This window comes from Fundulus heteroclitus, unplaced genomic scaffold (assembly GCF_011125445.2).
Source record: "Fundulus heteroclitus isolate FHET01 unplaced genomic scaffold, MU-UCD_Fhet_4.1 scaffold_156, whole genome shotgun sequence".
In the NCBI taxonomy this organism is placed as follows: domain Eukaryota; kingdom Metazoa; phylum Chordata; class Actinopteri; order Cyprinodontiformes; family Fundulidae; genus Fundulus; species Fundulus heteroclitus.
The window spans coordinates 23,655-167,833 of NW_023396568.1; the positions used below are offsets into that span (position 1 = coordinate 23,655).

At 37.7% G+C, this 144,179-nt stretch overlaps 1 protein-coding gene across 1 annotated transcript; it reads left to right on the plus strand.

Annotated features, from left to right (window-relative positions):
• Positions 1 to 8,232: 8,232 nt before the first annotated feature.
• brinp2 (bone morphogenetic protein/retinoic acid inducible neural-specific 2) lies at positions 8,233 to 114,993 on the plus strand (the record flags this gene model as incomplete). Its single annotated transcript, XM_036129326.1, has 7 exons — positions 8,233 to 8,423; positions 12,129 to 12,310; positions 24,925 to 25,030; positions 48,272 to 48,508; positions 108,339 to 108,561; positions 111,016 to 111,322; positions 112,627 to 114,993. Coding segments are annotated over 7 exons (2,068 nt in total), but the record flags the coding sequence as incomplete, so codon positions are not given.
• Between the last annotated feature and the right edge of the window lie 29,186 nt (positions 114,994 to 144,179).

Below are 144,179 nucleotides of genomic sequence, written 5' to 3' on the forward strand. Positions count from 1 at the left end.
TTACGAAAAATTCCCCAATAACAATCTAAGGAATTCCCAGAACAGCTGTGTTTACACAAAATAGATGACATTGTGCATCTCGGCTACACAGATATGATGCATTTAGTTATTATGGGGTACATTCACCCTGGCGGCCGTTCATTTATATGCTCAGATATCTCACAGATATTCAGCCAAGGCCTTTTGAGCATGACACTTCGGAGTCATAAAACATTCACATCTTGAAGACTCAGGATGCTATCACCTGGGGCAGGTTAATGTTGTGGCTAAATCTGTAAGGTTATAGTGATATTTAGTGGGACCTTGGAGAAAAGCTGTCCTTTTAAATAAGGTGAGGTCTGGTGTGTTGATGTACCCTTCCCTGTGTCACTTTTCATCCACCTCACAATTCCACTTAACTTTTTCTGGTTCTCTGACATAAAGTACCCAAAGTACTTGAAAGAAAAACTAATGTGTAAAAAAAAAATAAAAATCAAGCTGTTTTTTTTCAAGGCACAGTAGTTGCATTAATTAGCGACGTACAACTACGAGAACTGAAGTTCCAGATATTACATTTACTGCAGGAAGGTTTTTGTTTATTGCAAAACTGTCACATTTTCTTATGGATATACACAGGACTAACTAACCATTGTCCTTGATAAAAATTAGCGCGGAAAATAGTTGGTGACTGGCTCCAGCAATTATTGGGGAGTTGACGCAGAGAGCGGCAGTTAGGAGCAGAAGTTGCGAGAGAGAACAAAGTGCATTGCTGCGCTGTGGTCATGCGGAGAAAAGTGTTTTACAAGTGAGCCATCTTAGACTTGACGGTGAGAGGAGAGTACAATGAGAACGCAAGTGGAAGCTCATGAAAGTGAAGTAAGGGTAGATGTCTTTGAAAACAACAGCTGACAAAGAGAAGGCTTTCTCTGTTCCTCTTGACCTTTTCTTTCTTTACACCTTTTTTCCTGCTGCTCCGAAGTGTGCCCTCACACCCCAGCTGCCGTAGTTGAAAACAGAACAGTGTGGCCGGAGCTCCGGGTAGCTTGAACAAGTGTTGTGCTGCGATGTGCAGCTGTGGGCAGACCTTAATTGGCACATTAAGAGAAAATGAACCTCCTAATGAAGCACAAGTGTGACCGTATGCTCCTGAGGCCATTCCTTCTAAGGACAGCTTTGTCATGCTCTGTACTAAATGGTAACAAAACTGAGTCCTCCTTTGAAGACAAGTTTTCAATGCAAGAGCCAGAAACTAATTACAGCCTGCTGCTGTCTTTATTGTAGTACCGCCTGAATGACCCCATTCATATTTACTGTATAATATCAGGGAGAACTGGCCTATTGTAAATTTCCAAGTAGCTATTGAGCTGTCAACAGAATAATTATGGTACTGTGTTGTCTGTAATGGTAAACTTTTGACCGCAAAAAAGGTAGGAGCTAGTAGGAAACTGTGACAATGATACAGTACGTTTATACCTCCTCCTGTGTATGTTCTACTCTAAGTGCGTGTGTCTAGGGGAGAAAGCACACTCGTGGGAAAAGGACTGTGTCACCGTTGGTATTTTGTTTCAGACCACTGAAATTCATGCCACTTATGTTCAAAGCCTGTTTTGTTCGCATTTTTATGTAGATGAAGTGCATCCGTACAGATTTGCTGGTCTCGCTGTAACATTCACACAACTCAGGGGCAGAAGGAGTGAGATGATGAAATCATTGTCAGGGACTTGATGATGAATCAATTACACAGCATTCGGTTTAGCTATGTCAAGCTAGTAAGCAGCTAATTTAAACGTCACTTGGAGATTTCATTGTCTTGCCTGGAACAGCAGACAAAAATGACCCGGCTGGAGACTACGAGTGTTACGTACTGATGAAGACATGTTTTGCATTCTCGTTGATGAATTAATGAAATGGACACAGGCTATTTCCTTGAATATACCATTCCCACAATGAAATCTAAAGGTGGCAAACATAATGCTTTGGGGGAGGCTTTGTTTAATCAGGAATGGAGAAACTGGTGAGACTTGATTGGAGGACAAACCCAATCCCTGAAGAAAACAAATTAATTTTCTTAATGAATCTCTTAAAAATCCCAAAGATAATACAATTTCACTGGTTTATAATGGCTTTATGTTTTGCTTTTGTTTTTTTGTTTGTTCTTCTACTAAATGTACTTTTACAGTGGTTGTTGACCTAAAGCCTGCTATATTTGTCGTTGTAGAAAATATATATATATTTTTTTCAAATGAAACAAGGCAACCTTAATATGCATCTACAAAATCTTCTTCATATTTTTTGACACATAACTTGCAATTTTTTTTCCTATTCTACCCTTTGTTTTCTAGCCAAAGGTAAATAACCTCAATAAATCAAAGCTATAGCTTTTAAGCTTTCTAGGTTTGGTAAGGTGTTTTTTTTATGTTGACATAAAATTCAGCATGTTGCTGTTGTTGAGTAGAGGGAGAGAAAGATGGTAATTTAATAAAATCTAGACCGTGCTCTGCTATTCGAGGATTTCTGGCATAGCTTGTCTGGCCATAGAAGGCCAGTAGGAGGGTTGGAATGGATCCCTTGCCCAACTCTGAAAAATATGTAAAACTGGACCTGAGAGACGCTTCAATCTTTGCACATGTACACAGTGCACCAGGTTTTTATTTACTGTAATAACTTTATGCTGCTCAAAGTGTATTGTCTTTGTCATGTTTTTTCAAGTTGTCTTTATACAATATGCATCTTATAAAATATTCTTTAAAATAATACTAAAATGTTTTTCCTTGCTAACTTGTTTTTAATGTGTTGGAATATTTTTTGTCATTTGTCTAATGCTGCCCATAAAGTTATCAAAAGTTAGAGAAGCAAGTAACATTGATTTCCAGCAAATCTAAATAAGCCATCATTTTTTTTTAATTTCAGTGTTGAACTGGGTAGAAATATTTTTGCATTAATATGTAAAGTACCTTAGATGGACATAATACGATTTAGAATTCTTTATCAATCCATTGTGTTTGCAAGAACACAATGTAAAATGTACCATGTTCTTCAGCATATTGTTTTAAAGAATCCTATGATTTATTTGAAGAAGTGTCTTTAAGTAATTAGACTCGACAAAAGATAAAGGTTTGACAAATGCAAACAGATCTGTTCCTCTTCAGTTAAATAGTTTCTGGAAAAATTTGTCTTTTTTTCACTCATTTTTATGAAATAGAGATCATTAATATGGTAATAATTGTTGTAATCTCATTTCCTTTCATCTGTTGATTTATAAAGTGTTTTAAAACATCCCAATAAGGAGTCCAAAGTGCATAGCAATAAAATCCTAAAAACACATTAAAAAGATCACAGAAAACACGATAACTCAGTTGAAAAGGAATGTTCTAAAGAACATTAAAAGCCTCTCTGATCAAAAACTTCTTCAATTTGCTTTTAAAAAGCCCAGGTTTGAACCTGAATATTCAATAGAAACTGGTTTCAGAGTGTGGCTGCCACCGCTGAAGAGGTCCTGTTACCCCAGTGTTTAAACCTTGGAAAATCCAATAAAAGCTGACTGGATTACCTCAACTACCTGCTACATACACAAACATTTAAATGCTTAGATAAATATGGACAGGCGAGGCCATTAACAAACGTTAAAATATCAAATACATTCTAAGGCAAACAGGAGGCCAATGTAAAGAAAATTAAAGACGGGTAAAATGTGTGGTCGGGGAGGGGGTGATAGAAGATGGGACACTGCATTCTGGACAAGCTGTAGGTAATTTTGGCTCAACTTTGAGGCACCAACATAGAAAGCATTACAGTAGTCAAGTCTGGAGCCAATAAAGGCGTGAAAGGGCTTCACAAGGTCAAGATGATAAAAAATAAGTCTTAATTTTGGCCAAAAGGTAAAGCTGAAAATTGCTTGCCCTGACCACAAAGTCATGGTTATTTTTAAAAGTAAAGTCCTTATCAAAAATGATCCCTACAATTTCATCAATGTTTGTTAGATCAAGAATCAAAACCACTGTAGTGGCGTCGCTGCCAAATAAAATACTATAAATAAAATTGCCTTTTGTTCATTTCGAAACAAAAACATTCTGGCCCAACCGGTGTTTAACAGCAGTCATGCAGTCCAGTACAGAATGGAGAGCATGACTGCAACCTGGCAGACACAGGTAAACCTGTAAATCATCTGCATATCAGTTTAAATGTAGCTGGTAATGAGTTATCATAAGTTATAATTCCTAATTGCCTTGGTTATGAGTTGTAATTGGCTATTGTCTCTCCTCTGTTTACATTGAATTTAGCTTTTTTGTGTAATTTATGATTTTTTACATGAAGATGCTGCATTATCAATTATTAATTGCACAATATTTTCATTTTTTTCCCCCTGTCTGATAAGTTGACTCTCTTTGCTTTAGAACTTAACTTTAAATTAGCTTTTTACTCAAATTACTTAATCTAATGTGTAACTCAGATGTATCCTGGATATGTTTTTGCCACTGTCCCAGCCGAATTCCCCAATTGTGAGTCATTAATGGTATTCTATTCTGTTCTATTCTATTCTACGAGCTTCAAATGGCAGCATAAAGAGGGAAAGTTAAAGAGGGCCATGAATTGAGCCTTAACGGAGCTCACATGAAAGAGGACTGGAAGAAGTAAAATTATTATGTCAGATAGGAGGCAAACCATTTTAGTGCTTTGCCACAGATACCAAAAGAGGGGTTGAATTGAGACAAAAGAACAGAATGATCCACCTTGTCAAAGTGCTGCTTTGAGGTCTAAAAAAAACAGAACCACAGGAGACTTTTGATCGACAGACATGATGTACATTTAATAAAGCATTTTCTGTTCTAAATGCTGATCTAAAGCCAGACTGAAACTTTTCAACTATATTGCTCTTTAAAATAAGTTCAAGTTAATATAAATAAAGTTATAAAAAGTTTAATGAAAAAAAGTAACCTTGGATAGATAAATAGATAAATTAGAAAGTGTTTCAAAAATACCTAGTTTTGTCAATTTAGATGGAAGACAGTGAAGAGGGTGATTAAAAAAAAAGTTAACAGGTCCAAACTGGTCAGATACAGCTGAAACAGCAGGAGCAACCGAGAGATCGACAGTGATAGATGAGCCAGTGATGCATCGGACAGAGTCCACTTGGTAAGAAAGGAAAGAAAGTTATTGGAGACTATTGGAGACCACATGGAGACTAATATATTGAGCAGAGCAATGGTTGATTGGGAAATAACAGGGTTTGTTAATGTTAAATAACACCCTTGGACATTGACTACTGTTAGAAAGCAGTTCAGACTTTTCCCTTTTTGACATCAGAAGCGTATAGCTGTGAGTTCAGTAAAGCAACAGTGAACTGTCTTCCACCTACAACAGCTGTTGTAGGTTGAAGGATACGGCGTTAACAACCTGCTGTTATTGGCCTACTGTCTGGAGAGGGAACCTCACAATCTATAAAAGGTAAATTATCTGAGATAGCTGTCTCAGATATTTTACAAAAAGAGATGGATAACCCACAATGACATGATGTCGCATTTGTCCAAGTTGATGTGTTGGTCCACATATCGATTGTGCCAAGGCAAAAGAAGCTAAAAGTCTTGAAAGTTCAGAGGTCAGGAAGTCAGTAGGGCAACATACATGACAATTAAAATCCACAAAAATAATTTTTTTTGTCATGAATAGCAATAAAACCCATAAAAAAGTAGAAAACTTGAATAAAATCCTTATCATATTTAGGTAGGGAGTAATCAACAACGTACAACACAGGGCGATGTTATATTAAATCTCCGAGTTGGGTTTTCTTTTATACAAAATTTGTTATTTTACTCAAAGTAACAAGAACAGCAACAAACTTTTTTAAGGCAAAGACATTTTGTATTTCACAACAAGTCAAGTGTAGAACTACTCCAAAGTCCTCATTAAAGAAGCATATTCCTGAAGACTTGAAAGAATGTTGTTATTTAGGCTCATAATTCTAAAAAAAATATAACCTTAAGTTTAATACATTGCTAGTACTAATCGTTCAGTTAGCCAAACAGCAAAAGCACGGGACTAAAGAGTGGTAAATCCTAATTTGCTTGATTAAGATTCCCCCAGTGGTAACACTCTGTCTAATTAATTAGCACATTCAGAACTGATATTTTACATAGTCAAATGTAAGCAGACTAGATTATGAGCAAGACTGAGAGCAAAGACTCTTCTCTATCATGCATTAAATCAAGCAGCACCATTTTGTTGTTGTTGCTGTTTTCTACTTTTGCTGAAAGTGTTTCACTTTGCAAGCCAAACTTAGCTTTTCGGATTTCTGAGTTTAAGGCAATGGCAGGCATTACGTCTGAATCCCAATCTTGTGGCCTGCATTTACAGAACAACATATAATCACCAATCACCCACCCACAGTAGTAGCCTTCTGAAGATTTAAATTTGTTGACATGACTAAAATGTTAAACCTACTTTCAGAGAATTTTGGAACACAAATCCCCATTATTATTGAGTTAATGTGTAGTTCTTCCTTTTTCTGTTTTGTTGTACCCCAGAATGACTCATGCATCTGTTCTGCTTCCATTTTTTTTTATTTCTGAACTGCACAAAGCAGTTTTCACAAAAGACATGCAGGAACAATCCCTCCCATTGATTACAGCAGATGAGAGCAATTTGCACCTATTTCGTGTCAGGTCCCAGGTGTTCCATCTTCCGCCACGATCACAGCAGATGCAGAAGAGAGAATACAGATAAAGAAAAAGTTTTTACTTCAATATTGTGATTCTAATTAACACATAACTGCAGGTTCTGACCCCTGGAGCCATTATTTAAAACTGAACAAGATGTAATTGGAGGAGGCATGTTAGAATTGCATTCCCAATTCGATGAGTGATGCTGCAGACTGGAAAAAGCCTTTGAAAGATCCATTCGTTTAACTTATTTATTTGGGGATTGAAAAATGACTAATGTTAAAAACGAATCCGATTTTTTTATTATTATGTGTGGTATATATAAATACAATGAACTCAAACTATAACTTTTAATTGTCAACATTGGTTTATATAGCACCTATATTGCTTTACAGTAAACAAATCAAACTAAGGAACATTACGATTGGAAAAAAAAAGATTAGCTGCTATTGCATCCAATAATATGATTTATAGGGATGAGTGTCTTGTTTTTTTTTTTTTTTATGTATATTGTCAGATTAACTGCTATCTTTTACTGCAACTTTCTTCTCCAAAACAAATATCGTAATTAAAGCAGTTTTGACTTTCAAAAATAAGGATTTATTTATGTATGCTGAAATGTGTTAGCCAGTGCCAGTTAACCCTTGCCAAGAACTTCTAAATTCAATTCACACAGGTCAAAGCTGAAATAATCTATAATACAAAGTCCTTTAAACATTTAAATCACAACATTATGCATGTGTTAGCATAATGATCATGTCTTTGTATAGCTTTTGCATTTCCAAGTCATTTACATGTGATGTTTCTGTTCTCTTTGTACACAATAAATGTATTGGAGAAAATCACCATAAATTCGCTTTCATCTACATATATTCCTACTCGGCCAGAAAGCAAAATAAGTCATAAACGTTGATAGAAATGTGTGCATGATCACTCTGACTTTGATGTAATCCACCCATCACTACCACAAAGTTGGTGTTTTGTCTTTAACAGATACCATTTCTGTTTAATCATGTCAACTGGCACAATCTTCTCTCTCATTATTTTAAGAGTCTACAATGTTCAGAGAGCAAAGATAAAGGTGGCAGAATGAATTAATACAGGATTAAGTTCCACAATAAAGAAAAACGTAGGACTTAATGAACTAAAACAAAACCAGTAGTCAGGCATCCATTCAACAACAGAATGACCCATTCTCTGTGCTTTCTTATTTCTGTTTCGGTTTGCATTGGGACTGGTGTCTATCTCCAGTGGACAATGGATGAGATTTGTTGGTAACTTCTGGACAGATGGACTGTGTATTGCAGAATAACTTTGAAGAAAAAAGAATGGATTGATAAATCACATGTTGACACAAGATCTAAAATATAGACACCACTTTAGATATTATTTCATCTTCCTTGTCGAAAGCAGATTTTATAAGATAGAAAGATGTGATCAATCATGGATATAACGCTATATAACTTACAACTGTCTCGATAGAGGCGAGGCACATTCTGGAAAACCGTCATTGTGTATGCAGGCCCTGGATTGTGGCCTGGTGAAGTAACCATGGGACACAGTGTGCATTCACTTGTAAATCTGTTCATACCTGCAGGGAGTTCAGCCACTGGAAGGTGAACAGCTTGGCGACAGAGAAGAGAGATTTCCTCAAAGCGCCGTTGCCCTTAGCACCAGAGTTCCTACGCAACCTGCGGTTACTGGGGCGACGGCCAAGCCTGCAGCAAATCAACGAAAACCTCATCAAGAAGTACGGAACCCACTTCCTGGTTTCTGCTACCCTGGGAGGTAAGAAGGACCTGCAGGTGTTTATTCTTTGGAATTGATTGGGCACACCAAAATAGAAGAGGTACTCATTCTAGGAATAGGAGTGATATCCTGTCAGTATGCTTCTGCAGACAAATAGAAAGGAAAGCTAGATTCCCGCCTTATACCTTGAAGCATTTACCCAGTATTTTTTGTTCGATGGAAGAATTCCCCTTTTCCTTTTTCATTGAAGGACATATACATAGCTGTAGGTCTCTATGTAAACAGCAAAGGAATGTATCTAAGATCTTGCTCTCCATATAAGTATATGCTGGAGCTTTACTCAGCGTTGACCCCTGCAGAATAAAGTAAAAATATAAGGTAAAAAAAAAAAATTTCCTCAAAATACAAAACTATTGTTTGCTATATATCCAGGGTACTTCTACCAAAAGTAGCCAAATGGCTCCATCACGCAGTTTTGCTGAGGAGTCGGCTTTCAGTGCATGTGCTGGAGCCTGAATGTGGGAGACAGAGCAGAGATGAATGCAGTGTCACACTGATAGGTAGACTCTTATGTTTAATTAACAGCCCTAGCTAAATGTGCACAACCAGTCTGCATACTGATTAGACTGAAGCAGAGCAAAAGTGCACATTCTTGATGTTGATCTGATTTTTGTTCTGCCCAGTTTCCTCCATTGCTGTTTTATTTTAGTCTGTGTTGCCAGCTTCATCAATCTTTGAAATGCAGTTTGCTTATGCGGAAGCAAGTAAATTCACTTAATGAAGCTGTGGAGCTTTAGAATTGTCATTTTTATCATTATAAATTGAGCAGTATCGACATGTTTGACAAAAGAAATAATGATCTTAAGTCTATATAATGTATCGTTGAAACATCAGTCTGCAATAATAGGATTACTTAATGGAATGACAGAAGGCCACCCGATTAAGTGACCACGACATCTACTACTTAATGCGTCAACGTAAATGGTAAGTGATGCAAGGGTCACAATCACCAGCTGATCAGGAGTCGTGTGATAAGATAAATGTTTCTGTGGAACAGAAGCAGAAGGGGCACATCCGATAATGAGACACCTTTTGAATCAGAACCATTGAATAACATTGCTTATATTGTTAAAACAAACCTGCTTTACAGGGTGAGAGGGGATATTAATTTGACATTTGCACTCCTTATCATATTTGCCTTTTCTCAGCAGATAAGCAGCGGGTGGGATTTAATACTATCTTGCTAATCCAGACACTCGAAAACACCTCAAAACGTTCTCAGTTGCTGTTTGACTAAGCCGAGCTTTCACGTTTGAAGGACCTAGTTAACATTAGATTATTGGACTAATCGTCCATTCATCCGTTGTCTAAACCTGTTTATCCATGTATGGTCACGAGGGGGCTGGTGCATATTTCTAGAGGTCATTGGGAGATTGCCAGGGTACACCCAAGGAAGGTCACAGTTACAGAACAGCACCCTTTTGCACTAGTACCACGAGTCGGGTTGCTTTTTTCGTTAGAAATGGTTATGTGGAACCGCTACTATTTTTAGTACCTGCTTGCTTTCTGCCAACCATTTCCAGTCGCACCGAAAACACAAAGGTTAGGGGGCAGTGTCACCAGTCACAGCATGTTTTAATAACTAACACCTTCAACCGTTAAATCATGTATGCTGGTCTTATTGCGTCATACCACACAGATACTTATGCACACATAATGACAATTTACAGTAAGCAATTGATGTAACAGCAATGCTTTTGGATTATGGGAGGAAGCCAGAGTACCCAGTGAAAACCCACACATCCATGGGGAGAACATTCAAATTCCATGCTGGGATTTGAACCCAGAACCTTACTACTGGAAGGCAGTAGGGGTAATAATGGTACCACTGGGCAGCCCATGACTGATTAATGTAAAAATAAATTACAGCAGAAGTAGGTTAGCTTTGAAAAACTCTGTCTGTCAACAAGCTAAGTATGTAAGTGTAACATTTGGCAACACAACGCTGCGTCTAAAAGCCTTCTGGCTTTCAACTAGACCACCAATCCATTTTTAATGCTCACTTATTCATGTTCTGGGTCTTAGGGGGCTGATGTCCATCTGCAGCGGTCAATGGACAAAAACTGTGTCATAGGTAAGACGCCTGTAGTGATGGTCAAGTGTCCATTCCATCATGATGCCTAGACACACAGAACTGATAACCATAGCATGCACATACTCACAGCTAAGGACTGTCTTGAATATTTAGTTGAATTGGCCCAATTAAAACCTGAGCTGTTGAACGACAACAAAGTTCTCAAGGGGGAAAAATGGGCATGCACTGGGAGACTATACAAACACCACAGTGAAATGCCCTGCCCCAGATTTAAACCCAACTGCAAAGTCATCATGCTGCTCTGATTTAGATGATAGCTTCCGAAAATAATGTGTGCTTTTTAAACAGATTTATTTTGTTTGCTAAATTTAGCACATAGTGCTATGCAAGGCATTTGAGACAGTGGCAGTTTTAATCCCCTATTTCAGTCCCAACAGGATTGATCAAGAGGATGTAGATTAACAACAATTAGTGGCCCTTACTGAAGTGTGATTGATTATTCATGGTATTTAAAGTGTTGTTTATCACAAATTGTTGCTATGGATCAATGGACAAATCACAGGTGGGTTGGGTTCGTGCTCACATTATGCATATTAGTTAATTGTTATTATAAACGGCCATAATGTTTTGGCTGGAGATAAAGTTGTTTAACCCACATTGGATCAGTGCATAAGTGGTGACTTTCACATGCAGTTGCATGTCCTAAATAATGTAAATAAGACACATTTTACTTGCCTTCCTGACACATTGAAAAAAAAACTAAAATGAAGGAGTACCGTTAAGAGCTGTATTCAAATTACTGACAGGTTAACACACATTTGAAATAGAACCTTGTTCTGGTTCTTATGGATTTTCCACACACTTCATTTGGACCAGATGAGCACTGCGATCACTGAAACTGGGATAGTGCTTCTGCCTTTTGAGGTGACTGACCACATGGCTCTTCTAATCTATCCCCATGATGTTTCACTGGATGGATGCAAATACAAAGATAAGAAAATAAGAAAACCTTCTACATAATGCACACATGTTAAATTGTGTAGCATGTGTGCTTTGCATAAAGTGCTGATACCTTATTCTTACGTTTATGCTGCTCTGAGACCAGATTTATTCCCAGGTGTTAGATAATACCGAATGCTGGAGTTTGGGTAATTGCCAGATAAAGCAGAGCTGCCAGCAAGCTTTGACTTCAGAACTTCAACAATTATCAGGTTTCAGTAAACTGGCAAATCATGGATATTATTGTTATTTCACCCTGTCATTAAAATAAAAAAGTATGTAGGTTTCATAAGGAGTGTTACTGTAATTTGTCAAAATTCATTTTGAATGGCAAATATTACAAAATTAATCTCTAATCACACTCCTCCCCAGCTAATTGTAAAGAGTTTCACAAGATGTAGTCACTCACAGACGACTAAAGTAAAATAATTGTCTAATGGTGAATGGCCTGTAGTCGTTTGCTATAAGAGGACTAGGTCTAGAAAAATGGTAAGTCATCTAAATGACTGAGCAAAGAAAAAAAACATGGTGACACAATTAAAAACCTTAAAAATTCCTGAATAAAAAATTATAGCCAAGGAGATATGTAAAAAAATTTTTTCTAATCAGGGATAGATTAATAAATTGATGTGACAATTTTTGATTGACAGGAGAAGAGTCTTTGACCATTTTCCTGGACAAGCAGAAGCTAAATAAGAAGTCCGAGGGCAACAGCAACAGCTCTGTGGTGTCTCTGGAGCTGCTCCATCAGCTGGCGGCTTCTTATTTCACCGATCGGGAGAGCACCCTTAGGCGACTCCACCACCTCCAGATTGCCACCTCTGCTATTAAGGTACTGCACTCATTTACTCAGCATGTACTTACAGTACCCATCCAGATGGATAGTCTTTGCTTCAGTTTCCTGCTGAGAAATGTTCATTTCAGGATTCTGTGGATACACTAGATTGTGCATGCAAAGGCAGCGCTTATTTGCCAAACACACATTTATTTGCTATTTTTTTTTTTTTTGTTTTTCATTTGTTTTTTTATAGATTCTAAACCAAACAATCATGAGGGTGGACAGTCCAACATTAACACTCTCATAAAATTCTTCCTCAGGGTGATATCGCTCGCCGCTGCGCCTGTAACAAACAGCTCCAACAAACAATCATTTTTAAAGATTATTGTTGCAGTGCATGGTTTCAAGGTTCAAGAGATTAAAAAGGGGTTCAAGGAAACAGCATTTTTTTTATCTAAAGAGGCAGGAGTAGATTAATGACATGGTTCATGGACTGTAAGTCTCCCAGGGAGCACAGCATGGCAAATGTCAACTTTCTCTAAGGTCCCACAGGGAATTGTACACATATGCAGGTACATATTTTACCCTATTATATGCCATCTGGTCTAATTTACAGCATCTTAGTGTGTTAAATATGCAGTGGGACTATGTGTGAGAGGAAAAATATTAGTCCAAAAAATGTTCCTTAAAGGTTTTGTTTTACTGCTAAGAAAAACTGTCAAATCAACGGTATAACAGCCGTTTAAGGCCAAAACTACCCCCCCCCCCCACACACACACACACACACAGTATCACCTTTACATGGCAGACCTCAGTTCTGAGAATTAAGATGAAATCAAAATTTATTTTAAGTCAAAATTGCTGAGATGCACAGTTGGTTAAACTTGGTTGGTTAAATACACAAAAAAAATGGATAAAAGCCCCTATTATCTTATTATCTTATTTCCCCTGTGACTGCCAGGATAGCATAACCAAGAAATATATTTTTCACAAGCGGGCTTTCCTGTGGCGACAGCAGGTGTGTGGGTGGGTGGGCCGTGCTTCTCTTCATCAACTTAAATAACAAATTTGATTGAAATGACATATAATTGGTTAAGTGCCAAGTTCATATGAAGCCTGTACGTAATAAGTATTTTGTCCGAGTACCCTCCACTTGCTGAAAACTCAGTATGCAAAGGTTGTGTTGGCTCTCAGACCATTTTTGTTTCCAAGAGCCCTTATAAAATGGAGCCCAAAGCACTCCATTGCTCTCCCACTGACTCGAATGGTTGGACAAGACAGGGAGCAAAAAGCCTCTTGGAATGAATAATTTTACCCTTGGGGAAAGGGGATTTTGAAAATGAAAATAAATGTAATTTTAAATAATTAAAAAAGGCATGTAGGAACGTTATCTTAATAACAAATTAGCAAAAGAGAATCTGATCATCAAAGCGATCTCTTTTAGCGTTGTGGAAAAAGTTAAAGTTGCTTTATAAATGCAACATCTTTCAACAGTAAAGATACATTTATTTTGCTGAATTAACCGAGAAAGTAAGAATTTAACTCTACTGAGTTTGCAGTGCACCATTCTGCTGGGAAAAGTGCTATTAGTAACCGCCAGGTTTTCTTTTTCAAAGATGTAAGTATGTAAATGAACCCTACCCTGACTCTCTTAGCTCTGCTTACCTTTCCTGAATGTTACATCATGAGACAATAAATCATTTTTGAGCTTTTCTCTGATCTGTCTTTAATAGGTGACACTGTTTTCCCTAGCATTGCCTTATGTTCAAATAATGTTTTGTATGTCTGTGCTCTTGACGTTTGAAGTGAAACGAGAAAGAAAGCTTTCAGTTTTTCTGCCCCCTCTGCTTGGAAAGCCCTCCACTCTGAACTGAAACTGTCAGAACTGGTTCCATTGAAAGGCCTCTGCTCTATGTTAAGAAAACAACAATGGAAATCCTCAAAGGCTGCCTAAATCGTTACTGTTTTAAATTCTGTATTGATGCTGTAGCAATAACTTCTGCATGGTATTCATCAAATTCCTCATTATTTATACATTTTAATGGCTGTTTGGTTATTGTGGTCTGTCCTGTCTAAAAGAAATTACTGAATTTGGTCTGAATTCAAAAACTTTTAATGTGGCGAGCCTTTACTAAAGCAGAGGAGAAGAATACGAGCAGCAAAAAGCAAATGAATTTACTGATAAAACAGTAAATCCAATTAAATGACAGATTATTTGAATGTCGAGGTATAATTCAATGCAAAGTCATATAGACTCATAGCAGTTAGTGCCTGGAGGTTGTTTTGTTTAAGCCATGCACCGTGCCTTGCAGAAGGATTGGTAACTCTGGAGGAGCTGCAGAGATTCATAGCTCAGGTGGAAGGGTGTGTCATCAAATGGCTCCAAAAACTAGCCTTTATGGAGGTGTGGCAAGAAGAAAGCCTGTGTTGAGAGAAACCCATAATACGCTACATGTAAATGCGAATGGATAAAATGAACACCAGCAAACCATCGTCAAATGCTTTTTCAGGGTCACGGTAGCTGCTCAGAGTTGATGGTATATTAGATGGAGCCAACCACAGGGCAAACTTGTCAGAGGACATAAAAGATTTACGGCTGAGGTAGTGGTTGACCTTCCAGATCTGTAGCAAGACTTGGAAACTGGTGCTGCAAAATGCTCTCCCATCAATCTGACTGAGCTCATGCTATGTTGCAAAGAAAAATAGGGAAATATATCAGTTTTCAAATGTGCACAGTTAAATATGGCGTAGTCCCAAAGGTTTCCATTTGATATGGCAGAGAAAGATGGTTTTACAAGGCATGAGGTTTTACATGTGAAGGCCACTCTTTTTTAGATTTTTACCAAGAAAATCCTTTGAAAAGCACAACTGCTTTTCTCTCCACGTCACAGTTACTTGGCAAATACTTTGTGCTGCTCTATCATACAAACTCCAACAATATTCATTAAAGTTTTTGGTTATAACCTGAAAAATTCTGAAAAAGTTCAAGGGATACTTTTCCAAGGTACTGTGGGTTTTTGCTAGAGTAATTCACAGCTAGATCTCACTCTGCAGTCTTTAAGAAATCCTGGTGAGGTGAATCATGCGCTATAGCTACCACCTAAACAACATTATTTAGTGAGTACACACCAGATGTACCAATGTCCCATTTTCTGCTCTATGTTTTATGTAGTTCAAGTAAAAATGCAACGTTTTAGTATGATGCAAAAGTACATGCACATCAAATGATAATATTAAGTTTAAGTGTGACTATATTAGATAATAATCACAGATAATAATAGACTTATATGAAACTTATTTACAAATGGAGATTTTGCAACTACAGAAGTTACATCTGGCTGGTAGATGAGCAGAATGCAGGTTCTCTTCCAGTGTGTATTCGTTAGAGAGAAGTTGTCTTCAGTCTCTGTTTACAGCCTTAGCTGAGGGAGATCTAATTACTGATGAGTAAAGGCAATTGATTTGTCAACCATGTTGTTAGAAGCTGGACCCAACTACAGAGCGAGGGATGAAATAAAAACAGAATCTAAAGCATAACTAGAACTGAAGTAAGCTAAATTACAGAAATGCAACTGTTTCTTAAACCTGAAGCCTGTATGAAAAAGGTTGTGCTGGATTTTGAAGAAGAGCCCAATAACCTAAACATAATACGTTTGAGAAAACTGAAATGTATGGTTTTCAACAAAATAAATCACATTTTAAAATGTCAGTGCGTTGAAAACAAAATGTGAAATAAATAAAGCAGACATGAAAACTGCATACAAACACAGACATAAAAGCCATGAAAAGGATCCCCTTTTATACCTTCCCACTAACTCATCAGACAAGAGGAAGGAGAACTGAGTGGGACGTACTTGACCTGCGTCCATGTTTTTCCACTGGGCTTTGTGTCATTGCAGCAGGCAGTAGGAGGTTGGAGCAAAGCATATCATCATTCTCGCCACAAAGAAAGCGGATGAATCTTAGCCACATATCCATTTGCAAAATCATTTGCTGAGAAAAGAGTTTGTGTTGTGTCTGTGAGAATTCTGCCGTTCGGGGTTATAGGCAGAAACTAGCTTTATGTGATGCAAACAAGATGTCTTTCTTTGTTGTGTTTTTGGGTTTATTTTTCTTTCTTCTTTTTGTTCCTTTTTTTGAAGTTGTGTAAAGTCAGAATGAGCCTGGAAACTAAACAGCAACTTCACTGAGATGCCTGATTTCTATTTAAACACCTCAGCAATTGTTAAATAAATGTTACAACTGATGCATTTTAATCATGCACCGCAACCTTAAAGGTGAAAGCCTAAATCCCAAATAAATAAAATAGTTTCAACAATGCATACACTTTGAATATAGATAATGGAAACAGTTAAGGTTGCCAGTTTATTTTTTTGGCAAAGGTTTTTTTCCCCTTTTTTTTCTTATTCTTCAACAATCCTTTGATCCAATAGTGTTTATCAATCATATCTCAAATCTAAAAAAAAAAATAAAATAAAAAATAAAAATCTTGTCGTACATGCTGTGGGACATAACAGCAACTCTGCATCATATAATAAATGAAGAAGTGATTTTAAAAGGTTTGTAATCTCACCGTGTAGTAGTATAACCACATGTTCACAAATCTGAGTAATTTTGGAACCCTTTTTTGGTTGCTCTAACAGAGTCCAAATAGGTCCAAATAAATTTCAAATCAACCCAATGTCATCAAACACAATCTAAGTCAGTTGATCATAAATTGGTGATTAAAATGTCACTGACTTTGCAACAACCCCTTATTTTAAACAAGCATTTGATGAGAACAGAAAGGGAAAAACTTTCCTTTAGCATGAAAAGTCATCCAGCAGAAGAAAGCTAAGTATGAGCCAGGAGTACTTTCTATGACAAACAAAAAGTGAGATATTACACCGTCAGCAGCCCTCCCCTAAAACACTCACAGCCGATCACAACAGCACCAGATCAAGTGCACCTTTAGCAGAAAGAAAGTTCCTGACAACAGCAATTGCACAAAAAAAATATTGACAGAGTTACAAAGCAGCATGATTAAACATGAAAAGGCACTCTAAAAACAAGCTTTAAGAGAAAGATTTTAGTAGACTGTCTTAAAGAGAGAGGAAACTAGGAGTGGTTCCATGGGACAGGAGTGTCATAGCTGAAAGATTATGCTTAACATTGTACATTAATTAACTGTAAAATCCACAAGTCAACTCAGTCTATTGGCAATGCATGGAACAATCTTTTTTAATATAATGTGTTACTTGTCCACTCACCCTTATATTTACAGATTTAACAGGAACCCCATTTAGAATAAGTTAAAGATGGAGAAATGTGATGTCTCCTTTGAATTCATCTTTTGCAAGTTTATTAAGACCTGTCTTTGTTTTTTTCTGTTTATACTTTGGGAAACAATTATAAATGACCCCTGTGGTTAAATTGTGGATAAATGTGGAATTATTCAGAATCACCAGACACTTAAAATCAGTATGATTTATATTTGCTTCACCTACAGCAACGGTTTGATAGAAGCAGTGTTGCATTAAATACTTTGGATGTAAAAAAAAAGGAACAAGGGATTCTCACATTATTTGAACTTTGAACACCTTTATTATCACTGGGGGGATGCTGCCGGCCCTGAGACGTTTTGATAATGCGTGTTACTGAGTGATCGCTGAAAGTAAAATATCCAAGGTTGATTGATCGTTTCATTAAAGAGCTCTTTTGGAGTTTTAAACAAACTAAGAGACGGGGGTGGCAGCTCTCAGATGAATTGTCATTGAAGTTCCTCTCGGGAGGTACTAAAAGCCCAGCGTGTACTCAGCGGAGAGCGAAGCTGAAAACTCTTCATGGTCCCTGCAGACAAAGAAAGTGTGTTGACTCAAAAATGTCTAGCTTTGAGGTATAATTAAAATACATGAAGATAGGAAATAACTACATAGTTGCATTAAGTAAGACCTATTTGGCCACATTTTAACAGGGTAAGACATTTAGTGGGATGTTATTAAACTGTCTCTGACATACAGTAACAATAGCTATAGAAGCTCTGGTCAGTTGTTTATGGTGGATTTACAGTCTCGTTTTTTTAAACTATGAACTGCTGAGACAGACCTGAAATTTCTTTCAGAACTATAATAAAAGAAGGTATAAGAACTGCGTAATGTATTTTTTTTCAAGTATTCTTTTTATGAGGGGTCATTAATTAAGCTTGGCAGAAAAGTAGGGAAATTTGCATTTAGTTGATTATTTCTTTCTTGCAATGATGCCTCTGGCAATGTGTCTCATAATTAGAAAGCCTGTTTATGTCCATTTATCGTTTGTAATGAAAATTCATTTGTGGGTTTGAGTTAAGTACATGGGCTGGGCTGTAAAAACACTAGCCATATTCTCTCTGCCAGTGCCAAACCACCCATTTCTCTATTGACTCTTGTTTTGTGACGTTTGTTGAATTTAATGATTGAAGTTTGATGAAAAAAATAAATTTTATAAAAAGGCAATGAAAAAAAATGTATTCATTCATCAAACAGGGGCCTCAGTTACATGTGGAAGAAGCATACGCAGCCACAGCAGCCCGGCACCTCCTCTCTCATCAGCTTGGTTGAACACTGGCATGTCATTCTTCAAATGGCATTTAACATACGCCAACCAGTGTGATTGTGTTGGTCACTATGACATGAACAGCACAACCTGGTTTATCCCACAACTGTTCAATTCAGTTTATTCACAAAGCAGCAATTCATAATACGTTTTGTCTCATGGCACTATACAAAAAAAAGGCAGATTCAGAAGCATATGTTCTAACTGGATCCTTGTCATAAGGGAAAGCCAGCTGGTTGCATTCAGTCACCAGCTATGTTTACATGCGCAAAATTCCTCCATCAGATTGAAATGTGTTCAGATTAAAACACATATCATGGGGTACTTTTGAAGCAACAAATTTTTCCAAATACATTGTTTAAATGGGCAAAAACTCAGTTAATCTGATCAAGACTTACCTTTACATGGAGGCTTTAGTCACAATATAAGGACCATGACATGTGCAGTCCCTAATTGACCTAAAAAGGTTGTACTTCCGTCTGTGCCAAATAAAACTTGGAAGGTTTTAATTTTTTAAACTTAAATGAATAATCATATACAAACAAACATAGAAAACTAACAATTACATATGTAAACAAGCACAGCGTTGTGTTCGTTCTGTCTTCTGAGCGCTCTGAATGGACCCGTACCATGTTCTTAGAACGGTGGAGGCGTTACTCCATTCGCTAATAAAGCACCGGGCTTAGCAACACATGCTGCTGGTCCTCCTGTGTTACAGGATGAGAGACACACATGCACAGTCAGGGCATCCAAACAAGCATTTAGATGAGTGCTGGTCGAATTAACAATCTGCATAAACCACCCGTCTCATTCGAAGACAATGTCGTTCCAGTTGACCTTAATCCAATCACAATATTCTAACTGCCATGTTTACGTCACGCATTTTCATTCTGATCGGGCCTTTGTTGCGATTACTTGTGTTCATGTAAATATAGCTCCTGACTTATTAGAAATCCCTCCTCCTAAATGAGCAGGTAACAACTGTGGACAGTCATTTGCATGGTGTTGTTAACTTTTCAACAGTTCTTCATACTGATCATGCATGAGGGGACAGTGGAAAGGGAACAACACAGGAAGTTAAAAGGAGTTGAGGTCAGGGCTGCAGACAGGGCTTTCATCCTTCCCACACACCCAAATCTTGGAGGTAATCTGTGATAAACCCCGCTCTGTGGGGGCAAGCATTATCTTGGAGGATATCTTGCAGAATCTCTCTTCATATCTCTCTGCGTTGAGACTGGCTGCGATGATGACAAGCCTTGTGTTGTTTTTTTTCAGTGAGGGAGATGGGTATGTGCGTATTTTGACAATTTGATTTTCTGATCAGAAGATGGAAAAACTAAATAGAGCAACAGAAAAAATATTGTTCTTTGATTTTCATTTTTTTAATTAAAAAAAGACATGAAGGCGTTTATATTCTATATTAATATTATTTATAAAATATAAACTAAAGTTATCTTCACTGAATAAAAAACGATCAAGTGCCACTGATTATTGTGAACATAGAGCTCCACAGCAACTTCTGGTGGGACCAGCCCCCACTGGCCCCAAATGCAGAGACACCACAGGTAAGAACTGTCAAAAATAAAACTCAGATTACTGTTTTTTTCTTAGAAGTTTTTTGCCACACAAAGGGCCCATGACCCACTAAAACATTGTAAGCCAATATTTACAAATCCAGAATTTTTCCATGACAGACTAAGGCTAAAGGATAAAAAAGCAACAATCTGGCTGCTCCGTTCAGGCTTCCTGTCATCTGCTGAAAGTCTTGTTCTCTCTCAATATCATGCAGCCTGAAAGAACCTGAGACATGTCTTGGCATAGATAATACAGTTTCCTTTTAAATAGCTGCTTATCTTGTTCTTCCTCTGTCTTCATGTTTTAACAGCCCTCTAAAATAGAAAATAGCTACTTTACTCAGTAACATCAAACTGGTAGCACGTGTTCATGAGACATTCATTGACTGGGAATGAGTTCCGTGTCAGATTCCAACTGGCTAATCACAGGTCACGGTTGATGGGGAAAAAAGACAATCAGCACAGAAAAAGGAAGAGGAAGCATACCAGTTAACTTTCTTGCTTTGCTCAATGTCAGCTGCTGACTGTGAAGCCTTGAACACAGAATATATAGCAAATAAAAAAGTCCCTGCACACCACTCAGTCTTTGCTGTCTTGGTGTTGAGTGCTACTCTTGAAATGCTTCTTTTTTTCCAGTTATGTCCCTTAAAGTTTATCTAAATTCTGCTTTGTGCATCTGACAACAAGATAGATAACATTGAAAAACGTGCTTTTTTGTTTTCTGTTAAGCTTGATGAAAAAACAGACCGATCTGTGAAAGCCAAGAGGTGTTGAGGTGAAGACAAGAAGGTGGTATGAGTCAAATCTTAAAAATAAGACCTAAAACTGTATTTTAGCCTGCAATGGGGACTGCACTTTATATTCATCCTGTACACCCCTTTGGAGAATAAGTAAGAAAACAGATAAGACATTTTGTTGCATGATCAATAAAAATGTCAATAGGAGCCAAATGTTGAGCTTTATTCAAAAAGGTGGTTTTCTGAGATCTCTTGCTTAAACAAGCTAAAACAGCCTCTTCCTGTTTCTCACATCTTCCATTGCCTCTCGCCTTTATCTCTCTTATCTTTAACTTGAACGCAGTACTGTCTTTCTCTCTCCAATTTTTGTATATATTTGACAGATTTTTGAGATGTGTATCACCCATAGTGCCTTGAAGGATAACTTCTATTTCTTTTGATAATAGATGCAATCTCAAGGCAAGCAGAGTGAGAAGATATGAGCAACAAGACTGCTGCACAGGCTGCATCTTTTTCCAGATAGGCCACTTAGCTGAAGAATAGCTTTGCTAGAGGCCATATCCATCCTCTCAGGCTGTGCTATTTTGAACACTCACATAGGAAATGAATCATTTGTCATATTCATACTCGTTCTTTTTGAGAACCCTGTTTCTTCCCTCTTTCTTTCTCTTTGTCTACTTGACTTGTCTTTATTTCTGCATCGCTCTGATTATTCTTTGTTTTCCAATAAGCAACCCTCCAGCAATGCAACTTATGTGAGAAATCTGGAACAACACTGTTCATATATTTCCTGCAAATCAGAAGTACTGATATCCAGGTCACAGATTTACCTGAAATAAATATTTTATGGACCTTCATAGTAGATATTTCAGAGACATCCGACATGGGCATAAATTTGGTTTTATTCCCCAATGACAGAAAATGCTCCAAACAACGTTTGCGCCGCTGTAAAGGATTTGGAAGTCTTTTTCCCATATGCAGGCTCAGTACTTCTGTTGTTCAGTATTTTTAAGTGTGCAGCAGGGGTTTTGTCGTATTCACAGGAGAATCCTGTTGTTTTCTGTGGCATATAGTGGTAATTGTGCTTAATTCATCATTGATCCATTCTGAATTGCTTTAAGCAGACATTGCAAGAAGACAATAATGGTCAGTTATTTCAGGAACATTTAACTATATATAAATACCTCACTAATAAAGGATATAAGACACCGAGTAAAAAAAACATGTGCAGCTGCATTGATAATGGGTAACCAGTTAGGCAGGATAATAGCATAGTTTTTGAAGATTCTCAATATGAATGTCAGCTCAGGCCTGTCTGTGTCGAGTTTGCATGTTGTACCACACAATTTAAAACATTCTGGATTCTATGTTATCCCTAGCAGTGAGTCTGATTATGCATGTTTATTTATTTATTTTTGTATCACACTTTCGTAAATCTCCCCTTTGTTTTAATGGTGTAGGAAGGTATAGTAGCTTTGAGTGACATCATTAAGCCCGCAATTTTTATTTATATGCATTTTTTATTTAGCCAAGATGTTTTCTTCTAATTAAGAATGAGACCGGTATCTCTTAAATAATAATAAAACAATGTAAAAGACAAAATGCAGAAAATTATCCATACCCTTCTCAGTTACTAATGGTGAAATCTTTATTTCATTACAACAGTGAAGCACTTCTTAGAATTGCTAGTAAGTAGTAAGTTCCTGTTTATTTACATAGCACTTGACTTGACATGACTACTTTCTACAAAAAGAGAAGATAAACACAAATACATTAAAACATGGTTAATAGCCACATATGTAGCTATTTTTTAAACAGTCATTAAACAGGAAGTTCAAAGGTCAAGTATGTTGCTCGATCAAAGGAACAAAATAAATGCTTAATTCTGTCTACATTTTTGTATGTTTCCAGTTATATTCCACTTATAAATCATGCTGATGATTTATCTGTGGGGATGAGCTCCACGTCTTCGAGGCTGGAAGGGATCTGTGCCATCAACCGAATCTTTAGCTCTTTCCACAGATTCTCTGTCAGATACAAATCAAGACTCAAAAGCATTAATGTAACTTCTGGTCAGGAGAGACATAGTTGGTAAAACTAAAAGGTTACTTCACACTTAAATTTGCCAGGGGTGTGAATAATTGTTGGCCTAACTCCAATTTCTGAGTAATTCAACTCTTTTTTTTAGGGCTTAATGTAATTGTAAAAAATACTCAAGATGGTCATGGGAAACTTATCGTACCCATTCCGATGCATAGGTGCATTGTGAAATGGATGTTCCAAATTGTTCATTTTAAGAACTTGGGATACTCTGACTCACTTACTAAGATGATGCAATTCATTTGAGTTATGTTTTGTTGCTGCTGTTTTCTTCTTCTGCTTCCAATCTGACTGTTTTATCTACTGTGTGAATAGCACAACTTTTTGACTGGAGTCTCTGTTATTACTGTTAGCACAACAGTCATTGTGGGTGAAGTTAGTAAACGGAATGATTTTAGTCTGAGGTGTTTCCAATGAGTCTGCTAATTAAAGTAGGCGAACTGGATCATCTGAATTTGCCTCTGTTTCTTGTTGTGTTTAATAATGTCTTCACTTGGCAGCAACCAGTGTTGGGTTTCATATGATCACAATTAACGAAGACCTCAGACTTGTGATTCCTGATTCAATACAGATATTATAATCATTAACAAGTATAATTCAGGAACCAACCAGTTCAAATATGAATTGTATACCCTTAATCTAAATAAATATGCACTATACAATACAACAGCCCATCCAAAGAGTCAGACATCTACACAGACATGACATGATTTCACTTCACAAAAATTAGTTTTTTTTTGTGAAGACCTACAGGAAAAAAGATTATTTGGCGTAGACAAACAGTGTAACAGCAGCTTTAGCCTTTCTTTGACCTTGTGATGGGATGGGAGACTGTCTTGTGTTTACTAGAAAATGAATAAGGAATCCTTATGGTCATGCTGGTAAGCAAAGAGATGGAGAAATACTTATGTCTGTGTATTTCATGTCCACGCTGAAGCTGTAGAGATATATGAAGGAAGCGCCATGATGTGACAACACAAACTGTTTGAGGAATAGGGTAGTACTCTGCTTGTATTTCATACAAAGTTTGGTGCTACAATAGAAGAAGAAGAAGAACAAACATTCATTTACTATGCCCTTGTTGTATTTTTTATATGATGTAAACAAAACTTTTAGAGGTTTTGTTGTTTTATATCTGTCAAATGAAGGTATAAATAATTCTTTAGGAACGTCAGAAATGTTTTTAATAAAACCTTATTTTAAATCAATGGATCCACATTTCCCTACATTACACAACCCCAAATCAGGTAAATTTAAGAGTGCTTGAAAGAAAATAGATGCATCAGGCTTATCCTCATAAACAAACACACAATTTTTGGATGCTAGCTGACTCAATATAGCATCCATTCCTTTGATATGACTGCTTTAAAGTTCACTCATAAACAATTTTCTCTCCTTTTTCTGATTACATTGTTCTCCATACAACAACCCCCACATCACAGACAGCTGGGGCAGCAGGTTTTGGAGTTTAAAGGAAAAACTGTTGATTTTTTATTTTATTTTATTTTGCTCTCAGGGGGCTTTACTTCATCTAGTTTTTTGCCTACTGTCACAACTGCTGCAAACTGCAACCCTAAATCTTAAGAGACAGTAACATACATCTACCTTGTTTAGTTCTACTTGTTTTTTAAAAAAAATCGCCCCACATTTAACTTTAAATTGATATTCTTTCTTTTTTTTCTCCCAGGTAACAGAAACAAGAACAGGTCCTCTCGGCTGCAGCAACTATGACAGTTTGGACTCGGTTAGCTCGGTGTTGGTGCACAGCCCAGAAAATAAGATCCACCTAAATGGTAAGTCCCCACAACCACAAATACACACGTATTGTGTTTAAAACGTCATGCTCCATCCATGTGCACACAGCCTAAAGCCCTGAGAAGAGATCCACTGATAGGATAAAATTATTGGTACGCACACATTTAAACACACACATTCACCACATCCATCCATTCATCCATCCACCTGCCTGTCAACTTTCTCACCTCTGGTGTAGTAGTTGGCTTGGATGACCCTTTATTTACGCTGCAGTAGTTTATATGTCTGTTTCTGCCTGACTGGTTTTCAGTCTCCTAGGAAATCTGTTATTTTACCAGGCGGGAGATTGTCCAGACCCACACTGACCTTAGTCTAATGCATCCAAAACCATCTGGAGAACTCAGTAAACAAGTAAAGCTCATGTGGTTAAATTACCAAATGGCATTCCAATTTATTTATACTTACGAGTGAATTATCACCAAATGTTTTCAGGTTGTGGTGGGTGAAGAATTGGTGTATTGACAAGATAACAAACCTCTGACATTGTTTTGTAAAACAAATTGTGGCTATACTGTCTATGGGACTTCCTGGGAAACTTTTGTAAATATTCAAAGTCCTAAGAATAATAATAACCATTAGTGTGAATGCTGTAGGCATTCAAACTTATTGTGTTCCGGTTTCTCTTTCCCTTTATTATTCTAGTCTTTGTTTATCATTGCAACAGAAATTCCAGTAAAACTTCTGCATTTAACCCATCCCGTCCCTTAGGGAGTAGTGGGCTGCCAAAGTGCGGCACTCTGGGACATCCTGGGGCTAAGGGGCTAAGAACATAATAAAACAGCAAGGAAGTGATGAAAGCGTAAACACAATAGGCCTGATCGCGAATGATGACAAACCTGAATATCGACTCAACAGATATATTATGGTAACAACAAAACAGTGCTGCTTTGTTGTCTCTCAGAGTGACTCTTGATTTGGGGATGGTGACCGTATGAAGGGAGTTTTTTTTTTTTTTTCCATTCCTTTTCTTGTAAGCAAGAGGGCTTTACTGTGGAACATGTTGGTGGTAAGGAGGCAACAAATTCATTTCCAGACCCAGTACCAGCCACTGCAATGTCTCTGCAGGTACGTTTATTTGTCTTTTTCTTAGCGGAATGAAAACATCATACAACCCATGACTTTCCTCCTCATCATAATGATAAACACACCAAACTCTTTTTTTAATGGGGTTTCATGTCTGTATGGGTTCTTGGCTCCATCCTAATACCCTTATTAGGTGAGGACTCTTTTGCCAAAGCAGGAGTGTATTAGTGGTCACCATGATAAGTGGTGTCTGAATAGTGCAGTGAGTAAGGAAGGAGGTCGGAAAAGAAGCCTGTAAGCCTCTTATCACAGATGGTTTTGCCTACGAACCCCGCAATGTCCGTTACTGGTGCTAAGAAGCCAGACGTGTAAGCACATACCCCTCATGGAAATCAACAAAAATGTCAGGGGCTAAGAGAGCGCACATACGAGCTTGTAGTTAATTTTCAGAAGGCTGTTGGCCCGGATTTGACTCGCATCATCCATGTGTGTTTCTATCACGTGATGACGTCGGTGTTAAAGGCTGTCTGGAATTGGTACAGCAGTCCGAAAACTCCTTTTCTTCTCACGACAGACTCCTTACTGTTGACCCCGTGAAAGGTCGCTGAACAGGAGCTAGGAGCTATTATTAAGTGTATTCGGATGGAGCCTTAGTTTGTGTGTCTCTGAGGAGGGAAGCTTGTGTGTGAGTGTCTGATTACATCGGGGTGATTAACTTTACAGCTTCAGAAAATAAGCTGTTCTTTCATCTATTTCTTCGGGGATAAGAGCTATTACAATTTGAAACATAGGCCTGTAATATATATACATATAGTCTGTGGGAGTTGAACCCAAATTTGTGAAGCATGGTTAGAGCATTGTGCTTGTGTTCTGGAGGTTCTAGGTTCAACTTCCACTCTGGGTCCCTGAGCAAGGCCCTCAGCCTTGGAATGCTCCCTGGGCACTGCACAGTGTCAGCTCATTGCTCCCCAAGGGAATGGGCTAAATGCAGAGTACAAATTTCATTGGAATCTACGTTAGAATGACAATAAAGAGTGTCCCCGTCTTTATCAATTATCGATAATCGAAATTATCGATAATACTGATGTTACATATCTAAGTTTGTACTCTGAATATCCAGGCAACTGGAGCTGTAAAGTCTGCTGCTTGAGCAAATGTAACGTAATTCAAGATCAATCCTATAGAAAAAAAAAAAACTAATACCCAAGAATCATGAAAGTGCCCCCCTCCACCCAGACATTCTTCCATTTGGTAATTCTGCCTCTCTAACTTTTCTAGCCAAGAAAAAATTATATTGTAAAAACAGAAACAAAAGTGTCCAGTAGGATATTCTAACTCAAACTCAACATTCCAAAATTCAAAAGGCCAAGAGATAAAAAGTTAACCTTAAACTGTGTAACATAAATAACGCTTTCTGGTATGAGACAGTTAACTGTGATCTCCATGCATGTAACATGTTTTCGTGTTGGTTTAACATCTAATATTGATGGGAACAAATTTGCCTTTGATAAGTATTCAGAGGGTTCTGAGGATATGTCCCCTCAATTATTCATGCAGACAGATTTCCATATTTCATTTACTGTCGCAGCTCCTAGCAAGTCTTTCTGGATTTCAGAGTTCAAAAAGCCAAATGCTGCTTTTGTCATGATGTTACAATTGTAAGAAAGGAAAAGTCAGGAACAATGTGGTGGCTTGTTTTATACATTAATATTCTAGTTTCCTTTTTAGATGGAGTCCTTTTACTAATATAGCAAGCACGTCTCCTGCTGCTTTCATATTAGGAACTACAATATCCAATAATAGATTAAGATCCTGTTAAGGTTAATTGCAATTTTGTATGGCCACAGATTTGAAATAGCATAAATTAGCCACCTGAAGGAGGCTAAATGTATCTGTTGAAGTGTTATCTTAATCTCAAAGGTAATATAAAAATATTATCTCAATAAATGTTGTTTCTGGGAATGCTGATGGATCTATTTGCATATATATATATATATATATATATATATATATATATATATATATATATATATATATATATATATATGTGTGTGTGTGTGTGTGTTTTTATTGATGGGGTTCATATAGTCAGGGTCTATTAGAAAATCATCACTTTCCCTGTTTAATAAGTATGATAAGGGCAATGTCTTTGTTTGTCAGTCTTCATGTGTATCATTCTGCTTGTTTACATTAGCAATGAGACCATTCTCATCTCACAAGCCATTCTATACACTTCCATTCTCTCCCTTTTTTGTAATAAGCTTTTGCTTTTACTCTTGGATGAATACTACCACAAGTGCTTATCATAATATTGCTTATTATGATAACTTAACATTTCTAAAACCTAACTTTTAGTATGTTGTATAATAGTGTTACTTAAAAGAAAGTAACTACTTATAATTACTACCTACTTTTCCCAAAATGTAACTGATCTACTAGCTCTTATTAAAAAAACAACATTTAAAAATAGATAGAAGAACAAATACAGGTTTTAACAGCTTTGTCATTGAATAATTGCATTGAATTTCCGCAATCGGATTACACTAATAGGATCAATAATGTTTATAGATCTAGTCTTCTTGGCATTTGTTTGGAAACTATGGTGTTATTTACATTATTTTCCACAGAAATCAACATCCCATGAAAGAAAATGGATCAGTCCTCTATTTTATTAAAATTTTTTATGAAATAGAAATAAAATAGCTGTTCTTTTCAAATGACAACAAATTCCCTTATTCAATAAATGGTATAAATTGTTTGTTCTTTTAAATAAAAAAGGTTGTGTAAGATTTGCGGCTCTAAATAGGGTTCAGTCAGCTGTCTTAGCAAAAATGTCTCTTAAGATTGTAAAGGTTACTGACACCCGAACGTCTGTGTGCCCAATGCATGGTAGACACCTGCCCACCTTAAGTCTCTTTAGCCAATCAGTGTCAGTGTATGCCTCTGTCTCACACTCCCCACCCTCCACAGGGTCTGCTTTACCCTTGCACTAGAAACAGAACTCTCTCACAGTGGTGAGTGTGCTCTGAAGAAAAGGTACTTTAGTCGATCAAGTTGTAGTAACGTGCCGTGTTATATTGTAACATAATGGCGTTCCAGAAAGGAGAGAAGTAATTAGTTAGATTACTCTGTTACCGAAAAGATAACACCGTTACTAATGCTTTTAATTTCTAACACATTACTCCCAACACTGTTGTGTAGGAAAAAGATCTGATAAGTTAAGTTCTAAGTTTTTTGGTGCACTTCTACTTTTTGTGCTATACTTTATACTACTCTCATTGACAATAGATAAAACATATAGAAACAGAGAGCCGCTGACTAACCAAAGGAGTTTTTCTCAAGAAAAATCTGGACCCGAAAATGGAGCGGTATTTCCCACAACTATTACAAAGAAACATTGCATAAAATGAATTACTTTTTAATTTCACACCAGTCCCTTTGATGTTTCTAAATGAATAACAATCTTCAAATACTCTGAATATTAACAGGTTTGTTGACAATAGGGAGACTAAATGTTTCCTTGGTGGACTGTGTAATGAAAAAAAAAAGATTTGTAAAACAAATACTCTATCAAAATATCATTATCCACTTCAGCTGCTTGACTCTATAATTTCATGCTAGAACTGCCCTATAAAGTCATTTTGAAAAGCTCTGACCCAGATTAAAAAGAGGCTAAAGACTTCCAAACGTTCTTTCTTTTTTTTTTTACTGTTTGTCCTTAACACTGATCTAAAGCTTCAAAGTATCACATATTTCATTTAAGGTATTTAAAGTTTAAATTTAGGCAGAATTTGATGTTCCATTGCAAGGTCAAATGCTGTATCTGTTTGATCCTCCTTCTATTCTGACATGATGAGTATCATTAGTTATAAGAGGCAGTAGACATTGAGAAAAGTTAGAGAAAATTTAAAATCCATGTTCTTGGAAATTATTCAACAATATTTGAAGGCTTTGTTCACATTCTGACATGTTCATAAAAAACAGAATTACTGTGCCGGTGGGTGTTTGGGTAAAAAAAAAAAAAAAAAAAGCAGAAACCTCTCAGATTTTCAGATTTAGAGCCACCTTTAATTGCCAAGTTTGTGCATGTATCATGGCGGCTTTTTGCGGTTGGATTTACAGTGGAGATGAAGACTGAGGCAGAGTATGGTGTTATCACCAGGTCTATATTTGTCCAAGTTCAGCAGATCTTAATGGACTGTCGAGCTTTTCAACCACAACAAGACCACTTTTCTCTACTGACAAACACAGCTTTAAATACTCTCAGATGCTTAAGGACTAAACCATTATTTCCTTACAGGTGAGCTTACAAAATTCCACCAACAATCTAAATACACATACCAAAGGATGGGTGGTTAAGGTCATGGTCAATGAAGTGTAGTCCCAGACTGCATCCTCTGCAGGCTTGTTTGTCTGGTATGCAAACTGCAGGGGGTCCAGCAGGGGTCCCGTGATCTCCTTCAGCTGCTTCAACACCTCTTAAGAATTTTATTGATCATAAACCTCATGGCTATAGACCAGTAGTAATTTAACCCTGTGAGTGGCACCTTTCTTGTTGGCTGATAAAGTTTTGGAGTGTCTGAACCACAAGGGGCCCTCTCACATGTTTTAATTATAGCTCACATCTCCTGCTCCTAGCTCTTGTAAATTTACGTTTCTTGAGGACAAAAGCAAGAACTCTATTGTGGATAGAAAAATTAGCTTTGGACTACTGTGCTGATTTCGGACAGCCTTTTGCCCGCATGTCAAGAAGCGACGGAAACGCACATGGGCAATACTAGTCAAATCCACGCCTACAGCCTTCTGAAAAAGAACTACAAGATGCATTTCTGTGAGATGGACGGTGCTTATACGTCTTGTCACACAAAGTATTGTGAGATTCATTATAGCTGCTTAGCACTGGTAAGGGACATCACAAAGTCCCTATGCTAAGGCAACTATAGCAGGAAGCATACAGGCTCTTTTTCCTACCTCCTTCTTAACTAACTGCACTATTCACACAGCACTTATCAGGACAAACGTTGATGCACTTCCACTTTGGCTGAAGATTCCTTACCAATTAGATGTTTTTGGATGTAGCCATGTTAAAGATCTGAGTAAAGATGGGGCCAGTTGTTCAGCATATGCTCTTGGGTATGAGGAAGAGGCGTTGTCAGGTCCTGGAGATTTCTTGCTCTTCTAATGCTGAAATAGCCTATTCACATCTTTCTCAGAGATCTTAAATCTAGCTGAGGGGTCTGAGGGAGGGTGGTTAGTGCATGGGAGAGTGTCAGAGAGAAATGTGGACAAGTTGGTGGGAGGCTGCCTTTCATGCCTGCAACAGAAGCCTTTAAGGTTGTCGGCCTGATGACGATTCTTGGGGAAGGGCTCTTGTAGGAAGCAATATTTTTTCAAACCATTTCAAGCTGCAGTTAGGTTGTTACCTGAGAAGCCCTTTAGCTTTTTCACTATAGCAAAAATAGATGAACAATAAATGAAAATATATCTTTGTAATCTTTTCAATCCCAAGAACAAAAACATAGAATTGCCAGTGAAAGGTAAACTTGGACCCTAAAAAACATATAGATTGCAGATTTTAGTTTGTACTTAAGCCAGTTCCTTAAAAATTTTAATGGCTGAAAGAAATTAACTATGAGGCCCTTCAGAGTATATATCAAAGATGGACATTTAATTCAACAAATGAAGTAATTTATGATGTTTTGTTTTTGTAATAAAAAGGGAGGGAGAACCCAATCAATAACCATAGGTAAACTTATGCTCTCTAATTAGCTAGATGGCTTCCATTTCTGCCCTCACAAAGCATTTTGTCCCAGGAGCCAAGTGGATAAAAATTGGGTCATAAAAGTTCTAGCTCATGTAGAACTAAGTTAAGTCTGCACTGAGATTTGAAGTCTCTTAAGGGATAATTTTGGGAAAAAATCAGAGACATTTACCATGGGTTATTTACATGAGAAGATTTGTTTTAAATAGATTTTATAAACATTCTTAATGTGCTATAAAATAGGTCTGTCTGTCACAGACACAACCTGATTCTTGACTCAAATTAAGGCAGTTAATAATGCTCATGGCAAGATAAATCTGAAATCTATATTCAAAGAATAAAATAAAACAATGCTGACTATAGCCTGTTAAGTATGAAATAACCTCTGAGACAAAAAGGCTGAAATGGAAAAGAATGTGTTCAACAGCCAACTTGCCTGGAACGAGGGACAGTCAAAGATAGTGAAATACTGCTCCATGTGGTGAAAACATTCTACCATGTGGAAGACATTTATAAATCTCCAATACAAATATTTTTTCTAATTAACAATATGAGAGGTGGACTTTTTTTCCAGCCACATTTGGTTCTGTCTCATTCCGCCTACTTCTACACTTCGAACACTTAGTTTTAAGTATATAGTGTAGATAACACAAAAAGTCAGTGCACTGAAGGTACCCGGATGACCCCCTAAAAACGGTCACAAAATGCAGTGTGTAACGATGGACCCTACTCGCACTAAACGGACGCCATCTTGACTACAAAGCAGAAAGGGAGGGACTAGGGACATCGGGAAGATGTTCCCATTTTGAAAATAATGGCGGACAATTCAGCCTGGTGTAGCCTACTGCTGCACTGCAATTTCTGCATGATAGGTGTTTGTAAAATACACGAACATACCTCATGTTCAGCCAATAGTAGGAGGATCCTGCGTTGACGTCGGAGGCGATGTATTTTCCGCATGCTGTGAGTGTTAACGATTGGTTAAAGAACGTGTGTGTTTGTAAACAAACGCCGGCATATATTTTTGGCGGGCTTAAAATTCGCGTTCACGTGTGTTGGATTCGTCACGTCATCCTGTTTTCCGGTAAACGTTTTAACATAAGTGTTCCTTTTGGAACAATACTAATGATCAGAGTGGGCACTACGGCAGTAAGTGGTCAGTGCACATTAGCAGTGCACTGACGGAATTATTCGGAATGAGACAGACCCCTAGTTTGAAAGTTTAGTGTTATGCTAACCCAACAAACTACTTCTGGTGGACCTAACTACACATACACTGTAGGAGGAACAACAAAGCACTCACTAAAATAAAAGACAAAAAAATTTAAAATATAAAAACAGTAGCTTTTATTGGCTATTTTCATTTGTCAAATCAAATCAGCTTGAAAATTATATTGTTTATATATATATATCTATATATATATAGATATATATATATATATATATATATATATATAAAACCTCCATAATAACTCACAATCACATGTGGTGTTTTTTGACATCTGTGGTCTAGTTGTATAAGGTCCAATTACATTGAACACACCAATCCCCTAGCAACCTCTATATTTCTGATGTCAATGCACGTGCACACTTGTTTTCTAAGGGTAGCAGTTTTTCTGAGCTGTTATATGTTGGTAAAATTGATCAAGATAACATGACACAGCTACTCTCCTATTGGTTTTATTTCAGACCGTTTGCAACATGCAGGTCAGTCTGTATAAAGCTGTCGGGGGAGAGGGGAGGGGCGGCATCCTGGAGCGTGCTGTGTTGAAAAGTGGCCAAAGCAGCTCTACAGAAGGCGGAGACTTGGCTGCTCTCAGAAGGAACAGTGCAGTGAACGGAACGCCATCATCCAATTTGCATATTTGTTCAAACATTTATGACCCAGGCTGTAGGAATAAGACGTTATTAAAATAGTTATTAAATATGTTTGGAACTGCAAATGACCTTTATTGAATGATTTATTAATTTTAATACATTGCCTGAATCCACACTACATTAAACAAACTATACAAAAAAGACTTTTATAAGAGGCAAACAAAGTGAATGAGGTGAGTGATTGAAGCTCTGTGTCAATCAAATTCAGGGAGTTATTTTTTTTTTTTTTTGCCACTTTCAGAGGCAAAAAAAGCTACTTTTAAAAATATATTTCCGTCATATTTAATTCCCTCTTTGTAATCCATGGTGGGATCACCAGCACCTTTGTGCATGCTTGATTCATTTTGCTGTAGGTCTCCTTTTTACTCTGACTGCATGCCGGTGAGACAGTGCTGAGGGAAGCAGTTCTCGCTGTTGCCTCGACATAGACATAGGCCAGAACGATTGGTGCTTTCACGTAAAGTCGCCACTAACGCAGACAAATTCTTATTGCTAATCACAATCGCAAAAAGTTCATAGAGGAGGTTGAAAATTCCCTAAATATAGCACCAGAGACACTAAATGAGCAACACAGGAATCTCGTCTCTAACTTTCCTTTCCTCCTAAGAGTGGCACACAGCTTCCGCTCAGCCACTAGCCAGCTTTGCAGCCAGACAGGAAGTAAATCCAGTGTTGGTTTTCAAAATAAAGAGGATTTTGTCCTTTCATGCTTAAATTCATTTGAAACTCTGATTATGGTTAGTATAAGTGTGCAAGTATATGCTATATTTAACATAGGGTATATATTTATGTCTCATTGTTTTAACATATATTAAAAGAAAATTAATTCTGAAGGTGTGCCGGCTTTTATTTTGCTGTGGCAGTGCGCCACAATCAATTGCATGTAGCGGAAACCCTGGTGCTGTTTGTATCCTTCTGAAAAGGCAGAGATTTGAATTACCCCTAAGGTAAACACATTGAATAGCGTAATTGCATACAGACTGATGTTTAAAAATCCTTTTTTCTGTTAATAATGATGATTGTAATGCTTACATTTAAGATTTGACATTTAAGATTAGAATATTACATCAAACCAATAAAATGTGCAATACAGGAATGTGGGCTTAATGAAAAGTATATATGATACTTGCTTATAGGTTATTCTCAAAAGGTATTTAATCTGACAAATGAGCCTCATTAGAACCCATATTCTAATTAATTGAGTATGCCTGTATGTATATTTGTATTTTGGTGTCTTTATCCTTCAAAGTAGAACTTTTGAAAGAATTCCCAAATCACTGTTGTTTTTATTTGCTTTTGCAAGTCTTATTACTTTCAAAATGAAACCTTCCAAGTTATTACTTATGGACCTCCAGTGTGTGTGTGGGCAGTATACTTCAGTATGTGTGCATCAAGAAACCAATCAAGAGTCTAGTAAAAGTCAAGTAACAACAGACAGAACTGCGTGGGAAGAGGTGGCAACTCAGAATATACCAGTTGGTGGAAAAATTGGCTGACGCACTGATATGAAATCTCCAAACTTAAAGTATTCTTACTCTCAGCATGTTAGTGAGTTTTTGGTGAAAACCTCTAATAGAGAACTGAAAGAGCACTCTGTGGCCAGTGTAGGATGACTGCTTGTTGAAACTCATTGCATGATGAAGTTAGATTCCTGTGATTAATCCCTGAAGAGAGGAGGGGTATGTCTACCACTGACAGAATATATAGAAGCACCTGGAGAATCGTAAGTCTGATTCTCTTCACAAATGCCTGACACCTCATGTCAAAGCACTGGCTACACTGTACTGCAGGGGTCCGTTCTTCGTACGGTGCTTAAAACATCCAAGATCAAATGAGACATCCAAGATGATTTCATCCGGCTAATCCTGATCCGGCTAATTGGGTTCTTCTAACACACCTGTTGTTTACGATTAGTATGGCTGGATTGAGTTATCTGAGACAACTGCGCGTTCATGCGTTTGTTTAAAAGGGGAAATGTATCGATAGTAGAAACATTGATCAGCAGCGCTGCTATTGGCTGTTCAGCATGGCCAAAGAACGCCCACAGTTTTTCTCCAAGCAGAACAAGAGCTTTTAATGGAAGGTTATGCCGAATTTGAGTCATTAATTAAAACACCTAAAAATCTGCTAAAGCCAGGAGAGAGGGCTGGCAAAAAGCAACAGACAAATTAATGCGTAAATATGTCCTTGGTAGATGTTTCTATCACTTTCTACAGTATGAATTTTTGCATTTTAATAATAAGTACTATGTTCTTTTATGTCAGAGCCTCCACGGGACCCACTAGAACATGGGAACAAATAAAAATGAAATACAAGAATATTCTACAAAATGGTAGCCTTTAATTATTATACTTTATTTTAAAAAGGCACTTGTTATGTCAAGAGATCCAAATTTCAGTGTCATTCCTTAGACACTGGAAGTAAAGGACACATGCAAACTGGGAATTTTAACAAAAAAAACAATCTTTATCCATAAAAAATGAAGTTCTTCCTTTTCCAAGTCATCCACAGTTTACACGGTAAAACTGTATTGCTCCGTGTCTAGATAATCCATCCATAGTAATACAATATACGGCTCGACAGGAAGCAAGCCTTTCAAAGTAAAGCTAAACTTCACAATAAAATGGCCTGAACAAATCTTCTTACTGAATAGGATAAAAATAAAAAGCAAACCACCATACAAATAACTTAAAATTCTAGATTTATGGCTCCAACACCACTTTTTCCTCTTTAAAAGCCACTGTTAAATGATGTGTTTGTCTGTTTATAACAGCCACCAAGAAAAATCTCTACACTGTCGCGCTGCGCTAAAGGATCCTGTCTATTGCGCAATACGCGATTAATTCAAAAAGCTCTACAAATTATTCTTGCACCTTCCGCAACAGGTTGCAGTCGTAAAAATGGACATGGCTACGGCAGACTTTCCTATCTCCTCCGCTTATACAGCTGTGATCTAATCTTGTTTACATGAAATAAGCCTGCTCTGGAGCAGGCTCAAGCTGGCGCACATGTTGCTATGACAACAAGTGCAGGAAGTCTTTCGAAGAACCAAACGATCCAAGATCATGCCAAATCGTCAACAATTAAATCCAGCTAACTGAGTTAGCGACGTACGAAGAACGGACCCCAGAGCATGACATTAAGTTTATGAGATGAAAGGATATTTAATCAAAAAAAATTGGGAAAACTAAAAATCTTTTGTTTTTAATGGGGGTAACAGTTTTAAATATAGTTTTTTTTTCAGGAATATGCAGTCTCTGTAGAGTATTGATAATAAAGATTTCAGTTTTAACTAGTCTATTTATTGTGGATTTTACTCTTTTCTAAATCATTTCTAAATCAACCTGTCCGGTACAAATTTTGTCATTTGTACCGGGCCACTGGGGTCCACTAAGGAGCACAAAATACTCCAAGTCAGAGGTTGGTTAAAAAAAAAAAAAAAAAAACACCAAGCAAAACAAAGCGTTGAATCATGGGCACAGGGAGAAAATCTATATATATTTTCAGAAATACAGTGAAAACAGATATGCTGTTTTCATGCTGTGTATAATTTATATTCGGGGCACAAGTATGTATAAAAAAACTCCTTTGATCTTGTTATAAATGATATTTTCTTCTTCTCATCTTGGTAGGCTATGTATACACCAGTGCATTACCTATGAGTAGAGGGTGGTTGTTCAGCTGAGCTAAAAACAGTATGAAGAGCATCAATTGAGGAACATGCTTTTCTACAAGGTCCAAGTGGCTCACATACCCAGAAGCAGAGAGGTATGTTTTAAAATCCTACCGTGTGAACCAGCCTTTACATTTAATTTATTACATAGGAATAAATTCTGAGAACTGCATACAAGCACTTTAATTTTAATTTGATTTGAAAATATATAGCATTTAAATATTGCAAGATCTTAAGACTATACACGATTAAGACTGTCATAAATGATTATTTTAGTAATCGATTAGCCTGACGATTAATCGAGTTATGAACCCTAACCCCTATACATAATCACACTCCTAGTTTAGTCTTAAGAGTCGCCTTTTCGGGCACTGAGTTAAAGTTTTGAAATCTTAGGTAAAAGATTCCAAAAAGTAAAATAAAATAAAATACATGAAGTGTTGCTAAAGCGAGTATTACGAGTGTGAAAATAATATATACGGCTAAGTCCAAATGTATTCATACTCCTGGCATGTTTTTTAAAAATTATTATTATTATTATTATTATTATTATTATTATTATTATTATTATTATTATTATTATTATTATTATCATTATTTTCATTCAACCAATAAGTTTGCTTCTCATAAGGAAGTGCAATTAGAGAAAAAAAAATTATGTTTAAATCAGCCAACTCAATTTTTTTTTATATTTTTTGTCTACATAACTATTTCCTATATGCAGTATGTTCTTTAGAACTGAGACCTAGGGTCTGTCTCATTCCGCCTACTTCTACACTTCGAACACTTAGTTTTAAGTATATAGTGTAGCTAACACAAAAAGTCAGTGCACTGAAGGTACCCGGATGACCCCCTAAAAACGGTCACAAAATGCAGTGTGTAACGATGGACCCTACTCGCACTAAACGGACGCCATCTTGACTACAAAGCAGAAAGGGAGGGACTAGGGACGTCGGGAAGATGTTCCCATTTTGAAAATAATGGCGGACAATTCAGCCTGGTGCACTGCAAAAACAGAACTAAAAACAAGTAATATTTTCTTAAAATGAGTGTATCTATTCTTGATTTGAGCAGGTAAATAAGATTATCTGCCAATGGAATAAGATTTTTGCACTTAAAATAGGAAGAACTGATCTCCATCGTCTTATTTCAGGTGCAGTTTATCTAATTATCTTATTTTAGGGGTAAAAATACTCACTCCACTGGCAGATAATCTTATTTACCTGCTCAAATCAAGGACAAAAACCCAAATTTGAAGAACATTTGACTTATTTTTAGGTCTGTTTTTGCAGTGTGTAGCCTACTGCTGCACTGCAATTTGTGCATGATAGGTGTTTGTAAAATACACGAACATACCTCATGTTCAGCCAATAGTAGGAGGATCCTGTGTTGACGTCGGAGGCGATGTATTTTCCACATGCTGTGAGTGTTAACGATTGGTTAAAGAACGTGTGTGTTTGTAAACAAACGCCGGCATATATTTTTGACGGGCTGAAAATTTGCGTTCACGTGTGTTGCGTTCGTCACGTCATCCCGTCATTTCCGGTAAACGTTTTAACATAAGTGTTCCTTTTGGAACAATACTAACGATCAAAGTGGGCACTACGGCAGTAAGTGGTCAGTGCACATTAGCAGTGCACTGACGGAAGTATTCGGAATGAGACAGACCCCTAGTTTGAAAGTTTAGTGTTACGCTAACCCAACAAACTACTTCTGGTGGACCTAACTACACATACACTGTAGGAGGAACAACAAAGCACTCACTAAAATAAAAGACAAAAAAATTTAAAATATAAAAACAGTAGCTTTTATTGGCTATTTTCATTTGTCAAATCAAATCAGCTTGAAAATGATATTGTCTATACTCTCATTGAATATACTGGCCTAGTTTTGTCATAAGTGTTTCACTGCAGATCATTTTTAACAGCCATATTTGTGTATATATATATATATATATATATATATATATATATATATATATATATATATATATATATATATATATATATATATATATATATATATATATATATGGGTGTGTGTGTGTCTGTGTCCTTTACAATAAGCAAATAATTCTCTTTCTCCATGGGCTCTTCGCCGGGGCCACAACAAACACCCCAGTTGTCTGAAGAGCAAAAATGATGAGTCTCTCGCATTTCTCTGTCAGTGTCTGTAGGAAGCCCTTTTGGCCCCTCAGCCACAGAACAAATGTCTCACAGTTTGTGTCACTATCCTCTGAACACACTGTGTAACCTTCCCATATGCTTGGACCAGTCTGTGGTTTATGTGCCAGTGACGCTGTGAAACTGGGACTTTGAACTAGCTGAGCAGCTTTGTTTTCTGTGGCAGGTCAGGGCTTTTTATGCCAGACTCTACAATGCACAAAGAGCATGATGCAAGGTCTTTATAGCAAATTCTCAAAAGCAGTAAACAATCACCTCTCACCCAGGCTGTTTTCACTGTCCCACCTCTAATATTTCTATGTACATATATTTTTAACAATTATCTGTTAAACAGTTGACGATAGATTGTGGAATTAGACTTGGGCTTTTGAAGAGCGACGACATAAAACTCACAACAGAGGATGCTGTTCTGTAAGATAGAAATTATTGATTTATCATCCTAAAGCTTTCAACCTTCTCCTATATGCTCCAAGTTTAAAACTATTAACATATTGATTAGCACAGTAGAGGCACTTCATGATTAGAATTTAATCAATGGTAGCTAGCAGCCTGACGGCCAAAAACTGAGGGTCAAGTTTATGTTCAGTGTTATTCTTTACGACTACATCAGGATACGCTACAGGCCAGGACATACGTACATGGCTAGCATAACTCTAAGTGAAGACGTGAACAAGTTTTCAAAGTCACTTACCAGAATCTGCTGCAACTTTTCTCCTATTCTAAGCTGGATGTGAGTGTCAGATGATAATACATCCATTATCTATACCCGATTATAGATACAGGGTCTCGTGCCTATCTCAAGCTGCCATTGCGTGAGAGGTGGGGTACACCCTAGACAGGTCTCCAGTCCATCACAGTTAGATGATAATAATTATTGTTTAAAAGGTAATTCCCATACTTATTGAGCTGGCATTTTATTTTTCCACTTTTCATATTGAGTATGTTGAATTTGTTTTAACATCACAGAAATTCTTACTATCCCCTCCCCTTTCCCTGTAAAAATCCAGATTTTCTTAGACAAGTCTTTGTAGAAGTATCCATTCGCCATGAACATTTGAGATTCTTCACTTTTACAGCTACACACTTCAATGTAGTTTATTGGGATTTTATGTTCATACAAAACAATTGCATTGTTGGGAAGCAGAAGAGAAATGATTCATGGTTTTAAAAAAAAAAAAGTAAAAATAAAAATGTGGCAAGTGGGGTTGGAGCATTTGCTCTTAGCCCTGTTTCTCTGGTAACCCTAAAAAAAGCTTTCAACAGGTCACTTAATTAGAATTAAAAGGAGAATTTGTTTGCACAAAGTGTTCCCAGTACTGTGAAGGTTTCACAGGTTTCTTTGTAGAACTTAAATGATTAAAGATCGTGCAGACCAAGAATACGATTGACAGTTGCGGAGAAGATCAAAACAGAGAGTTGGGTTATAAAACTAAATCATTTTAAGGTGCATTGCTCAATCTAATTTCTGAAATTTAAGATGGCAAAACTGCAAGCCTACCAAGACAAGTCTGTCAACCTTAAACTGACAGGCCGCGGAAAGAGTGCATTGATTTTCATTTCATTTTTTAATTGTATTTGTTTCTTTATCAGGGACCATGAACAGAAAAGATTAATCTCAATGTGCAAAGATGTGCTGTTCTAGATTATATATTTTTTCCCTAGCTAATTTCCATTCATAGTTCCAGTGGTAGATACAAGAGAGGTCATTAAGGAGTACAGTAAATATAACAAAAATTAAAAGATCAAGTAAAAGTTTCAAAACACATGAAATGCTATATTAAAAAAAATCAATCAGAGATGACCTTTTGGCTTGCATACAAAATGTTGTGTTTGATGAAAAAAAAACACACCTAAAATGAGTCTGCACACAGCATTTTCATGGTGAAAATGTTGCTGGTATTGTCATCTTTTGGGGATTCTTTCCCTCAGCAAAGACAAAAAAGCTTGTCAATCTTGATGTGAAAAGGAATGTTGCTAAGAATAGGTATATTCCTGAGGAAAACTTGTTAGAAGATGTAGAAAAAACCCCGTCAAAGTGGGCTTCAGCTTCATTGTCAAAAAGGACTTTGATTCTAAGCATAGAGCCAGAGCCAACATGGAAGGGTTTAGATCAAAGCCTGTTCATTGTCCAGTCAAAAGGTCAGACCTAAATCCATCTGAGGTTGTGTGGAAAGACTTGAAAAGTCCTGTCCACAAATTCCACTCCCGTCCAATCTGATCTTGAGCAACTTTGCAAAGAATAAGGGGCCAAAATTTCATACACAGAATAATTGTATTATTATATATAATACTATCATATTACAATAGTATTATTTTTTTTATTTTCTAAATGCAGAGTTTTAATTATTTAATCAGAGTTAAATATTTTGGAATTTGTGGTTGTATCGTGACAAAATGTGAAAAACTTCAAAAAGTATGACTACGTCTGCAAGGTTCAGTAGATGCCAGTTTTTAATCACTAGTGAGTGTTTTTAAGCTATGAAAATTGAAGTCCTTCAATGTTTCCCTGGAAATGTGCCTTCCTTTTTTGCAACTTATCCTCAGAAATCTTCAGCAAAGCTTCTTGTAAGGACTCATTCCTTACAAAAGCATTGCATTGTATTCTTGCTCTTTCTATCTTATATTATTACAAATTAAGCGTTGAGCCTGTGCAATTTTTAATTTAAAATGTATTGTTGGTTAAAGAAAGAAGATAAGGACTTTCTTAGTTTGATTTCCGTACGATAAACAAACATTTATCTTGCAGTCTGTTCTGCTTCTTTCTGTCTGGAATCCTATTTTTGGAGAATGCCAGTCTCTAACAAACGTATCTGGAAGTATAAGTTTAAGCAAGCACACAGATGAATGTGCAGGCCCACTTTTAGTCCAATTGACACCATTCCCTGCTGACAGCTGCGGGGTGGCCTTCATCTACCACAACTTCCCCCTACAGCTCCATAAACATGCCTTTAGATGTTTGTTGGAATTCCTTCAATAGCGAGAACAGGGCACGGGGACAGATGCTGTAGGACACTTGTGAGCTCCTGCCGGGTGAGAGGTCTGTCAAGTGGCTCCCTCTGCTTAGGTCTAAGTTTGGGCAGTCACTGAAACAAATTCTCGACACACAAGATGTTTCTGTGCACTGCACTGTATGAATCATTCATGTGCCGCTTGCATGCCAAATTTCTCGCTGGTCCCTGCTCTGACATCACAGCTCTAGATGTCTCGACAGTAAAGGTTTCAACAAAAGAAATAGATATAGTGAGGAAAAGAAAGTGAGCCAAATGGAAATTTATCTGGTGAAAAAAAAAATGGTTTGTGGCTCTGGAGGCTTTTTACCCTTTAAACTGACAGACCTTTTGGATATAACTCCCCCAACACCACAGAGGGCCTTATCTCTTCGCAGCATTACTGCTTTGCACTTTTCATACATGCACAATGTAGTTGACTCTCTTGTGGAAGAGCACAAAACTATCTCAGGAGAGCATAAAACCACTAAGCTAAGGTAAATATGCGCCCCACTCTGTGCAACAGGTCCGCAAAAAAAATTCAAAGTCACAGTCGGATGGAAGCATTGCGATCAAGTTTCCCTACCTAACCAAAAAAAAAAAAAAAAAAAAAGAATGAGGCTAAGTAGCTATGTGATACAGGAGCATCTGTTCCAGCGTGTGTACTCTTGTACGCTGAAGCCAAAGCAATACTCGCAGGCCCTGAGAACAGGACCGAAGGCCAAGAGTATCGACGCCATCTCCTGCAGAGACAGGACTGCATTCCGGTGTAGCCGACTTAGCACTCAGCAAAGCAGAGGCTTAAAACGGACACACACAGTCACTCAAAGACATGCAGTGATAACAGAGAGGTAGTGATCACGGGGTGGGTTTAAGAGCTTCAAATTGCCCAAAATGAAAAATGTGACCTCTGCAGGGGATTGAGAGATAGAAAGACTGGGAACCTCGGGGCTGCTATTTCTGGTCCATTGGAGTGATCTAAATCTGGGGGTGGTTGGAAGCAAAGTCTCATGGGTAATGACCCTAAAAGCCCCCATCAGAAAGAGGACACCCACCGGTTTTTCATGGTGGTGACTGGGGACCTGGTGTGATAAAGAGCAATAATACTAAAGATTAAAAGCAAGTGATGTTTTTTTTGTCACTGTTTCAAGCCGTAATGGAGCATAGGTGTAGTACTTCCAATAGCTTTGAACCATTTTGAACTATTTTAGAGCATGCTGTGGGTTTGATGAACGAATGGACCATATAAATATCAGAACATGGTTTCAACCAAACAGCATTTACAAATTAAGTGTTTTGTTAGAAATCTGCTCACTATCTGCATGTAATTAAGTGTTAGAAATATCTCAGCGTGTATAATTGATAGGTGTTTGATTCATTAACAGATTAAATGACTGTCCCAATACCTAATATCCCCTTTACACAGAAACATGTGATTAATACAACACCTATGTTAGATTAATTATAATTTGGCCCCAAATAGGTAGGCAATTAATCTAGAACTCAGAGAAAGGTAGCCTGGAGGGGCAATGATGAAATATCTTTTTTTTTTCTGTTTTGATCTACTTTATCTCCATCTCCTTTTCATTCTAGTTAAAGAATCAGTAAGATTAAAAGTTTGGAAAATTTAGATACCGGCCATATTTTCGCGTCACTAAATATCTCTCAACTGTACAGCTTTTATAATTAACCCAAGTTTGATCCATCATGTGGAAAGAGTAATCCATCATCACGTGATGTTGAGCCTACATTGGCTTACAAGACACTATACTACTACTACTACTATATCAAAAGGAACACCGATATGACTACCAAACAAGAATCATAACACAGGCAAACATTTCCAAAAACTAAATTGCATAACTTTTTGATCAATTTTGCTAAAACAAAAGCATTTCTCAGATCATATTACAAAAGGACAGTGAATTATAAAATTCAATTCCTCCTCAACCACGTTAAGTTCACAAAACACACAAGCACTGATCTTCAGGAACCCCTTTCAATCTACCCAGTCCAACCACCAGAGGAAGATAACCAATTCTTAACAGTGCACACAGTGACCTTTGTCTTCTTTTCATAGTTAACTTTACAAATAACTCAGTTGGAATCACATCCTTAATTTGAATAAAAGTTTACGTTTCCTACAAGTTTCCTGAAACAACTGATATTCATACTTCTTACACATCTGTAGTTTAACTAAATTCAGATCACAAAACCAAGTGTCCTTGTAAACGGAACTTAAATCATTGAGAGAAAATATTATAGCAATGTCTTTAAACCAAGGGTAACTGTGAGCTTGGTCCCAATTAAAAATCTTCCTGTTCAGTCTCCTCTGACATGAGAACAAGTCGATTCCATAACCTCGCCATTTCACATCTTTTGTCAGGTTTGTTGTTGGACCGGAACGCAGACAAGTGCTCGAGAGTCGCATGTTGAAGATGATGGTAACTTATTAAATAAAGCAGGCTTACAGAATCACAGGAACCAGAACACGACAGAGATAAGACCTGAACAGAGTAGCATGACGGATGAAGACGGAGGACCTGACTATGTGTCTGACAAAGTGGACTGAAATTAAAGGCGAAGAGACGGAGGGAAACAATGGGGGGATAATTAGGCACAGGTGAAGAAAGTGATGCAATTAGGCTGTAGAAAGGATGGACATTAAACGGACAGAGGCAGGAAATTACAGAACCTAGCAGGGAACAAGATAATGGGCCAGGCATGGGAACAATCTAACTGAACTCAGAAAGGAACAGATATGACAGAACTACAGGAATAAAGAGATGCTGACAATATCTAAATTGATTTCAAGTCTGTCTTTAACTGGAATACTTACACTTTAAAAAACAAGAATCAGAGTGGAATTGATTTAATTCATCATTGCAATAAGGTTGATTTAACATGTAATGATTCTTCACAGTATTGTTTTAGCCACGCTACAAGTCTTAGCACATTACTTTTGCCAGTAGTGTGGAAGAATGCTGATAATGGTTAATGTGTCATGTGTCATTCTATTGTGCATTTCCTCTGCATTTTAATGTTTCTATGGATCTGAAACTGTAGCATTTGCAATGTGTATAAGTATTATAAACATATCACATAAGGTACACATGATCTTCATATATGTGGTTTTATAGGTTTTAAATGTTTCACAAAATGACACATTTAAAAATAAAAGTCTGAATCCATGTGAAATGCATTTTACATATGCCAATGTGCAGATCAGGGGAAAAAAATCAGCATGACAGCAGTTTAATATTTAGGGGGTGTTACAATCAGTGTACGTTTTGAAAGCAAAATGTATTTTCTAATAACAGAAATCAAGCACAAAAGCTGCCCAACCCAGTTACCTGTCACACTTTTCTGCCTGGATGAAGTTTGAAGTGTTATCTTAATTCAGCAACAATCTGTATTGTATCCATCTTTAACAGCAATACTCAAAAGGAATGTACGTATACCATTGTCCTTGATGTTACCTGCCAAAAATGTAATTTATTTTAGTCTCCATTTGATTATTAGAGTATATTACTCCTATGTAAAAAAATAAAATAAAATAAATAATGTGGCCTTTTAACAAATATCTGCCACAGCATTCCCAGTTCAGTGATATTCATAAAGGCTTGATAGTGTTGTTGAGCTTTATGCCACTCTAGATGATATAAAATGGCAAATAGAGGCTAATGTAGCACCTAAGCACATTCCAGTTTGCATTTCTTACTCATTTTGGAAAGGCAGACGTGAGTGTTATACTGATCAAGGCGAGCATTGGGCTGAATACTGATGTGCTGCTGCAGTAACGACATGAGTGTCAAAGGTGAAAAGCAGCAAGGTGAAAAGAGGATGACTCACAGGCAAGTACCAACCTAACAGCCTAGCAGAATAATTTGTGCTCAGTCTACACTTTCATAATGTTCTTTTTTTTTAAAAGCCAAGTTGGACAGACAGAACCAATTTTGTATAAAATGACAGTACAGCCAAGTGATGCTTGAATACTCATCCAAACTTTTCAAAAAGGATGCTTGAAAGTTGCCTTGAATGTGACTTCAGTTGTTTGTGTCTGGTATGGAATTATATTTAGCATTATGGTATACATATTCATCATGTAACGGCATTGTGCAAACCCTTCCTCTGATGTGACATTCATGGATGTTGCTCAGCACATTATGTAGGAAGAGTCCTGTTATTTATCTGGAAAATGACTCAGAAAACGTAGAGGCATCTTTTTGCAAATCACCTTATATATCCTTTCAAAACAATCTGACTTAGAATAATACTATTGTGGAGAAAAAAAAAAAAAAAAAGAATAATACTATTTATATGGAGATTACTTCTGAACGTATCACTACAATTAGTCTATAAAAAATTTAGAAAACAAGGAGAGAGAGAGAGAGAGAGAGAGAGAGAGAGAGAGAGAGAGAGAGAGAGAGAGAGAGAGAGAGAGAGAGAGAGAGAGAGAGAGAGAGAGAGAGAGAGAGAGAGAGAGAGAGAGAGAGAGAGAGAGAGAGAGAGATAATGACTTATAAAACTGGAGCGTTATTTAGCTGTCTCTCCCAAACTGGAGAAACTTAGGACAGTATTGGAAGTTATACATGTGCACATACACACAACGACATCACCCACCCACACGAACACAAACTAACCCACAGAAAAGTTAGGGGAAACAAAAAAAAGGCCTCAAAGCACCTGCCAAAGCATAGAACATGGAAAAATGTGACTAATTACATCTCTTTCCATGCCAGTAAAAGAGAAAATACCAAAGAAGAAATATGCATATTCATAGCAGGGCACAGTGGGATTGACTTGGCTGCTGAAAATCATCCAGAAAGAGCTTTTGAAGCGAAGAGAGATACAGCTCTTGACACAAATTAACAATTATTAGAGGAAAAAAATCACCGAGACAGGGATGGACTTCAGACAATTTCAGGAAGACAACATGATGTGCGCACCAAGCTACCTATTGATTTCTAAGAGATGTTAATATGCATACACTTCAGCTTATGATGTGGCTCTATACGCTGCGCTGTCATAGATCTGGGCACTATAATTGGCATGGCACGTTTAAATACAATTAACGCAATGCAAGCAGTGACAACAAAACTTTAATGTTTTCAAGCTGGTATATGGAATTGATTTCAACCCTGTTTCCCGCAACTTAAGCGCGTAATTACTTCAGTACATTGCAAAACCTGCTGGGTCAAAAAACAACCTAATTTGTGTAATATTGCCAACTCAGTGCTGTACCTGTGGGTCAGGTGTAAGCTTTTAAGGCTTTTAATAAACAGTTGTGTTAGATTAAAAAAAATCCTACTAAATATTGAAAACGGAAATTATTCATTAATAAACAAGGCGCTTGACAATCTTTATTTCCTCCTCAGTCTATCTTTGTATCTGTCTGTAAAAAAATATACTAATTTACAGAAAAGATCAAATTGCTATTCAAGTTGTTTCAAACTGGTTGAATATTTGGAAGCTGTTTTAGATTTTTTTTTTCTCCATATTCAGCCACTTAAGACATTGTTTAGAATAAAATCTGTGATGTTGAATGCCGGAAATTGAAGTTAAAATCGTTCCACTCCCTGCTGTGGGTAGAATTATAGCCTGTAATCCTGTAGAAGAAATGCCAAACAAAAATGCTATGTTGAGAATGTTCTTTTCCATGCTGAAATTGTGGCTGTTGCACTCATTTATTTTAACCTTTGACTTCATTTCAGGTTTGCAAGATGTCCTGCCAGAGTTCCTCCGTGGGCGTTTTGTGGAGGCGGCCCTCAGCTATGTGGCATGTAACTCGGAGGGTGAGCTGCTGTGCCGCAATAACGACTGCTGGTGCCGGTGCTCTCCTAAATTCCCAGAGTGCAACTGTCCCTTTGCTGACATCAAAGTCATGGAGGAGAACCTGGAGAAGAACAAAGCAGGCTGGAACAACTTCAATCAGGAGTTCATGGAATCAGGTATGTGCAGGTGTTGGAAGGCATTACATTGAGACAAGCAGGAAAACTGAAATATGTTGCCTTGTCAAATCTGGACTGAAATTTTCTACATTAATTCCACATACTTTAAAATCAAATGTGTGGTTTGTTAAGTGAAAAAGTGGATATTAATTTCCCCCCACAAAATAATATCATTCAGATTTAATCTTGTTCTCGTGAACGCAGCATTGATTATTGTTTTGTGAGCTGGATGTGTCAATACACCCTTCATTGCTGTGGCTGCTTTTATTGTCTCCTTTCTGTCAACAATATCTGGACATTAAGATTGATTTTTTTTTTCTTTTAATATCTTTTTGTAATGATTTTTTTTTTTTGGAGGCCACAGCAAAAGCAACTATAAAAAAAGTGGCTGTAAATATGTTCCTTTATTGGTAAAAATGTGAAAATGGTTTAAAGATTTTATAATCCAGCACTAAGCAACACTCAACGTGTATCTATCCATGATTCAAAAACAAAACAAGTAGATAATATTTTTTATCTTTTTTTAAGAACTAATTATTTTTAATAAACCTTTTGAAAAGTATAATACAGTTGAGGAGTTTGACTTCAGACTCCATATAGCTGTGCTGATAAAATAATTTCGCTGCCTCACAGTTGATCTAAGGATGTGCTGCCGACTGTGTTGCAGCACATAAATAAGAGAGATGAGCTGTGGACAGCTGGATGGGGGCCGTGTTGCATAAGTTTGTTTAATTCCAGTTTCAGATGGAGCAGGTGGGATGGTGATGATTTATTGCTCCAAGCTGGAGGCAGCTTGTGCACACTACCACTGTGTTTATACAGGATGTACCTGTGAAGTGTTGTTGTGATTACGTTAATGATAATTACTCTTAAAATATAGCGACAAACAGAGATGATTAGTGATAACCTACTTGGTTTGTGCCTCACTCACTGTCATTTTATTCATAAAGATACAAATTATAGTACAGCTGGATGCTCATCTGAGAAGTTTTGTGTGCACTGAGTTGTTTCACTTTGCGCCGGGAGGAGCAACAGGTGATGTACAAACTCCAGAAATGATCTTTTTTTGCTGTAGTTTAGAGGTATTGAGAGCAAAACTTTATAGACACACACACTCATGGGGAAAAAGAAATTAGACTACCCCTGATTTCTTACATTTATTGTTAATTTTAATGGCTTGTTCAGCTAAAGGTACATTTGTTTGAATAAATTAATGATAACAACAATAGTCCATAAAAGTTTAATTTAAGAGCTGATAATAACCAAAATCACTTAAGTGCTCACATTAATAGCTATGGCATTGTACTGCCAAAAACAATACTTTTAGGCATTCATGTTGTCTGTTCTGTCTTTTTTAGTCACCTGATACGCACAGGAGTTAGTCATTGATTGCATAACCATTCTCTTTGGATGACTGGTGTTCCGTTACAGACAACAATAAAGAAAATTAACAGAACATAAAATGCAGGAATGTGCAGTAAGAGCCAAACGGCTGAGGTAAAAGTGACAGATTATCTCATTAAATTGCAGTGTTTTAATACACAGCAACTTTATGTGGAAAATGCCAATGTGTACATGCAGTGCGTACTGCCTAAATCTTGCACGTTTGAAATTTGTTTGTTTTTTTCCTATGGTCTCTTTGTTCAGTTTATATTTTTCAGCATTCAGTGTTGTACAAATTAAACACATTTTTTAATCTGAAAAGGCACACTATTATATGGTTAATATATAAAGTCTCAACATAACACAACCAAGTTTTTTCAGAAATAATTTGTCCTTGTAAATTTTTGACAACAGTCTACTTTGTATAAAAAAAAACTGTTCATTCTTTCTACAGTAAATGACAGCAAAGAAACTATCGATGTTTTAGTAAATCTGTTCAGATATGAACACTTCATTCTATCAGTGTTAAATGACCAGTAATAATATTGTGATTGTATTATAACTCTCCTAATGTCAGGATGTTTTTTTTTTTCTTTTAGGAAGAGGTTGAGATTTTGGCACACCAATTGTTTTTCGACAGATTTTTCTCTCCTCCAACATTAAGTTAACTGGAATTTAGAAGTGTGCATTAATTTTCTAACTAAACTCTGCCTAAAAGAATTATATTATTTATAGGGGACTATCTGACTCTGGACATATGGCTACAAACAACCTTCAGGATCTCTTGCATGGCTGAGGAAACATTTGCTGTGGTGCTAGGCTATTGTCTGTCTTCTTCTTCTTGGTTTTGATGTAACTTGGTAATAAATCAGCTCATTTCTTTTCTACTTCCATACAATCTGCCTTTTGTGTAATTACAAAACTCACAGAAATTGGTGACGTAAGTCCCTACTGCCTGTGTTATTGCAGTGTGCATCACTAAGGTTTTTCCCACAGGGCTGTTGGTTGAGCCTCAGCCGAGCGTTCCCTAAAAAATAAACCGTGACCTGATCCAGATCTGAAGTTCGGAGAATTTCTGATCAAACAAGGAACACATCAATTACCCTCTGACCTTTTTACAGTCAATAAAACATTGTAAATGAAGTAACTTTTAAACTACTTTATAACATACGTCAAAACCAGACATTCTCTTGAGCTTATTCAATCTTACAGCCTAAAATTCAACCTAACGCCTTTTTGATGTTTGAAGTGTAAAGCTGCTGCATAATCAAATTACTGGACTATAGAACAAGTCGACAAAATCTGTCAGGATGAAAGTTAAGCCTCAGCACTACTGGGCCTCTCTGGTAGAGATTGGATCAGGTGTACAAGCTCCAGTTTCAACATGCTAGTCGGCTTTATCAAAACTATCTACCATAGAAAGAACGGCACAGGTGTGTGATATAATGATAGCCGCGCTGCAGAACAGGTCGGGCGTCACTCTCTTAATTGGTTGAAGTTTCCTATTTTTTCCCTTTGCTACATCTCAACACATTACCAGCTCACCTCTTAATGACTTGGAAGGTGTATGCAGGATTTAATTGGAAACAGGTTTCTGGCAGCTTGCCTCGCTCTTTGTGAGCGTATTGTGTCTCCCCGCAGAGCTCAGGTAATTGTGTGTGAGCTGCAGTTTGTGCAGGAAAGCAGTTGCTGAGTGACATCAGAGAGGTAAACAGGCTTTCTGTGCATTCATTTAGACTCACTTTGACAGCACCTGATTTTGCAAAGTTGATTTTTTGCTAGATATTAAAACTTTATAAAGATACACTAGCAGGGTGTCAGAGGAAAAAGGGCAAAACGGTGTTTGAATCCTGAGGTTTTTTTTATTTTGGGGGGAGTGGGGGTGTGTGTGTGTGTGTGCTTACATTGTGGGTTTTATCAGAGAGCTATCTTTTTGCTGTTTATCTAGAAAATAATCCCATAGTACTTCCAGAGGGGTGTGTTTGAGTAGGGAGCTGAAAATGTCAGCGAAGGCACATCGCATGCGCAGGGACGGAACAGGCATACGCTGCATTGCCTGGGGCATGCCTGTGTGGAGAGGCTCATCAAAGTGTAATCTAATTTTGGGGAGCACACAAGTTACAGTTACCCATTCACACACCAGCAACAGCTGCACATCAGGGAAATTGTGATGCAAAATGAATGCATAAAGGTGGAGGGAGGATATCTACTTGGCAAATGTTTGAATTTCTGAGTTGTGTGTGCCTATCGGTTTCGCCTCCTCCTGTGGCTCCATGTTTCTGGTCCTGATCTTCCTTCTTCTTCTGACTCGGGCAGAGAAGTGTTTTCAGCACCTATCAGTTCATTTAGTAAAGATCTGTAAGAAGCCTTATCTGAAAATGTGCTGGTTCTATGATACCAATGTTACCAGGTCCTTTAGAGAAGGGACATACTGACTTAATGAGTGTAGTTGAATTAAAGGAATGCATTTAAAGATTGATTTCTTCATTGGGCCTTTTTACACTTTTCAACAGATTAGCTTATAAGTTTGATGTGTGGTGTATCCTTAGACAATACATCTGTTTTATCTTCCAATGAAGTTAAATAGATTTTTTGTCTTCTAAAATATATTTCCCATATCTGAGAAGAACAACTCTGAATCAGGGCAACCACGGAGACAGTCAGTTTGGGTACGAAACAATTTTATTGTGCAAGGAACAGGTAGTGGAGTCTGGTCGGATCGTTCTGGGTTCTCCTGGAAAAGATGTAGTGGGTAGTGGTGAATAACAGGTCTAAGCAGATGGGAAGGTGAAGAAAGCTGAACTCACGAAGGCTGAGGCTTGGCAAGAGCCAGGGAGGGTGTTGTCCTGGATCCAGGTGTAACTCCAGCGACTGTCTCTCCAGTGTGGTTTGTGTTGGAGGGTGGACAGGCAGGTGAGCACAAAGGGGAGGACAGGGGCGGGCTGGCGGTCAGAGGAATCCAGATTCCAAGGAGGGTCCAGGCTGGAAGTCTTTCATGGGCTTGAGTTAATGTTTCACGCTGGAAGCGAGAAAGAACTGACGCCCTCCTCCTGGTCTCGGCTCCTCAAGTAGGCACCTAATTAGCCGAGATGAACCGCACCTAACCGTTACACCCTGCAGAGAAAAGAGAGAGAGAGACCAGACCCGCACCCAGACCTTCAGTATGACAATATTGATCTGTTCTTGTGGCAAGGATGGTATTTGTAAGACTTGGTTTACATCTCCCACAGAACAAGACAAGGGGCCGAAACAAGAAACAGGCTAGTAACATTGTTTGCAAAGTTAAAGAAGTCAATCTTTCATAAATAACTTATCACCAATTTAAAATGTCTCAAAAAGGTAACTCAGAACATACAAGTAGCACAAGAGCTCTCTGTTGTAAGGATGTTTTCTTTCTAGGTAGCAAGATGTCTTTGAAATGTGTGAAAACTTCAGGAACATCACACCTTCGGTTTTTTTTGAAGTTGGTAACGAGGCCAACTTTCAGAAAAAGCATTTGAATCCATGTTCTGTTTTTATGTTGTTGTTTTTTTGTCTGACAGCCTTTTTCTAGGAATTCACACAATGTATTAAAAATTATAACAAAATTTTATGGGTTTCACATTTAAAGAATAAAATCCAGGTGCCATCCTTATCATGCCACCCTTATCATGAGTTATTACAACCTAAATATTTATTGCTAGTGTTCTGGTGACATATTTAACGTATCAGAGTTTATTGTAAGCCTAGCACATTTCTGGTCACTATTGACAGACTGAAATTGGAACTCCGCTGACACATTAATGGTCCCAGACCTTCTCCGTCTTTCTAATTTTTTTTGAGGGAAATTACATTACTGGAGAAAATCACATAAAACATGGAACAAACAAGATTATTGTAAACAATTACATCTCTCATTCTCTTAAAGCTCAAGTGAAATGGCAAACGTACCAATTTTATCAGGTGCTGAAATTGTTTTCATTTTGGGCTTTGCTTCCTTTTTGTGATACAGTAAAAAGATATTGAACTCTTTCACCTACAGATTGTTCAAATGCATGAACGTCTGACCTCACTACTTTTGTTTTGACCATGTTGCTGACATACAGATAATGAGATACCATTATTGGATGTTTATTTGGCAATAATGGTCAACCCCTGTCACAATGAAGTCACAATTTAAATTTCATTTGTTAATAAGTTGAAAGTAGAATTGTTTTTGTAGCCTGAATCATTTTACCAGTGCGCAGTCTGTGTGTAGCAGAGGGAAGTCCTTTTCATCACATCATTAGCCAGCAGTTTGGGGCTTTTGGTGCACCAAAACTCAGCAATAACGACTTCAAAAGAAACCAGTGCTCCTGCTGTTGCTTATAATTTTTTATTGACTGACAATTACATTTGGGATTTCTTCCAAATAAAGACCAGCTTCATTTTCAATCCCAACAAGCAACCAAAACAGCAAATGAAGGACTTAACGTGTCTCACAATATGATGAATTTTGTTTTATATATTTATCTATGCATTAATGTGGGAGAAAAATGAACAGCAAGGTATTGGACGGTTTGAAATTCTCACAGTATGATAATGTTAAGCAGAATTTGTCTATTTCATCTACTTCATTGTATTTAAAGAAATAATACATGCCTATTAGCATGTATTTACATGAAAAGCGACTAATGACTAAGTAATTGTTACTACTGCAAACATAATCTAAGATAGTGAATGTTAGTTATGACTGTGTTAATACAAAAAAATGAAATGAATGCCTGCTAAATTCAATAGTCATTTTAAACTAAGTGAGTTTATTGTGCTGAATGTTATACCTGTTTGCTGTAGTTTCAAAAGACCATTAGAGAAGAGGTTGGTCCTGCTTTAGTCACACTAAGGGAAAAGTGTAGTTGCCATTTTTCATCCAGCTGACCAGCAGTGTGCAGCCTGCAATAGGTGAGGCTGTTAAAATGTTACTCTAGGCTCAATACATGAAATAAAAACTCTGTTACATTCAGTAGGATCCTATTATGTGCACAAATGAAACAAATGTATTCAAAATGAATGAACATTTGCCAAACAACAGCCGCTGAGCAAAGTCATGTGCATAAACAAAAAATGTCATATATATGTCATATTTGGTAAAAAGCATTAAAGAGATTGGAAAATTATTATTTTTTTTTTTATTCTTTTGCGATTTTGAATCATACCATATTAAATCTTCGGCATACCCTGATACTACTAATTGGCGTATGCATAAATTAAACTGGTAAAACAAGTTACGTCTACATCTGTATTCACGTCATGCTGCTGAATACCAGTCAGAGTTGGTCTCGTAATGAAATACAGATAGCAGCTAGAATTAGCACATCAATAGCATGTTAGATCCAACATGCCAGCCATTAGAGTGGGTCTTTGAGACATTAACTCAGCTCACACGACGAACAGGGGTTCTCAGGCACCGAGCATGAGGAGCGTGAGGATAGGATATAACTAACAAATGAGGTAACTCATCCATGAAACATAAGACAGAGCCTCTAGGTAATTAAGATTCAATTCTCGACTCCGAGGGTGGGCAGGAGGTGGTGTTAGCTTCACAGTGAGAAGACGACGGCGGGAGGAAAAAAGAGGTTTCCTTCTTCCTCTGTATTCACTTGAAGTTGTTTAGGGGAGGTTGTTGTATTAATGCATTTCATTCTTCACGCTATTTCGAAACCCTTTGAGCATGTTCAGCATTAATGCACATACAATAATTTAATTTCAAGTTGTCACATCCAGGTCGTGATGTAAATGGCTTTCGGATGAAAGCATACAACTAACCCATTACTGGTGGCTTGATGCCCTGAGCAGAATATTTCTAGTTTTCGCTGAATTTTTTGAGCTTTTCAAAACAAGATGTTGGACACAAAATTGTAATTGTATTTATTTATTAAATTTATTGTTTGTTGGCAAGATGCATTATAAGTGTGGATCTTCCATGCTTCCACACAAATAATTCAATTCAATTCAATTCAATTCAATTTTATTTATATAGCGCCAAATCATGAAACATGTCATCTCAAGGCACTTTACAAAGTCAAGTTCAATCATATTATACAGATTGGGTCAGATTATACAGATTGGTCAAAAATGTCCTATATAAGGAAACCAGTTGATTGCATCAAAGTCCCGACAAGCAGCATTCACTCCTGGGGAAGCGTAGAGCTACAGGAAGAGTTGTCTGCATTGTACATGGCTTTGCTGCAATCCCTCATACTGAGCAAGCATGAAGCGACAGTGGGAAGAAAAACCACCCATTAGCGGGAAGGAAAAACCTCCGGCAGAACCGGGCTCAGTATGAACGGTCATCTGCCTCGACCGACTGGGGTTACAGAAGACAGAGCAGACCAACAACAAGAGAGACAAAAAAGCACAGAAGCACACATTAATCTAGTAATCTGTTCTACATTAGATGGTAATAGCGGGTGAGCCGTCTTCTCTGGATGATGTCACAGTTAACAGAACGCCAGACCAGGTGTACCTACTATGAAGAGAAAAGAGAGAGAACAGAAAGTTAAAGCAGAAATGACAACACATAACCCTGTTAAATTGTGTCATTTGGCATTTCCATAGCTACTACATGCAGACGCACTCAAATTAGTTTGCTGTTCTTGGGAAAACAATGTGTGAAATCCTTAAAAGTAAACAAATCTTTAATTGCAGTAGCATAATCCCACATTATAGAATTTAGAAAACGGCAAAGTTTAGATTGAGAACACGTCTGCACGGGGGGGGGATCCCATCTCAGGACATAATTGTTTTCTTCTTTTTCGTTGTTTTTTTTTTTTGTTTTTTTCTTTTACAAAATTACTAATGGACCAATTATTGACACCCTTTTGAGATATAAAATTATCTGACACATTTCTCTTTCATTCTTTTTTTTTTACCTTAAATTAAATCTAGTTTCTAAAAACTGTTCATTAATAGTCAGAATTTCTTTTCCCCTGGGGTACAAATTTGACATACCAGAGGTCAAATTATTTTAGGCACATGCCCATATGCTGGATGAGGGCCTATGTTTATTTCCACCATGTACAGTGAGTCAGTAAGGAAAGTAAAGGCCATCTACAACGACCCGTGTTAGAGAACTGAGTGAAAAGTGGCATCTTGAGCTCATCCAAACTTGGGTGTGAGACTGGACAATGATCTTAAACTTGGTGAACAGATTAAATCTGTAATCAAGTCCAGTTTTTATCATCGGAGAAAATTGGCCAAAGTTAAACCATTTCTTTCACGACATCATATTGAGATTTTAACTCATGCTTTTATTATGACTCGTTTAGATTACTGTAATGGTCTTTACGTTGGGCTGAGCCAGTCTTTAATTATTCGACTTCAGCAGGTTCAAAGCACTGCTGCATACCTTTTAACCGAGGCACAGAAACAAGAACATATCACTCCTGTTTTGATATCCCTACATTGGCTTCCAGTTAATTTCCAGGTTTATTTTAAAGTTCTTTTATTTGTCTCAACTGTCTACCTGGTCTTGTCTCTCAGTATCCATCCGAGCTGAATCAAATGTATGCTCTCTTACGCTCACTCAGGTCAGCAGATCAGTTACTGTTTGTTGTCCTGAAACTAAAGGGGAAGCTGAGAGGTGAGCGAGCGTTTTCAGTCAATTCCCCCAAACTGTGAAATAAGCTGCCATTGCAAATCAGGCATGCCAACTCACTTTGTGTTTTGAAATCTTCCCTTAAAGCACTTTTTTTCCCTCTTTGGCTTTTAATTCAGTTTGAGATGCTGGCTGTTATTTTGTATTGTAGTTGTATTTTACTATCTAGCCATCTTTAGAGGTATCTCAAGAAGAAGCTTTTTAGGTCATTCTATTACAAATATGTCATTGGTACTTAAATTGGAGGTGTGTGTATTGGTCAAATGAGCAAGAAAGTAGCAAGAAACACTCAGGTGGGTTTGGTGTGAAACTTGGAAACTTGGGATGAATACATGAATACATGTGGTGGAGGATCTGTGATGCTGTGGACTTGTTTATCTTTTAAAGGGACAATGAAACCTTTTAGACTTACTTACAAGAAATGGAATCAACACCTTACATAAAATGAACTTTCCTTTGTGTCCATCAGTCTTCAGACTTAAATCTAGTAGAAAGCCAATGCAACTATTTGAAGAGAAGAGCAATTAGGGTAGAAGACTCTGAATAACGTAGAGGCAGTGTACAAAGAGGGGTGGTCAAAGATCCTTCTTACAGTCTGATTATGCTACAAAAATAATAAATACATTTATTTTAAGGATTTTAACATATGGTTACCAAGACTGCATCTATAAAAATAAATGTAAGAAGGTGTCTCTTTTCAACTTTTTCACTTCTACTTTTGGTTCAATTTCAAACTTGAAACTTCCAAGTCTACCAGGCTCATAATAGCCTTTTCTTTACAATAAGCTCTACAACTTCAGAGTCATTAGCATAGTAGTATACTTTTGTTCTGTCTTTGCTTGCTTGCATAAGGAGAAATTTAGAGCAGCTGTTTGTTTCATACTCTTGCTCATTAGTAGACTAATTATAAAACAGTCCATATTGACCATGCAAGGATAAGTTCAGACAAGCATTTAAAAATGCCACCATGGTGAAGAGCTGTTGTATCGGCTGCTTCACGTTGTCAGTCAGAGTGTTAATTGGATGTTCCTGCGACTCCAACAGGAGATTCTAATGTCAAGTGAGGAAACATGTTAGCAATGTGACCATTAAGAGAGGTTTTCAGGTTATGCATCAATCTGCAACAGTCCCTTTATTAAATACTCCAACAAAGACCAGTTTTTGTGACTTTTTTGAAACCCAGTAGGTTTGATACAAAAAGTCTACATACACCTGTTATAATGCCTGTTATTTGTGGTGTAGCAAAAGGAAACCATGATAAATAATATTATAACTTTTTTTGACATACATCCTGTATAATTCAACTGAAATACAAATACATCTGTCAGAATGAAAAATGCACAAAAGTAAAACAGCTGCAAGAGCCTGGTTCCAAAGGTGTTCCTTTAAACTAATATTTTTGTTGAACCCCCTTTCAATTTTGTTCAATTCAAAACCACTTTATTAGCATTAAACCCTTTTTTTTTGTAAAAAAAGTTGAAGACCATATATTAATTTCGTTTCACTTTACAAATATGCAGTAGTTTGTAAAGTGGTTTACCGCAAAAAAAATAATAATAATAGAAGTGACAGAATGTGGAAAGATGTAATGGCTGTGACTACTGTTACAAAGGATAACTGATAACATTGCTTCACAAACTTTATCTCAGGACAAAATATGTTCATACAACCCATGTAAGGCATGCAAGACACACATTCACACTAACAAGGACGGTGAATGAAGCAAATTCCTCAGATTACTATTTTTTAACAGATTTCTTCTCATTCCTCTGTGATGAATGAGATCTTAGTGAAGGCCAGGTCTGAATCAACGCTGTCTACACGGCTAAATTACTTTAATCCATCAGCTGCCCTCAGATAAAACCTCAGTGGTATTTGAAATTTCATTTCTGATGGGACTGAACTTGATGCTTCTGCTGTGCAATCAATAAAAGCCATGTTGACGACTCTAAATGGTGTGTATTATGAACATTCAGCACTGTACTGTGCAACTCCTCCTGCTGCGTGGTACCTTCATATCAGTAATAGGCAGAACTGCTTAGCCATTATATCCTCATTATAAGTGACAGCCACATGCCCCGGCTGAGGCTTGTCTCTTTCCTTTTGCATTTCCTCACCTTCTCCGTTTTGCTTCATAGATCTCCTCTTGTCATTCGATTATAGATTATTTGATTGTGTGAGCACAGAATATGGATACAAGGTTTTCTAGATAACCTAGTTTGTTGGAAGAAGGGGGACCTTCACATCAAGACATATTTCAAAGGGCGAGATAAAGTTTAAATCAGATGTTTACGTACTTGTACACTGTGTTAAAAGTACACTTAACCTTTCTTAACTGTCAAATCAAACTAAACTTTTGTTGATTTACATCACAGGTGTCAAACTCAAGGCCCGCGGGCCGAATCCGGCCCGTCAAGGTAAATAATCCGGCCCTCAAGAGCCAAAAAAAAAAGGCATCATGTCATAAAGTAGAGGCATATATCCTTTTAAAGTGTATAAAGTGGCTAAATCTGTGCCTCCTGTAAGTGTAACTCACCCCAATATCAACTTTTTTTGCAGATAAACTGTATAAACTGGGCCTAAGGTTGCTATTTCTATGTTACTGTGCATTTTTTACACTTCTATGTGAACTGGAATAAAATTATGAAATGAAAAGTATCGTCTATACACGTGCAACCGGCCCTTTTAATGACTTCATGACGCCAAAGTGGCCCTATATAGAAATGAGTTTGACACCCCTGATTTACATCAACGGAAATTGGTTATTTTAATACCCTATTTATTGAGCTTAATACCAGAATAACAAGGGAGATCATTTGTAAAGAATGTGTTTCACTATCCCAACAGTCAGAGGTTTCCCTATATTTCTATAGTATTTGCTAGAACTCCCATTTAAACTGTACGATTTGGTTCCTATGTCTTGGGTTTCCTTCTACAAGCTTCTCAAAGTAGTTGCTGCTGTAAATTTTGTTCCATTCCTCCTGACAGAACTATACCTTAGTATGTGTCCCCTACTCAGGTTTGTGGGCCACCTTGCTTGCACACACGTTTTCAACTCTATACATACATTTAGTTTGGTACTGAAATCCTATGGTTTGTGATGGCTACTCCAAATATTGGCTTTGTTGTTCTTAAGCCACTCTGTCACTGATTTGACAATATGATGAGGGTCAGTGTCCCTTTAGTAAATCCATTTGTGTCTAAGTTTAACTTCCTGAATAAAGTCTTGAAATGTTGCTTGATTTACACATCATATTATTTCCTAATTATGCCATCTAACTTGTAAAGTGCAGCAGTCCCCAGACAGCACAATTGAGCCACCCCTGTGCTTCACAGGCTTGGAGCTTCTCTGCTCTCCCCCTAAATCTTTCAATGACCATTGCGGACAAATACTTCAATGTTAGTTTCATCAGACCTTTGGACATGCCTTAAGTAAATAAGGCCTCTGTCACTGTGTGCATTTTATAGCCATAATCTGGCCTTTTTTCTGGCCACACTGATTGGCCATCCAGCCTCTTACTGTGGATAGTGACACTCATTTACCAACTTTTGCCAGTATCTTCTGTTTTACCTCTGCAGTTGACACAGATGTTTCACACCAAAACACATTCATCTCTGTGGCAGTGTTTGAATATTATGAGGATTGGCTGTTCTCATGGTATTTATAATTGCACACATTGGGTTGAATAGATGTCAGCACGGGTCTTTCAGAAGGTCTACAATTCTCTCACTCATATATCATTGGATTATGCTTGATTTCCCCAAGATATCACATAAGAAAGCATTGTATATACATACATGCAGCGCATAGCAGTGAGAATCCTGCTTGCAAGTTTTGATTTCAATTTTGATCTTTCCTTTGCTGAAACAAAGACATCTAGATGTGTACAGATTGGATGTTACTTGGTAGCCAAATTAATCATTGCATATGTAGTATGTTTAAATCATAGATAAAACAAGAAGACAACTTCTAGCAGATGCAGTACATATAGTTAGTGCAAGAGGTATCTAAAAAAAATGGGGTTTCAGTTATCAATCAATTAACCAAATTTTCATTTATAGAGTGCCTTACACAGCCAAGGTGACCAAAGAGCTTTACAGGTCTGTAAATTTAGTATAAGACAAAAGCTAAAAAAAATTAAAAAAGAAAGTAAAATAAGTAAAGACTAATAACAAGCCTAAAATTTCTCTCCACCTGGACCTAAAAGGTAAGTTAAGAAGATGAGTTTTAAAAGGGAGACAAAATAATTTAAGGTGTTAGATTTCCTTACAGTCAGAGGAAGATTCTACCAGAGTTTGGAAGCAATGTTATAAAAAGCTCTGTCTCCTTGGGTCACTAAACGAGTCCTATGAACATCTAAAAGCAACAAGAGTTTGGATCTCCAGGAGTCAAAAACATGCAGACAGCCAGTGCAGTGCAGGACAAAATATGGGGTAATGTTCTCACGTTGCTTCTTACCCGTTAGCAGATGGGCACCAGTGTTTATAAATCTGTGAAACTCACAGGAAGTATATTTTGCAAAGTCAGCTTAACACTCACTTCATATTTTTTTTTTCCATTATAAATGTAACCCATTCGGTTTTAGAGGGCAGATTTAGGGTGGCATACCACACAAGAAAAATCTTCCACATTAGTTTCCATTATTTCTGAAATACCAAAGATAATAATCTAGTAATCTCTCTTAAATGTTCTTTTGCAGAAAATGACAGATCACCTGGATTTCTGGTATAGCTGACCAGGAGACAAAGTTCTTAAAATAAATCTTATATTTTGATTTACTTTGCTGTGCTTGATTAGAGCAGAGATGATTAACAGAACTGGTTGAAGTTATCAGTGTTCCATCCTCTAGTAATACATCATTCTGGTAACTTCTGTCTTAAAATTAAATTAGTTAAGCAATTTCTTTGTAAAAACAGGTTTATTTTAGTAAAATGAGCAAGTAGACATATATTTCCAAGCTAGATTTGACCAACATTTGTTTGGGTAAAAGCATTTCCATAGGCATATAGATATGGATATGAATAACTCCAATGATTCTTAATTGGGGAAAAATGGCTGTCTTATAATGGCTTAAAAAGGAAGTTTTTTTGGTTTGGTTTGCCTCGTATTTCTTAGTTTATTTGCTCTGTGCTCTTGTGATTAATATTACTTACTTGTATATTTGAGCATTTTTTAAATCAGGGCTAACATGATTAAAACTGCTATAGGACAGATTTCCAGTGTCCAAGTAAATCACAGACAATAGCTTCCTTCAGATCCTTCAAATATTCCAAACTGTTATATCCCCACACAGATTTCAGTCTTAATTCACCTCTAATGGATTTGATATAGCCCTTTACTGAATCATGCTGTCTCCATGATAATGTTACTCTACTGAGAGGAAAGAGATTAGAGTCTTTTATTGGCAGGCTTGAGAGAGTGAGTGGTGAATCGCAAAAAAAATTCACAAATAAATGCTGTTTTGTTTTTTGTTTTTTACATATGGATCAGCTAAAAGCTTTTATGTATAAGTCAGGAGATGTTTTCAAAAGGAACATAAATTAAGAGTTAACATTTGCCAACTATATTTTGAAAATGCATTATCAAAGTGTAGTCTTTCAATTTCTCTGAGTTTGTGTGGCATTACCCTTTATGTTTTTCTTTTTTTTAGCGTTTTAAATCCTCCCCCTTCTTTTGTTATAGATTTTCTGGTCAGGTTAGCCATGTTGTAGGTTATAAGCCCAATGTTACTGGTTTATTGGGTGTGTTCTAACAATTCTGTTGAGCTTGATGATCTCAATCAATAAAAACATAGCCATGTTTCTGTACTAGGTACTCAAATAAGAACAACAGCAAACAGGCTTAAATCAGAGGCAACCAGACTTTTGCTCAGCTCTTTCTGAAAACGTTTCAACACCCATCCAGGAGTTTTTGTCAGTTATGGTGACTCCCACTTGAGCAACCTGTAGTTGAAGCATTGCTTCTAGGATGATAGAGGCCCATCTTCCTAGAAGCATTCTAAGTCAGATGCAAATCAGAGACCCACCCGTCATTGTCCTGGGTCGTTAGAGGCTGTTGCTTGGTGTGAGTGGAGTACTTGGTGAACTGAATCATGATGATTCTGCTGATGTAATCTCCTTGGAATGTTTTGGAGGACCGAGCTGTAAACACTGGGGAGTTGAAAGTGCTGTTCTCTTTTGACCAAGTTGGCTTCTTTCGCCCCTCTTTCAAACCAGAACTCCTGACGTATACAGAATGACGCAAGATGCAAGGAGAGACGCAGGAACAGTGTCATTCCATATGTGTCAGATATGGAATTTCCTCAATTTTCCCAAAACACAACATACCAGTTAATTTCAAACCCAATAACACTCTCAGACGAAAATGGGTTCATCTCAAAGACAGAAAACCCAAACCACAGCTGAGTGGCATTGTGTACGTGGTCCAATGCCGCGAGGACTGCTCAGATTCCTACATTGGAGAAACGAAACAACAGCTACATAAACGGGCAAGATTCAGTACTCCACTCCCACCTCAAGAACAAAGGGCACTCTTGACGACAATGATGTCCAGATTTTGGACAGGGAGAACAGATGGGTTGATCAGCACTCGTTTGGAAGTCTCACAATTAAGGTAATGTCTAACAATACCAAGGAAAATACACACAAAGATGGATGTTGATATTATTAACTGTGCCATTTGGTAATAAATGTTGCTAAAGATGGTTTGCAATAACCACACTAGAGTCACTTTGTTTTGATATATAGTAAAATAATGTGGAACATCAGAGCTGTCTAGCATTGCCTATTCTCTCTGTCAGATATCAAGTTATACACAACCAGCATTCTCATCACTCACTTTGTCTATAAGAATCTTTATTGTCATTGTTACCATAATGAAATTTTGGTGAGACACCGGCTCAGAAATCACCGAATTTTCACCCATTTCCCACAGACACAGTGTGACATAATGTTTTCAAACATAGACCAGGTGTTGCCCTCTTCTCTGTTCAGAGCTAACTTAATTATTTGTGATATACATTCAGCAATGTGCCACAGGTAGCAGCTGCTGCAGATTTGTCAGCGACACACCAAAAATACACACTTTCCAATTCCACCACACCCTAAAGGTGCTCTGTTGACTGTGAAGGCCACAGGAGCACAGTGAATTCATACTGTAGCCCCATTCAAGAACCCAGCTTGAGTTGATCTGATCTTTGTAACATGATGCATGATCTTGCTATCATCCTAAGAATGCTATATTGTGGTCACATAGTGGGTGGAGATCATCTGCCACAATGCTAAGGAAAGTTGTTGCAATTAAACAATGCTCATATGTTACTAAGGTACCCAAAGTGTGTCTGGAAAATATCCCACATACCATTATAGCACCATCCTGCACTGTGAATAGACGGTAGGATGCTTTCATGTTGTTTAGCTCAATCTTTGATCCTAGCATCTGAATGATGCAGCTGAAATTTAGAATCATCCAACGAGCAACATTTCAAATCTGTTGGTTTCCTATTTTGGAGATCTTGGGTAAATCGTAGTGCCAGTGTGTTGTTCCTAAGTGATAGGAATATGCAGCATAGCCCATCCACTAGAAGCTGACGTGTTTACAGATGGCACTCTTCATACCTTGGCTGTAATGAGGAGTTAATTGAGTTGCTGTTGCCTCTCTATTGTATCGTACCTCTCCTTTAGCCTCTAACATCGAACAAGAATTTGCACCCACACAAACGCCTCTCAGTGGACAATTCCTCCTGTTTCAGACTATTCTTTATAAACCAGAGTCAGCTTCGAATAGATGCCGGCAAGTCAGAGAAAATCAATGATTGGAAGATTGTTCACAAAATCTCTGATCAGTGCATCTCTATTGTAGTGTTCTCACATGTCTGTTTTGCTCAGATCATATCAGTGATTTTCAGTGAACTTTATTTTTGAAAATAAGTAGATGTAATAATCTGTATGTGAGCAGAAATGTGTACTAAAAGAAACAACCCTAAATAATAGGATTGCGATTATGTTGCCACTGCAGGAAGAGCAAGAAAACATGTTCATCTATTCTCTTTTAAAAGTGGTTGCCGCTGACAACAGGCAGAGGCCGTCAGGGTGGGTGGATGCCGACTTCTCACCTGACCTGCCGTGCTCTCTGCTGCCTCCGTGTCAATAGCTTTTCTTCAAAGACTACCCACTCTGCCATTGACAGCTCCAACCCAACATAAAATAAAGAAAGTTGTAATTTTCCAGGGTGATGGTGATGAACAGCGTAAGAGCAGATTATCCCATCCCACCCATCACATTCATAGGAAAAAAAGAGCAGCTTCGTCTGACTGTGGCAAATGTGTCTTTTTTTAACCATTAGGTGCCCTCCTTGAGGCTTTTCCTGGTCTTTTGGAACTACCGAGCTGCATGCAGGAGTTTCATGACATTTTAGCTCAGTATACCTGACTCCAGAGGTATCTGTTCAATGTTCCCACAGTGTAGAAAGATATATAATTGCCTGTTGAGAGTTTTGAGAAAGTTAGAGCGCAGCTTTAAGCAGAATTCTCACATTTTATTTTTGTTGCATAGTGAGCAAACCCTGAAATGTATACTATACAGTCTAGCTTATCTCTATGAGGAACTTAAATATTTAATTCATTTAGATGTACATTTTATTCCTTTCAACTATGGGAGGCAAATGTGCTTAAAATTCTACCATGAGCAAGAGAAATAAGGTAAAAACTAATTTTTTGTTGTTTTTATTTTTTACTTTCACCATCAAATTAATGTTTTAAAATCACTCTTTTTTTCCACCAGCCCTGGATGTAAATACAGTACTTGACTATTTAAGGCACATTTACTTACTTTTTGCCACCATCAGTTTCCTCACATCCAGCTGCATGTAGCATAGGTGCAATCACAGTTTCTTAAAGGTATAAGGAAAACTGCACACTGTTCTTCCTAATCATCACTATTTGTTGATGATGTTTCATACTGTGAAAGTAGGATAGAAATAGCCATCTTAATACTAGGACCTTTAACAGATAATGTCGGTCCATAGTCTGTGTTCACAATACCTCACCGCAGTTTGGTTGAGAATCACACCTTTACATGTCCACACGTCTCAACATCACAAAACATCATTCCTATCCACTTACAACTGTATCTGCAAATATTACCCTTCTGCTTTAAAGCTTTTGGAAATGCAACTAGAAAAATGAAATACATTTCTCTACAGCATAAGGATGACATTAGGAGTAGCTATTTGATGTTCAAATATGACCTCTACCTGTTTTTGTTAGATGGAAGGTAAACAGAACAAACAGGAATGTGTTTATTATTCAACCCTCTACCTGGCTGAGTCACTATTTCTGACTAAAAACTTGAAGAGCTTGATTTTATTTTCTCTGAATATCTGTTTAAAATTGAGTTATATCTGCTTCGGCAGATGACTGGTTGTTGCTATTCTCATTACATTAGTTTTCCATCAGAGATTGAACAACATCCTTGTTGTTGTTAAAATCCCATCAATGCAATTGATGTGTGCAGATGCCTCACCATCATTTGAAGTGTGTAAAAGCCAAATGCTCTATTTGTCAGCACGTGTTAATTAGTTCAGATTAGTCCAGCACTCTTGTGAAAAAGCTAAATGTATTTTGTTTGTTTCATAAGTTGTGTGCTTTTCGTTTTTGTAAGAAAAAAATAAGCAGTGACTTAAAAAAGTATTGCCCTTTGAACTTTTTTGCATTTTGTAATTTTACAACTTTAAACTTTACTGTAATTTTTGGAGGCTTCATACCATGCAAATATGGCACATTACAGGAGGGGGACAAAAAAATAGGGTTTTCAAATTATTTACAGAAAACCTGAAAACTGTTCCATGTATTTGCATTCTGTCCCCTTTACTCTGATACCACTGAGTACTATACAGTCTAGTGTTGGATAAAGACGTCATTCAGATAGAGTCCATCGGTGTGTAATCTAGTACCCGTATAAATAGAGGTGTCCCATGAAGAACTCTTGGTTTTTTAGAGAACATAAATGAACAAACATCAACATGAAGACCAAAAAACACAGTCAGGTCAAAAACAGAGTTGTTAAGAGCTATAAAGTTGGATTAGGTTATAAAACAATATACCTAGCCTTGAAACGCGCACAGACCACTATTCAATTCATCATCTGGAAATGGAAGGAGTCTGGTACATCCAAATACCTATGAAGACATGATGATTCACCTAAACTGAAAGGATTGGCAGGAGAAGTATTAATCAGAAAATCTGTCAAGAGGCAAATTGCAACTGTGGGAAAGCTGTACAGATACATTAGTCAGGTGTGAGAATGGTTTAACTCAACTACTATTAATTGTGTGCTTCATACATCTTTAAGTCTTTATGGGAGAGTGGCAAGAAGGCAGCTTTTGTTGAAAGAAAGCCCCAAGATGTTTCGTTGGTAGTTTCCCATAAGCCATGCAGGGGACAGAGTAACCTAGTAGAAGAAGCTGTTCTGGACAGATGACACACAAATGTAACTTTTTAGTTTACTTGTAAAAACTGTATAGTCACCAATAAATTTGTGTTTGATCTAAGACAAACACAAAACTACAAAAACCCAAGCCTGAATCTACAAATGGAATTTCTGACTCGGTTCTTCAGTATTATCTTTAAATAACACAAAGTGGTGTTGGGAAATTCTGCTGTGTTTGTGTTTAATTCACATTTTCCAGCCTTTCTGGTGCAGATGAGAAATCTGATGAATGTGATAATTTGGCATCCACAAACACTGTTTCTTCTTTGTATTTTTTTAACACATTGATCAATTAAGCTGATGATCTCAGAGTATCTATTTATAGGAATACTTAGATGAATAATTGGGTTCATGTGGTTAAATGTTCTCTGTGCACTATGATCCTCGACTAAAGATCAAAATGAAACGGAGAAAATCAAACGTCTCAATCATTGTGTTTCCGCCCTGTTCTGATGCAGATTTTCAGCAAACTTTTAAAATGTTGCAAAAAGGAAAGTGCGAATTAGATGTGTTAACATCTACCGGTGTGTTGCGAATTAAGCAGACAACGCAACGCTTAATGTTGTCATATGTCAACGTTATGCAAGGCTGTAATAAATAGGAGGAAGAGGTTGCAAATTAGCACAGACCACAGATCAGTAATGCAGCAATTAATGTGTTGCTATTTTTTTATTTGCGGATGAGATCAAGTAAGGCTCGAGTCTCTTTGTCGGTCCCCATGTACCTATTGTTGCTTCCGGCTCTGTTTTCAGAATTTATTTAAGAAATGTGTTTCTATCCCAAAACAACAGCTGCCACAGAGTGAAACATGGAGATGGCAGCATCGTGCTGTGCGGATGATTTCTTCAGCAGGGAAACATCCCAAGCAGGGAAACATCCCTGCTGAAGGACCGTCAGAGTTGACGGCAACGAATCACAGGGCAACCTTAGAGGAATCCTGTTAGAAGTGTCACAGAACTCATGAGTGGGCTATTGGTTCACCTTCCAGCTGGACCAGCCTGAAAATGCAGTCAGAGCTACACTGAGTGGTTTAGGTCAAAGTATATTTATGTTTTAGAATGTCCAAATAAGAGTCGAAGCCTAAATCCATTTGGGAATACTGCAGGACATTGTTGCACTGAATGACTGATAATGTTTTTCTAAGTCCATTTGGAATGAATGGATTTCAGATGAAAACCTAATGAATTACTGTTGAATGAATAGCATCTTTTTAAGCTGTTGTGCCTTCTTGGCTAATTTGTTTCAACCTGTCCGATTGAGTTTTAAAATCCTGCAAACAGAAAGCGGCCACTGCTTATTGTTAAATAGTTACATCCGGAACCAGCGGGAGAGGAAAAGCATTTAAATGGTCTTGTCAGTGGGGGTTTAATGACTGTGCAGCGAGTGTGCATTTCCTATTTGTGGAGCCAAATGTACTAAGGCTACAAGTCACAAAACAGCACGGTAACCGTCCTAAACTTTGGTCAGGCAATAAGTAAATGTATTTTCACAATGACATATTAACTGTGTCAAAAAAAATTTTTGCCCCCCACGCCCCCACACACACACACACACACACACACACCTCCCCACCCAACAGGTTCTCACATGCAGAGTTTTATGAAAATATAAACATACAAGAGAAAACATAAACATGAACTATCATTGTTTTTTCCAGGCGAAGTCTTAGATTCCTATTTGGATTGAAAGAAATGTTTTTTTTAATAAATAAGATATCACCATTAAAAAAGCAGTTTAAACAATGTATTTAGGGTAATCTGTTTATTAGAGAATCACAATCTTGATTTTTTAACTCCTATTCTCTAGTACCAAAAGTTATAGAAACTCAGTATGTGCCTCATATTGCAAGTATTATTACTTTTTTTTTACATAGAAGCATTAAAATTCATAGGTTATATGCTCCCTTCTGTGATTGGCTAGCAGTGTGTCCTGCATCTCAGCCACTGACCACCAAAGAAAGGAATTTGAAAGTGAAAGTAGCATTTAGATGCTGCTTATGACTGAACTTGGTTAACTAATCATGAGAAAGTGTCACCACCTCTATAAATGTGGGGGTTTTGACAGCTTGGCAGGCCTCATTTAGCACTTTTAATTTTAGAGTATATATCAAGGTGTATGGGAAGGTTGCCAGTAAAAAAGCTTTTCCCTCTAAAAGGAATCTCAGCACAACCTGGGTCTAAAAGGTTGTATCTGCATGAACACCAACATTTTTGGAGTGATCTCTATTGCAAGAATATTTCCAAAGTAGTTATGTCAGGCCATAGCACACAGAGCCATGTTTTCAAAAACTAAACAGAAGCATATCAACAGGAACACCGCACACCAACTGTCAAGCATGCTGAAATAAATATCCCTGCACCACCATTTATAAAGTTGACTTTAAATAATCTGTGTAGCAAAACGTGAGGTCATCTGTCTCACCACTGAAGCTTTGCCTGAAACTAAATCATGATGCAGGACAAAAATATGATCCCCAGCCTCTAATCTGTAAGAAAGTGTCCAAAAATGAGAAAAGTGAAAGTATTGCAATAATTACTCTACTCCAAGTCCAGAGCTTAACTTCATTATTATACACTGTAATGCAACCTTGAAGTGTTAGTTAAGATCTTTTGATGATGTGATCACTAATTGTTCTCTTACTTGTATGTAGGAAAATGTCATATCACCAAATCACTCAGCCTCATCTGCTGACGGTGCGTTTGCCATTAACATTATTAGGTACAACGTGACCTGCAAAACACAGGAACATAATACATTTGATGCTGTTTCATAATTAACAGTGTGACAAGAGTGGATGGGTGCGTTTCAAGTGATCTGTTTGATTGGTACAGAAAACAGCGTAGGTTTTTACGGCTTTTACATTGATTATCTCCTTTGTCTAGTTTGTGCTGACGGTGAGGTTGTTGTCCTCACACCAGGACACCAGACTAGCCACTTACCTACTGCAGGCCACTTCATCCCCACCAGTGATACGTCCTAACATCGCAGTGTCATCTGCGAACCTCAGGATGATGTTGTCCTTGTGGGAGGCGAGAGGACCTTGATTACTAAAATTCCTTGAGGCAAATGATCTCCGTCGAGGTTTTGTTAAATTCTGTTTAACTATTCTGCGCTCTGTGTTCCAGCTGGGTGGTTATTCGCTCTTACTTCCACTAATGATGGCCTACGCTGCTGATACACGGGTGCCAAGTGCAACTATCAGCTTTGGAGGAAGACAGCGAGGGGCAAAAATTAGGGCAGAGACTACGGCAGTGTTCAAAGAGTGGATTCCCTCTGAATTAGCATTCCATAATAGCACATCCTCGATGATTTTCTACCTGAGCAGAAAGCAGTGGGGGAACCCCCCACGTGTCAATTTGTGACTAAATTGCACACTGGTTATCAACTCACGCAGCGAAAGCTCACCAAGGAGACACATTTAACATTTTATCTTAAACAACACATCCGCAGATAGTGATGTGCGATGCGCAAAAGATGCAGCTCCAAGATGTTTTGTAGTGAGTCAGAAGAGCTATCGTTGGATCTGATTGGCTTTTCGTTTCGCTGCTTGGCTCTCACAATGCCCACCCCCAGTTCTGCTCGTGGGAAAAAATTTGTTTTGATTGGCCAACATGACAGCCGTCCGGCCAATCACATGGGAGGATATAGGAACCTCTTTTCATTATGTGAAAACAAAGAAGTGGGTTATATGCTCCAGTGTGAGTGAAACAACAGTCAGCAATGAGGAGAGTGTTTGTGTGTGTGGCGGTGTCATGTAGTCATGTCATGTTGTCATGTCATGAAGCAAAGCAGCTTCTGGTTGCACTTTAGAAATATTGGGAACAACAAAGCCAAGTGCCTTCACTGCAAAAGGAACATAACTGTAAGAGCAACTTCCACCGCAAACATAGAACTGTCAATCCAACAGTGCAGTTAGAGGAGAGTCTGGTTTCGGGTTTGGTTCCAAGGATTTGTTTTTGGTTTTCTGTTAATTTGTGCAATGAACACATATTGGCCAAAACTAAGAATGGTTTTGTAACAGAATATATGCACAAAATTAGGTGATTACTGTATAAGGTTTCTCATTAAAACACTAAAGCAAAAGGTTTTTCGACATACAAACCATTAATCTTTGCAAATATAACGTAAATTGTGGGGCTAAAAAAGATCCTAAATTAAGAGCCATTTGGGAACTGAGCCAAAAGGCCAGGCTCCTGGAAAAGAGTTGTACTTCACATCCCTGTCTGTAGAATGAGAACACGCATGTGAGTAAGGAAACTAAAAGTGAGGATTGATGTATAATAGTCTGTTTATAATAAATTAATTTAAAATTGTAGTGTATGTTTTTTTTTTTTTTTGTAACTTCTAGGTTTTGCACCAAAACAACTAGAAGAGTGTACCTAGGCACTTAAGTGCACTACAAGGATTATATTGTGTTACCTCTGTTCTGGCCTCACTCCACTGGATGCATGTGCATTTTATAGTTCATTTTAAAATTCTTATTTTTGCTTTCAAGTGTTAATGAAAGTGTGAATAATCTTGCCCCGCCTTACCTCTCTTAGCTTCTTTATCCCTACTTACCTTCTCGGCCATTCAGGTCGGCTGAACAGCAGCTCCTGCAGGTGCCGAGGACCAGGAAGTTCAGAGGGGGCAGGGCTTTCTCTACTGCTGCTCATCAATTGTGGAATAACCTCCCCCAGCACATTAGAGAGCTTCCTTCACTGTCTAATTTTAAAACTTGCCTTTAGACCTAATTTTATTCTTTGGCTTTTAACACCAGCGAGACTTAATTTTTGACCTTGTTTGTTTAAATAGTTTTTATCGTGTTTAATTTTCAGTGTTCCTATGCCATATTTATATATTCTTGTTCTTCTAATTTATATGTATAGTTTACAGCTATTTTCAGCACTTTGTTTCAGCTATGGTTGTTTCAGCACATTGTATCAGCACTACAGAGGCTGCTAGCACTGTATTGATGTTAAGTCAACCTGAAAGGGCTCAGTCCAGTTTAAGCAATAGAATGTTGATTAATTAAAAATAATATATTTGTTCACAAGCATTTTCTCTTCCATGTAGCTATTTCTATTACGCATAAAATAGGCTTGCTTAATTGAATGAAATATTTGCAGGAAATGCCAAATTTCTTATTGGGTAATTGTCAGAATGTCCCATAGACTACTCAATTACTAAAATAATCATTAGCTGCATCCCTATCTGTTTGACATTGTCCCCAAAAATTATTCTTGAGAAATCTTTGTTACCTCAGACTTGCACCAAACTTTACAATGGTCTATCCTTACTGTAGACTGTTAATTACCGCTAGCATACTGTAGCAATAAATCCCACTGATATATGTTCAGTTTGAGTGGTTTTGAACTGCTAAGTTCAACTAAACCACGCAGCAGACCTCTTGCTTGTTAGCTTCCACATCTCCAAGGATTTGCATTTCATTAAGCTCTCTATGATGAGACAGTGACAGGTAAATGTAAGGGAACTACTCTAGTACCAATGAAAACTGGAGAGAATCTCACTTCCAAAAAACTGAGGATTAAATTTTAGTTTAAAATTTGTTGATAAATGTTTCTCCCAACTGTAGAAAGGTATATTTTTCTTTTAGTTAGATGATGTATCAGCCGTTTCCTGTTCTGTTCTCGACCATGACAACATACCAGGAAGTATGCTTAAAAGTAAGAAAAGGGGACAAGTAGAGAAAAAAAAGAAGATCAGACCCAAGCAAACATGTGTCAGTATCTGAATGCCTTGTCTTTAAAGGAGAAGTCCGGTCAAAATCAGAATTCAAACTACTGAAAGTACTTTAAATATAAAACTACTACATACTGTGCAAAAAATTATATGTTTTTTTAATTATGAATAATTTTCATTTAATCATGTTTATGTGGAGGAATCCATCTTGGTCAAGAATAGTACTGTCACCTCCCATTTTTTGACGTCCCTCGGCGGACCCGCAGTTGAGCAAGTTTCAACGCTCTGTTTGTCACAGCGCACTATTTTCCAAGATGGCGACGACTGGTGCTCTGTACGAAGCAGAGAGTGATGAAGTACTTAGTGACAGTGATGGGAGTTCCGTGGAGCTATCATCATCTGATAGCGATATGGATTTTTTTAGAAGAGTTTCTTGACAGAAACCGGACTTTTGACGGAATCCAGCCTACCTATTTCCAGTGCAAACTCAGTCGGGTCCTACAGTATATATATATATATATGCGCGCGTGTGTGTGTGTGTGCGCGCGCTCCGCCGCAGCACGGCTTTGCCGGCGCTGCAGCGGAGCGCACACACACACACACACACAGCGGAGGAGAGATCGTGCTGAAGTGACTTAAGTTATATATTTGCCCTCTAGTAAATAGGGCAGGTGGTCATTATTGTATAAATATTAAAATATAAAAGCGTTCCAGCACATGCTGGGCGGAGGGATACCACATCACATGTGGTATCCCTCCGCCCCTCTGGTCAGTGATCATCCCCGCAAATTCTAAATAAAAAATTCTAAAATAAAAAATAACTTACAGAAAATCCTCGCTCTCATGTCATGTTCAAAACATTCTTCTTCAAAATGGTCGCTGCATATGACGTGTTTTCTCTCTGGCCAGAAGTTAGATGGCAAATCCGTTCTCTTTAAGTTGGCAATCCAGCGCCGAGCCCGGTGGCTCATGATTTGGGAAGTTGAAATAAGCAATGTTTTTTCCACTTTTACTAGTTGTGTTGGAACATCCGATGGCCATGCACGTGGGCATTGTTGCTTTAACAATAGCTCTTGGGAATGTCAGCGGTGAAGTCCTCTGGAAATCCTAAAAAATTGTTGATGATTGCAGCTGTGTAGAGCGGCTCCTATTGACTTTGCATGGAAAGCGGAGAGAAATGCTGTCGCCGCTTCCGCTTTTCCACGCCCCAGGATGTGATGTCAAACGCCCCTTACTGCCCAAATATGGGCAGTAATGTCAGCCCCCATACACAGTGATTCAGACGACAATTTATGTTTTTATTTTCTTATTGATTAAAGATAAGTTCATTAAATAACCACAAACGTATTAGTTTTAGTTATAGCTAATGATACCCTGATTTTTCCTTGTTGACCGGACTTCCCCTTTAAATCTTTCTGCTCGGAAGCCAGTGGAAGAACCCTTCTTTTAAAAGGATGTTCATGTTTTAAGGGATAGCAATCGGCAGTGTCCATAGTGATGCTAATAAAAAAATCACTCAATTTAAAGAGGACATTTTTAGCGTACCATTTTACAAGTACAAATTAGGTAAAATAAGAAATCAACTATACCAACTGGTAAATTTGTTTGTCAATTTAATAGATAATGATGTAGATTAATTGTTTCATCTCAAAGATTTTATCAAATGGAACAAAGAGTTACCTTAGAGTTTCTCAGTTGTCTGTTGTCCTACCATGATTTTGCCACATCTAGGCTTGTAAAAAGCCTGTAGACAAGATCCTCCCGCTGACAAATGGCGAGGAGGCAGCAGTTCTCCTAAGGACCTTGCTCTAGTGCAGAGGAGGTGATAGCAGAGGTTCTCCAAGGCATAACCTGGTAGCTATTAATTCTGTGAACATGTGTAGGGAATAAAAATGATGCGGTGGAAGAAAAGGGAGGCTAGTAAATCAATGAGGAGAGAGAAGAGCAAATTGAGAAAAACGAAGACGGAGCTTGAAAGAATAAAAGATTGAAAAGAAAAAGTTAAAAAAAAAGGAAATTGGGGTGGTGCAAATTTTTTTAAAAATGAGGGAAGGAGAAGAAATTGTTCAGTAGAGATTTTCAGTTAATAAAGAGCACAATTTTTGAAAGGAGTATCGGATAAGTGAAATGTAATGGAGGAAAAAGAAAGGAAAGCTCCAAAGAAAAACACAACATTCACTATACAGAAGGCCAGTTTCCCTTGCTTAGTTTGTTAGAGCAGAACTGTGAAGGTTTTTAAAACCAGCTTCATCATGAGACTTAAGGCAAGAGATAATGGCATGCTGGGCAAGTATATGTGTTGTTAGATTAGTTTCAGGGTTCGCTTGGTCATGTTACCCACCTCACGTCTTACCTCTATAAGGAACTACACTAATGGAATGGAGGTGCTGTGTGTTCATATCATTAACCAGGTAACTGCTAAAGTCACAGGACTTTAGATAACTATGATTGGTGTTAGCTGAAGAAATCCTACTATTTAACCAACGCCTGATAGTTCAACCAGGCAACCAAGCTGAGACTTAAACCCAGGGGAGTTTATCAGGATGGTATTAATTGGTAAACATGCCCTTTGAACTTGAAAAGGGAGGATATTTCAATTTGCTCAGGGGCAGCAGGGCAGTTAATTAAGGATTTAGCAAAGCATGAGAATAATAGACAGCAGAAGATATTTTCTACATTTGCTGCAAAGAAATTACTTTATTGAAACTCATAGCCAGAATGACAGCAAGACTGGAGAACTAAAGGTCTTTCATCAGGAAAATGAAAAGATGGCAGTAATGGCATTTTTTTTATTCCTGTTGCTAAGGTGAAGAAGAAAAACATAGGAGTGTCCAAGAATGCTTCTTTATTATATAATACTAAAAGGTGGAATATAAAATAAAAGAATTCATAACAAATTACTTTTTTTAGGATAAACGTGTCAACAATACATTTTGTTATAGTAATCAATGACAACTATTTTCTTCACTAATCAAAGCTTTATTGGGATAGTTAACAAGCTGCCTTCATGTCTGTGGTAGCATTTTGGAGTATTACTCCTCTGTGAAATTCCTAAGATCTTTCACCCTAAAAGGATGTCATCTCTCTGGTCTAAACATCCCACCACAATTTAAACATTAATTTAGATCTGGACTCTTACTGGACCAGTCCTTGACTAGAGAAAGGAACACATTTGTTTTCAGATCTCTGCTTTATCTAAAGCTTTCACCTCCCAATTCATAATCCTTTTTTAATAGAAGAACATATAAGAGCAGCATTCAATATGTATTTCTAGTCTTCCTGTTGTGAGTGGTCAACAATTATTTGCAAAAGGGGATCTGATGTAACATGTGTGTTTAAATAAGCAGTAACTATAAAACAGGTTTTACTATTTAAAGCTGCAGTAGGGAGTCTGAGAAAACTGTGGACTTTGCCGGGAGATATCAAGCACACCTTACAGGCCCACTATCATTGGCCTGTAATTGTCTTTAACAGTTAACCCAGAGTTTAGAGCACAGAAGTCAGATAAATCCACAAGGGCACAAAATGCAAAGGGATAAACTTTATTAAGTGGTTGCAGGAGGGAAACTCACGAGATCTTGTGGAGAATGAGAGCTGATGAGTGGTGAACTTAGACATGGTTTGGAGGAAGATATGGTTGATTTCTCTTATTGTGATGAAGCAATGTCAATGTCTGGAGATGAGGAAGAATTCCAAGTTCAGAGATTGTGTTGGAGACGGAGAGGTCGGACCAGGAAACTTGAAGATGGCCTCATCAGAACTACAGGGGTTCTCGTACCGCTGGAGGAGCCTTAGGCTCCATCTGAATGTGTCTAATGGGTAAGGACTCTTTAGCCAAAGCGGAAGTGCTTCAGTGGTCACCATGAGTGCTGTCTGAATAGTGCAGTCAGTAATGAAGGAGATAGGAAGAGGAGCCTGTATGCTTCCTCTCACAGCTACTTTAGCATAGGAACCTTGCGATGTCCCTTGGTGGCGCTAAGGAGCTATAAGGAATCCCACAATCCTTTGCATGACATGTCAAATGTTAAGACAGTGGAGAGTGTGTATTTTGTAGTTCATTTTTGGAATGCTGTCGGCCCCGGTTTGGCTAGAATCATCGTGACGTGTGAGTTAAAGGCTGTCTGAAATCAGCACAGCTCCTCCCCCTCCCCCCATGATAGCATTTTTACTGACTTTATGAAAGGTCAAGGAATTATAGCAAGAGCGATAATTAGAGGTATTTGGATGGAGCCCTAGATTATTGAACGTTCCCTCAGACATAGAAAACAGGGCTCCACACCAAAAGGTGTAAGAAGGTTCGCAAGGAGAATACAGGGTGAGTATGCTTTTCCTAAATAGCTAAATTAACAGCTAGCACCAGAAACACCATACGGCATACATCGTTCCAGTGCTGGCTCCAAGTGGGACTCAGCCTTAAGTAGCCAGGTAGTAATCAGCCAGATAGCTGACAGCTGGGAGTCTTTATGCTCCACCCGGCCCTCAGGAGCTGCAGGAAGGCAGTTACTGATGCAACACAACAAATTGTGTGGAATCCCTACATTGTCTTGCCTTTTTATTTTTGTAATTCTTTGTTTCACCGAAAGGTTAAGCTCATAATAAATCCAAGATTTTTACACATTAACGATAATGATGTTTAGTCTTTCTTAGCAAGAGTCATCCATCACTACAATGCTAGCCCTCTTCAAAGTAAGCCCTTCTGTAACAGCATCTTTAAGAAACCTTTTGGAAAACACCCAACACCACTTTTGCATTGATGTACTTTGTACAAACATGTATCTGTTGTAGCGTTTTGTTACACAGTTGATGTTCAACAAGGAAAACTAAAATTTAGGACAAAACAGCTTTAATAGTTTGTCAGAAAACCAGAGCAAAACAGTTTTTGTTTTAGGTTATACATTTTTGGGTTGACTCCTACTAAAAAAAACATGTATTTTTTTATTTAGATAAAGAAAGGAAAAGTATCTAACTTCTGTATTTCTTATCAGAAGCAAAGGCAGGGATTTAATTTCCTTATTTTCTTATTTGCTGATTCTTTTTTTTTCCAAAAGGTGCAGATGAGATTATCTAAACACCGCAATAAGACAATTGGGCAACTATAAGATATTGAAAGAAACAACAGGCATTCAGCAAAAGAACTCTGCCTGGGGCTGAAGTGGACCTTTAAAAACTGATTTTAAGCCAACTGTTATATAGGAGTTTAACTTAATAAAATAAGTTCATAATTTGAAATATTACACTTCTATTTTTTGGCACCCAAAAACTTTTTACTTAAACAAAGTTTAATGTCAAATAGATTGCAGGTACTGAAGCTGAACAGAATCACAAGTTCTACATATAAGTAGTAAGAAGCCCATGACTATCTGTTTCTAGAAAGTCCTGGGTTTGCCCTCAGGCCTTCACAGATAAAAGCGGACACCTTGGGGTTATTGTTATCAGATGCCTGAAGCATCTTAACTCCTTAGAGTCAAGGAGTAGCAGTCTCCCCCTGAGCTCCCTTTAGATTTCCCAAGTTATTTCCCGACAGGCCCAGACACCCAGCAGAAAATGCTGAGGGTTTTGAAATAGTCAAAAGGCCACCGAAGCTATGAAGCTATTCACAACTTTGTACAAACGTGTATCTGTTGTAGCGTTTTGTCACACAGTGGCATTGTCAAAACTAATTTGCAACAACTTGAAAAGTAGAAGTATTTTGTGTTTTTGTTTTACATTGTTGGTCTGTGCCCTGACAGACTGTGAACGTAAAGGAACAACTCGCATTATAAAACCAACATAAAGATGTGAAATACAACCAAGCACTCTTGCATCCTGTTACCCAGTAACCAGGCGGTTGAATAATCATTCAAAGCCATCGTTTGAGCAAGTTCCTGGAAGTAATTGAACTAAATTATTCTATTTATTTATGATTTCTTCACACAAGCATGCTGTCATATACAGTGCCACTTTCTGATATGGGTGACATGGGCAGCCGCCCAAGGCAGCTTCTCATCTAGGGTGGCATGAGATTACCTGCGGACTGACGATGTGCCTAACACACTGCTCCACTTGTGGGTAGTGATCGCTCTCTAGCTGCTGAAATGCGTGTAGCCTTTTTTCCATGGTTGTCTGACAGAAGTGGGGAGGGAACGGGGGACGGCACCGCCTCAGTGCCAGATCGCAGCATGCCGTGGCCATATTCGATTCTGAAAAATGAGCAGGAATGCTTGAATAGTTTACTTGGATCTGCTGGAGTGACTCACGACATGATGATCGTGACCACATTTTTCTAAACCTCTGAGAATTGCAGATAAATGTCAGTGTTGGATACGAACTTGTAACCGAGAGGACTTTACTATGGAAAAATCTGACCAAAGACTCCTCCCTACATTTTCTCTGTGGTAAAGAGCCAACACTTGAATGTCCAGACCTAATACTAGCGACTACAACTACTGTGCAGATAGGCTGAGTTTTTTTGTCTATTTCTGAGTGACATGACAACATCATACAATCCATAAGGAGTGTTTATGTGAGCTTTAGTGTTGCATATTCCACATATTATAAGCTTGTTTGGGCTATTTTTTCCTCTGAAGTTGCTTCTAATTTTTGTTAGTTGGCGGTTGCATTTTTTGGTTTGAACCATTTTTGAACATGGAGTCGCTTTATTAGGCTTGGCTTTTTTCGGACAGATCCTCCTTGACAACTATTTTATGAGCAAGAAAAATTCCTGATGTGTATAAATATCATACATGTATTAGTAATCATTAGAAGCAACCTTTGTATTAGAGTGTGGTAGTTTGCTTGTTGGTCTTCTTTTGGACTTGTTTTCATGGATCAAGTTGTGTGTTTCTCTCACAAACTAGTTCTGAGTTTGTGAAGTTCTGATTACAGTGATATGTTGTTTACCCAGGACGCCAAACAGGCTAGGACCGCCCCTGGTCATAAGTACATTTATAATAAGCTTGAACTTGTGTTAAGCAAAGATTTAAGTTGCACATTTGTTATTGTAAGTTAGAGAACAACCCAGATGTTTTGAAAATCTGCTTTGTAAAGGGACGGTCATTGGTTCTATAGCATGCAGTAATAAATAGTTGAAAAATTGTTTAAAAAGTTAAAAACAAACTTAAATAATAACCTGGAGAGAAACGACTTATTGCAGCTGTTATTGGCATGGTTTCATATGGATGATTGATAGACCGAATTAGGTACAAGAAGTTCTGGCTTAGTTATTTTTCATATATATATATATATATATATATATATATATATATATATATATATATATATATATATATATATATATATATATATATATATATATATATATATATGTATGACTGGCTGAAGAAACGATGTCTGAACCAACACTGCCCTGGTGCTAAGTGCCTCTTTTTCTCTCTCGAGACTCAATTAGACACATAGCCAATCAAATGTCATTGCAACACACCCATTTGTGTGTTCACTTCTGTGCAGTTTTGGTATTATATCTGTTTTTAGTATCGACTCCAGCTGTATATTACCACACAGAAGGCCTTTGGATAATGAGGTGTTCATTAACGGCTCTACAGTGAAGAACTGAACTTTCTATGTTTAAGTCTTCATTTTTTCTGCCTTTTTAAATGAGCCTCTAGAAGGAGAACAGCTTGAAAGTTTGATAGGCTGCAGAGGTTATAGTTTAGAGGGATGTCATTTATTCAGACAAACACTAAGATGCAACATATTAAACAATAATTTTAAGTAGATGTTTTTCAGCATAATCTTTATTAACTGCCAAAGATTCTGGCGTTCACACATGGCAACATTTTAAACAACTTGTTCATCAAAAAACTGAAGTTAAGCAACAGTTGTTTGCCTCATTCTTTGACTCATTGTCTTGTTGTGAAGGTTGTGATGATCTTTATTGTTACTGTTGCTCTTTTTTTGTTCTATATCTTTGTTTAACATCATAAGTCTGTCTTGTTATTGCTAGTCATCTTACTTTCAGATTCTACTTCACACTAGGACTTAATGCAACATTTGTTGCCGATGTCCTGCATACAGTATGTCAGTGTGCCAGCTATAACCCTTATATTTAGTGAAAGTCCACCCCTTGTGAATCTCTCTCAAAATATATATATTTTTTTAAAATCTTAAATGGGCTTTGCTTCAGAATCTCTGGTTATATGTATCTGTTGCTTGCTCCCCTTTGTCGGTCAACCTTTTTCCTTCAACTACAGCATTTTGTGAGGGATAACCTTCTTTGGGTATTTACTCACCTTGAAGGTTGTCAATTACTGTCTGCTGGACAACGATCAAGTCAGAAGTCTTCACCATTATTGTGAAATAATGAAATACATGAAATAGAACTTCTCTTGTCAAAATGCTTTTTATTAGTCCTTTGAATTATTGAAATTTTCTGAGAAGCTGATTTTTATGTATATTTTAATTTGGTGTACACCACAGTCAGCAAAATTAAAAATAAAATATTTGTTCCTTCTTGTTTTCAACAACTCGCTTACCTTGTTGCGAGAAAGTTGGGAAAGTAAGACAATTGATCTCATTACTTGCAAACTGCATTTGTTTTTTTCTGTTAATAATGTTAATAACTTAAATGTGTTTTCACTTTCCATATGAATGTCTATGTATCAAATCCAAAATAAAAGACAATGGTTAAATATAACTTCATTAGAGCTGCAATAGTATATTTTAAGAGCAGCAGAAATAACTAGCTACATGCACAAAATTTCACAATCAGATTTAAATGTATTCGGATTAAAAAACAAAAAAAATGGGATTGTACCATTAAATGGGCACACAATCAAGTCATCTGATCATAATGTCTATGTATATACATCTGGCTTCATTGAGAATAGAAGAATTTTGACATGCGCAGGTATAAAATTTCCCTAAAAACCTGAACAAAAAAGATTTTCAAACAAAGCAATATTATATGAGGGCCCAGGCTGGACTTGCATGATGCTCTAATTACGGTTGAAATGTTACTGACTAAATACTGAAAATTATAAGCTCTTTTAAGGTTTTGAATAGAAAGATTGTATCGGGAGCCCCGACAATTTTGTTTCCCAACATATTTCTGCCACTCAACATTGCGGTAATACCTCATGTTTACGTCAGGCACACATGCGCACTCGGGTCAGTTTGCCACATTCGGACTAACTAGATCTTGACATGCACATTGATTGGATTATCAGTCGGTATTAAACACCCCTCTCTTTCCGAATGCAATTTCATTCCGATTGAGCTTAATCCGATCACAATATTCCAACTGGCTTGTTTACATGACACAATTTTATTCCGATTGGCCCTTTATTCCGATTACTTTTGTCCAAGTAAACATCTCTAGTGTTGCCTATCTGTTTTTAAGTAGGTTCATTTTGTCATGTTATAACTTTTTATTTTAATTAAGTGACTCTATCTTGCTTTCACTGTAGGTTATCATACTGAAAGACTCCCACATCCATGCCTATATATTGTCCCTTGGATTCTTAAATCAACCTAATAATAACTAAAACCTGTCTGACATTATAGTGGGTTGAAAGATCATCTGCATTGATCAAAATAAATGTGAAAACAGATGAGAAAGAAAGTAATTTGTTTCTCAAATTACTCCTAAAACTCCAAGAACGCATTGTTCACAACTCATCCAGGAGGTCACAAAAGAAATCAGAACAATATCTAAAATACTTTCAGTCCTCATTTTCCTCAGTTAAGGTTAGTATTTATGATTCAACAGGAAGAAAGACATTTTGTAAAAAAAAAAATCATATATGCAAGAGTATCTGGGTGAAAACCACAGAGTACAATCTTATATTACCAAAAAGCACATTGAGGATCCATGGCAATTTTCTGAAATAAACTCTGGAAACTGACTAAAGGCAAAGCAAGGCAAGTTTATTTGTATAGCACATGTCAGGAACAATTCAAAGTGCTGCACATAAACAAAACATAAGGAAGGAAAGAACACATAGTAAAGTACACTGCAGTGGCATAATATAGACAGGTCAAGAAAAGTTGGACTACAAACTTAATCTTAATCTTTCAGGTAAAAACAAATCAACACTGGACTTCTCAGAGTTCTTCCATTTCCCAGCTATAAGCCACTGAGACTCCCAGAGTCCTGTAAGATGGGTTATCTCATGGGTTCCCAGTCCCCCTTTATAGCCGAGACTAACATAGACCTCCCCAAGGTCCTATGGACCTAGATCACTTGGACTCTCAGAGTCCCTTGTAGTCCCAGACTACCAACCGGGCTACTCAATCCATTATTTTCTGTGCTGGTACTAAACATACAGATATGGGTTGTTTAAAGATGCTGGATTAAAAATAAATAAGTCATAGTAATTAATCACAAGTGTACCATTAATTAGTTAACTACTTTGCTTTTCTAAATAATGCATACAATATGTTATATATACTATTATATAAACTAAAATAATGAAACAAGGATACAGTTTTAACCAAAGTAATATATGTATGCCATTTTATGGATAGAGTCATTAATAGCTGTTAGTACTGATAACAGAACAAAAACATGATGGTCCAAGAAAGGTCCAGGATGGGGCGCTATGTTATAGTTTAAACCCTACAAGTTAATACCTTTTTCGCGACACAAAATGTGTAATAGGAAAGACTGCACTAATGGCTCGCATGCTCAGTGGAGAACAACAGATGCTATAAAAGGGTTTATTATTTTTTTCAGGCCACATAAAAATAGTTTCTTCATAAGTGGATTGATGGGCTGGAAAGATGTCAGAGTGAAACAGAGCAGGTTCGTGAAAGGAGGAACATATTTAGAGATTCAATTATCATCAAATGTTTGGAAAGTTCTCTGCGTAATAAGAATGAATAAATAACTAAATGTGTTTTTAGGATTTTACCATTTGACTAAAATTAAAGTAAATCTACTTTATATCAGTTTGATTTTTATAAATGTAGAAAATTACAAACCATGGAGCCTAAGGAGTGGAATGCATTGAGAGTGTGAAACGTAAAAAGGTTATTTACACACATGAGAAAAGAAACACATTTATTTGACCTATTGTTCCTATGACTTTAAGAACAACTTTTGTCAAACTAAATGGACTAAGGTACTAAATATCACAAAATGTCATTATTTGCTGTAGCAAAAAAAAATTTTTTTTCATCAACCCTAGACTTTGCTTCCCCTTATCCTTCACTTGAACTACTAACAAAAGTTAAACTCAAGTGAAATTATTGTAATCCTTCCTTGTTTGATTCACAGTCGCTTATATTCAATGAAAACCCAGCCATTACATTGAACTAGTACATGTCCTAGATTACCCATAAATTGGGCTACTATTTTATGAAAACTAAACTGTTTTTAGTTTGAGCCAAAATCCCTGGTGTTTCAAGTCTCTAAAAATGCCCCTGGTAGTAGTAGTTTGAAGTGAAAGGGTTTATACATAAGACTATGTTTATTTGGGTAGCTTTTTCCTTAATAAAGGAAATCATAATTTAAACACTGCTTTTTGTATTTGTTCAGTCTATTTTGGTCTGATATTAAAACAAAAAAGCCTGTAAGGGTAAAAACCTTTTTTCATAGCACTGTAGGTACCATCATTGCTCTTAACTATAGGAGTTCCTAAGCAATAAAAGTTTATTGTAATTTAACATCTAAGGACAAAAAAAAAACATTTCAATACAGGCAAAAAAAATTGATAATGAGTTTTTGTCCTGAAGCCTTAACAAGTCTTCATCAGTTTGGCCGTGCCGCACCATAATGAGTTAGTAAATTACAACATTGACAAACAGTTAATTTGTTGCAAATCTCCTGCATCTAATACGCTCTCAATGATTGCATAAGAGCTTGCCAACAAATGATCCCAACTTTGTTAATTAAACTGCAGCCCACTGCACATTTGGTCATCATTTAGAGTACCACCCCATCCCCAACACGGGGCCAAGTCAGTTGAAGAATGACTGTTTGAGTCATTCTCTAATCTAATTTAACCAGAGAATTGACCATTGGTATGTGCTTACATTCACCTGTAACCAAGTCAAGCAGAGCAGGAGTCATTATGATTGGGTGATCAATTTCCATTTAATACCAGTTGACCTGAGATATTTACAGCCTCTCATTACTCTTCTCAGCAGTAACATCTTATTGGTAGGAGATAATTGGGACCAAATCTGCTGTTCATAAATTCTCAATGTGCTCCTCATTAGGATTTTTAATTATATCTCCCTGTGTAAAAGGTTAAATCTAGGAGGGGGGAGATGTACCTCAGCATAAGTTGCCTGTTTATAACTGTTGCCAAATCCCTTGCAGCCATCTCTGTTTCTATTCCTCTCGCAGCCAATCTTTTTTAATCTGTTTTTCCCCTCTCTGACTCTTCAGAGCTGACGGGCAACAAAGTCATCCCCACAGCCTCAGTACAGGAAGCTCTGTCGAGTTTAAGCCTCTTGCAAACAGCACTTATCTTTATTTTACTCTGAGCCACAACTACCTTTGACATCTTGCAGGAAGAGGCTGGAAAACTTCCTTACTCTATCCTGTGAGAACAAAAGATCGCTGTGAAGTTGTACTAAGATGTTGTCAAATCTTTTTTTATACTTTTTTTCAGCACTAGTGGCCTTTATGTGATAGTAAGTTGACAGAAAATGGCGCTGAGAGAAGGGGGAAGAGAGACATGCGGCAAAGGTCCATGGGCCTGGACTCGAGGCCTCCGAACATGGATCGCATGCCCTAACCCTGCGCCACTGCCACGCCCAGATGTTTTCAAAATCTAACTTCATCCTTTACCTGCTTACTGCTGGATTCTACAGTAAAGCCATATTGAGACAGGCGGTGCTGATACTAAGCAGGTGTTGTTAGAAGTCTCTGGTAAAGGCAGACTGCGCTTTTTGTGTCTGAGAAAAAAGACGAGAGGATTTTGTGCTTGAGAGATGTACGTGTCATGAAACCTTGTTATGAAACCATAGATGAGGCATTAACATTGATTTAAAAAATTCCAAATAACCCTCTGATGTATGTAAAGAGAGAGAGGTACAGGCTACTGCATTCGCATGAAGAGCAATTTAAAAGCGCTGCTTCTAAGGTTCAGAAGGTGAATTCTCTGAAGGACTAAAGACAAACTGTATTTTCTGCAGGCTGAATTAGAAGAAAGTTACATCCTTCACTTACAAGGAGTCCAGATAAGATAAAAACATTCCCACAAGCCATTCTAGCACAAAAAAGACAAAGAAAACTGCATGCTGGCAGATATTAATGTTAAACAATTTTTTAATCATTGTTTTATTTAAAAAAAATATAGTTTAAATGGAACATGTCAAAATCAACTTTTTAGCCCCTAAATACATTTTGTTGTGGTCTTGGAGTCTCTAGGACTGCATACAATTTGAATTTAGTCTCCCCAAGAGCTGTGCAAATATATTTATATTCTTTTTGGGTCATATTTTTGAGGCCGTTCAGTTTTCTCTGTATCGTATTATGTTTTTTGAACAATCACATCACAGCATTTGCTGCCGAGCTGCTAAACAAGGTCATGGACTTTCAGCCTACAAGGCTTGCGAATCCACCATTGTTATTTCTATGAGCAATTTTGTAGTCCAAGCTGAAGGATGCTGAAGCTGCAAGTGGATGAGTCAAACTGTTCAGTTGTTCATTACGCCGTTCCCCAGCAAATTTCAAAAATGGCCAAATGGGGTGGAGTGGAACGCTGTTTGACCTGGAGCAGGGCAGGGTGTGAAGTGACTTCTTCAGATCGAGAGAAACAGCATCAACACAAGTCGCTCTCATACGCACCTTAGAACAGGGGTCAAAAAAGGGGAACGTGGGGTATTAAACGAGGAATCTTTGTATAGATCACAACTGAATGATTTCAATCCAAAAGGGAAGGACACGTAAAAGGAAGAACCCTTTAACAATTTGCTTAAAAGCATTAAATCAGTTAAATCAGCACAGCAACATATATTTTTTAAGGCTAACATAAAAGTATATTTTGATAACAGATTCTTGCTTCCTGGCTAGAATTCAAAACATGGGAACTATTAGAAATATTATTTGGACATCTTCTTTTCCACTGGGGAGAAAGAACTCAGGTTAACACATAAGCAAAAAAAAAAAAAAAAAAAATGTTTGCACCTGTTAACCTGATAGGCTTGTTGTCATGATTCAGGTTTTTGTTGGTTTATTTTAGACTTGAAGTTTCAGCCTGTCACCAGCCACTATCCAATCAGCTCAGTCTCCTCAGTCACCAGTCATCAGTCCAGAGCAGCTCCACCTGCTGCCCCTAATCAGTCCCTGCTCTGCTCACCTGTTCCCCAGCCTTCATACACCTGCCTCACTCACTGCCAGACTGTCTCATCAGATTGTGCTCTGCTGCCATGGTGTTTTTGCTTCTTTTGTGCTCAGTCTGCATCTGGTCAAGTCTGGTTCTGCCAACACTGAACGTTTCCAATAAACCCTTTTTAACGTAACTCTATGTTCGGCTGAATTTCGGGTTCACACCAACAGTCGTTACACTTGTACGCTGCATCATTATTTTGTGATGTGTCAGTGTGCTGCCTCATCAGCAAGCATGCATGGGGAAATTGGTTCAGTGACCATAATTTTATTAGTTATCCAGTTGTTCTTTACACACACACACACACACACACACACACACACACACACACACACACACACACACATAGTAACTTGGCACCATTACCCCTTTGGTTAGTAATGAGGGTGCTGTGTTTAAATCTCTAATAAGCTCCTAATCATGTTATGGTCTGTTTAGAGGTGGCAAAGCCATAACGTGAAGGTGATCGGTTCTCCTTAGAACTCATTTTCTTTTTTTATTGTTATTTACAAGAGAATATGCTTTTTATGCTCGGCAGAGCACTGTTGCCTTGCGGCAGGGACCCCTTGGGGTTTTTCTGCATGGAGCTTACATGTTCTCCACGCGTAGGTTCTCACCAGGTCCAAAAAAGTACAATTGTTAGGTTAATTGACTACTCTTAAATTGCTCTTAGGTGTGTGTGTGTGTTATGGTTGTTTGTCCTGTGTCTCTCTGTGTTGCCCTATGATGGACTGGCCCTGTAAGGATAAGTATGCATAAACAATGGATGCATGGATGGATATCTTTTTCAGTTTTACTCTCAAAAATAAGTTGGGCAAGACTTTAGGGTACCCTGTTTGCCAACATTGCGACTCAAATACTATGTGCACCATCACCCGTTAGATATTTAACCAGACTGGTTTATTTGTACTTATTCAATTTATCCAGTGAGCATAACAATCATGTACTGTGTACAGCAAGGAAATAATGTATTCTAGTGACAATAATGTGTTGGTTTAATTCCATTAAAATAGATTTAGAGAAGATGCTTAAATGAATGAGCTCTAGTTTGGTACCGTTTTCGCTTTTGTATTGAGATTTTATATTGTTTCCCCTTGGTTTGCTACAAAGTAAATTTTGGTGATAGACTTTTTAACATCAAATTCTCCAGGCACTCATTTCACACTTTGTTGTGAAACTGACTTTCTGATAAGTAGAGCGCAGACTGTCCAGTCTGATTAAAAAATGAAAGATTGTGTTTCAATTAAATCGTTTCAAAATTTAAAGAGGCATTTGGTTTTTTTTAGTTAGGTTTTCTTTTTATGTTTTGTTATTAGGACAGGTCACATGACTGGGCTACAATGCAGTTGTCCCCATCAGCCTTTGGCAGGATTTCCTTGATTTTGAGTAGTTTTCAGATGGCATAGTATCTAGCTGGCATTATCCAAACTGAATCCACTTGAGGAGGAGTGCTAGTTAAACTCTGAGGTCATCACCTTTAGCACAGTGCCATGGTAAGCCGCATGCAATCTGGAATTTCAAATAAATCACATCTTTGTTAACTGAGAATGTTACTAGGGATTTTTGTGTCATGCAACTGTAACAGTAACAGGAACTTTAACAGGAACCAGCATGGATCGGCTAACAGAGCTTTCGTTGGATGTTTCTGGTCGCACACTACATGTTTGGTGGAGCTTCAGGTGCTGGACAGAGTTCAGATGAGGTGATGATTTGATTCAAGACGTAGTAATGCAAAAATTATTCCTAGGTGTGGACAAATAAAAGTTAAAAAAAAAAATTAAAAAAGTAGTGCAAAAACCGCAGCTGTTTGCTGCTTTCTGACTGGACCATTTTTATTCAAGGGACCTTGCTATATTTTTTAAAATGTAACCTTTTTTTAAAAGCACCATTTGTTCTAATAGATGCCAGGGGCATAGCCATGGCATCTATTAGATTATTTTGTTCTGTACTGCTAACAGTTGCAGATTCACAGATAGCAGAAAGAAGACAGCAATTTTAACAGTTGAAAAAGAACACAATAAAACAGGAATATTACATCGTAATTAAAGCAAACACATTCCAGTATTAGTGGCGTTTAGAAGCTTTTTTAAGTTATAATATTTTATTATTTTATTACACAAATATATTCCCTCTCATTTACTTGCAGCATCTAATTTTGAACATCTAAGCATCTCATAGTAATTTGTTTGCTCCTGCAAAACCATAAAAAATAAATATATTTAATATATTAAAATAACTATAACATTTAAATAACATTATTAAAACAATATTTGTTGAGACGTGGGCAATTAACTTTACTATTGAATCTGCACATTTTTAATTAGTAAAATAGCTTTGGGGTGCTGAAGTAGGTGCTTGCTCAGGGTGGTATTCATGCTAGAACAACCATTGCCTGCCCAGTTTAACATCTTTAATTAACAAATACAACTAAAATAAAACTATTCTTTAATATAAGGCTATATAAAATAATAACATGCTTTGGCTTTATAATTTCATTGATAAGCTACTTTTAATTTTAATAACAGTTGTGAGAGCGCAGTCTAATTCAAATTGGTGGGAAAACAAACAAGTAACTTAATTTTCTTGGCTTAAAACACACCTTATTAAAATAGTGTAATTTTAAAAAATAAATTTCTAGGGAGAGAAACCTACGAATGGGTTTCAAATAAAATATAATTCTAGCTATAATCATTTGAGGAACAGAAAACAACTACAAATAAGTAAGAATGTGGCCAGACACGGCATATGATGTAACCCTGTGGTTAATGGTCTTTTTATGGACTGGGCTTGCTAACCTACACACAAAAGAGCTCATGGTTAATGCCAAAGGTGTAAAAATCTAAACAGAGCTCCGCCATAATTTAGGATCATTTGCAGCATGAGCGAGTTCACAGATAAAACCCATCTGTCTGCAGACAAATGCAGCAATGGCCCATATGGACTCCTTTTGCTAAATGAGACCTTGGGAGCATTCAAGGTTAATGCCCCTTTATTAGGTACGGACATCAGACACCGTAATGGAGTCCCTTTAATGTAGGTCTGTGTGTTAAAGATTGCCTTACACTTGTAAAGTGAATGTTTGCTGTTAATATGTGTTTATAATTTGGACCCAATGGACTCCCTTAAAAGCTTTGCCTTTATTAAACTTGACATTCTCAGACTTATGTATACTTCAATTTCATTTAACTGTAGAGGAGTTGCTCTCCCCTATGGAAGGTAGAAGGATGTTTATACCTCCGTAAACGGTTGCAAAGTAAGAAAATATATTAAATGTGAAGGACCAAAAGTCAGTACAGTGGTCAAAAACAGATGCAGGGAAAAGAGAAGAAGAAAACAATGAAGCCAAAATGTCCAGCAAGAATTGTTTTTCATAAAGTTAAGATTATTTGGTGATTCAGACAGTGAGGAGGAAGAATTCTGGGAAAACTAGCAGTAGTTTCTAGAAATGACAAACTGACATCCAGCAGAGGGATTTTATTCAGTTGTGTAGTGACCAAAGTCATTCTTCAGTAGTCCACAGTTGTGAGTGAACACAAAAAATATGTTTTTCGAAGACTAAAATTCTGGTAGCAGTCAGGCAAACTCAAGACTCCAGACAAACTCTGTTGTGCACAAGTATGAACTTGGACTATTTTTACACACCATGCCACCAGAAGACCTAATGTAGCCATTCAGTGTTTGCACAAGACTCACTTTTCCATCTCACAGTGTGTGTTTTACTTGTAAGTCTTTAACTGCACTTCAGTAATATAGCTGTCAAAACATTATCCCGAGAACCGTTTTCTGCCACACCTCTCAAATGCTGGGTCCATTTGCAGTTCATTTTTCTGCAACAACACAACGGTCGATCATAAACAAATCACTTCAAAGTGATTGTATTCATGTGGTTGGAAAGGAAGTTAAGATACAACACATAATCATAAAGGAGGGACAGCTTTTGGGTTATTTAATAATCTTTGCCGGTAGACATCAACTATAAACTGATGCAGAACACATAAAATGGAAAAAGCATGATAAAAGCAGTTACATGACAAACATTATTTCATCACCTGTTGGCTTGATGGTTTAAGTGTTTATCTATCCTAGTTTTGGCATAAATGTATTTGCTTCTTCATCCCTAAGCCTGGAGCTATTTATTATCTTCAGGCAGAGATTCCAGTGGTTTGTAACAACAGGTCAAAAACGGTTTCTGACTTTACTTACTTGCATCCACAGAGTTTACCCACATTTTCAGTGTGAATGGTCTTTGCAGAAAGATTTTCTGTTTCATATTCTTTGGTGTCATCCAATAAGCGGTCACACATGCATTCAACATATTCCGATTAGATAAGTCTTTATTGTTAAGACGGCAGCCTGTTTTCTGTTTATATCCATAGAAAATGACAGACGCTACTTGAAAAGACACCATTTCATCATCGACATAAGGATGGATGATGAAATGGTATTTTCCTTTGTTAGATGATGTGACTCAGACGACATTTTTGTGTCAGAAGATTGAATTTTTACTTATTCACTTTGAAAAACAGTGGAACAATAAAAACAATGCCCTGATTCTCTACAGTTTGATGATACAGTATCTGACCTTCAATGTGACTTTTTTTTTTTTTTTTTTTTTACGCATGCTGTGTGTAATGAGATGAAAGATCATGAAACTAGTGTGATTACTTTTCAACTTAACTTAAAGTTAGGCACAAGAGCTCCATTTTTAGCCGATGTAGAGGATATATTAAACAGGGCTGGTAAAAGTATTTGGACCGTGAAAATCATCCTTGTTTAGCTCTTGTCAGGAGAACAACATTTAAATCCCTCCTGATGTTTCCTGGGGAAACAGATTGATTGTGTTTTTCAGCTCCTTATAAAGTCAGTGTCGAAATATGTCAGCATTGTGTACATGAAAGACATCTCTTTTACAAATGCCAAAAGGGCCCTCTCCGCTGTGGCTGTGACATTTAAGGGAATGGATCAATGAATAGAAATATAAAGAGGTGTTTATTTTGTCGGACCCTTTCACAGTTCCACTAATAGACACGTGCGCATACCGACAAACACACAGAAGCAAGGGCTGCATGACGATGAATCCACATCCCGTTCATCACAATAGCCTTCAATTTATTAGTGACAACCTAGACTTTGCACGGAATAATACCCTGAAATGTCACTTCTTCAGACAATATCTCAATCGTTGTGCATGACAGAGTGAAGTGAGCGAGCGATGTTCAGTCTTTCCTGAGTAGCTGCTATTAAGATGTCCTTGAGCAACCTCCAGCTGCTCCAGCGGAGCACTTCAGTGGCCTGTAGTAGAAAGCAGAGGTTTTACTTGGCTGCTCTCAGCACCCAATCATGTGAGGCTGTATTTTCCCTGTGCAGACCCCTGATGCGTGCAACTTAGCAAGTGTGAAACAGACCTGATGGAAAGTGCATATGCCTTCTGTCAACCCCTGATGCATAAATTGGGAGAAAAAGGGGAAAAAATGATTGAGAGGCTTACCCCTCAGGTGGACGCAGCTTGAAAGTAGCTTGCTGGATATTAACGACTGACCTCCCCCCCCCCCCACTCCACATCCGCCTAAATCCATTTTCCATTTCTGATCTCTCTGCAGTAGTCAGGGAGGTAGTTCATCTTCAAACAGCAATGCTGAAGGCGCTGGAGCCTCCTACTGTGTTGGTTTCAGCTAGGGTTAGTAGAATTTGACCTGGAGGATTATACGGCACCGAAGTGCGGATAAAGACGAGGGATTTTCTCACTTGCAACAGATATATTATGCAACACATCTAAGACTTTAGGATGTCTCATGATTAGATTGATTGATAGGGTAAGTATACATGAAGTTATGCTGAGTATCATTACATCAGTGAAAAAAAAAATGTGCCTGCTTCTATCATAGAGTTCAAATTAAGATGTACTTTGCATATAAATCATGATGTAAAAGAGCAAAATCAACTTAACTCATATAGATTGAAAACATGACATTTTTAAATGCATTTCATTAGGTTCAAGTAAACCCCCCCAAAAACGTATGCAATATGTTTTTTTTTCCATTCATTTGGATGGAAGACAGATTTTCTCAACATTAAAACAAAAACTAAAGCTAGTTTAGATTATTTCTAATGATCATCTCAATACTGCATATTCATAATTGTGTATAATGCAAACGATGCTTCAGTGCTGTGTCTAAATTAGGGAAACATCAGGATAGTTAAAGCTTTATGTAACTATATCTAATTTTCTTAGGTAGCATAAAAGATAGGAAACATATCTAATTATAGCAAGCTCTTTGTAGAGGGCTGCTCTTGTAAATATTTTAATATCTTTAAAGCCACTTGTTGATGTTAAAACGTGATAATAAACTTGTTATTAAAACTATGTTTCATCATGTGTCATCTCTAGAGCACATGTTGTTTTTGGACGGTTTTATTTCAATTAGCAAAGGCAGGTAAAGGGCACACAGAAGAAAAAAGCTGTTCATACTGACAGGCTAATCAGCCATATTACAGCATCAGCTGGCATTTAGTGAGTCACATTTAATTATGGCTTACACATAAATTGGCACATGACACTTGAAAAATCTACCAACTTTTAAGCAGGCGGTTGTCACTGCTTCCATTAGTTGGCAACAGTGGCCAGATTTCCACAATCAGGTCAAATGAGCATATTTCCTGCTTAAATCAGGCTCTTCTGTATTTTGCACACACTCATATTATTTGGTTTGTGTAGAGTTTAGGGTAAATGTGTTACTTAAAATAAACATTTTCCTGTCTTGTCCTGTTTCCCGACTAATTGTAAAGAAAGTGAACACGTTTTGTAAATGTCTTTGTAAAAGTCTTTTCACATAGAAAAAAATCTTGTCACTTATACGTACGTGCCCCCATTTTATGTTTTGCATGCTCTATGATGACGAGTGTACTGTTTATAGCGGGCAGGCGTGAAAGGGTAAAGTAACTTTTTGCCCTGATGTCATGATCATGCAGTATTTATTGCTGTTTTATCTTTAATCAGAATCAGAAAAACTTTAATAATCGCAGAGGGAAATTGTTGTTTCAGTACAATCGCCAAAACATAAACAAACAAATATCACAAACATTTCAGGGGGAGACGATTTACTGAGGCCTTGCTGCCAAGGAACCGCCTTACACGGTGCCCACATGGCACTGCCATTACTCTGTGAAAAGATAGTAGCCACAAAAAAAGGAAGGTGGGAAGGAAAAAAACATAACTCATACTTTATCCTATTACAGGATACAGTTTGAGATATCTTGCACAAAAAGCACGAATAAGACGTGACACATATAGCAGAAGGTAAACATTTGAGACTAGTCGCGTGTAAGTTTATCAGTTTATATGAGCATCAATTATGTGTGTCTGTTTGGGTGAAAGTGTTTATATTTCCATGAACACTCTCCAGAGGCCATTGTCCTTGATGTTATCAGCCAGCCAACAGTTCAGAAAGCATTTGCAGGTGTCAGCGGGGGAGGGGGTAGCAGGGTAGAGTTCTGAGCATTCTCCGCCATAACATTCCAGGAGTTATTAGATAGGGAGGGAATCCAAATATGTTATGTGTTATGAGACAAACTGTACTGCCTTTCCTGTCAGCTTTAAGTCTTTTGCTGGCTCCAAATGGTGAAATCCAATTTTCCAAATTGTTGGGCTTTTCCGTGATCAAGGCCAAATGGCTACCAACATCCGCTGTATTTGCCGATACATCAAAAATCCACCAAATCCAATAAGTAGAAATTCAAGTATCCTGAATCCAAACATGCAAACGTTTCAAACGTCCAGGAATGACAAAGTTGAAAGGCACACCGTTTTCCGTCCAAGAATATAGGGTGTATCCCACAAAATTAATCAAATCAGGACCGGATGGGTCCCCCTTTCGTTGCCTACCCTTCTAAAAATTTTGTATCAATAGCATTGAGAGACCAGCTTACCAGATCCATGTTTTTCAGAGTTCGGTTGATATGAAGAAAGTGTTTAGAAAGACAAGACATAGCAGCAGAAGCGGAGATGGGGGCAGGGCGGATAAGCGAGAGCAGAGAAATGCGACCGACCTCGAAGAGAGACAGAACAGAAGAACAGCTGTTGACCTTCTTGGGTTAAAATAGCAATGCTCAACAGTGGTCAAATAATTATTAGCTGAAATAACCATAAAATCAGCCTATGCCAGCTCAACCATTTTCAGTGTTCCATTCAACATGCCAAGACAAGTGAATCTGATCAGTGCAGGCAGAGCATCTTCATAGTTTAGTATAAGAATATATTCATAATGGTACCATTTATGTAAATCTTGTTGTGGTTATTTGTGTATTCTGTACCTAAGCTGTGTTGCTGATGCCATTCAATTTGAAAATTTGTGGTGGCTTTTCCTAGCTGGAAATTCTGTACGCTGCAGTGTCAGATGCATTAAAAAGGCGAAGCTGAAAAGACGGGCCATCATAATATTAAACTTAATGGATTAACAATGTGATGTCACTTATTTGCCTATGTATGTGAAGGCAGATTAACATATACTTTTGGCTAAAAAGTAAAGTGTATTTTTAGATTCAACAAAAAAAAAACTATAAAAAAGTGCAGATACTACAGTCTACTTTAAACATTGTTTGACATTCATCTATCAACCCTCATTTTAACGTGTCCAATCTAATCTTTTGTCGTCATTGTCAGTGTTTTAACCTCACATACGATTTTTCAGTGAAACTTGTAAAATATTTTTTTCTTCTTAATTCTTTCTACACAATTGATGTGGCACAAATACGACCTCTTTTCTCAAAGGTTTTGCTTAAAGAAACATTTTAAATACCAATGAGTTAAAAACAATTGGTCTATTTCCTGGTAAAAACTAGCTGTAGCAGATTGATGTTAGATGGTGTCGCTCCCTTTCTGACTTAGAAATCTCTTTCTGCTCTCATATGTTCATGCTGCCTTAAACAAGAGGGAAAGTTGTGCTCCAAGTTCAGATCGATCTTCTTTACGACTTACTGAGGGCTGAAGGTGCAGCACTAAAGGTTTTTTTCAAGTTACGATCAACCACAAGGGTCCACTAACAAACACCCCGATGGCATTGCTTCCCATGTGTTGTGCCTGCGCATATATTGGTTTCACAAACTGAAATGAATCCCATTTCTCACTTAGACGATGGGTTTGCGATCTTAAGAGCAGATCTGTCACATATTTTTGGATTTGTGTGCTTTACTCGAACACACATTTAAGTTTCATTCAGTTGGTGCAGTGTTAGTGCAAAGGGTGGTTGTATTTAGGGGCTTTTTTGTGGCACAGAGTGACTATTTTTCAAGTGGGCAAGGTAAACTTCCCCTGCAGCAGTGCCTGACATGGAACGAATTGGTCTGTCATTTGTTTCATTTGTATTCCACAGAAAGTTGGAGCTTAGTGTTTCAGGTAAAGTCTTTGAATGAGAGCTTTTCAATGGGACTGACATGGCAGAACATCAGCAGGGACAGGTAATCTTTTTTCTGTTTTGTAGGAAAGGAAGGAGGAAAGTCCAGCATAGGAACTGGTTACATATAATTGCTATAAAAAGTTGAGTAATTTTTTACACATATCACACCTTTTAAATTCTTCTTTTTGTTATGTGTCTGGCGAGGTAGCACAAATAATTGCTTTCTTAATGTCAAGGAAAGCCCAACAGATTTATTTTCACAAGTGGAGCATTACTGCTTTTGATTTAGTCTGAATATTTCATCTCACATTTAAACTTAAGAAAAAGAAATAGATATAAAATGTCCAATAGTTATTAATTTTTCCGTTCAATCAGTAAAATACCACAATGGTTTCTTGTGATTTTTGAAAGGTATTCATCCCTTACTTTTGTTTGTCAGGAGCAGGGATGGTCCTGAATAAGATTCTCACAACATGAAAACCTTGAATAAAATTGCCAAAGTCTCTGCAAACAAAAAGAAAAATATATTTATCCCTATGTTTGAAACAAAGATGCAAGAATTGTTTTTTACTAAGGCTAAAATATAGTCTGCTGACTGCTGTCATTATAACAATATGGTTTAGAACATTTGTTTATTCATTTATATGTAGATTCTGATACATACTGTAGACATAAGCAAAAGTATAGAAAAAAGACCCGCTAGATTTAGCAAACGTTTTCACATTATTTTGGGGTAAACTTTACTAACGAGGATTCGGGGGAACAGTATTTTGTGGAACTCTAATCTGTCTTTCTTGTGAGCTTCACGGTGAGCTTCACGGTTACTAATGATAATATGTGTGCAAATTACAGTTATCTGAAGAAAAATGTTTATGATCACAGTTTGAATTGCATCTAACTATCCCCTGTTAGAAACTGCTGTATGTTTATTTATCTAGATTATTTTACTTTGTTTATAATTTTTGTGCCTTGTTGCAAGTTGAGTTCTAACCATCTTACACTGTCTATATTTGGATTTAAGGCCTGTGTTTACTGAGGTCTGTAGGATCATAACTACCCATTCATAATGATCTGTTAAAAAGAAATGCTAAAGGTGGATCTTTGGTAGCTGTGTTGCGCCGTCATTATGGAGCTGATTTAATTACTACAATATGTAATATATTAAATTATTTTGATAGTGGGTTGATAAAAGTCAGCATTCTTGCTGTAAGTCAATGCTAGGTTTAAATAGTAGAAAATTGTTAAGGACTACAGTCACAATGGCAAACGTTAAAGGTCGACTGATACAGGTTTTTCTACTGCTGATACAGATATTTAGAAGTTTCAAGCCTTTGCCCACATTTTTGGCTGATAATGTTGATTTCATTTTGCTTTGTCATTGGTTTGATTTGTCATTTTCTCTGACATGGGATCAAATGTTGCCATGTTCCTTTACATGGAACCTCTACGGTAAGCTGGATGAAGCAGTAGCTCTTTTTTTCTTCAGTAATTCTATTAAGCAGAACCCATCACTAAAAGATGACATGTAACAGTCGAAGAAGTTGAGCACCCAGAGGATTTGTGCTTCTTTTTCAAAGTGATTTTACATATAAATTTGACATTTTCTTCTCAGTATATATTTTGTCTTAGACAGCTTTTTGGTTGTATTTGCACAAGCCAAAAAGAGAACATCCCAGAGGAGATGACATTGATTAGGACTCACGTAAATTTGATTAATGAGTAAAGCTCATTGCGCAGAGCTCAGTTAAATTATTTAGAAAAGTGTGTCAGTTACTGAAACATATTCCTCTTCCTGTCATTCAAAATATGAGCTTGCGTCAGTGCAGTGTAATCAGCTATTTAACAGTTTCTCTACCACCATTAATAGGAATGGATCAGTGAACGTGCAGCGGGAGTTTTACATACAGTCCTCACACAAAGGCTGGTTGTTTAGGGCACAGCTCACAGTAACTGTATCACCACACAGAAGAGACTTACTCTGCTTCATATAATAACTCATTATGAGCTCCTGTCACTCTGCCAATGCTTCTAGACACACACACACACACACGTGTATGTATATATATATATATATATATATATATATATATATATATATATATATATATATATATATACACTCACCGGCCACTTTATTAGGTACACCTGTCCAACTGCTCGTTAACACTTAATTTCTAAGCAGCCAATCACATGGCAGCAACTCAGTGCATTTAGGCATGTAGACATGGTCAAGAGAATCTCCTGCAGTTCAAACCGAGCATCAGTATGGGGAAGAAAGGTGATTTGAGTGACTTTGAACGTGGCATGATTGTTGGTGCCAGAAGGGCTAGTCTGAGTATTTCAGAAACTGCTAATCTACTGGGATTTTCACGCACAACCATCTCTAGGGTTTACAGAGAATGGTCCGAAAAAGAAAAAACATCCAGTGAGCGGCAGTTCTGTGGGCGGAAATGCCTTGTTGATGCCAGAGGTCAGAGGAGAATGGCCAGACTGGTTCGAGCTGATAGAAGGGCAACAGTGACTCAAATAACCACCCGTTACAACCAAGGTGGGCAGAAGAGCATCTCTGAACGCACAGTACGTCGAACTTTGAGGCAGATGGGCTACTGCAGCAGAAGACCACATCGGGTGCCACTCCTTTCAGCTTAGAACAGGAAACTGAGGCTACAATTTGCACAAGCTCATCGAAATTGGACAATAGAAGATTGGAAAAACGTTGCCTGGTCTGATGAGTCTCGATTTCTGCTGCGACAGTCGGATGGTAGGGTCAGAATTTGGCGTCTACAACATGAAAGCATGGATCCATCCTGCCTTGTATCAACGGTTCAGGCTGGTGGTGGTGGTGTCATGGTGTGGGGAATATTTTCTTGGCACTCTTTGGGCCCCTTGGTACCAATTGAGCATTGTTGCAACACCACAGCCTACCTGAGTATTGTTGCTGACCATGTCCATCCCTTTATGACCACAATGTACCCAACCCATGATGGCTACTTTCAGCAGGATAATGCACCATGTCATAAAGCTGGAATCATCTCAGACTGGTTTCTTGAACATGACAATGAGTTTGCTGTACTCAAATGGCCTCCACAGTCACCAGATCTCAATCCAATAGAGCATCTTTGGGATGTGGTGGAACGGGAGATTTGCATCATGGATGTGCAGTCGACAAATCTGCGGTAACTGTGTGATGCCATCATGTCAATATGGACCAAACTCCCTGAGGAATGCTTCCAGCACCTTGTTGAATTTATGCCACGAAGAATTGAGGCAGTTCTGAAGGCAAAAGGGGGTCCAACCCGTTACTAGCATGGGGTACCTAATAAAGTGGCCGGTGAGTGTATATATACATATATATATATATATATATATATATATATATATATATATATATATATATATATACATATATATATATATATATATATATATATATATCATGGGCGCTGGAACAGTTCAAGGGCTTAAAGTCTTCACTGTGTAGTACCTTGTTATATGATTGCAGTAAACAGCTCACCCATATGTCTACTCCAGATGCATAAATGCTAACATGGAACTGTTTAAATGCTTATAAACAATTGTAGAGATATGCACACTTTATTATTTATATGTCGCTTTATTTATGTAACCTTTTACATAGCAACAAGACATTTTAGATAAACAGTGAAGATAGACATATCTATTCCATATGACACTACACAGTAAGGCAAGTGAGATATGTGCCCTGCTTGCTGTGCTATAAAACATAGAAAACTGCCTTTGCCACTGCTTTCTACCGCTATCTGTATGTTAATTTACTCATCAAATTTCCATTTGGAGCATGATGTCCTTAAAATGTGAAATTCAGGTCAACATTTGATCTGCTGGCTGAACGGAGTGTAAATCAGGTCAGTTTAGGAGGCAGTAAAGGCTGCAAAGTTTTCTCGAAAGTCAAATTTTATCATTTGATAGCTAAACTTATGGTGGCTGGAAAATGTCAACATTACACTTATTATAATAACTCCCACAGAGTGGGTTGTAGAATTTGCTAAATATTGAGTCATAAAACCTGACTTATAAAAGTGGGCATATAAATGCAACAGCTAAACGATTTGTAATGCTCTGAGGGCTTGAATGTTAGTCTTTAGAAAATGATTTCAACTTTAATTAATCTGCTAATGACAAATAGTTCAGCGTTTGGTTGCTTGTCAATGTATAAGGTCAGTTTAAGGAAATCACTCAGAGTGCTCTTGTCCTTTTGAAGGATTTTCAACTAATTAAAGAACATGTTTGGAAAAACAGCAAGTCTTTGGAGGATTAGTAGCTAATCTAAAAACAAAAGGCTTCACCAGATTAAGAGACAAATGTAATTAGACTGTATCATAATGAATCAGTCACTAAGACCGATTTTGTTAACTGCTTCCCTCTATCTGTTTTCCTCGACACATTCCTGGAGAGGTATAGGCAACACTAAAAGACTTACTTTCTTGTTGCGATTTATGTGTTACAAAACCCATGAGATCAGAAACAGTGAAAGTTTTTTTTTTTTTGTTTTTTTTTTTTGTGCATCAAAACCTCAATGTCCACTTTAACATTGCTTTCCTGAAGTTCCATTGATGGTAATTATATATCTAGTTCTCTCTGCTGTTAAAATCTAAATGTATTATAATTACTGCACTTGAAGCAATATACTTTTCTGGTTCAGGTTAATTTTTTCATAACATATACTGAGCCGCCACTGTTCCAGGAGAAAAATGAGCCCACTGAAGTGTGATTAAACATGCCTTAAAAACTATTTAAAGCTCAGTTTCAAACACAGAGGGACTAAAGAGTGTGGTGGTGGTGGGGGGGGGGGGGGGGGGGACATAAAACTATTTCTGTTAACTATTATGTGAGGAGCAGTGTCAGCAATGCATGATGGATGGAGCTTTTAATGTGTTACAGACACTTTAAAGTGATGGAAATGGCAGCTTTCTCGACAGCTCAGGCCCCTCTGTTTTCCACTTCACATCCCCCATCAGGCAGCATGGCAGAGTAAAATACAAAGAGATAGAGTTCTGCCACATTTGCCTGAAGACTTCTCGACACCAGGAACATTTTATCTTTGCAATCGAATTAAAAGCATATTGGAAGTGGGATAATTATTGAAGTTGCTGTTGCGAGAAATCATGAGGGATTTAATGAAAGGCTCTTTAGTGAAGTGTTACTGACAGACGAGTACCCCGCAACAACATAAAAAAAACAGATATCTGAGATACAATGCACTTGCTGTGTAAGGAATGTCAACCCATCAGTTCTGATTCTAGCTATCATAGAGACAGTTTGACAATGGTTACAACGTATTTACATTCATGGTAAAAAGCCAGTACATACTATTTCAATTATAGTGTGTATTAGTCGAGCAAACATCCATCAGTACATATTAATATGGTAACAGCAGCTGGATTTTTTTTTTTTTTCGAGCATTTCATGGCCTAGCTCTGGCTGCACTATGTGGCATATGCAGGCATTAGCAGCACATTATATGTCTAAGATAAAAATGTGTTTTAGAAGAATATTATCTTCATACATTCATGATTGCTAGATTTATCTATTGAAAAGTACAGTTTGAAACTACAGCTGCTGTCATAGTTTCCTGTCATTTTACACAATTTGATGTATCTAAACTTGGATCTATATGACTATATGAGATGAGGTAATATTGTTATCAAGTCACTGCTACAACATCTTCATAGAATTTATGTAAACTTCCTTATAATGGAGCATATTTGAAGTACATTTAGCATCTGTAAGTATCCACAGTTATTGACTGTTTTGACATACCTAAAAGAAATCTGAGGCAACAAGTCAAAGTCTTGGGCCATACATTGGCATCCCTTCTATTAGTTTTCTATTAAAAGATTAGATATCATTTGCTACTTGTGATTTGAGATTACCTCAGACTTTTGCATGTTATACTAGATCTCACTTTGATATTAACCTGACAATCCAGTTTTATCTGTCCAAGAAAACTAGTTCTAACAACTTTTCTGGTTATCAATGCTCAAACTAGGTTTTCTACTTTTAAGGATCATTAACAGGTTTGTACCCTGTGGTGAGGCCTCCTTGTTTACGCAAATAAAGTATTTTATGTGCATTGAATTATCAGTGTGACTTGGAATTTTAGCCAAGTTGTTAGTTTGCCCCAAAGGGTGCTCAAATCCCATTACCGACTGCTCAGTCTAGTGCTTTTTTACAGACTATACCGACAACCACCAGGCTTCTGCCAGCCAGTCACTTAGCTGCCATCTCTGCTTGAAAATGGCATGAATCATTTACACAGCACAGATATTAAGATTTCAGGGCCGGGTTGTCACCCATTAGGGAAAATAACACCCCTGGCTCTTTATCTGATAGATTTTGAGTGGGTAAAATTGACCATAAATTTTGAACATAGTCATAAACGTCAAGAAAAGAGTGGAAAATAGACAGACAAATTCCTCCAGCATAATGGCTCTGGAAATGATTGCTAAAGATCTGTTAAATGGAAAGTGAGAATTAAACTAGAGGATGTAGAAGCAAAAAAAAGCATGAAATGTGAAAGGGGTTGTTGGATGGTTGAAGAATGAAGGTAAATTCTCCTTGAGGATTGATTGAAGATTAAGTGTCTCCGTGAGGAGAAAAAAAGACATATGAATCCTTATAAAATAGCAACAAAACACAACTTTTTTTTTTTTTTTTTACATAATCGTTGCTAGTAACAGGTTAGACCCATTTTATTCAAGAGTACCATACTGCAGTCGCAGAGCGCCCCCATTTTAACAATCAATTTCTGAAGTAAATAAATCAGTGCAACTAAATTTTAGCCACGTCTGTCCCACGTTCTGTGTTCAGTCTTTACATTAACCAATGACTTCTGTTAATGTTACAGGTTTAAACAACAACATCGGGATATACAGTTCTCTGAACATTCACCACTTAGCCATCTAGATCAGAATATGTCATTTACCAGCTAGAATCAAAGGCATTACTATAGAGCCAACCAGAAAATGAAAAACACAGCAGCAACATTAACAGGAAAAAGCGATGATGTCGCTGGTCCTTGCATTTCGGTTTTAAGCCATACGTGTCAAACAAATCTGCTGCACAGCCTTTATCTTAAAGCCCTTATGCTATAGTTCTCGGCCTCATTCAGTCATTTTGCTGCCTTTTTGTTTGCCATGCTGCTCCTCTTCCATACCAAGCCATCTGATATACTTCATATATCAATTAAGGCTATCCTCATCAAAAATCAAAAGCTTAGTTAAAAACAGTTTTAACTGAGAACAGATAAAACCATGAAATTAAGGTTCTTTATAAAAAAGAAACTCCAGAGTAATTTTAACAGCATAATCTATATAAACTTTTTTTCTGTGACTGATCCTTAAGTGGGTTGAAACCTACCCAGAAATGAAAAAAGTAATAGATAATGCAAATGTACTTTATTTTATGAGTGCACTCAATACATTGACATATTGTAAAGACATAAGGGTTTTATATTTAGACACTGAAAATGTATACTGTAATATTGTACCCAAAAAGATTTTTTGACATATTTCAAAAATGTTTTGACTGAAACAAAAAAATATGTATAGCTGTATATGTTTGGGAATATATATGCGGAGAAGCTGCCTTATATAACTGGCAACTGGAGATCAACTTGATGTTAGAATCTTTCATGTCATGTTAATGTCCACAAAGGACCTGCGTTAAATCAAGTGAATAATGTTATTCACTTTCCCTTTCAGATGTTTTAACATGTATTGGCTAATTTGTTTATGTTCTGAGAAACAGATATGCTTTTTGCATAATTTTGTTTAAGTGTGTTGATATTCCTCTTTAATTTACAGTTGATGTTTTTACAAATTCACAGCAGTCTTCAACGTTCAATAGATTTAAAAATAAATAAATCACAAATTCACATCCAGATGCAAATTTCAAAGTACACACTCCATTAAAACTCAAGGATTTTAAGATTTTTATAAATCAAGTTCATTATAAATAATTTCCCTAAAATGAAAATATGCACTGGAGGGGTTTCAGGAATTTCAGCATGTATTAGTGACAACAATCTTCTGTATTCTTCAAATGTCTGGGACCCATTTTTCAGGCCTTGCTAAAATCTCCCAAAACCTCATGACAGAATGTGTTATGCGACTGTATAACCAAACTGGAGCTTTTAGGCCACAATTCCAAAAATGTGTTTTGGTACACAACCAGTGCTGCACATCACCAGAAATGCACAAATAAAACATAATGTCCACTTTGAAATATGGAGATAGGTGCATCATCTTCTGGTGATTCTTTTCTATTTAGCATCACAATGAGTTCAAGCTTACATTCATATCAACAAAAACTTTAATTCAGCAGATGAGAAGTGAAGTTTTCCAAACGCCGAGCTAGAAAACCTATGGTATCTCTTAAAGAGAGCTGTAGACAATACATGTCCTCACGATGTGATAGATTTAGAGACGTTTTTCAAGTTAAAGCAGGTTAACACTTACCATGTCAATGTGTGGCATGCTGCTAGACCTCTACCAAAGAAGACTGAATGCTGTGAGTAACGCAAACCCTTCAAGAATATTAAATTTAAGGGTTTGTGTGGACACTAAGGCAACCAAGTGATGGTATCTTTTTTGTGATTTACTTCCCCACCATCATATCCTGCTTGTTTTTCAGTTGAGTTGTCCAGAATTAATGTCACGTTTAAAGGTGGAAAAAATTCAAAATTTTGTATGAAGAGCTCAAATTTGTGTGACACAAAAACCTTGATTACAACATGGGTGTGTATACTTTTGAAATCCACTATATATGTAAGTCATTGTAAAAATAACTGTAATTAGGGCAGCTTAAAATCTACATTATTTTTACAATATATTTGGTTCAGCATATAATTTAGAGTAAGGCTGCTCTTTGTGATATAGGTAACACGTGCATAGTGTGTTTACAGTACATTTAAATCAGTGTATTTTAGAGCGTTGTGGCAATTGTGAAAATGAAGAACTAAAAGCAGGAATGCCACAGGCAGCCAGCAATGAAAGCACTCATTTACTGGGTAAATAAGAAAGTAAAATATGCACTTTTAACCTTGAGGAAGGAGCTGACAATAGGTTTAAGAAAGATATCAGGGATTCAGGGAAGTAAGACAAGAAGCAAAAGCAGACAAACCCGAGCAAACTGAGGTAGACAACTCCGGAGAGAGACATTCTCATCTTGTCAAGTAGAGAACAATCACAGAAAGGGAAAGAGGCAGACGAGCACAAAGAGGGGGATGGAGAGAACCTGACCATTGTGTCATCTGGGATCACTGAGCACTGTAATAGGCTTGAGGTTTGTCAGTTGGGCTCAGCGCAGGTCGGCTCAGCTGCAGATTCCTCCATGCCAAAAACAGCACATGGGAATAAGATTCACCAGCAGACCCAGAACAATCCAAGGAGGTCTCACTTAGCTGGCTCTGGAAGAAAGGGAAATGGCAGCCTTCATAACTGGCATGTTCTCTATCAAGTGCTGCGTGATCAAACATCAGAATGTCCAAAGAGTGTTGGCAAACTTTGTACATGGTGTTATGCTGATGTGCAGTCCGTATCATTGGTGGTCCCAGTGTGAATTAGTCCAGCTATGTTTATTTCACTGCCAGTAAATATTTCAATTGGAATCTTCTTCTGCACCCCATCCTCTCCCTGCACAGCCCTCCAGACAGCCGAACACACTCACACAGTTCCCAAGCAAAGCCCAACCTACAACTTTGTATTTACCTTTAGTTATGTAACATATCACAGCTGCGGTATTATTAAAGCTCAACATACCAATACATTAGAAATTAGTCAAATCTTCGTTTCTGTCCAATTTTGACCAGCAGATTTTACAGTTCTCTCCCTTGACTTATTCTCAAGGGTTTTTAAAGCCTACGCAGCTTTTAAAAGTCTTAAATGGATCAAAGATATTTACTAGCCCTCTATTGAACATTTAAACAAGAGAAAATGGTGGAGTAGAGGGGACAGAAAGGATTAAGGCAACAGCTAGAAGGAGAAATAATGCATCATCTGTATCTTTACATGGCCAATTTATATACTCTATATGTACTTGTTTTTACATTTATTTTACCAGTTACACTCACCCCTGTGGGTGGGGTCGTCCCAGGCAGCCGTGGCAGTCAGCCTGGCTCTCATTAAAAAAAAACACACATTTTGACAAACTTCAGTGTTTTTTCAAAAATCTCAAATTTTAAGCATGTTTTAAAAACCAGACACGGTCGTAAATTACTACTGCTAACTTTGTTTAAACTAGATCATTTGTACATGGTATTACCCGTTTTACCCATGGTATTTGCTAAAGCTATAAACTGTAGGTGATATTTTGTCCTAGAATATCCAAATTCACAAGCGTTTGCATTACGTTTCACTCCTTTGTTTTATTTCGATTTGTGATAAACACCTGCCGTGACAGCTGGAGAATCTGCAGTAAATTGCAGTATACGACTGCCATTTAGATGTTTTTCATTTTAAAGGGGAAACCCAGCACTAGGAGATGGCCTTTCACTATTTTGCCATATAGTTTTATTGGTCTATTCAGCTTGTGATTATGGGTGCACTTCTAATTTGTTTGGGCTCATAATGAAAGATTTACAACATAAATGGAAATGCCCATCTGCATGTGACACCAGACAGCCATTTATCAAGGTTTCCAAATGACAGTGTTGGCAGCGATACCACAGTGAGCATGATGGGACTCTAATAGTTAGCTGAATGAGAATACCCGCACATTAAAGCGCTCGTGTTTACCTTGTAAATCCAATTTATTAGCTGAAAACAGCTTTTTGTATTTTCTAATGAGACATTAAATTCTTCCAGCTCCTCATTCATGTTCTATTTATTCCACCAGTGAAGAAATGTAGGGCTAAAGAGTTTTGAAGTGCTCAGACAGACTGCATGAGATCATCTAATTTACTTGTTTTCTCATTCCTCGCCCTCTCTCTGTCTCGTTTGTGTTTCTTGCAGACGAATTCAAAGCCTTCTTGAAGCGATTGCCCACCGACCGGTTTCTGAACGTGTCCACGATTGGAAAGTTCTGGTCATCTGACCTGTCCCTCCAGAAGCGCTATGCCCAGCTGGAGGCCAGCACCGCAGTGATCTCTGGAAAAGCCCAAAAGATAGTTAGGAAGCTCTTCACCTTGAGCAAACGCTGCCCCAAGCAACCCCGCATCAGCCTGCCCCGAGAAAGGTAACACTGCTGTAAACAAAGATACTAAAAAGTTGAAGTTAAATTTCTTATAACTGAGAGCTCATTTACATATTTTTATTCATCGTTAAGTTTTACTCATTTTGCCACGTTGCAATCACAAACTTCAAGCTATTTTATTAGGATTAGTATTTTTTTTTTTCAGGCTTTCACATGGCTTCTTGGTACTTATGTTTTCTTTTTATTATTTATCCAAAGCCTGTTCATTTTTAAATATGAGATGTTCACATTATATTTTTTAAACAAAGCCATTAATGCAAGTGTGCACAGAAGGTTGCATTTACATAAAATCTCCAAAATAAGGTTTTTGTAGTGTAATTTTTGGGCTCGAGCTTTTTCAAACTGACTTTAAGGATTTTATATCCTTCTGACTTTTTTTTCTGGAATTTGCCACATATTGTGTCTTTGACTTTAAGATTAAAGATGTTCTGCTGCATGATAATTATTTTTGGGTATGTTTTTGCAGGTTTGAAAATACTTTTTTCTGACCAGAACTAAATAAATAAAACTGTTTGCCTTGAATTATTGCTAAGAATATAATTATTCCATCACAAAAATAGAACTAAAAGATTAAGCTTTCACAAAGATTTTCCGCTATCTTTGAGATTGTTTGCATGTTTAGAATACATAAAAGCAGCTCATTGTAAGTAGTGGACTACATTTGGTGAGTCAGACAAAGTCCCCCATCTTGTCGCTTTACCGTATTGCTGAAGTGGCTGTAAGAGGAATGCTGTAACGCAGCATGAGAACTGAAGTAATCGGTTAAAATCCAACATCTTGCACTGGCAATTTTAAAATTTTAAATGTCTAAATGATTGAGCCCTATGTTTTCCAAAGTCCAGCAGGACTCTCCAGCTAGCTGACCAAATAATATACACATGGTATACACAAGCATTCCATCCTCATTATTTTTAAGTGTTAAAAATAAATAACTATTATGTATGACAAAATGTGGGGTATTATGTTTTGTCTAAGATATGTAGGCAAACTATTTTTTGGGACCAAACCTATCAAATCTAATATATTAGAGCAATGTTTATGCTTATCACACAAATTATATGAAGGATGACAAGATTTCATCCACTTCATAGGCATTTTATAATCAAATAGACCTTTAATAATTTCTTTGAAGGGAGATATTTTATCCTGCATATGAACATTTCTGAAATGTTTCCTTTTCACATTATATTTTGGAATAATTCTGCTGTTGATGCAGGAAGGACATAACAGTTGAAGGCAGCTAAATGGATAAGAAAAACACTAATAACTGGAAAACATAGGGGTCTTCTAAATAAGACAAAAAGAAAAAAACGTATTACAAAATAACTGAAAAAAAAGTCACAAAACAGGAAATCAGACATGATCAAAATGGAAGGAAAAATAGTAGGAAAGCACAACTTGCAGGAACACCCTGATATGGCAAAGAACCAAGCAAGCTGAGCACATAATACAATGCCCAACACAAAACCGGTAATTGGCAATTAAGAGACTGGTGTGAGGCGACGAAAGGATGCAAAACTAGCTGGAAACACAGCAAGTGAAAATCTGATTTGCTTCAGGAAAACAATTTTATGATCAGACAAAAATAAGTTAACCAGAAAATTTAAGCAAAATGAAATACAAAAACAAAGAGTGAAATGTGATTCCAACCGTTTTAGATATTTATCATTATTAATGGCTCGACATGCAAACAGTGTTAGTGAGCATGCATTTTTCCTTTTCGCAACCCTATTAACACATCTTTTATTTCAGCTTGGTAACATGGCAATAAAAATTTCAATATGTACATTTTCCCACCAGCGTACATTGGTGCAGGTTATTCATTCTGACACTCACACGACTAGGAAAATCCAGCACTGGTTTAGTGTTTTGCTTCAAAGGATGGCATGTATTGTTATGTTAATGGCCATGAAAGACTTGGTCACAAACAAGATGTTATCAGAAACAAATACCATGTGGAATTCAACAAAATAAGTCTAAATGTACAAATACAAAGTATATAGGATGTGAATACATAAAAAATTAAAACATGGTAGGTGACATCACTGGGTATAAACAAGAGAAACAAAACAATCTTGGGTCCAAACTGAACAAAAATAATGACTCAAACACCAAAGCACAGGAATCTACTAATTTACAAAAATGTGGGTTGGTAGGTACATTAGTCAGGAAAGCAATTGTTGCAGAAATGCATCCTTTACAGAGAACATCATTATGTGTGCCCACAACTGAACAACTGTTTCATGTATATAGAATTTTGTCATGTTAAATCTTATAATGAACATGAAGAATAACATTCTGTTATATTTGTACATGTAACTTCTATTTATATTGTGATATGGATATTAACAATGATATATGTTTGGTAATTGTTTGCTGAAAGCACATTCAGCATTTTTTCACAAACCTTTACTGATGTGTGTTTCTTCTCTAAAGGCCTGTTGGGTTTTGGCTGAGTACGGCTCAGTCTCTCCTCTACTGCAACGAGCATGGAGTCCTGGGAATGTTCTCTGAGGAGGCTAAGAGCTGTACCTGTCCTGTGGACCAGCCCACCTGCCAAGGACCAATCCCATGTGTGGTGGGCACCTCCCCCAATTCCTGCTCACAGTGTGCCACCGATAATGCCACCCGATGTGGAGCCTGCCACCATGGTTATGTCCTCCATCTTGGTTCCTGCCGTCCGAGCATCGGGACTTCCCTGGACCATTATCTGAACTTTGACCTGGACATGCCAGATGCTGAGGTTCTTGAAGCTTCTGATATCCCCATTTATACAATTCCACTAAAATGTTTGAACACATTCACCATGGGAATACATGTTATTATATATTTTGGCCTTTAGGGATCCATTTAAGATGCTCTTTTCAAGAGTGGGACAATTATACAACTTTGATTAATTTAAAAAAACAAAGTTTGTCAAAAGGCTTAAGTATAAACTTATCTGCTAGCTTTTGAGATGCCCCTTAGCAAACTGCACCAAGATCACAAGCTTACTGTAGTAATAAATGAGTTTCTGGCATAACTGTGGCTGGATATTTCTCCTTTCAACTTGGCAGAATCATGGTCCTCAAATTCTAAAATGGTTCATGCTGTTTTACTAGCATGGGAGCTGGTGCCATGCACAAGGTGGATAGAATTATAAACCAGGAGGAAATCCTCCGCATTGTTTAACTTCCACTTTAATCAGAAGATAGATGGTTAAAACTTAGACACATCAGGTGCCCCAAGAGGACAAAGATCCAAAATATACCTAAACCAATTTTGGAATGGGTGGAGCATCCCAACCTGAAGCTTCTGGAGTGACCCCAACTTTAACTATGTTGATCATTTGTGGGGTTTGTTGAAAAAGCTAATTCTTGCCAGGAAACCAAGCAGGTCGAATGAAATCTAGAAATTCTGTCAAAAGAGCAGTCAAATATTCAGGCAGAATTATGCTAGAATCTTGTAGATGGCAACAAAAAAATAGGTATAATTGAGGTGCGAAAGGTCATCTTGGACATGTAATCAAACATTAGTGGGGGTTTATGTTGAATCTATAGCCATGTGCATATCAGAGACAGTCTGCCAGAAGTAACAGTTCAAAAAAATAAAAATATAATTACAGTTCAAATTCATCATGCTGCAAAGTCTAATGACATTCATGCTCATATTGGTTGCGTAAGCTTTTCAAAGGCAGTTTTATATTCTGTTTCTGAAATCTTTTGCATAGTATTAAACAGACTGTGTCACAGATAATATTAAATCACTTGACATTATGGTCACTGTGCCAGACCATAGCATGACCAAAAAGTAAATCAAAAGCTTTTACCTAATGTTGCTTAAAGTACAAAAATTGCTCAAAAATCAGTTTACTCTCACTCGAGTTAGGTGAAGTCAGTTTAAAGGCAGATCCTTGAAAGTGCAAACTGACTTTAAGTTTCTTTACATTTTCCATATTTTGGATAATTTTCCAAAACCTTTGAGAAATACGATTACAGAGTCTTAACAAACATTTGACACTGGCTTTGGTGTGAGTATTTTATTACTTATTTACTTTTTCTTCCCTAGGTGAAGTTCATGCTTCAGCGACTGGACAGCAGAATAGAGGTCCACGCCATCTACATCAGCAACGACGTCCGCTTGGGAAGCTGGTTCAATCCTGCCTGGAGGAAGAGGATGTTACTTACACTCAAGAGCAACAAAAACAAATCCAACCTCATCCACATGCTAATGGGTATTTCTTTTCAGATATGTTCAACAAAAAATTCAACACTGGAACCCGTGCCTGTCATTTATGTGAATCCTTTCGGGGGCAGCCACTCAGAGAGTTGGTTCATGCCCGTCAATCAACCCGAATTCCCCGACTGGGAGAGAACTAGACTGGACGGCGTTCCCAATGCTCAGTGTTACAACTGGACACTGTCACTGGGAAATAAGTGGAAGTCTTTCTTTGAAACGGTGCACATCTACTTACGGAGCCGCATAGTTACAGATGATCCAACGGTGAATGAAACTCTCTTTTATGAACCCTTGGATTTGGACGATCAGACATCCAACTTGGGCTACATGAAGATCAACACTCTTAAAGTTTTTGGATATAGCATGCACTTTGACCCTGAAGGCATTAAGGATCTGATTCTCCAACTTGACTATCCCTACACACAGGGCACACAGGACGCTGCCTTTCTGATGTTGCTGGAGATGAGAGATCGGATCAACCGTCTGTCTCCTCCAGCGCCACAGCCACTTGACCTGTTTTCTTGTCTGTTGCGTCACCGCCTAAAGCTGTCTGCAGGAGAGGTGGCGCGGATCAAGGATTCTCTGCAGATCTTTAACTCCAAGCTCCCTAATGCTTTCCCCGAACCTGACCTGGCCCAGCTTTGCAGCTAGCTAGATTAGCACTCTTGGTTCAGGAGTTTTACTGCACCCGGTGTGGAGTTGCTGCTTCATGGACAGTCCTGGTTTGGGTACACAGAAGATTAACCAACTCAGAAGTCTACATGCTGGGCCTTTCCTTTTCTCATTTTTTGTTGGTTGGTAGGTGCAACTTGTCCTTCTTCAGAGACTCTGCTTTGCCAACCCGATGGAGTACATTTGCTATTACTGCCGTGCTTTTGGCAAACTCTCTGACTGGACCAGGTCAAGAATCCTATCTATTCTCAAAAGTCTTTTTTTTTTTTTTTTTTTTTTGAAACTGCAGAGATAATCTCTGTTTAGATCTGATATTTTAAGAGGAACTTTAGAATGGTGTTGGGAAAATTTGTCAAAAGAAGAGGATATTCCTTTTATAACTATTTTCTTTGGAAATAGAACAATTGGGTTGGGGTGGTGGGTGGTAATATTATCCATGTGGTGAATAAGTTATGTTATGCTTCACACTTTGAAATTTGATAATCCTGACCCCTGCTAATGTCTTTGAGTATTCCTTTTTAATCCACATCTTCCATTTTATCTGGCATTTTAAATCGTATATCTATTCTTAACATCCAAATGAGGAGCCTGTTAGTGATGTTCTGTTCATGGTGGTGTGTCTGTGCCAAAGACAGATAAACACATTGGCAATTTGAGTGGAAAAACATTGGCATACGCTGTCTTTCCTTGCTCTTTTGACCTGAAAATGACAGGAAAAAAATTGCATAGCGTGATAACAAGAGGGTCTGTGGATGTAGTGCTGTAAATAATGCTCCATTTAATTCCAGATTGTGAACAAGTGCACATTGCTTTCTAGATAACAGAGTAAAAAGACTAAAAAAAAGTTTATAACAAAACAGACTCATGCCTTATATGGAAAGTTAATGTTAAAACAAGAAGCACATTTAATTTCTGTGTTTGGTTTTGAAGCAAAGGTCTTTTCGCTTTTTATATTTCTACCAGGACAGAACAACAGACACAAACTCCGAAGTATGTGATAATGTAGATTTTTCTATGTACAGCAAATGCCAGTCACGTTTTCTGCTCTTGTTTGGATTCATTGTTGTGGAAAAAATTGAGTCACCTTTCACAGTGCCCAATAGTACTTGCACTATGTAACTGTTCTGCAAAATCTCCGGTTATACAAAAAGCTCTGTAACTGACAGATCTTTTTTTAAATTTTTTTTTTGCTTTTGATATGGGTTTAAAAGTTTTTAACAGTTTGGTTTAGTCTCATGTTTTAAAGTCATTATTTGCATTTCTTTTGTTCTGAAGCTTTTGTTTTTTATTCTCTCTTTTATGTGGGTCAAAATTCTGCAGCAGGCATCACGGCAAATGCACGGTCAAAAAGTTTATCTGGGCAGTAAGGGGGTCCTCTTCAGAGTTGCAGATTTACAAGTAAGACACTTGATATGAAGATACATTTACTTTGCCAATTTCTCACTGGAGGTCAGTAAACCCTGTATGTCATTTTCAGCTGTTCTGTGCTCAGCTTGCTTAAGTAAAAGCAAAGTGTTTTATCTATTTGGGAGTTTGTTCTTAATTTCCAAACAAGAAAATCTGCTTTCATGACCTTGTAGAACTGCCAAGGGGTTGTTTAGGAATGTTGTTTATTGAGCTTTGGCCAAAACCATTTTTTTTTTTATCAATCTCAAGGTTATACACACCTAATTACATTTCTACAGCAATCTAGGGAAGGAGATGGTACGTTCACTTTCCACTTAAAAGTTAGAATTATTATGTTCTAAGCCAGAAAAAATTAAACAGAACATTCCACTTTAAATGTGAGAAACCCCAACCGACCTTTCTGTTCATATTCACTTCCCTCTGGCCAAAATAAATTGTAGTGAAAATTGTAGGAGTAAACTCATTTGCACTTCTAACAGTATGTATCTCATTAAACTAGCACCACACGGCACTGGAGAACCGCTGTTTGTGAACGTGTTTCTTATCTCACCACGTATCCTGTAGTATGTTAAAGCACAACTTTTGTGGGCCCAAAAATTAACTCTGTCTAGTGTTTGTTGCTTATAATGTGCCGCATTTTAAAGAACGGGTATCTATTAGTCTGATTATCATGGGGTTAGTCTTTTTGGTTAAGTCAATTAATAATTTGTTGTTACAATGCTTGTTGGATATAAATACTCTTGGAAAGTCAGTTTCTTTCACCAGTCTTGACCCAGCCGCCAGTACTGGGGGAGAAACGTAACTTTTCAGCATTTACAAACTACTTAAATCATTATATTAATAATTATATTTTTTAAACAATTTCACATTTTGAAAAATTCCACAAGTATGTTTAAATAGAATTTGTAATTGCTGAAGTAAACATAATTAGATATTTAGAGCACAAATTTGGAAGGAAAAAACAAAAAACACCATGAGCCCCAGCCCCCAAGTACTTAAGGGCTTTAGAGGTTTTAACTAGTGCCACATTTGTAAGGAAAATCAATTTGTGGGTTTAACAGCAGAGTTGAGAATGTTGGTCGACCATAAGAAACTTGTGAAGGCACGTATGCTGTTGCAAAATGGCTTGCTCTGCCAATTACTCTAATTTGGTGTTGTTTATTGGATTGGATTTAGTAATTTAACAGGCATGCACCTCAGTAGTGTGTGAGAGAGCCATGCCCAAGCACATATCTCATGCTGGTCACCAGCTTGGTCACAAACTGCTGTGGGAGAGCATCTTATTCTTTAACCAGTCAGTCTCACATGAACAACATACCCAAGATAATCCACAAGTATTGTGGGGTTGAAAATCAGAAATCCTGGCAGGCCATAATCCCTTCTTCACTCCCATTCTAATGACAGCTTCTGAAGAACCCTGCTCTGTGCAGGTGAGCATTGGTATCTTGCAGGATAGAGCCATACGTAGAGCACCTCTAAAGTTCTAGGAGTTGAGATATGGGATTGCTGCTGATTGTAGGATCTCATCTTCATATCTCTTTGCTTTGAGATTGCCTAAAGTCACAAGAATACTCTTTTGCCAGTGGGAAATATATATGTCATCATATTGCTCCCACCAAATACTGTTTGGAACAGGCTTTAGCAAGGGAGAGGTCCGATGGCGCGGGGGTAGTGAGCACAACCCATATCCGGAGACCTTAGTCCTTGACGCAGCTGACCCAACCTGAAGTCCTTTGCCGCATGTCTTCCCCTCTCTCTCCCCCCTAAAAAAGAGTTCTAAAAAAGGGCTTTAGTAAGTCTTTAAGAGGTACAACCCACATACTCAACAATGCTGCTCCAGTCACAAATGATCCCTTCCAGATGTAAGGGATGTAGCCATTCATTGTAGCTCCGCTACTCTCATCATATACTTTGAACATGGTTGAGAGTCGCAAGAAGCAAGCCATGTTCATGTGTATGAGAGGAAGAGGAAGGCCTCAGTAGAAAGTAATATGACCACAGTGGATTTAGCATATTTTTTCACGCAATCCTCCTGAAGAACAAGATAATATGGTCTTGCACATGCACATTTATTCAAAAAGGGACTTGGGGAAACTTCCGGAAAAATTGCCGACCCTAACTTTAAATCTTGATTATTAGTTTTGAAATGTTTTGATTTTTATACGTGTGGGGTAATATTTGGTAAATAAGTTGATTTTTAAAGAACTAAGGAGCATTCTTTTATAGTTTTACATTAGAAAATTTGAGATGAATAGTTTGTTTCTTTAAAGTAATGTTTATTGATAAGTGATTATAAAGTAATTTGATAAAAAATAAATACATATCATAAATGAAATAACTGTGTTACATAAACACAAATTTACAGGCTTATATAGCGCAATTAGCAAAACATGATATCTCAAGGCACTTTAGAAACTCAAATTCAATTGAATCATACAGACAGATTGGTTAAAAATTGGTTTTGTATCTAATTAAACCCAGCAGATAGCATCAAGACTTGACAAGCAGCCGTCACTCCCCTTTAACAGGATGAAAACTCCTGCAGAACCAGGCTCACTGGGAACGGCAATCTGCCTCGATCCACTGGGGGTTAGAGAACACAGAGCAGAGACATAAAAAAGCACAGAAACACACATTCATCCAGGAATACTTTCTATTTTAGAGAGGGTAATGGCAGACAATCTGACCCCCAGGATGGTGTTACAGTTAAACAGAATACCAGACCAGGTGTACCTACTATGAAGAGAACATAAAATAAAAGATTTATATAACAACACAAATGCAAAATTGGAGAACGGTAGAACTGAACAGTGTGAAAGAACTAGATCTTGATGCCCTCTATCAGCCTAAGCCTATAGCAGCATAACTACAGAGATAGCTCAGGGTAAGCTAAGCCACTCTAACCATAAGCTTTGTCAAAAAATAAAGTTTTAAGTCAAGTCTTAAAAGTAGGTTGGGTGTCTGCCTCACGGACCAAAACTGGGAGTTGGATCCACAGGAGAGGAGCCTGATAGCTAAAGGATCTGCCTCCCATTCTACTTTTAGAGACTAGGAACCTTCTCACATATAAAGCCCTGATCATTAAGGGCTTTATATGTTAGAAGGAGAATTTAAATTCTGTTCTTGATTTAACAGGATGCAAATGAAGAAAAGCTAAAATAGGATAAATGTGATCTCTATTTTTAATCATCAGAACTCTTGCTGCAGTGTTTTGGATCAGCTGAAGGCTTAGTAAAGAATTACAGAAGTCCAGCCTTGAAATAATAAATGCATGGACTTCTTTTCAGCATCACTCCTGGACAGAATATTTCTTATTTTGACAATATTCCAGAGGTAAAAAAGGAAACCCTAGAAAATGAAAACACAAAATAGCATACAAATAAATTTAACTTTTAAACTTGGCAAACCAAATAAGTATTTTCCACTGGCAATAACACACGCAGCTCCTCCAGTCATTTACATATCTCTAATTCTGATATAGGCAGCTTTCTAAATGGTATGCATCTTACCAAGTTTTTAATGGTAAAAGCTCATTAATCCTATAAAATGTTTTATACCAACAATAAAGAGATGCTGCAGGTATTTCATATATGGGTATTACAGACCTGTTCAAGCACACGTTGAGTGTCTGTGTGGGTGGGTGTGCTGACAAGCAGGACTCTGATGTGTAGGAGGCACAGGAACCGACTGAGGTGAGTGTTAGCTTCAACATACTGAGTGTGTCCACTCGGTGAACTATTATCATTCATTAGAGCCGGCTGTCAACCTTCCACTCACTCTCTTACCTTTTCTCTACCTCTCCTCTCTCGTAATGCCCTTCAGCAGTCTGCTAAGAGCTGTCATTCTGTCAGCCCTCCATCAGCCTATCGATTCACTGATCTTTGTTAGACCATGGGCAAATGCTTGCATGTCTATTTCACTATATAGTAATCACTATTTTCCTTTTTTTCAGTCCATCTGCTGCCTGATGGTTTCTTTAGCCAAAAAAAAAATCCAGCCTGACTGAAAACAAAACATGTGAGGGGTGTTGCACACATTGTTTTAAAGAGATCACTTTGGGTTTTAAAGGATGATTCTCAGATTCCGAGGCCATTCTTTTTGCCTTATCTGACTTTGACTTTCCTCCCCATGTCTTCCCTCTGGAACACTGACTTTCAGACTGAAGCTGTTCACTAGCATACACTAAGAATGACTATTGAAAGATTGGGGGAGATAACACAAAACGTTGGAATCCAAAAAATAAAAATAAAAAGTTTTGGAGCTGAAAACCGATTTCTCATCCTGGCAGATTTTAGGCGTGGTATTGTCTAATGAGAGTAACATGGGATAAGTTGAAGTACAGCGGGATCTAAAAAACAGCATTAGGTAGGCAGAGTCATGTGAAAAGAGCAGATAAATGAAAAGAACTCATAAATGGAAAACCAAGAAAGGAGCACAAGCGGAAACCACAGCAGAAGAAAATTGCAATAACAGAAGAAACCGGGAAGGAGGGAATGACAGAGCATATATACTGTAATGAGAGGAGTGATTAGTGAACAGGTACGTTTTTAAAGAGACAAATGAGCTGCAGCTGTGAGGAAGCATAAACTGCCACACAGAGATAAACACCAGAAATGGCGGAGACTATGTAAACACGACCAAAGAACCTGGAAAAGAATTAAACGAAATAAGCATGAGATGACAAAAATGATTATACAGAGAATGACACAACTGGACAAAATGACAGAGAGCTCAAAATCATAGGGGGAAAAAAGAGCGCAGTGTGTTTCAGACTGAGCACGCACATTTAAGGTGCTTTCACGCTGAACCTGCCACACACAGGGAGATATTTAAAAACACGTGTTACATCCATCTGTACTGGAAAATAAACTGTGAACTGATTTTGCTCATCATCGAGTAGTGTCACATATATGTAATGTATTCATCACTTATGATGTAGCCTACCCCCTGTGCATCTGTGTATTGGATGAAGTGTGCTACTTCATTGAGTGTTATTGTGTAAGGACAGAATTTATTTTGTTTCCCCATGATGTCACCAAGCCCTATTAATTTTCAAGACTTAATGATTGCCTGACCACCTGGGGATAAAGGTTCAATACTAATATGCTTAAATTTGTAACCTTTTTTAAACTTGACAATTTTAAGAGGCAAACAGGCGGGAATCCAGAAGACAATCAGAGTCACTCACAGGATGGCAGTCAAGAAACGCTGGAAGGTCTACTCGTGTTAGGGTTTTTTTAAGACTCTGGTTCCAGACTATAATTACGGATAAAGAGACAGTTCTCCCACCTGAGCTGTGAATCCTTGCAGCTCCTCCAGAGGTAACTTTCAGCCACTACTTCTCTGATATGTGTCTCCTTGCCCTTCCTGTAAGTTAAGATTGACCATGCTGGCTTACCAGGTTTGTAGTTGTCCCATTTCTCCTATTCAGATGAGTTGGTGAAGATTCTCATTCATCCAGGTCATGATCAATCCAAAAAACGTTTTGCTTCCCATCCAGGAAGCTTGTTGGGGTGACCAGTTTCGGGTCAATATACATGTGATTCTAAGCTCCAATGAGGCCAGCAGGTCTATAAAGCTTGGAACTCCCCACTACTCCAGACATTTTCAATTCAGAAAGCTTCCTGGATGGGAAGCGAAACATTTTCAGCTTCAGAATAGAAGTCCAGTTGTTTTATTTTTTTTAACCTTTTTTGGACTTTTCAGATGAGGTATTGAAAAGTAACCCATGTGATGACCAATGTTTAGGATATTGTTTTGTAATCTAATCCTGCTTTGAACTGCTCCACATCTTTACCCCTGACCTGTCTGCTGTGAGTCTAACAAACCTCTGAAATCTTTACCGAACATTGTTTCTCCTGAGATTAACCTCGATACAAGTAGAGGTACTCATTGGATGACATCTGAATGCAATTGGCTGTAATGGATTTTATTTAGCTGCGTCAAAGCAAGGAGGGCCAAATTAATATGCATGATGTATTTTACAGAGTTACATTCTTTAAAATTTTTGAAAATGACCCAATCAAATGTTCAGTTGGTGGCTCCACGGTATATGCTCCAAAAAAGTCCTGTTGCATGGTGAAATATAACCAAATAAAAAGACTTAGACTTAGACAACTTTATTTGTCATTTTGTATGCACAGAGCGCGTACAGAACGAAATTTCATTGCATACAGCTTGTAAATTGCAGTAAAATTAAATTACAGTATAAGGTGTAGCAGTGATTTAAAAGTAAACAATTTAAATGTAGACAATGCAGGAGAAGTCACAGTGTACAGGTGAGTATTTTTTAAAAACATTTGTATGTGCAGAATTTATTGTGCAAGGGCATTTGTGCAAGAATACAGCTTGTAATTTAGAGTACATTTAAAATACAGTATAAGGTGCAGCACTGAATTTAAAAGTAAAGCAATTGAAATGTAAACAATGCAGGAGAAAGTCACAGTGTACAGGTGAGTATTTAAAAAAAACACATTTGTATGTACAGAATTTGATTGTGCAAAGGGCATTTGTGCACGAATGCATTTAAAAAGTGAGCATTGCAGTGCTGCTAATTTATTTTGATTAGCAGACATAGATGTGAACCCGCCACCACCCCCCCCCCCACACACAAACACCCACACACACACACACACACACACACACACACACACACACACACCCACACACACACACACCCACAAACACACAAACACAGTAGTAGTAAACCTAAATGTCTCACTACTAAATTGGTTCTGAATTGGTTCAAAGCTCACATCTCCCTGAATGAAAGAGGACGGACAAAATCCAAATGGCAAGATTGAAAAGCATTGGAATACATTTATATGGCCTTTTATATAAGAACAAAAGCTTGGTCTAATTGACTATAAAGTTAAAACTAATACAAAAAAATCTTTGAAGTTTAAAGGTTTGAAGTTAACTTTGACACCTCTACAAGAAGACCGGTACTGAACAGCAAAATGTGCACCTAGATAAATGTAATGCCATTTGTAAGCCGAAAGGCAAAGCCTATAGCCCTTTGATGTATAAATTAATCCAATGCAGTTTGATGCAAACAAGATAATTATGTAGAGAGAATAACAGACAGAGCAAAAATGTTTAGACTTAAATTCCAATACAATTGAGGATCCATCCATCTTCTAACACGTCTATCTCTTGTGGGGTCATGAGGGATGCTGGTGCCTATCTCCAGCTGACAATGGACAATAGATCTAAACAAAGAAAATTTTAAGTATTTCTTAAATGTAAATGGATGAAGGAATACTAAAGCAATAGGTCTTTGAAAATACTTAAAAGATAGCATTATCTTCTGTGCAACCAGAATAACAATGTGATTAAAAAGTAACCAAGCTGGAATTGTAATGCTTTTATGTAAGGCAAATTTGTTGAGGACATTTATGAAATTTCTGAGCTATTTTTCCTGGCTTATTGAAGACTAGAACTGGCCAGCCTGAAGCAATCACAAAAAAAAATTATCTAAATTTCCTGCTTTTGAACAAACCCTTTTTTTACATTCACAAACACTTAACATACTAACAAGAAGGAAGTTTCGAGTGATTTACGGCAGGATGTGAGTCACTTTGTATATTGACCAACAAAAAGTTCAAGTTTTGTTTTTTTTTTTGGTCACCATTGTTTGCTGGCCCTTTAAAACTGCTTCAATCTAACATGTTCTTTTCATTCATTTTCGGTTCAGTTAAATGTTTGCTTTCTTGTAATAAAACAGAGCTCTTCACTTCAAATCTATCTTTTTGACTGTTGGTAACGTACTCTGCCTTCAGCGAGCTTTTGATTTGATTCTTCCTTTGATACGTAAAATCCATTCAGTAGAAGAGGCAGTGAAATAGAAACACAAGATGACAGAGCCCCCAATATGTTTTATTACTGGTATGGTGTTTGATTTTTGCACCTGCAAAACTGATGCAACACCCTAAAACCTTTGCCCATGGTTTTCCCTCTGCTTTGAGCATTAGGCCATAAAAACTGTGCAAAACTTGTTTATCATGATTTTTTCCATTTTGGCTTCTTCTCTCTTTAATAAATGATATGTTGGAATCTTTAGTGGTTTTGTGGTTTTTGACAGGTTGTAGTGTTTTTTGACAGAATGGGACATTTAAAGACTAGAATTTGATAAAGACTAGATCATTTAGAAGTTAAAACTCTAAAATTGATCAAAGGAATACTTTTTTTCCCCATGTTTATGTGTGACAGTTTTTGTTTGTTGAGACTTTTTGGCTCTGATCATTAACTTGTTTTATCTTAAAAGGAACCTCAACTATAAAACGTCTTTGTTCTACATGATATCTTACTGTAAGTAACATAGATATAAGATGAAATAAAATAAAAAAATAATCCAGTTTTAGAATATTTTAAGAAACTATTTCTCTGTAGGTCACCATTGTTGTTCACAACATAATGCATTCTGGATAGTGACGTAAAATGGAGCGGCAGTGGGCTAGGCGCAGCTGTGTGTTTACTGGTAGCAGCGATAAGCAGTGCTGAGCTTCTCTTTTCAGCCTTTTCGGTTTGAACCAGGGTGTGAAGGAAAGAGGAACAGAAAATAGGGATCATAATGGAGATCACGGCCATGAGAAAGAAGGAGTTGGCCATTGTAGTGGTTTAATATTTTTATACTTTGCATATATCCCTGTGAAGCTCTGGAACTTTTTGCACTGTTCATAGCTACACCTAATTACTAGAAGCAACAAATTTATGTTGAAAACATGCATGCAATGAGATTTGATTGTACCCAAATAATATTGGTAAAGTGAACAGATGAAATAAACATCAAATCATATCAAAATCTCAAATTAACACTTAAAACTATGCGTTGTATTTGGTAGATAAATAAAGTTGTCTAAGTCTAAGTCTAGATAGCAATTAATGTTGTTATGTTCTTTTATGATATGTAGTGGCTCAGTGCATAGCTTCCTAGTCTTTGCATCCCTAACTGCTTACTCCACAAACAGCAGAAAATTGCACCTTAAATGTAGTCAGAAACGTTGCTTGAAAATAAACCTGATAAATATTAATTTATATTTTTTTCATCTGTCCTAATTTGAATTTGAATTGAATTTGAATGTATTTATTTGTTTCAGACAGACAATTCCACCAACTAAAATAAAGTGATCGATAAACAAAATCACAATCAACACATGCATATTCATGAGCACCAACGGCACTTTACATATTCGTATATGTACTTGAACATAAATAGAAACTACTAATAAAAACAAAATGATCTGCAGTAATATGTCATGGATTAGTATCCAAGGGCAGAGATAGGCACTCTCAAGTTTGAGTGAAAAGATTAATTTAAGAAAGCTACAAAAGCGAAGAATGGCCTTGAGAGAAACTGGAAAACACTGGGGAAGACCTGAACAGAGGAGCTGAGGGAAAATTATTAAATCATACATACATAAACAGACATGGAAGTACAAAGAACAGAAACTAAGTCCTTAGTAGATCAAAGACTAAACACTAAAAATAAAGAAAGGATCTAAACCAATAGATAAAGACCAGACCAAAAAAAGAAGTATAAATCACAAAATTGGGAAGCAATTGTGGAATAACATGAATGGCTTAAACTAAAAAAAACACAATAGAAAAACAATCCAAGCACAAAATCAAAGGGAGAAAGACAGTAAAGAGACCCACGGATCATGATCTAATGGAATCTAAAGCGACTAAATATAGAATATTTAACTGAAAGCCATTTCTTCTGGTCATCCTGCCAATCTCTGAAAGAAAAAACATTATATTCCCACATAATTTTTCTGAGTGGGTTAATTTTCATATAGGAATCCTGGTCTGAAAGGTGTTCACATAATCAAAGCAAAACCCTAATGGATTATAGGAATAGTGTGGCTAATGTTTTGGGCGTCTGGAAGAAGTATTTCATGTTTTTATATATTTTTTTAGTGCTCCATCAAGAAAGACCTTTCTAATGTGGTTATTGCTTAAAACATATTCCATCAATACATCTATGTTCTTTTCTCACTTAATCAATCTATTTAGAGCAGTCAGTGGGCATAAAGGCATAAAAAATCATATACAATTGACCGGTTCATCAGAGTCCAACACAGAGACATACATGGCAAACAAGTATGCATGCCCACAGACTAGTTAAATAGCAACTAAGTGTGGCTAATTTAGCTAACATGGATGGTTTTGGGCTGTGGCAAGAAGGTGAATCACCTGGAGAAAATCCTAACACGAAAAAGTGTGCACATGGAGAACATGCAAACTGAATCCAAAAAGGCCCTGGCCAGGGTTCATTCGTATTACTTTATTACTGGAAAGTGAAATTGATGACAATTGTGTTATTGTCCCGTAAAAGCACACACACACACACACACACACACACATATATATATATATATATATATATATATATATATATATATATATATATATATATATATATTAGGGCTGGGCAACGATTAAAATATTTAATCGCGATTAATCGCCCTGATTAATCGCGATTAATCGCGATTAATCGCATTGTATTTACAAACTCCAAGAATGAATTCAAAAGTAGTGTAAAGAGCACTTTTATTTTAATGTTCTGCTGCCATATGAACAAAAGTGTTGTAACATTTGTAGCACTTATTTTATACTGGATATTTTCAACCCATCTATTGAATTTAGTGCACTAGTTGATCTTTTCTTCATAAGAGAACAGCAAGCACTGCAGCCAAAATATGGCCTTTTTTGACCTGCTGTATATTAGCCAGTCCCTAAGCTTGATGTATCATGAAACTGCTGACCTTTTGGGTTTTGTGGTTTTTATTTTATTATTAAAATTAAATAATAATAATAATAATAATAATAATAATAATAATAATAATAATAATAATAATAATAATATAATAATAATAATGTTATGTTCAGTGTTTTTTCGCTAATCCACCTCTTATATATTTCAATCTTTATGTAATTTTGTCTGTGTTGTGTGCACCTGCCTGTTGCTTTAATCCTATACATTTCCCCGTCCTGGGATAAAAAAAGGATTAGCTAATGTTATCTTATCTTAAATAACACTTTTTAATATATGTACTAGGTTCTTTCAAGGTCTTAATTACATGTTATGTGTGGGCTCCAGTAACATCCATCCATCCATCCATCCATCCACTGATCTACCTGGATGTTCCCTGGAGGACTGAAACGCCTCAGTCAGAGACGTCAGTCTGTGGGTCTGTCGGGGCAATAAGAGAAGTTTCGTCTCCTCTCTCCGTTTCTGGGGCTCGACGTTTTCATGTTTTTTCACGTGCTTAGATAAATTTGTTGTGTTTCCACTGAAATGAACCGGCTTTTTACAAAACATACAGCTTGATTTCATTTACGGTATTAAAATAAAGCCGAACGGTGCTATTTCCCCGTTCATGTTTTTTCGCTGCTGCGGTCTCTCTCAGCTGTTTGTGTATTAAGTTTGTGTGAGACCTGAGTGGGCGGGCCAGGCTGAGCCTGCGTGCTGATTGGCTGGCGCTGCTGAGCCATGTACGAGAGGGGAGGGGAAGCGGGAGAGTGCTGCCGTGACAGCGCGCTGCAGTCAGCGCGCGTGCTGACTGACACTGACTGAAAGCATTTGAGCAACATGCGTTAATGCGCGATAAAATAAATATCGCCGTTAATAGTCTAATGAATTAACGCGAAATTAACGCGTTAACTTGCCCAGCCCTAATATATATATATATATATATATGACCTCCTGGGTCTGGGTCCCTTAGCCAGACTCAAGAAGTGGAGCTTCCTGCACCACCAGCAAAGATGCAGGCAGCAGTTCCTGAACGGTATGTTTCTAAATGGACATAGGGCTATCAGTAGCCTTTTGTTAGTGTTATCTTGTGCTAAATGACAAATCATGTTCATGGCGAACAGCCATTGTACAGTACAGTGCACACTAGAGGGAAAACCAGCTGATGAAGAGCGCCGAGCTCCGCTTGGGTTGCTAGGTGTGGGGCTGGCCTTTTGCTGGGGTTGCTAGGTGAAGGACAATGCCCGCGTCACTTGTGACATAATACTCGGGAGGTTTTTGAAACGGCTCGTTTTCCAGACACCAACAAAATATTTCCTTATTGCCAAAAAACGGCTGGATGTTGCTTTTAAGTCCTTGGACTGTTGCTAGAAGCAGTAGAAAAATTAGCAAAAGGTGAATTTTACACAGTAGGTCCTCTTTAAATGAAAGAAAGTCTGCATGGTCTGTTTGCGGTCATGGTGTTGTTAGCTATCTTTATAGAAATGTGATTACACTGCTTACCACAGATCTGCCGCAAACTAAGAGCTTACCTAAGTGAAGTTAAGACTACTGTTTTTAGTGAAGCTTAAATAGTCAGCAGCTTCAACTGTGATTTGTTTTGTGGACAAGTCTGTCTTGATGGTGGGTTGTGTATTGATTTTAGGGTATGGGTATAGTTCAAAGGCAAATTTTTAAAGCAGTTTTCTTGAATATCCTCACAAAGAAAAGGCGTTCTGCAATGCCAGTGAGTTTGTCATGTGACCTTGTCTGTACTTAGTCAGATGTTATAAATGTGTTTGCCAAGTGACCCTCAGGAGAAACTCGGTGGAGGAAAAATTAGTTTTTAGATGGTTTTGCAAGCTGTCATGTGCCCAGAGAGACCCAGATTTTCAGGTTTATCAGTCGTTGATAGATGCACTGTTGATATACTTGCTGACTAGCTTCCCCATAACACCAAGCTGTTCATCAGACAGGGTCAAACAATCACAAACCTTTAATATGAAAGTCCGCCTGGCCATGCTGTTAAACATGAATCATTTCTCTGAATACACTGGTACTAATGTAATTTCAAAGTAATTTCAAACCTTCAAATGTACACAGTTATTGATGATTGTGTCAAATGACCTACAGGCACAAGGAGTATGTAGACTCGTATGAACGCGGCAGTCGTTTCCCCCAATTTCAGCTCATTAATTCAAAAAAAGTCTGACTTTCAAAACATCATAAATCAATGCAGGACAAGTAGCCCAACACCCTTCACCTTCCTCTTCCCTTCCACTTTCTCTCAACATTACCCTCTCTCCATCACTCCCACCAAGTCATCTAATACCTATTCCCTCATTTTCTCTTTCTCTCCCTCCATGCCTGCCTGCTTCTTTGGGAGGTCCAGGAAGTTTGCAGTATGCAGACTAAATAGTCGTCTGATGGATTAGCTGTCTCTTGAAGGCCTGAAGATTAGCCCAAGGGCAAACCCTCTTCTGTTTTTGTGGGTGCCATGTTGAAGATGAATAACTTTTTATTAACTCAATTCAGAGTGACTGCTTCCCCACCTCATTATGGGAAAAGACGGGGGAAAAAGCAAGCATCTCCAGTTGGCCAGTGCTCATCGCCCCCCCCCCCCCCCCCCCCCATCTCTGTCACACTCCCTGCTTTTCTGTTCATCTCTAGCTTTCCCCAGCTGATAAACTTGCAATCTGATGCAATGTGACACTGCGCATTTGGTTCTTGTTTTGCACCGTGACAACTCAGGAAATTGACTTCTCAGTTTACAAAAATACTTCTGCAGCCTGCATATTAGAGGACATTCATCTTGTAATAAGGAGCGAGGAGTAATTGAGAATTTGTGATTTCATTATGTAGAAGCACAAGACTTTTCCTTCATGCAGTGTTGGGTTGCATATTCAAAACAGCCACATTAGGCAAGCTGAGTCTGAGTTTCTTTTTGTAAATTGTCTCTGAAATGAATACATCTCCTATGTGTGAAGCCTTATAGGGAATTATGAAGCACGTGAAAGTATATACTCCTCTTAAATTCTTAGCATGTTGTCAAGTTAATACCACAAACTTCGATGTATATACTCCAATTTCCAATACAAAGTAGTGGATAATTAGGAAGTGGAAGAAAAATGACACATGCTTTTCAAAATATTTATATTCAACCCCCAATGCTTTATAGAACTACCTTCATTTAGGAACCAGAAATAAAGATGGCTGAAAACTTGCCTTGCATATTCTTCATTGACCGGATCTGTCTATTGTCTGTCGTGGCGCTTTGTGGATCCAGTTGAACCCTGTGTGATTCTACTGGTGGGCTTTGGTGTTCACAGTGGTCCCGCTCGCCGCTGATTTTCCGGCCTCAGGAGTCGTAGGATAAACATACTAAATTTAGGACCTGTGGCTTGGGTGCCTCGATCATCTTTTCCAAAGACGTTAGTGCCTACAATAATGGCCCTGTTAAATGACAGCTATCTAATAAGACTGTTATACTGAATTAACTTTTTACCATGTGTGGCTGGGACTTTATGTGCGTGACTGAAACCTGGCTGAGCGTCGTGAGTCCAGTTGCTTCTTTGATCTTCTACCTGCAGACTGTTCATAGTTTAATGCGCCGACGTCTTCTGGATGTGGTGGAGGTGTTGCAGTTGTTTTCAAGAAGAACTTCACCTGTCAACAACTATTAACTGTTTGTTACTGAAGCTTTAAGAATCTGTTGTTTGAGTTGGGTCGCACCCACCTGACTCTTTGTGCTGTTGTTTACAGACCTCTGAAAAATTACAAACATTTGATCAGGAATTTTTCTGACTCCTTGGCTGGGATTATGCCAAAGTACGATCATGTTGGTGATTTTAACATTTACGTGTGCTGTCCTACCAATCTGTTGGTCAAAAAAATGTTTAATCTTGTAGACTCTTTTAATCTTGTTCAGTCTGTGTCAGGTTCAAAACCAGACCATGGTCACACCCTGGACTTGTGTTGTGTTTTGGTTAACCAGTTTTAAACATTGAAGTGAGACCGTGTTTTCTGATCACTGTCCTCTTGTATTTGAAACCTTTTTCACATTTGTGATGTTAAACCCCCCAGATTCCGATACGTTGTTGTGTTTTTAATATAAATGCCTTTGAACAAGCTACTGCTGCTTTTAATGAAGTTTTAGAGTTTCCTGCAGGTCTTACCACTGAAGAGATCACCGCAATTTTTTATCATAAATATCAAATGGTTCTTGGTGTGGTTTCTCCTTTTAAGACTATGAGATCCAAACCAAAGTCTGAACCAGATAAGAGTGTTGGAAAGCTGAACGAAAATGGAAAAAAGATCAATTACAAGTGTCTCTTGTTCAGAGAGAGCCTGTGGAGGTATTAAAACATTGTTAACGCCGAAAAACCCAAAAAACTTCCGGTATTATTGTGAATAATTCTCACAATACAAGCGTTATTTTCTAAACCATTAACTATGATCTAAACACTCCTCCATTTTTGTCTTGAGAACTCTTCTGAAATGTGCGAAATGTTCCAGCAGTTTTACATCAATAAAATACAAACACTTAGATTACTCATTTCAATAGCTGTCAATAGTTCAAACTTGTGTGCATTAATCAGTGGGAGAAAATAGTTGATAAAATGAATACTTATTCCTGTCCTCATGATGTTATTCCAACTCACTTCTTAAAGAACATTTTAAAATCTGCTGGGTCTGACATTTTGGAGATTTTTAATAGCAGTCTCAACTCAGGTGTTGTTCCAGTTGGTTTTAAACATGCAGTTGTGCAACCGTTGCTGAAGAAACCCAATCTTGATTATTCTGTACTTTCAAAATTTTGGCCCAACTCCAAGCTTCCTTTTCTATCAAAGATTTCAGAAAGGATAGTTTTATTCAGCTGCAGTCCTTTTTAAAAACCCTTCATAGCACTCAAACTGCACTTTTAAAGATATTTCATGATCTTTTATTAGCTACAGATGCAGGATACTCAGTTATTATCCTCCTTTTAGATCTGAGAGCTGCCTTTGATGCCGTTGACCACAGCATGTTGCTTTCCAGGCTTGATCTATGTGGTTTTAAAGACTCTGCACTGAACTGGTTCAGGTCTTATTTGTCAGATAGGAGTTTCTCTGTTAATATTGGTGAATATGCTTCCCCCTCAACTCCCCTTACATGTGGGAGAGTTGAATCTCCGATTTATTCTCATTTGAAGCACAACCATCCTTTCTCCCTTGAACCACTGTTTGACTGCCTTACCAAGATAAAAGCTTGGATGGCTTCAAAGTTTTGTAAACTTCATTTGTATGTCGGTGTAAGCCAGGCCAGCCTCTCACAACTGCAGTTGGTTCAGAACACTGCAGCTCGACTCTTAACGCAAACAAAAAACCATGAGCATGTTTCACCAGTGCTTGCTTCTCTTCACTGGCTCCCTGTTCGCTTTAGATTTGATCTAAAAGTTTTATTGTTGACCTATAATCAAGAAGTTTTATTTGGTTGTTATTTTGGTTGTAAGGTGACCAGATGTAAGTACTTTTACAATTTCATGATGGAATACTTTTGCAAGAAACTGTATAAGACAAAACTGGATGGATTTATCCATTGCTGTGTCTCCACTCAAGGCTTTTATGGCCACTTTCAGAATGCTTGCCATTGAAAAAGATTCAGCAGCTCCTGTTTGTGTGTGCTTGCTGTCAGATGAGATACAGTGCAGGAAGTAAAGGGGCATTAGGGAACCTTTCTCAAAGAGAAGCAGAGAGAGGGGAAAATAATAGATCGAAGAGGAAGCAAAAGTCTGCTGTCCAAGCCCTCTTCAAGCCCTCTGTTTGTTTGAGAGAAATGAGCAAAAACACAGGTCTTGGTGTCGATGAAGACAGGACCGAGGCAGCCACAGCATAGGATGCAGACCAGCTGAGCAAAGGAGGTCAGAAGCTGCATCAGAAATTCTCAGGGGAGATTAACTGGTAAGTGCAGAAACTGACACACACTGTGCTCACTGATTGAATAGAAAACTTGCAAGGAACACTTTTTGGTTTAAACAGGCAATTGTTTCAGCCCACACATCTGACAAAATGCATCCGTTACAATACATGAAGGTATGTATATGTCATAGTATTCTTGTTTTAATTACCATAACTCTCTGACAGGAATAGGTTTAACAAAGTTTTTCAAGTTTAGATTATAATTTTACTGTGTAGGCCCAGTAAATGTGTTCCATGCGTGTTTTATTTTATAATAATATAATGCAATGTCCTGCATGATGCAGTTCTTAACAGCTATCAAATGCCTTTTGGTAGAAGATAATTTCTTAAGAACTAGTGTTGGAATGTTCAGTGCTTTTATTGGACAGTGAACAAACGCACAGCAGGTGTGGACTCCCAACGTTTTCTCCTGGGGTTTGCCTCAGTTTAAATTTAAAAACATTTGCTTGCAATCAATTATGAGGTGAGAGCTCAGCGGGAATTCACGTCTGATTTATAAGCTTTTTTTCCCCCTACAATGTCCTGCACAGATTATGAAAACAGAATAATGGGTCGGGTTGCCCTGTAGAACCAGTGGCAGATTTGTTCTACAAAGGAAAAAAAAAAAACATTGCTCTGGTTGCATATTGACTTTATTCAATTTGTCACAGCATGACAGACCACACACCAGGTTCAAGGAACAGATGAGACAGGCCACACCAGGTAAGGATATTAAAAACAAAATAACACGTGACAGAGGGGAAGAAACCTGAGGAACAGGGAAAACCAGAGAGACAAACACAACAGTGACTGTTTTATAAGCTTTAATAATCGACACAACAACAACAAAAAAAAAGAGGAGAGGTGATTTGTAATTTCTGTCTTATGGACAAATATTTGTCTTTAGACATAGCTGGACGATTTAGATGATTTACTTAAAGCAGTGCCATGTAACCACTAGGAGCGTAGACTTGTAAGTTCCAGGTTTAGCGCCCCTGAAGGCCATTGGCAGCACTGCTCTGTTGCAAAATTAAACAGTCTCTCTCCATGTTTTGGAATCTGATAGCAGACCACTTTGGACCAGCAGATTGAAAAGTCATCAAGACACTTTTAAAGACAAGGCCTCATTCACCCCTCTAGATTAAATCCTACATCAGAGAGCCACAAATATGTCTGGTCAGGTAAGTGTCATATCTGTTTTGTTTTGTTGTTACCTAGAATGGGTCATGTACTTAGAACTGCCTTCTAGGTCACATGACCCATTGAGCAATGTATCCGACCCTATCAATGTGCTTTCCTCTCTAATGTTTTCATTTGTCTCCTAAATGTTATTATTTTCTCTGTAATGGTTTCTTTTTGAATCATCTTGTCACTGCAAAGTGCTTTATAAATGAACTTGCATTGCCTTGACAGCCTGCACGGAGCATTGATACACACCAAGTCCTGTATAATGACCTGAAAAATCATTTAATATATCTCAAATTAAGCTAATACCTGGGTCCAAACATACATAATGCTGCTCTAAGCAGAGAGAAATTCAACCATCAATTTTGTAGTTAAAAGCACTACTTTATACGTAAAGAGTAGTTAGAACAGTTTGAAAAATTTGAGTGTCCTCAAACAGAACAAAAGAAAAAATAGAATCATGGCTCCATTTTATCCACAAATTCTGCAGCTTTGCAGTGAAGCAGCTGCAAGAATTGCTGGATCGGTGCTTTTTCCCCAAGTGAAAGTGAGTGTTTTTTCCCCTCTTTTTTCCTTAGGAGAGCTCAGATATTGATCAAACTGACAAAGATCAGAGAAGGCGAACACATCCGCAGACCAGTGAGGGGGGAAAAAAGGATCCAAATTCCAGATATCCAAGCCAGGTGAGAGCAAAAGTAAAAGGAATCAAACCTATAACAGGGTCTCTATAGCTTTCAGATTCAGTATGTGTTAAAGTGTAATACAGAAGCATCAGAGACAAAGAGTCAACAGGTTAAATGGGGTTATAGAATCTGATCATTAAATATTGACATGCACCGTTTCTTTGCTGTTGTACAAATTTGGGGTATGTTAGTTGCTGTCCAAACGACCAGTTTCCTTAGTAATGTGGCAGAGGAATGATGAGTTTAAAAAAAACATTCAAGAGGAGGTGGATGTGTCCTTAAGCAGCAATAAGCAGCAATAGGATCGCATGCCAAAAATAGTGCATACTCTTATTTTATGTGTTTTTAATAAAAACCTATAAAACTCACTATTTCCAAGGTACAGAAGGTAAAAACCCAACTTCTGAATAACAGATTACAACACAGAATGATTATTCACTACAGAAGGAACACAATATATTAGTTATGGAGCTGTTAGTAGCACAGAAAATAATTCATGTAAATAGAGGTCATAGTCAAAAATAAGTATGCAGTACATTAAAACAGCATTATGGATCTAATGATATTTTAATTATGAATTGTATTATATAGTGATGTGTTTTATGTCCTACCACAACAAAATATGGAATGTATACCTAGCTGCTTTATTTGCAATTTTTTTCTGAACCTACAACGTGGCTCTGCCAAACTAAAAACCATCGTCTGAAGATGCTGTCACAGATTTTCAATAAATTATGAACTAAATACAATTACACTTCTTTTATCAAAAGTATAGCACATTATCACTCTGAGTTGTTGAAAAGAAAGGAAGATTTAAAAAAAAGTTTAATCCCTTGGTTCTCAATAGTGATTCTCAATCTGGATTATTGCCCTCGATACTGATCCAAGTCACTGAAAAATAGGTATTTTTGGATCCAGAATAATTCTTCAAGATGATGTTCATGCATGATAACGGAATAGCTTTAAGCAGAGGCTGCTCTTGCATTAATCATGCCATGGGAATATCCCAATCCTTTTGCTGCCCCCCCCCCCCCCCCCACATCGTAAAACCCAAAGCACTCTCCTGGCAAACGGTGCATCCAACCACTTCCAATTTCTCATGCTACCATGAAGAGCTAAAAATCACATTGATTTGTTTGATGTTAGGTCTTCCACTTAGTAAGCTAATTTAAAATATGTCATGATGGTGACAGTTAGTATAAAAGACATATTTTGGCCATGTTTTGTCATAAAGGGCAGTAACATAAATGCCATCAGTATTCAGTATTAACTCCTTCATCAACAACATTTCAAAGTTGGTGTGGGATATTTCTTTCTTGATAAGGGTAGTTTTGCACTGACATGTTTTTGCATGATAGCCTTGTGTTTCTGAACATACACCTGACTTGCCACATACATTCTTCAATAAATCATGCTTTGTCTCCTGATGATGATGTTTTCACAAAAAAAAAAGAATGAAGAGAGTTTCTGCTATTTTAAAATGACTTATTGATATTTATTTATTTATTTATTTATTTATTTATTTATTTATTTATTTATCTATTTATTCTGTGCTGTAGTGGAATCAAATAACTACTGTTTTAATTCTGCTCTGTACAGCAGTTGCTTTTACACCAAGTATTATCTCAGGATATCCAAGGAATCTGGGTAACATGACACAGAGAAACAGGATGTGACAACCATGGTAAACAATAAAAAAAAAACTGATTTATTAGATCGACAAAATAATGTCAGTGACGGGCAGTCGGGGGAGGCAGGTGAGGCACTGCCTCACCCATCATCATGACAGGTAAAATACTAACAATGACAAGCAAAAATCTATTTGTCCACTTGACTGCTCTACAAATTTGTTTTCAGTGAGATTTCAACATGATTATTTTCAACATTGGAGCAGTTGTCTCAAACTCAACACCTCGGGGGCCGCTGTCCTGCAACTTTTAGATGCATCCCTTGCAGAGGAGTAACTGCCATCTCAGAAGTGAGGGGGAGAAGTTTTTCACAATCTATTGAGTGATTTGTCATCCTCTCATACATCTTCTTAGGGCCTAGAGTACCACATAATTACTAACAGCCACAGTGCAGCACCAGGGGACTGACTTTAGTTCTTTAAACTATATTCTAACTCAAAAGTTTTAGTCTCAGACTCTGGTTGAGTTGACACAATGATCCTTGAACATCCACAGGGTAACCTTAGTACCCAGATCACTAAGTGCCAAAAGACAGCGTTGTATATAAAATACCTCCTTCCTGACTCTGCTCTTTCTATTGTGGCAATAAAGATTTAATTTAAATAATAAGCTAGGGTTACCAGAGGTGGGACAACAAGAATGCTGATGAGGGACAATGCTGGACACCTTACCAACACTACACATTTAACACAGATCCCTCATTACATCAAGCAGTCTCTGCTTTGCCTGTTTGTACACAACAATTAAGAGTAGAAAAATTGTTATTTAACTTTTTTGAAGTTTAATAAAATTGTTAAACTTCAAACAAGTATAAAGTTGTTCCACGTTTATCTGATTTGATTTTTTTTACAAGCTTTTAAAGATGAATATTTTTTTCAAAGCTTATTAGAAAAATCTTATTAAACTTTTATGCAATGTTAAATATTGCTTAAGTTAATCTTGGCTGCTGTTCCCTTGTTTGTCTGGCCGGTATTTTTGGGTTTGCATAAAAATGACTCCGTAGATTGGCAGCAAGCTTTATCAGCCGTGGATTTCTTGTCCAACTCACTTTAATAGTGTCACTTCACATCGTGCTTCCCTCCGTGTAACTTTGGCAAACTTTACAGGAAACTTTTTAAATTAAATTATAACTTAATGCTGATCATTATAATGTACACCAATCATTGTAATGACGTGAGTATGCCTCACATACTTCAATCTGGAAGTCTGTTCCCACGCACACAATGTGGAGCACTTTAAATCATTAAGACGAGTTAAGGTGCTACATAAAAAAATATGAGTCAGCAATTGCTCTCTCATTTCGCTCCAGACACAACTATTATAATGTGAATAATTATAATTATTATGATAGTATAGTGGAATCCTGAGTTGAGCAGGATTATAGCAATATGAGTGCAACCACAGCTCTGATTACATTTGGAAATCAGCTCCTTGCTGCAAATGAGAGCCCCAGTTTAGGCGGTATCTAATGTATCTGAACAACATGGATGAGATCCTCCCAGGGAGCAGGCTTGGGAAGGCTGAGATGTGTGAACCACTCAGCTCCCCATGAAAAGGTCTGGTTGCAGAGATCGCAGGGAAGGTAGAACTTGAAACGACACCTGCGACTCACGGTTCTTCCTAGTTTCCTTGTTCCCTGTTTCCCAGTAACACTGGGGCCAGTTCACATATGATTTCCCCAGGCAATCTAAACTGGCTAATAAGCCACGTATCTATCATAATGTCCCAGCAGGTCAGTAGGATCTTTGAGAACAAGCTCCCTCTGCATTCTTCCATCGGCAATATCCCCCAGCCATGCCCTCCAGCAATTGATGCCGCTATTCCACAAGTATGCACAACATTACGCAGCTATTTATGGATATGTAGGACTGACTCTACTTTAGGAATGATGACACCTGTTTTGTGTGGAATTACTCTGCTGATTTGACCCTGTTTTATTTTTCAGGTTTGTTGAACATGATTCTGAGACACACCATGCAGCATGTCTCCTGTCGGTCCCACTGGACACTCCTATGGTGTGTTTAAAGACACCTCGGAAAAACAAGTGACTGCATATTATTACCGTAGTAAACAGTGCAGGGGACTGAAGGAACCAATGGAGGAAATCATGGGGACATGTCCCGTGTGTAGTCCCATGTCCGTTATGCATATTGTCCCTTGGCCTACAACGCTGAATGAAATGCCTTGACTGCCTCACTAGCATGCAGTCAAGTTCTACAGAGCTCTGCTGATGAGCTAATATTGTAGTATAGGTGTGTTGAAGCAGAGATGCATCTAAAAGTTGCAGGACGCTTGCCCTAGAGCAGGGATGCTGCCAGGAATTATGGGCTCTATGACATAAAATCTATATCATCCCAAAAACCTGATATAAATATATAAAATGTTCTTTTTGGGGGCCCCTGTCAGTCAAGGGCTCTTGGAAGTATCCTCCCCCCCCCCCCCCCTCCCCATACTATGCCCCTGCCTAGAGGACTGGAGTTGGCAACCACTGTATTAGAGAGAGGATGGCCAACTCCGGAGCTAAAAGATCTGCTTTAAACAAGTGGGAGAAAGGTAACTGGCTCTTTTAAAGATGAGTGGTAGACCCATAAAGTCTGGCTGTGCTACAAGACGTCATCTATTTCTGCTTTCCATATTGTTTGTATTTATTTTCATTGAAAACACTGAAAACATCCAGTCAAGACAGGACCAGACCAGAGTGCCTCCTCTTTCCAATGATGTCCATTAAAGCAGCCAGCCTTTTATTACAGAAGGCAAACAGCGGCAATTTTAACAACAGAGTGACAGACATAATGCAGGATAAGCACATAGACTTCATATACAAATTAAGATTATATGTACTAATTTTTTTTGTTTTAATAAATTAAATTTTACCTTACATTACATTTTTTTCTTTCTATGATATTGTTAAACAGTATTGAAGTGATTAAAGAATTATTATAAGCTTTTAAAACAAGTAAATGTTTCAGCTAGGGTCAAAATGGAAACATAAGTGTGTATTTTGGATTCATATATTTGTACATTTGTCTGTAGAGGTGCTGGTACCTTACCAGTCATGAATCTCACTGCACTACATTGCAGTCTATTCTATGGTTTTGACAAGAATTGCACCCAAAAGTCCTGTGCATTTTTTAGGCCGGCTGTAGAAATTGCTGCAGCAGGGCTCTCTAGGGGTGGAGTTGACAAAATGATGAACAATACAAATCCCGGTGGCATCCCACATGACTGTGAAAGTTCTGGATGAATCAAGCGTCCAAGATGGAGGAACAGGACACCTGACTGCGTTCTTCAGGACCCCTCCAACTAGTCATGTGGCGATGGCGAACGTCCAAGAGGCGGTGCACCATGTATGCAGGAGCATCATCAATAATCCTGGGAGATGGGGAGGCTTGGCAGGAGGACAAAGACTGGTAACAACAGGTTTTACCTAGTAAACATGGAACCATGGGTGGATTTTCATCATCTTGGGGAGGTTCAGGCGAACGCTCACCGGTTATATGATCCGTTAAACTGTGAAAGGTCCAATAAACCGGGTGAGAGTTTCTGGGGGTTGGGTTCCTGTGGCAGTTGGCAAGGAGGCAGTTGTGTTCCACAGTTCTGAAAAAGGGCAGCTCGCGTCCTTCGCCAGACTCTGTGACACCTGCAAAGGTGATGTTGAACTGAGGGGACAGAAAGTTCTCGTTCCTGGGAGGAAACAGGAGGTTGGTAGCTCAATGATGCTTCATATGGGGACATACCTGTAGCTGAGCTGGTGAGGGAGTTGTGGATATATTTTACCCACAGTAAATTCTGGCACCATGAAGTTGGCTTTTCTACGATGGTAGAATAAAGAACAGCCTCCAGATTTTGATTCACCCTTTCTGTCTGGCCATTAGTTTGTGGGTGGAAACCAGATGAAAGGCTCAACGTGCCCCCTAAATCCTGACAGGAGGCTTGCCAGACCCTGGAGGTGAATTGTGGTTCCTGGTCAGAAACTACATCCAGCAGGATGCCATGGAGCCGCACCACATAGAGAACGAGGAGGTTGGCCATTTCAGCAGCTGTGGGCAACTTGGGGAGGGCAATAAAGTTTGCTGCTTTCAAGAACGGATCAACAATGGTTAAAAGGACTGCGTTACCTTGGGACGAGGATAGATCAGTAACAACGTCCAAAGAGATATGAAACCAGGGTCTACCTGGGATGGGTAGTTGGTGCAGGTAACCGTGGGTAGTTTGTTGCTGGACTTTACTCGGTTGCAGATTGTACAGGATGAGACATACTGACTAGTCTCCTGAGCTATAGATGGCCTTTGTAAAAAAAAAAAAAAAGAATGATTCGTCTAGCCCCAGGATGGCTGGCAAACTTGGAGGAGTGAAAACACTGTCGAACCCTCTCAGGAACAAACAAATGGTCAGTGGGGCAGTCACTAGGAGTGGATTGTTCTAGCTGGACTAGCCTCACCAACTGCTCAATCTTCCAGGAAAGGGGAGCCACCCCATAAGAGGTTGGCAGGATGGTCTTAGGTTCCTGTTTGGGTGATTTGGGGTCAAATTGATGAGATAATGCATCAGGCTTTGCATTCTTTGACCCTGGTCTGAAGTTTAGGACAAAGTTAAATTGTGAGAAAAACAAGGACCAACTGGCATGACGGGGTATTAACCTCTTAGCGGATTGTATGTATGACAGGATTTTGTGGTCTGTCCAGACAAGAAATGATTGTGTGGAACCAGCCAATGGCGCCACTCCTCTAGTGCCAGCTCAACAGCAAGTGGCTCCTGGTCTATCATCCTGTAGTTTCGCTTGGCCTCCGTTAACTGGCTAGAAAAAAAAGGCACAGGGCAGTAACTGGTGTGCAGTTCCTTGGTGGTGTGAACCATCGGTGGAACTGCGGGTTGAGGGGCAGCAGAAGACAAAGCCGATTGCTAGAGCTGGGCTTCTGAAGCTGGAGCATAGGGAACTTGAGCAGATTGTGACATTGCAACAGAGGTAAGCAAAGATATGAGGTGAGCTACCTGCGCCGTCAGCTGAGCAAGTTCCATGTGGATGGTCTGGCTGGTAATCTCCAGCCCAGTGAGTTTGTGTTCACTTTGCCCCAATGCCCTTCCTTGACATGCTATGAGGTCCCCTCAGGAATTGGACATTTGAGGACATTGAGGAGCAGGTCCATGCTCAGCTGAATCCATACTTTTCTGGTCAGATTGTCCTGACACACTTCAGGCTCGGATGGACACAGACTGACCAGTCAGATGGTAGTCAGATCTGCAAGTTCAGTCGATGGTTAGGGCAATCCTTATAATCAGCGTCCAACAAGCACTAAGTCAAAGTCAGGGTATCCAAGGTGGCAGGTAAGGAAGCTGGTTCAGGCAGGCAGAGGAACTGGACAAGGGGGGAAACAGGCAGGTGAGTTATGTCAAACTTGGTTCGAACAGAGCAAATGGCCTAAAAGTGTTACCACTAGGGTTAGACAACAATTTGACGCCGTGCAGGTGGAGGCTCCATCCTTATATGGCTGCAGCTGCTGGGGAGTGATGGTCACAGTACAGCAGGTGTTACATTACCTGTGAAAATAAACAAAATATTCTTGGTTTTCTCAAAAATTTGGACATATTTTTATTTAATTTTTTTACATGTCATTATATATAAAAACAGTATTTCATTTAGGGCACCATTCATGTAAGGATCATCACTGTACAAATGTGTAGAAATATGACTACTAACTGCATCTTAATTATGTTATATGACACAATATAAACTCTTTCTATACATGTATGCAAGTTCTGTGCGATTATCTTAGCATCTTTGTGTCAGAAACAATAGGTTAATTTCCTTTAGTTGCTGTATTTATGTGAAGGAATCAATATTCTATCCACCACCATGTATGGCCAAATATTCTGCTCTACCCCATTGGAACCTTGATCAACAGTAATAATGTTTTAAACCTACCCACTCTCACTTAATTTCTACAAGACTCTACTCTGTCCTCACATATTTTTTTACATCCTGTTTTTAGACTCTTATCCAAGCAGCTATCTAAGTGTCATCCCCATCTGAAGTGAAAGTAGTTGCCCTCTCTTTGGTTGTCTGCAAATTGCAAAGTGTCTCAGGTGACTTATTTTCATGTTATTTTTTTGAAAGTGCAGGAAAATGAGAACAAGACAAGTTATGTTGTTTAGACCAAATTGCTGTCACGCCTTGACTTACTATCATCTTATCGCAGGGACTGTGTGACCAATCAGGGGGTAATATTTGATTTTAAATTTGAGAAACAGATAAGCAGTCTTGTTCGGGAAAAGTTTTTATCAACTTTGTCAAATAGCAAAGGTGAAATCAATCTTAGCAAGACCTCACTTCGAGAAACTGGTCCATGCTTTTATCACAGTGCGTCTTGACTACTGTAATGCACTGTATATAGGCATTAACCAGACCTCTCTTGCCCATCTGTAGCTTGTGCAGAACTCTGATGCTCGTTTGTTAAGTTGGACCCATAGACGCAAGCATGTGTGTGTATGTTTTGAGCGTATTTTTAACCTTTTCTTGTTTTAATGTACAGTGCTTTGGTCACCCATGTGGTTTTTAAAATGTGCTCTAGAAATAAAGCTGGCTGATAAGAGTGCAGCTTATAAAATAACCTTCCCCTATGTTGCTATCACAATACAATCATGATGCTAAAACGCAGGCTGTTGAGGTGGAGTTGAGCTGGAACAGGGACAACCAAATTTGAATTATTGTGATGTGTACTAGTTGGGTGAACAGGTTCAGTGTCAAAAGACTCAAGTAAAAGCACTAATTTTAGTGACAATTGTTAATAAAAGGCTACTTTAAATCCTCATTATACTGATGAAAAAATAACAGCAGACTGCATCTAATATATAGAACAACTGCATGAGCCTATTCTACAGCTGTTGGGTTTAGGAGGTGGTGCTAACTATTGTACACCCCAATCCCTCATTCCATCAGTTTGTTCCTCCCTCTACAATCTTCAAATAGATAATTATGTAAGGTAAGATTGGACAAACAGGAGAGAGAAAAACTAGACAGGTCAATGAGATGGAATGAGCATGAATTTATTCATCTGGTTGCTTCATTGTTTTGATAGAACTGCTCAGAAATGTTGTGCTGCTGGATTTTTGTTGGAACATTAAAGGGTAGTGTGAATATACATGAACCTATCAGTATTTGTCTTGATGCCAAGGAAACACTCCTCCACTTCCAGTGTTGCTTCCGGATGCATTACAAGTCCATATTTAGCAGACAGACCTGCATTCTTGAAGGTTTAAAGAACCCATCCTGCTTTCACCTGCATTAGTAGTGAAACATCAAAGGTAAAATGGGGCAAGCTGACGTTAAGCTGCATCTGCAGGACATTTTAAGGTTGGTAACTGCTATGGTTTCTGACATTTTTTATTTATTTTTTTTGCAATTGCTTAATTTTGTCTTATTATGATAAAATAAGAACAGTTATCATTCTCAGCCCATCCCTGTTATATTTGTAGTCATAAAGGACAGAGTTAAGCAGTGTGTTGTAAATACCACAGCTTCTCCAGAGGACCCCATGCTGTGTGCTTACTTAGCATGTGTTGGAAAAAAGAATCAGTTAATTATGAAGTCTAACAATTGCAGACACCACAGATAGCAGATTTCTTTGCTAAACACCTACTAAACAGTTATCTCATTTCACATAATAAGCAAAATTACTGCAAATGATGATGCAGCATACAGATCTGGAGTGCTTGGGGGTGTTGGGTGCTCATTCACCGTAAACTTCCCGGCTTTGTGGCTCCCACGTCCACTGCCACAGCTCCTCATGTGTCCAGACAATAGTTATACCATTCTATAACTTCTGGTCTGAAAAGAACATTTGTCTGTCTCCTGGCTGTAGTTCTCGTTGCTAACTACCGTATGTAGCAGAAAACCATTACGCTGTAGCATGTAAGACAGGACACGGTTCCTCCCACTATGCTGCCCCCTTACTTCATTTTTCACTTTTTACTTTTCTCAAAATCTTATTCTTACACAAAAGATTTGAAGAGAGGCGCATATTGATGAAATAAGACCTTCAAGGCATATACACATATTTACTAGTAACGCTCAAGCATTTTTGTTTCTGTTTTTTCAACCACAATGTGACAGTGAGGGTATGCACTACAGTGACTTCCAACTCTTATGCAAATCTCATAAAAAAATCTAAGAAAACATTTTAAAAAGGCCATAACATAAAAAGTTCACTATATTTTTTCTTCTTCCTAACTTTTGAGAAGTTTGTTTTAAAATGTGTTGCCTTGCTTTTCATGTTAAGTGGTCTTTTTCACCAAACTGTCTCTAAGCTGTTTATTATTATTATTATACCTTAGAGCTTCTTTTAGACCTAGTCACAATGGGTTCATTTTGTGGTCTTGTATTGTGTATCGCATGTAAGATACTGCAATTTACAGATGTGTGGTATAGAATAAAAATAATAATAATAAAAAAACAATAGAGTTATCTGTTGAATTATGACCTAAAACAAAAAAAAAACACCTTCCAAGCATATTCACTCTGTGAATACGATGCTGTCACTTTTACGACTTCAGTTTATGTTAGTCACTACAATGAACAAAAGAAATATGAACTTAATTTCCAGAAAGTCCCAGCTTCAATTTCCACACAGGAGATTGTAGTTTAAAAAAGGGAATGTAAGAAAAAAGTGTAGAGACTTGTTAAACTGCCTGTGAAATAGACTTCTGAACAAGACACTGGATAGGTGTGTGAAGCAGAGGAGGGCGACACACATAAACATCAGTTTTATCTCTTACCCAGCAGTTTAGTTCCTACAGTTATGTTGTGATCTACAGTTAAAATAAACACACCCCTGTTAAATTTTTCGGATTTTTGAGATTCAAAAATTTCAGCATTGTAACCCTCATGCTCTTCAGGCTTTCACAGATATTGGACTAAAACTAACTGGTAAGCAATTTTAGCCGGGGAAGGTGACTTTGATCTTGTAGCCTTTCTTTTGGGGTTCAAAAGTATGAAGAAAAGGGAGGACTGTTGTCACACGTAGAATACAACTGTTTCTTCTTGGTAAAGATTGCAGCTCCTGCAGCATTACTGCCTCCT